Source organism: Balaenoptera acutorostrata, chromosome 20 (genome assembly GCF_949987535.1).
Source record: "Balaenoptera acutorostrata chromosome 20, mBalAcu1.1, whole genome shotgun sequence".
NCBI lineage: Eukaryota > Metazoa > Chordata > Mammalia > Artiodactyla > Balaenopteridae > Balaenoptera > Balaenoptera acutorostrata.
In genome coordinates this window covers 51,634,645-51,763,642 of record NC_080083.1, presented here as the reverse complement: position 1 = coordinate 51,763,642, position 128,998 = coordinate 51,634,645, and the positions used below count along the sequence as shown (strand labels likewise).

At 59.2% G+C, this 128,998-nt stretch overlaps 13 protein-coding genes across 35 annotated transcripts in view; 4 read left to right on the top strand and 9 right to left on the bottom strand.

Annotated features, from left to right (window-relative positions):
* Positions 1–7,313, bottom strand: part of MAFG (MAF bZIP transcription factor G) — a 9,297-nt gene extending 1,984 nt beyond the window's left edge. Inside the window, exons 1-3 of one of the 6 annotated variants that reach the window (XM_057535493.1) lie at positions 7,080–7,313; positions 2,955–3,017; positions 1–2,857 (exon numbers count right to left, since the gene is read on the bottom strand). The exon at positions 1–2,857 is cut by the window's left edge and continues 1,984 nt beyond it. In XM_057535493.1, coding sequence (XP_057391476.1) covers positions 2,405–2,857; positions 2,955–2,990 — 489 coding nt within the window. In that variant the 5' untranslated portion in view covers positions 2,991–3,017; positions 7,080–7,313 and the 3' untranslated portion in view covers positions 1–2,404. Of the gene's footprint in view, positions 2,858–2,954; positions 3,018–3,166; positions 3,440–3,807; positions 4,004–5,937; positions 6,344–6,444; positions 6,467–7,075 lie in introns of those variants that run through there. The other 5 variants (XM_057535495.1, XM_057535494.1, XM_028167381.2 and 2 more) reach the window with 5 other exon arrangements.
* A 3,618-nt stretch (positions 7,314–10,931) lies between these two features.
* Positions 10,932–15,532, bottom strand: PYCR1 (pyrroline-5-carboxylate reductase 1). 2 transcript variants are annotated; one of them, XM_057535492.1, is made up of 8 exons: positions 15,392–15,532; positions 14,880–15,004; positions 14,542–14,612; positions 13,637–13,816; positions 13,179–13,400; positions 12,907–12,999; positions 12,589–12,752; positions 10,932–11,762 (listed from the first exon to the last, which is right to left on the bottom strand). In XM_057535492.1, exons 2-8 carry the CDS (start codon positions 14,944–14,946, stop codon positions 11,597–11,599), a joined length of 963 nt encoding a protein of 320 aa, XP_057391475.1. In that variant the 5' UTR covers positions 14,947–15,004; positions 15,392–15,532; the 3' UTR covers positions 10,932–11,596. The 2 variants fall into 2 exon arrangements, with proteins under 2 accessions (XP_057391475.1, XP_007185945.2); XM_007185883.3 differs by lacking the exon at positions 15,392–15,532 and adding an exon at positions 15,150–15,378.
* Positions 15,533–18,789: 3,257 nt separating this feature from the next.
* MYADML2 (myeloid associated differentiation marker like 2) lies at positions 18,790–20,094 on the bottom strand. The gene has a single exon (XM_057536259.1). It carries the CDS (start codon positions 19,711–19,713, stop codon positions 18,790–18,792), a length of 924 nt encoding a protein of 307 aa, XP_057392242.1. The 5' UTR covers positions 19,714–20,094.
* A 7,909-nt stretch (positions 20,095–28,003) lies between these two features.
* On the bottom strand, positions 28,004–35,074 carry NOTUM (notum, palmitoleoyl-protein carboxylesterase). Its single transcript, XM_057536251.1, has 11 exons — positions 34,530–35,074; positions 33,353–33,405; positions 33,177–33,272; positions 32,588–32,648; positions 32,280–32,338; positions 31,780–31,882; positions 30,911–31,102; positions 30,696–30,796; positions 30,007–30,154; positions 28,951–28,998; positions 28,004–28,720 (listed from the first exon to the last, which is right to left on the bottom strand). The coding sequence occupies exons 1-11, from the start codon at positions 34,862–34,864 to the stop codon at positions 28,414–28,416; spliced, it is 1,503 nt and encodes a 500-aa protein (XP_057392234.1). The 5' UTR covers positions 34,865–35,074; the 3' UTR covers positions 28,004–28,413.
* Positions 35,075–48,746: 13,672 nt separating this feature from the next.
* ASPSCR1 (ASPSCR1 tether for SLC2A4, UBX domain containing) lies at positions 48,747–79,343 on the top strand. Of its 8 annotated transcripts, none has more exons than XM_057536424.1 (17): positions 48,747–48,765; positions 50,073–50,128; positions 53,405–53,519; positions 54,799–54,899; positions 62,427–62,484; positions 63,432–63,505; positions 63,858–64,293; positions 73,158–73,297; positions 73,535–73,616; positions 73,971–74,037; positions 74,474–74,536; positions 75,098–75,150; positions 76,222–76,346; positions 78,555–78,606; positions 78,841–78,910; positions 78,986–79,115; positions 79,246–79,343. In XM_057536424.1, the coding sequence occupies exons 3-17, from the start codon at positions 53,478–53,480 to the stop codon at positions 79,322–79,324; spliced, it is 1,572 nt and encodes a 523-aa protein (XP_057392407.1). In that variant the 5' UTR covers positions 48,747–48,765; positions 50,073–50,128; positions 53,405–53,477; the 3' UTR covers positions 79,325–79,343. The 8 variants fall into 8 exon arrangements, with proteins under 8 accessions (XP_057392407.1, XP_057392403.1, XP_057392402.1 ...); XM_057536420.1 differs by lacking the exon at positions 48,747–48,765 and adding an exon at positions 49,025–49,181 and having other exon boundaries at positions 76,243–76,346; XM_057536419.1 differs by lacking the exon at positions 48,747–48,765 and adding an exon at positions 49,025–49,181.
* Positions 79,344–80,875: 1,532 nt separating this feature from the next.
* CENPX (centromere protein X) lies at positions 80,876–84,526 on the bottom strand. Its single transcript, XM_057536389.1, has 5 exons — positions 84,424–84,526; positions 81,761–81,812; positions 81,491–81,544; positions 81,125–81,213; positions 80,876–81,025 (listed from the first exon to the last, which is right to left on the bottom strand). Exons 1-5 carry the CDS (start codon positions 84,451–84,453, stop codon positions 81,011–81,013), a joined length of 240 nt encoding a protein of 79 aa, XP_057392372.1. The 5' UTR covers positions 84,454–84,526; the 3' UTR covers positions 80,876–81,010.
* Positions 84,042–92,500, top strand: LRRC45 (leucine rich repeat containing 45). The gene is made up of 17 exons (XM_007185895.3): positions 84,042–85,362; positions 85,843–85,904; positions 86,279–86,349; positions 86,626–86,804; positions 87,079–87,207; positions 88,051–88,163; positions 88,534–88,592; positions 88,884–88,961; positions 89,233–89,368; positions 89,471–89,548; positions 89,646–89,757; positions 89,842–89,912; positions 90,337–90,429; positions 90,539–90,631; positions 91,177–91,350; positions 91,433–91,580; positions 91,852–92,500. Exons 1-17 carry the CDS (start codon positions 85,143–85,145, stop codon positions 92,046–92,048), a joined length of 2,013 nt encoding a protein of 670 aa, XP_007185957.2. The 5' UTR covers positions 84,042–85,142; the 3' UTR covers positions 92,049–92,500.
* A 336-nt stretch (positions 92,501–92,836) lies between these two features.
* Positions 92,837–95,643, top strand: RAC3 (Rac family small GTPase 3). 3 transcript variants are annotated; one of them, XM_057536388.1, is made up of 6 exons: positions 92,837–93,201; positions 93,778–93,849; positions 94,049–94,166; positions 94,352–94,414; positions 94,851–95,014; positions 95,126–95,643. In XM_057536388.1, the coding sequence occupies exons 1-6, from the start codon at positions 93,167–93,169 to the stop codon at positions 95,184–95,186; spliced, it is 513 nt and encodes a 170-aa protein (XP_057392371.1). In that variant the 5' UTR covers positions 92,837–93,166; the 3' UTR covers positions 95,187–95,643. The 3 variants fall into 3 exon arrangements, with proteins under 3 accessions (XP_057392371.1, XP_057392370.1, XP_057392369.1); XM_057536386.1 differs by having other exon boundaries at positions 92,840–93,201; positions 94,851–95,010; XM_057536387.1 differs by lacking the exon at positions 93,778–93,849 and having other exon boundaries at positions 92,839–93,201; positions 94,851–95,010.
* A 1,361-nt stretch (positions 95,644–97,004) lies between these two features.
* DCXR (dicarbonyl and L-xylulose reductase) lies at positions 97,005–98,998 on the bottom strand. Its single transcript, XM_057536166.1, has 8 exons — positions 98,858–98,998; positions 98,677–98,774; positions 98,003–98,157; positions 97,863–97,905; positions 97,687–97,786; positions 97,533–97,597; positions 97,324–97,441; positions 97,005–97,204 (listed from the first exon to the last, which is right to left on the bottom strand). Exons 1-8 carry the CDS (start codon positions 98,907–98,909, stop codon positions 97,101–97,103), a joined length of 735 nt encoding a protein of 244 aa, XP_057392149.1. The 5' UTR covers positions 98,910–98,998; the 3' UTR covers positions 97,005–97,100.
* Positions 98,999–101,421: 2,423 nt separating this feature from the next.
* Positions 101,422–103,308, bottom strand: LOC103015680 (carbonyl reductase [NADPH] 2-like). Its single transcript, XM_007185896.2, is given in 9 exon segments — positions 101,422–101,525; positions 101,622–101,739; positions 101,939–102,003; positions 102,113–102,212; positions 102,301–102,317; positions 102,320–102,339; positions 102,435–102,589; positions 102,694–102,791; positions 103,254–103,308. Coding segments are annotated over 9 exon segments (732 nt in total).
* An 8,170-nt stretch (positions 103,309–111,478) lies between these two features.
* RFNG (RFNG O-fucosylpeptide 3-beta-N-acetylglucosaminyltransferase) lies at positions 111,479–115,844 on the bottom strand. 4 transcript variants are annotated; one of them, XM_057536500.1, is made up of 8 exons: positions 115,497–115,843; positions 114,785–114,833; positions 114,118–114,220; positions 113,832–113,985; positions 113,442–113,530; positions 113,187–113,352; positions 112,527–112,612; positions 111,479–112,476 (listed from the first exon to the last, which is right to left on the bottom strand). In XM_057536500.1, exons 1-8 carry the CDS (start codon positions 115,776–115,778, stop codon positions 112,305–112,307), a joined length of 1,101 nt encoding a protein of 366 aa, XP_057392483.1. In that variant the 5' UTR covers positions 115,779–115,843; the 3' UTR covers positions 111,479–112,304. The 4 variants fall into 4 exon arrangements, 2 of the variants coding, with proteins under 2 accessions (XP_057392483.1, XP_007186054.2); XM_007185992.2 differs by having other exon boundaries at positions 111,479–112,453; positions 115,497–115,841; XR_009006361.1 differs by having other exon boundaries at positions 112,312–112,453; positions 113,726–113,985; positions 115,497–115,844.
* A 1-nt stretch (position 115,845) lies between these two features.
* Positions 115,846–121,266, top strand: GPS1 (G protein pathway suppressor 1). 5 transcript variants are annotated; one of them, XM_057536496.1, is made up of 15 exons: positions 115,901–115,950; positions 116,127–116,330; positions 116,828–116,920; positions 117,425–117,606; positions 118,047–118,211; positions 118,517–118,652; positions 118,755–118,832; positions 119,015–119,072; positions 119,515–119,600; positions 119,818–119,912; positions 120,021–120,126; positions 120,207–120,287; positions 120,371–120,508; positions 120,579–120,713; positions 120,796–121,266. In XM_057536496.1, the coding sequence occupies exons 1-15, from the start codon at positions 115,918–115,920 to the stop codon at positions 120,868–120,870; spliced, it is 1,665 nt and encodes a 554-aa protein (XP_057392479.1). In that variant the 5' UTR covers positions 115,901–115,917; the 3' UTR covers positions 120,871–121,266. The 5 variants fall into 5 exon arrangements, with proteins under 5 accessions (XP_057392482.1, XP_057392481.1, XP_057392479.1 ...); XM_057536497.1 differs by having other exon boundaries at positions 115,903–115,950; positions 116,130–116,330; positions 119,012–119,072; XM_057536495.1 differs by having other exon boundaries at positions 115,903–115,950; positions 119,012–119,072.
* A 244-nt stretch (positions 121,267–121,510) lies between these two features.
* On the bottom strand, positions 121,511–128,666 carry DUS1L (dihydrouridine synthase 1 like). The gene is made up of 14 exons (XM_007185903.3): positions 128,403–128,666; positions 127,296–127,542; positions 126,711–126,819; positions 126,145–126,195; positions 125,622–125,734; positions 125,017–125,099; positions 124,708–124,811; positions 124,336–124,480; positions 123,623–123,719; positions 123,455–123,543; positions 122,855–123,000; positions 122,330–122,367; positions 121,999–122,074; positions 121,511–121,897 (listed from the first exon to the last, which is right to left on the bottom strand). The coding sequence occupies exons 2-14, from the start codon at positions 127,530–127,532 to the stop codon at positions 121,758–121,760; spliced, it is 1,428 nt and encodes a 475-aa protein (XP_007185965.1). The 5' UTR covers positions 127,533–127,542; positions 128,403–128,666; the 3' UTR covers positions 121,511–121,757.
* Positions 128,667–128,998: the final 332 nt, after the last annotated feature.

Below are 128,998 nucleotides of genomic sequence, written 5' to 3'. Positions count from 1 at the left end.
GTCTCTGAATATCTAGGGCCAAGATCAGCCCATCAAGACAACAGAAGTTGACAGCACATCCCCCCTCCTATCCCACAGGCACACTGTAAACTCTGGGATGAAGATTCTGCTGTCCACAAGGTTAAACCCTGCCTGGCCGCACTGTTTTTTCTTTTCATTAGCCCACTTGTCTGTGCTTTTTCAGGGGTTCAGGGCCCCCAGAGAAGCCAACCAGCAACCCCAAGGAGTAGCCAAGCCCCACATGGCCAGAGCCAGGGCAGTAGCCTCTTGGGGGGCAGGCACCACAGGCAGCCCCATCACATGCCTACGAGCAGCTGCCTGAGCCAAGTCTGGGAGACTTGGCTGCCTCACCGAGTGGCCAGGACGGGGAGGTGGGCTCAGCCCCGGGGAAGCACCTCCACAAGCCGAGCAGTGGATCCCTGGAAGACACAGACCCCAAAGGGAGTTGAAAGAAGGCCCATAGCCAAGAGCTGCCAGCATGTTCAGGGGGAGATGGGGGACAGGACCTGGCCCTGGAGACCGTAGCCCTTGTCTGGCACTGGTGGAGACCCCCAGGCCCTCAGGCAAGGAGAAGGGGCTACCCCAGGTGGGCCCCGAAACCACCTGGTTCTGCCTGGGAAGCACCGTCCCGCAGCATGGAAACAGCTCTGGGATGAGTGAGCTGCGGGCCCCTGGGGTTCCCCTGCTGAGGCCTACACAAAACCCACCGGAACAAACCCCAGATTGGTGGCTGGAGCCCAAACACATTGACTGGAGGCCAGAAGGAAGACAGTCGGGGGCAGCTTGGCCCTGGCCTGGCGGGCACCCACAGTGACTCCTTGGTCCCTGCAAGCCCCCACCCAGGGCCAGAGACGGTGGGCAAGGAAGTAGTGAGGGGGCGGGACGGGGGCCCAGGATGACCCCCAGTTTCACCTACCCTGCCACTGGATCAGCCCAAGCCTGAGACACACATGCGAAGCCAAGGGTCAGCAGAGGGGTGTGGCAGAGCCCTGCATCTGACCTCCCCAGGGCTCGGGGTGGGCGCCAAAGCAGAAGAGGCTGGGCTGGAGGCACAGACACCCCAAGCTCCACTGGAGCAGGCGCAGCCTGGCACTACAGCCCAGGCCTGACAAGCCAGCAGAAGCAAAACCACAACCAAATCCAAAAAACAAACACGGGAGAACAGACACAAGAAGTGACACCCACAGGTCAAAGGTCACCAGAAGCACCAGCACGTGACGCTGCACAAGACCTCACCAGGCACAGACAACACCACGGCACCGGCAAGAGACGGAAGCAGGAAGGGCAAAGGAGTAAGTCACTTTCGGTACAATTGCAAAAGAGATAGCAAAGAGGACGTCAGGACGCGCCTTCTGGTCGCTCACAGCTTGGCTTTTTTTTGTCTTTTTTTTAACTAAGTTTTATAAATAACGTCTGATAACTCTGTGTATATAAAAACTAAACTCCAACAGCCACAAAGACTTGTCTGTAAGTTTACAAGAAAGGATTTTTTTTTTCTTTTTTTAAACTAGCAAAGTTTCTATTATACTTTCTTCCCTTTTCTGTTTATACGGTCAAATGTTCTCGCTTTTTTTTTTTTTTTAAAAAGACAGTTTTATAAATACTCTGCAGCTTTTTTTTTCCTTTAGCTTTTAAACATATAATTTAATAACTTCGTAAAAGGAACTTCTCTCTTTTAAATAAAGGGCTATGTAACCACACAAATAGGTCATGTAAACAGTGACACGGGACCCATTGCAGGACACTGGACACACCCTTCACGTACGCTCACAACCAGTGATTTGGTCTTGTTCAGTGCAACACGTCAGGTGTGAGTGCCAAGGCCCCCGGCCCACAGTCACACGACACCCCATCCCCCCAGCGCCAGACTGGTGGCCCCCCTGTCCAGGGCCCTCAGGGACAGCCTACTCTGCAGAGCAGTGCCCGTCTATGCCTGCAGGTCGAGCTGAGAGTGAATTGCCCGGCCCCCCGCTAGCCTGGTGGCTGTCAGAGCCTGTGGGCCATTCTGCAGCGAGAACAGCCTCTCTCCTGCCCTGCAGCCCCCCCTGCTCAGGGACACATGTGCCCCAGAGCACCCAGTCAATCTTTCTCTCTGTCCACTCCCACAGGCCGACTCTGGACTCCAAGCCCACCTGCCCGTGGTACAAAGGGGGCGGGGGCGACCCCATGTCACCACCAAACTGACCAATCCCAACATACAAAACACACGATGACAACGACGAGATCAAAGGGGCTCAGCCCGGCGCCCCTGGGGTGCAGGTTGTGCTTTGCAGGGAAGGGAGGAGGTAGGAGAGGAGGAAAAGAAGAGAAGAGGAGGAAGAGGAGGGAGGGAGAGGGGGACAGGGCTGCTGAATTTGCCATGCGCCTACTGGCCCCTTGCAGACCCGCCTGGGCAAGCGCGTCCCTACGACCGGGCGTCCGTCTTGGACTTTACTATCGTGATGACGCTGGTGGCGGCCACCTTGCCGGGGACGAGGGGCCCCAAGCCAGCAGCAAGGGGACCCCGAGCTGGCGCCACAGGGCTTCGGGCCACGGTCCTGGCGAAGTTCTGCAGGGCCTCGTACTTGGAGCGCAGGGCATCGAGCTCCAGCTTCATGCTGGCGTTCTCCGAGGCCAGCTTCTCCACCTCCTGCTGCAGCTCTGCCTTCTGCTTCTCCAGCTCCTCCTTCTGGGTCACCCGCTTCACGCGGCAGCTGGCGGCATAGCCGCGGTTCTTGAGCGTGCGCCGGCGCTGCTTCAGCTGGATGATCTCCTCCTTGGACAGGCCCCGCAGGTGCTGGTTCAGCTCCCGCACTGACATGGTCACCAGCTCCTCATCTGTCAGGCTGGTGCCATTCTCTCCCGGCTCCCGCTTCACCTGGGGAGGGCATAGCGCACGAGGTCACAGGCCAAGTGGGGGCAGTCTGCCCCTGTGCCACCCCAGCCCTGAGACACTGCCCACCCTATCTGCTCACCTTCAAGGCCTTGTTTCCTTTATTGGGGGTCGTCATAACCCGAGGGCACAGCAAGCAGGCACTCTGTGAGACAGGGAGCGCAGGTCAGGACCCTGGAGACTCTTCCCCTCCCCAGTCCACACAGAGCCCTGAGCCCCCTTACACCCTCTGCCCGCTCAGGGGAAGGCACCCAGTCCCCAGCCTCACCCCTTGCCTGCCCATTCCCCTGATACCTGGCCTCAAGGACCGCCCTTCAGCCTCGCCTCTCCCAAGCTGGGCTGCTCCCTGTCCGCCCTGCCCCTAGGGAACCAGGGGGGGAGACCAGGAGGGTCTGATGGGGGAAGGGGAACTGAAGGACTATTAGGGAGGCAGAGGCAAGAAAAGGGGCCAGGGGAGAGATTAGAAGGATGAGGGAGGGGCCAGCCTAGAAGGAAGCCAGGAGCTTTAAAAATAACCCCAGTGCGCCCCAGAGCACGGCTGTTCTGTTCCCGGCGAGTCATGCTGACTCAGCACATCGCTCCCGCTCTCTCACCAGCCTGGCACTCCCCAAGGCCGCCCGCCAACACAGCTCCAGGGGACTGGCAGCAGCAAGCTGCTGGGGCAACGAAGGCCAGCCTGGCCAACAGCAGGTGAGGCCCGGGAACAGCGCCCCTGTGAGTGTGTACTCTAGGGCTCTACCTCCCCTAAGCTGGCCTGGGGCAAAGCCCTGCTCCCACGAAGGCTCACTGGGCGTCCCCACTGGGGACTCGGGCAGAGGGGAGGATGCAGGAGAGTGCCAATTCTCCCAGACTGCTCACTTTGAAGAGCAGCAAACTGAGCTGTCCAACCAGCTCTGACTCTGTCTTTAACACTGGTGGGAGTTCCCCAGACCTACTGGTGGCAGACACTCCAGCCGGAGAAGCCGGGCCCTGGGCCCCTTCGCCCTCTCTGTCCACCTCTGCTGCTGATGGAGTAACCATCCTGTGGCTTTGGGTTGCAGCCTTTTGTACTCTGCCCCACCCCATCCAGGGTATTGCACAAGAGTGCCCACAATCGACCCCCCAGCGGCCTGCTCAGCCCTCTCTGGCCACTGACTACTCTCTGGCTCCCTGCTCAGGGTCCGCACCCACAGGGCAAGGAACAAAAACCAGAGGCCCCCCTCCCACCCACTTGGTCATCTTTTCCACAGCCCTGCCAAGGACATTTTTACCCACCTAGTCCTGGGATTCCTGGCTCAGCTGGACCCCCTCTGCCCCCCCCCACTCCCTCCATGACCTTCCAGGTTAGATGCAGGGAGGTAAACGGAGGCCTAACAAGCACTGTGGTGCGCTCCTGGAGAAGCTACAAGCACTCAGGCAATTTGGGGCTGCGGGGTCTTCTCAGCCCTATCAGGTCACTAAAGTATGGCTGGGGAGGTGGAGGCAAACACTCACTCAGGGTAGAAACCCCTCCTCACCCAGCCCTGTACCAGGATGCGAGGCTGCAGGCAAGGGGGCCAGAGACGCCTCCCCACAGCCATGCCCCGAGGCTCCGGCCCTACTGTTCTTCCAGAGCAGAGGATGGGGCAGAGGAGCTGGAGGCCAGAAGGTCCTCAGGGCCCCACGCCTACCCCGGGAGTCAAGTCCTCAAGGCAGAGCTGGAGGAGCTCCCCCAACCTCAGGTCCAGGTACAGTGTCACTGCACTGGTCCTGCCACTGTCAGTCCAAAGGAAAAGCCCTGGCACCAGCTTTTCCCACCCGCCATCCTCCCTCCACCCCACGAACGCTGAGCACACGGTGACTTCCTGAAGAGATCACACAGAAAAGTGCCAAGCGTGGCGGCCGGGAGCTGAAAAGTGCCTCCTCGGCAGATTTCACCCTCCACAGAAGCCCTGAACTCAGCACATCACAAGTGAAGCCAATCGCCTCCTAATCAAAGGTGTGCTTGTGCTCAGGTGGGGGAGGGGTGGGTCTCAGCAAAGCCCATGCTTCCAGCTTCCTGGCCTTGTCTCCACTACCTGGGGACACACACTGATGGGACAGAGACAGCTTTTGGGCATGGGCTGGGATTGATGGCTCAGGGCACCTCTAGAAACCAGAGGGAGGGGATCCCAGAGACCGGATCAAGGAGAACCCTCAGCCCTCCTCCCGCCTCTGCTCCCCCTGAGGCTGAGCACATTTTGTGGAGAAGGCATGGGTGGTTCCAAGGGCACCGATCCACCAAGGTACCCAGGGCCACCCACTCAAGGTGAGAGCCAGCCGGAAAGGGGAAAGAACTCCATCCCCTTCCCCTGGGCCCAAACTCCAGGGCATGGACAGTAGACAAGAGCCCAGCCCGCCCCTGCTCCTTCTCCTGTCCTGCAAACCCCAGTGGCCAAACCTCCCAAGCCAAGGCAGATGTGGCCTTGGTCACTCTGGCACCCCACCTAGACCGCTACACTCCCACTCTGCCCTTTAGACCCACCTCCTCCAGAAGCCCTCTGAAAAAAGTCTAAAACTTAATTTCCACCAAAGCATAAGTAGCTGAGAAGATTTGAAGAAACATCCCTCCAGGAATCTGCATTTTCCTGGGGCATAAAATTCCAGCCAAAAGATCAGCTGAAGTGTTAAAACATCTAGCATCTATAAGCTCAGGAATGGGGGAGAGGGAAGGGAATGCCTGAGGACAAACTACAAGGTCAGCCTTACCTAGCCATGAACGCATGGGCAAGAAGGGTCAGCCTGGTCTAGACGAAACACTCCCCCACCCCTGAAGACCAGGAACCATTCACACACCCAGGAAAAGTGGCTCAAGTCACACCACCCTGAGGCTGTCACTCCCCAGGATTCCCTACCACCTGGCCTGACACCCATCAGGGCCACGTTCTTTGCTAACCTGCACAATATTGCGCCCCAACCTCAAGTGGAACAACTTTGGGGTGATTGGGATTCTTCAACCCATGCTATCCACACCAGTCCACCTGCTGGGCACCCTCAAAGTTACCACCACCCGCAGCCTCAACCCGGACCCCAAGGCCAGGTTGCAAAGAGAGCCACAGCCTGCTCACCAGACACCTCGCTCCCCTGATCAGAGTCTAAGTCCTGCTGCCTCCTCTCATTTGCAATTGCCTGGTAGAGCTGCGCCTACTCGCCCTCTGCGCTGTCCACTGTCACCCAGGACTCTAGTACAGGCACCCCTCCTTCTCCCACTGCCTCAGCCTCTTCCCACCGGGAGACTTCCCAGCCTGGCCAACCAGACCAGTCATAGGGAAAGCCTACTTCCCAGCCCGCAAGCACGGCCCCCCTAAGCTCCTCCCCTCTTCTCACTCAGAACTATTTCCCAGTTTGGGGAGCTGTCCCAGAGGCGGGTCAGGGACCAGCAGCCTGAGAAGAGCCTGCCTGGGAGGGGATGGACAGGCCAGAGGCTTCACCCTCTACCCCGGGATAACCTGCACCGTGACCTCTCCATTTACTCCTCACCCACCCTACCCTAAACTCCCATATCAGCCCAAACTTAAGCAGGCGCCCCAGCCCGGGGCCTGGCCCCTTCTCACTCCCCACGGTTTCCCTCTTACCCCTGTTTCCCGGCCTCTCAGGCCCCTAGCTCTAATCCCCCCAGGCATCAGGACGAGCATCGAGTGACCTCATGCTGATGACTCAGCTAGTCTCCTTCTGGGCTCTGGCAAGCGTGTGACGGAGCGAAGCCGGAGCGGGCAGGGTCTTCCCAGCCCCCCCCCCACGTGCCGCTTCCTTCCCCTAGCCAGCCGAGGACCCCGCGCCTGGGAGGCGTTGACACAGACACCTGATGAATCAGCAGCTCAGGCTGGGGCCGCCGAGCTCTTCCACGGAGCCCTGGGCGCCCCGCTCGACCCCACCCTTTCCTCCCGCCACCCCGGCCGTCCCTCCCTCCAGGACTCCCCGGCTTCACCGAGCAAGACCAGCGCACGCCCCGCCCCGCCCCTGCGGGCCCGCGCGCCCACCCCAGCACCCCCGGCGGAGGGACCAGGAGCCGCTCCGGACCGGTGGGGAAATCGAGGCATGGGCCGCCAGCAGGGCACAGGGCAGACCCAAAGCCCGGAGCACCCGAACCACGCCACCACAGGCCGCCGGAAGGAGCAGCGGCCCCGCGAGCACCCGCCCCCGGACCGGAGCACCCACCCGCCCCCCTCTCGGCCCCGGCCCCGGCCCGGCCGCCGCCGCACTCACCCACCACACTGCGGGCCCGGCGGGCCGAGGCCGGGGCGGGGCGGGGCGGGCGCTCCGAGGCCGCGCGGGGCTGGCCGCGCGGGGGCTCCGGGCCCAGAGTGGGGGCTCGCCGCCTGCGCGGGCCGGGCCGAGCGCGCTGGGAAGGCCGGGCCGGACCAGGCTTGGGGCTCCGGATCCTCCTCCTCCGCCGCCGCCGCCGCCGCCGCTCCACAGACGTCACATGATGTTTGGTCACGTGGGCTCCATTCATGAAGCGGCGACGCGACCGGCTGGGGCTTAAAGGGGAAGGCGCGGCAGCGGCGGCGGCGGGGGCGGGGCACGCCCGCACTGCGCCTGCGCGCCCGGGCGCCGTCGCCCGGGCAACGCAAGCCGCGCCCGGTGGGTGAGGTCTCGCGGGACTGGCCCGGGCGCGCGCTCCCGACCGGCCCCGCCCCCTTCGAGGCGGGGCCTGGTGATCTGCCCAAATGCTCTCCTGAGCTTTCTGTGTAGACGTTTCAAAGGCCACGTGTCCAGGGTGCAGGTGCGGACCCGACGTCCCCACGCATTATGGAGAAGATCCTCATGATGTTTCTGATGCCGCCTGTCAGACTGCATGCACTGCCTCCGTAACTGGAGCGGGTCTCATCCCTGCCAGGAACAGTGGCCTGGCACATAGGAGACCCATATGCTCCCGGAGGTGAAGGGCTTGTCCAGGATTCAAAACTTAGGTCTGCTCAAGGCCGCCTCCAAGATCCTCTGTGTAGTGTGGTCTGTCTTCACGCAACATCCCGAGAGCTCACATGAGTGACAAGGACTCAGGCGGTTCCTGGAACGAGTCCGGCTCAGGGTGGGTGTGGGGTAAACATCTGTTGAATTAATAGTTGATGTAGGAATTGCACCTTTCCTTCCCTGTTTCATCAGCATCTGCCTGGAACTCAGGTCACTGGTCCATGTCTGCTCCTGCACTTTCTGTAAGGAGTTCTCACTGCTGTTCAAAATTCCCAGAGAAAGAGGTGACGAAAGGAAGAAGGGACATTGAAGGGATCCAATTTCTACTTTGACTTACCTTCTCAAGTGTAAAGCCAGGAAGGGTGACCTACCCTGCCAGGCAGGTCAGTAGAAATCAGGTGAGCTGAAAGAGGGATGAGTGAGGGACAGGCTGCTGGGTCCTCAAAGGGATTCAGTGCCACTGAATGAATGATGGAGGCCAACCCAGGAGGCCCCCAGAGCCAGGGGACATCAAGGTGTCAGCAGCTCTCCCTGCCAGACTCCAGTAGCTTCCCTCTGAACCCCACAGCACCTTGTCACCTTCTGCTTTGCAGGGTTGCATGTGGTTGTCTTATCATCCTATGCTCTTTAAGTGCAGGGCATGTCCCGCTGCACTGGGTGAAGCCCGAGTCTCGCAGACTATAGGGCCTTAATATGCCCAGGGCAAGACTTCTAAAGCCCTCAACTTTTATTTATTTATTTATTTATTTATTTATTTATTTATTTATTTATTTATTTATTTATTTTTGGCTGTGTTGGGTCTTCGGTTCGTGCGAGGGCTTTCTCCAGTTGCGGCAAGCGGGGGCCACTCTTCATCGCGGTGCGGGGACCGCTCTTCATCGCGGTGCGCGGGCCTTTCTCTATCGCGGCCCCTCCCGTCGCGGGGCACAGGCTCCAGACGCGCAGGCTCAGCAATTGTGGCTCACGGGCCCAGCTGCTCCGTGGCATGTGGGATCTTCCCAGACCAGGGCTCGAACCCGTGTCCCCTGCATTAGCAGGCAGATTCTCAACCACTGCGCCACCAGGGAAGCCCCGCCCTCAACTTTTAATGTACTAAATCACAAAGACCTGCCCCTGAGGCCAAGAAAGAGGTCCTTTTGGACCTCTAGCATCCTCACCACCAGCTGCCGGCTCCTTCTGGCCTGCTCTGCTCAGGTCTGTGCTCACACTTGCAGGGGTTTCCCCAGGTGTCAGTCCCTGCAGAACACCAGAGACACCTCATAGCTTTCTCCCCGCATCACACCCCTTCTCAGGCCCATGTGGCTCTGCCCCACTTCCCCACATCTGGCCTTTGGTGGTTGGGACCAAGGCTCACATTCCTGCCTGCTGAAACCCAGTGTGTTTTTCACGGGGTGGCGCAAAGCCCGCCGCAAAGCTCGTCTGGACTCCTGTGCCTCCTCCCAGGCTGTGACGTGTGATTCTTCACTTTAGAGCCACCTGCTGGCTTCCTCCAGACCCCAGACCCAGGGCACGTGTGGGAGCAGCATGCCCCCCTTGTCTTATTGGTCAACACCTGCCACACACAGCAGGCACTCAAACAGTGAGACTGGCCTTGACTTAAGGGAACAGTCAGGGGGAAGCTTTGGTCCTGGGCAGATGTGTGGCCTTTGGGACAATCTCTTCTGGGACATCTTTTCCCCAGAGGGAGGGTGCCAGGGTCTCCCTGCACTGCCAAGTACTTTGCCAGGGGAGGCCCACAGCCCACCTCATGCAGCTTCTACCCACCAGCATGGTGGCCTGTGCCAGGGGCTTATGCCTTAGGAGGGCCCTGTAGGGACTCTAGGCCCCATGAGGGCCTTGGGCAGTCCGTACATGGGGTGTGACCTGGACGCTGGAGGCCACCCTGGCAGGGACAAGGGTATGTGGTCTTGCCCCTCACTTGCTCTGTTTTTCGTCTCCTGTAGATTTGGAAGGCCGGGTCCTTGTCCACAGAGTGCTCCCTCCACCTACCCCACTTGCATCAGGCCTTGGTTCTAAGTGGGCCCAGGGGAAGGAAATGAACTGGAGTTGAGACCTTGCAATGTAGTTCCTGGAAAACCTCTGCCCAGGGGCTCTCCTGGTCTCCTCCCCTGCCCCTCCTGGGACCCATCGCTTCACCTGGGTGCCCCCTGCCAACACCCTACAGACACCCAGCCCCGCTCCTCTGATATACTCACCCGGGTGTGTGTGTGTGTCTTACTGTTTCTATGTTCAGTAACTGTTGATCAAACAAATGTGAGCCCTCCTGGCCCCATAAAGGGTTCTGACCCTCAGCAGCTCCTTTGATCTTGTGGGCCTCCTGTGATGGTTAATTTTACATCAACCTGACTGGGCCATGGGGTGACCAGATATTATTCTGTTTCTGTGAGGGTGTTTTTGCATGAAATTAACATGTAAATCAGTAGACTTCAACATTAGACCAAATTAACATTTTAACCGATAAAGCAGATTGCCCTCCATATGTGGGTGGGCATCACTCAAGCAGCTGAAGGCCTGAATAGAACAAAAGACCAACCCTCTGCAGAGTAAGACAGAATTCTCCATCAGTCTGCCTTCAGACATCACCTGCAACATCAGCTCTCCTTGCCTGATGGCCTTTGAATCGAAATATTGGCTCTCTCCAGGTCTCCAGCCTGCCTGCTAGCCTCCATTAATTGTGTGAGCCAACTCCTTATAAAAAATCTCTTTGTTTCTATAGTCCCTGTTTTATATATATAAGCCATCTCCTACTGGTTGTTTCTCTGAAGAACCCTAATACACCTTCCTAGGAAGCTTCTTCCTCACCTGCCCTTGGCCTCACCTGGGTGAGGTGGGGAGACATCTGCCCCCACCAAACCAGGAGGCACAGAGGGTGCTGAGGCTGATGCCCCTCCCACAGCAGGGCCTGCCAAGCCCAGCCTACAGTGCCAGCTTCCAGTCATGCCTCTAGTGACTGAGGCCCCAGAAGCCCCCTCCCCCTCTGCTCATTGGAGACTCAGCCCCACCAGCCAGACTGGCTGCCTTGGAATGCAGGGCTCTGGGCCTGTGGGCTGCTGGCTCAGCCTTCAATGTTACATCAGGCAGCAACGACCCTCTGGCACAGGTCTGGGCCTCCCTCCACAGGCGGTGACAAAGTTAGAAGTCAGGACACTGGGGCTGGAAACCAATTTATTTAACCTAAAAAGTCAGAGACAGAAATGGCAGCGTCTGTTGGTCGGGCCAGGAATGGGAGATGATGGCCTGAGTGTATTGGGGCCTCAGGAGTTCAACCATCTAAGGAGCCCTTTTCTCAAATGTCACGCTGGCCAAGAACCATGGGCCCTTCTGCTGGATTCCAGGGACCCTCTGGCCCTTCCCACACTGAGGAAGGAGTGGAGAGTGGAGAAAGGGCAGGAGTGGGATCAGGCTCTCTCCTTGGCTGGGCCTTCATGGTTGGGGTGGGGGGGTGGGGGGGGGACCTTGACCTTTGTACTCAAGCCCAAGCCAGCTGACACTGGGTGCTGAAGCCCCCCAAGCCTCCTGAGCTCTGGAGGAAGGTGGTCCTGACCTGGTTTGGGGGCAGAGGAAGGGGGAGGCTGAGGTCAGAGAATCCTTCCTTGTTCTGGACCAGGACACACTTGGGGACCATGGAGGTTCCCACTGGGAAGTGATGTGCCCCCTCCCTGGCTACAACTCCACTGACCCAAGTGGACCAGAGCCACGGGCAGTGGGCCAATGTGAGGACATCCTGTGAGGCCTGGGGCGAGACACTCCCAGCACGGAGCTCCGAGCCCAGGAGGAAAAGGCAGACAGTGGCCTGCGGGCAGGTTGGACACCTCAGTCCTTCTTGCCTGCCGGGGCCATGCTGCGGGGCAGCAGCTTGGAGTGGCCAGAAGGGGCCAGTGAGGTGCCGGGAGGGGAGTCCAGCTTCACCTTGTCCAGGATGGTCTTCTTGATGGCAGCTGGTGAGACCTTCTCCCGGTCGGCCATGGACTGCAGCTCTCTGGGGAGACAGCGAGGAGGGCTGTGTCCAGGGCTCCGCCTCCTTCCGAGCCCAGGGGTCCAAGTGGGAAGTGGGAAGAAGCCCACGGCTCCCAGCACCTGCCAGCCTAGGGTGCTGCTGTGCTGTGACTCCCACCTCAGGGCCTTTGCCCCTGCAGTTCCTGCTACCAGCTACCCCTCCCCTAGACTGCCGTTCAGCTGCCTCTCACCTCATTCAAGCCAGCTCAGGGTCACCAAATCTACCAGCAGCCCCCCAGACACTGAGCCCTCATAGCCCTGAGCACAGGACACATGCTTCATCTGTCTCCCCTGCAGGTTGGTGCCAGGAGAACAGCACTGCGTTCTAGCCTCACTGTGAGGCAGTGGCAGAGAAGCCTGTGGGCTTGGACTGGAGGGCAGGCAGTGTGGTGAGAAAGAGCCCTGTCCATCCTGGAGGCCTGTCCGTCCCCTGCTCTTTGGATTTCTTTCAGCTCTCATGTGCTGTCGCTGTGCCAGCACATCCTGTGCTTCTAACTCTCTCAGTCTCCCCGGCAAGGCCAAGAGGAAGGTGTTATCATCAGCCCCACAGAGGTTCCCCCTGGTCTGCCTCCCTGGCTTGGATGACCACCCCAGTCTGAAGGCCACAAGTGATGAAATCACGTGCGGAGCCCAGCGTGGGCCCAGAGGGCAGCCCCTCTTCACAGGATGATGGAGAGTGGTGAGGGATGCTGCACACCGCCACCCCAGGGAACCTCAGGGCTCCCCGCGCCCTACCCGCTGCTAGGCCAGAGCTTGATAAACATCTGGTGAGTGAATGACTGAGTGGGCGGGCAGCAGCGGGGGCCCACCGTGTGCGGATGCAAGAGGCCTCCACGGCATTGATAAGCAGGGAGCGAAAGCCCCCACTCTCCAGCACGTGCAAGGCGTGGATGGTGGCCCCGCCGGGAGAGCAGACGTTGTCCTTGAGCTGGCCTGGGTGCTGTTCGGAGTCCAGTAGCATCTTGGCGGCCCCCTGAAGCCAGAGAGAAGGGCTGAAGGTTGTGAGGGTACTGCTCCCAGCCCCAACCAATGCAGCACCCACTGACTCTCCACCCATCCACCCCAGAGAACCAGTCTTGGTTCTGGTAAGGAGTGGCCCCCACCAGAGGGTCAGGAAGAACACTAACCAGCAAAGCCTGGGCCCCGAGGCGGACTGCCAGGCGCCTTGGAAGCCCCATCTTCACGCCCCCATCAGCCAGTGCATCCAGGGCTGTGAATGCCTGCAGAGAGAAAGCACCTAAGCTGCTGTCCCAGGCCTTTTCTCCATTTCCTCTAGGCAGTGGTTAGTCCAGCAGCTCTGCCCGCAGGGACCCAGAGCAAGGAGGAGGGTGGAAGATGGGCAGACATGCCCTGAGGTCCTGGGGACTGCCTACTGCCCCTGCCCCTCCCCAATCCTCACATAAGCTGGGCCGCTGCCGCTGAGTCCCGTAACAGCATCAATCAGGTCCTCCTCCACCTCCGTGCAGAAGCCCACACTGCCCATGAGCTGCTCCAGGAGCCTGCCATCCTCCACCTGGGCGTGGGTGCCTGTGGCGTACACAGTGGCTCCTTCCCGCACCACGACTGGCGTGTTGGTCATGCAGCGGATGACTTTGGGGGCTGGCTGGAACGCTGTCAGCTTCTGGGGGAGAAACTGCTGTGTGTCCATCCCAGCCCCTTGCCCAGCATGCTGTGCTGGGTGCGGGTGTGAACATGCTCACCCAACTGAATGCTTCCTGAGTTCTGTGAGCTATGCAAACACACCCATTCCACAGATGGAGAACCAGGTGTGGAGCACGCCAGGGCTCCTGAGCCCTCTGCAGTGCATGCTTCCACCCCATCTCCAGACCCCGCCAGACCCTGACCCGCAGTGCCCACCTTCTCGATGGAGCTGATGGTAACGCCAGCTGCACAGGATACCACGATGTGCCGATCCTCAATGTCGGCAGCAATCTCATCCAGGATGAAGGGGATAATGTGTGGTTTCACCGCCAGGAAGAGCACGTCACTGTGCTGCACGGTCTCCTTGTTGTGGGGCGTCAGGTTCACCCCCATCCTCTGCAGGGAGTGCCAAGGTGAGCTCAGCCTGCCGTTTTGTGGCTGGCTGGCCCCCTTAGTATCCCCGCAGGCCGAGAGCCCCTCGTGTAGAACAGCACAGAGGATGATGGGAATGTGGGCATGGCAGGGCTGGGGGCTCAAGGCACGAGGCTCTGACACCCTCTAACTGCCTTTCCCACCCAAAAGTGGAGGAAGCATCCTACTCTGGAAGGTATTTTTTTTGTGGGCGGACAAGGGAAACTGCATTCGAACCACAGTCCCGGCCCACCCCACCTAGGGCTGCAGCCCCCAAACCCCTGAACACCTCGTCAAGTGCGAGTGGTGGTGTGGATAGTGGTCTCAAGCTGGTAGCCTGCCCCCACCCTTGGACATGGAGCCCTCACTCAGCTATGGCAAACTGAAACTGTATTCAGCCCCCAGGTGGTCTCTCCTAGCCCCCATACTGTGATCCCCTGCGGTGGCTCCACTTGGGGAACCCCATTCCTGACCACCAGCTGTACATGTGCCAGTCACCAAGTTCCCAAGAGCTTAGAGAGGGGACCCATCTGCAGGCCAGGAGGCAGGGTCTTTTAGATACTCCAGCCCAAAGACCCTCTTCTCATTGGCGTGGGGGACTGTGGCATGGTGCCTCCCTCTGGGGCCCCTACTCCTGGCCTTCCAGGGTCAAGGCTGTCACACACTGGCCTCTAGAAACACTGACTGGTCACCCTCCACCCTGCACCTACCCTGAGGGCAGAAACAGTGGCCAGGTCCATGTCTGGGGAGCTGGCCATTATCTTGTGGGCAGCCAGGACACCTGTGAGAGACAGAGTTCCTCCTTCAAGGCCAGTCTTGGCGTCCCTCCACCACATTCTCAGGAAGAACAGAAATCGCACCACCCAGGGTAAGACAGCAACCCCTGCCCTACCCCAAACCTTCCAAGGCTACCGTTTCCCACAGCGCTCAAATGAGGCACGTTAATGCAGACTCCACCCTCACCTCCCAGCCTGGGGAAGGGCAACTGGCCCACCCTCTCACGCTTGGCCCCTTCCTGGCCTGGCCCCTTCCTGGCCGCAGAGCCTACCTGCTGCTGTGAAGCCCTTGGCCAGGGCAAAGGCCAGCTGGCCAGCCCCAATGAAGCCCACGCTCATGGTGTCTGGAGGCCTGCGCCCACTGCCCTCACAGCTGGCACCGTCTCCGCAGGAGCAGCTGCGGTAAGATGGGGCAGAATCCGGAACAAGAAGTTAGGCGGGCAGTGCCAGGCCTGGCCACTCCACCGCCGACCGGTGACCCCCATCCCAGCGGGTCTAACTCTCCCCCGCTCCGGTGCCCCCGCCCACCGCGGCGTCCCGACCTGCTCCCGAGGGTCCCAGACAGGGGGCAGGGAGGGGCGAGCCAGCCTCCGGAAAGGGTCTGGAAGAGGCATGGGGTAAGGGGGACAACCCCACGCCCGAGTCCCCTCGCCACGCCCGCGTTCCCCCAGGTCCGAGCCCCCCCGACGCCGGAGGCGAGGGCGCGGACGCGCATTTCCCTCTGCCCGGCGGCACCACCGCCCGCCCGAGCCGAACCCCGACCCCCAGCTTGGCTCCTAATTACCCAGTTACTCGGCGCGGGTCGCCCCCTGTCCGCAGCTGCGCGCCCGCCACGCGGCACCCAGCGCCGGGGGCCCCCCGCCCCAGCCAATCCGCGGCGCGGCCGCCCTGGAGCCGGCCAATCCGGAGGCGCGGGAGGTGCCGAGGGGCAGTTGCATCATCCGCTCACCCCCGCCCCCTCCAGCTGGGCCCAGTCGCCCCCGCGCTCCCGAACCTGCGCCTTCAGTCCCGGCCCCAGCGCACCGAAACCCTCGCCGCCGCCCCCCCCCCCGCCCCCACCGTGACCGCGCCTGAGGACTGAGGGCGCCGGGGGAGGGCGGCAGGAGCCGGGCCCTCAAAGAGCGGCCCTGGGCTAGGGCTCCTCTCTCGGGGCCCTGTCGTTGGACACAGACACGGACACGTCAGGCTGGCGTCCCTGACGGCGTGGCCCTCACTCGGGTTTGGAAACTGGAGAGATAGCCCGGACCTTCTCAGAATCTCAAAACGGAGAGGCACCTGGGAGGTCTAGGTCGGTCCCCCTGAGATCTGGACCCCCTCCTTCCCACCTGGGGTTTCTGCTCTCCAAGTCTCTTCTAAGGCTCAGGTGCCCTTTGAAAACTGCATGACACTGGGGGCCACTGGCCTGTTACCACGTGAACCTCCTCAAACAGGCTCTCAGGGTGGGTGGTGGTCAACCAGTAGATAGAGGAAGATGATCCCCCTAGTGCCCCCAGTTCCCACGGAGCACCCGTGTCTCCTGACATCTCATCTGCAGGGTCCGTGGAATTTTTTGACCCTGGGTTTTCCGAAGAACAAAGCTCTAGTCATCTCCCCCTGAGGACGTGCTCAGGGCTCATCTGAGCTGAGTCTGCATTTGGGTCTACCCAAATGCAGGATAGTCTGGGGTCCCAGTCAGCAGCAGGGTTAAGAGCAAAGTAAGAAGCGTCATCATTGACAACCCATCCCCCCACCAGGGGAGGGAGTGAGCTGCTTTATTTTTTGGGTTCTGTATCTTAAATGATGACAAACTGTTCTGAAATGTAATTTCAGTGTTACTTGGATGATTGTGCCCCAGAAGCAGGGCTGTGAGTTCTCCTTGACATAATAATGACCAACATCAACACCACCAGACCACTGTGTAGTGAGCATGTGTACACGGCAAATGTCCAGGCCTCCTTGTATGTTTATTCTGGTGTTCAGTCCTCACCCTCTGAGGGAGGATCTATAGTAAGATCTGGTTCAAAGTGGACTGTTCAGGAAGTGGCCCAGACTCAAACCCATAGACGCAAACCTGGGGGTCCCACTCCATTTTAACTGACTGTATATAATCAGAGAACAGAGTCCATCCTTTAAAAAGTATTGTTTCTCAAGTGACAACAACAAATAACTCCTTCCTCCAAAAAGCAAGAGTCCGCTGATCCAGGGAGAGAATAGCATGAAGACAATTCCCAGGGCAGCCTCCCGGAGGCCGGACAACATCTGCCATGCGTATCTTGAGCCCTGGAACCCCTTCCCTCCTCTCTCTCCCTCTCAGGATCTTTGAAACTTAGGGTGCGTGGAGCTCTGGGGGCAGAAGGCCATAGGACAGTGAGGAAATTGGGAGTTGGTGACAGATAACTCATTTCAGAAATTTGATGAGAAAAGGAAGACTGTCTAGGCCTCCCAGTGAGCTGGGAAGGGTGTGGCCTATATGCTCCTTTGTCTCCTGGTAACACACTCCCACCCCCCCACCCCCCAGCCAGCAGGGCCCTCAGGACACCTCAGGACACAGGGGTCCCTGCCCCCTCAGGGATCTGCTGCTGAAGACGGGCCTCTCCGGGTAAAGGACCCCTGTGCGTGTGCCCTCCCCAGTGGGCGGGCGGGCCGCTTCTCTCACACTGTGCGTGGCGCCAGCACAGGGAGCCCTTGGACCCCGTGCCTAACAGCTGCTTGGGCTTTGCTGCCACGGGTGTAGCAGCCCTTCTGCCCACTGCTATGCCCAGGGCCCTTGGAAACCCTGGCGGTGGTGGTGAGTGCCGAGAGCTCCCCACCCCCATCCTCCCCTTGCTGTCACCCACCTGGGGAGAGGACACTACTTCCTCAGGAGACCACTCTTACCCCCAGAGTGCCCCAGCCCTCCCACAGCTGCCTCCTTCCTCAGCCAAGCCCAGTCTAGGCTCTTCTCTGGGAACATGCTGGTGGATGGCCCAGGAGGTACAGCTGGCCACCACCCCCTCTGGCTACCACCCCCTAAGCAGAAACTTCTCCATGCAAATCAGCGTTGGTGTTTATTTTCTGCTCAAGGCCAGGGGCCAGTCTATGGGCTGAGCGGCTGTTGTGCTTCAGCAGCTAGTGGGCTGCTCTGGGCTGGCCCAGTCTGGGTTCTTGAGTGGGAGAAGCTGCCTGGAGTGTGGAGGGCAATGGCCCCAGCAGGCCCTCGTGGTTGGCAGCCAGGCAAATGAACACTTGAACAGAGGTGGTGGGCCTGTGAGCACCAGGGTGATGCCTGGTGCCCAGGCTCCATGCCCCAGTGGCTGCCCCAGACTGGTCCTCCCCTGGGTCAGGGCTGCCCTAGGCCAGCCCCCCAGGGCCCATGGCAGGCACTGCAGAAGCTGCCGCGTCGAGGCAGACAGCGGGGGCCCAGTGGTGGCTCCCTGCCTGGGTGGGAACCCAGCTTCTCCTCAGCATGCTCTGCTCTTGTCAGTGTTGCCGGCCCCATGGGTCCCTCCAAGCCTGCACTGTCTCCAGCTTGCTGAGGCTGCCCTGTGTGACCACACCAGAGTCCTTGCTCAGCTTCCAAAGCTGTGGCCACTCAGAGGCGGCAAGGCGGGGTCCTGATTCCCAGCTCCTCCTCGAGTTGGCACAGATGCCCCAGCAGGGCCCTGCTTGGATAGCTGTCCTTCCAGGGTTCCAGGAACTGCCCCTTCAAGGCTAGAGGAAGTGCAGGCTCACCACGCTCCTTTTCCACACTACTTAGTTTACTCAGCCCAAATGTGGTCTCCAGACATTTATGGACGCTTGGAGCCAACTTCTTAACCCTAGCCTCAGGGTCCCCATCTGCAAAGTGGGTCACAACAGCGCCTGCTTCAGAGTCTTCTCATGTGTTACAGTGGCCAGCACTGAGGCAGGGTGTGCCAGCAAATGAAGAGAGATGGAGAGAGACAGACAGAGACAAAGACACAGAGATAGACAGAGAGGGAGAGAGAGGGGCTGGGAGTTGCCTGGCAGAGACTCCTTCCCCGTGACCTGTTCAGGGCTCCGAGACCTGTTCTGTCCCCCCTCCGCCCCTCCCTGAGCTGAGCTGCTGAGCACGGCCAGAAGCCCAGCCATGGCTCTACTGGCTGCCTCCCTCTGGCTTGTCCCTGGAGGTCTGGGTTCACCTGGGTCCCCTCATGGTGCCTGAGCCCGTGGAGAGCAGAGGTGGGTGGGCCGCTGCCTGTCGGGCTACAAGGTAGGCACGAAGCGGATCCTCTGGGAGTAGGCCAGGTCGGCGATGTAGAGGAGCAGGTTGACATAGGTGAAGGTGGCCACCACCAGCTGGCTGTCCCAGGGGCAGCTGCCCCTCAGGCAGTCGGGGGGGCGCCCAGGCTCACCGTACTTGGGGTCGAAGCAGAAGACGGGCCAGATCACTGCAGCGCTGAGGTAGAGGAGCACAGCCAGGAAGGTGTACACCACCACTACACGGTCGAAGGGGCAGCCCAGGCCCCCCGTGTGGCCCATCACGCTCAGGGCCACCACGGCCACTGTGGCCAGGAAGCACAGGCTGTAGACAGCCACACACCACTGGGTGGCCACGTAGCGCCCGTAGCGGCTGTCATGGACCAGCGCCCCAAATATGATGCAGGCCACAAAGGCCTGGACGATCTTGAGGAGTCCCGACACTGTGGCCATGTAGCTGGCCACCTGGCCTGGCCGGGCCCGGGTCAGGGCCACCTCCGTGGCATAGGCCAGGAAGAGGAGCCCGGCGAAGATGCTGGCTGCTAGGCGGAAGTCCCTGGCTGTGCAGCCCGCGGGCTCGGGTGGGCACTCCAGCTGGGTGAAGTACAGTGGGTAGATGACCGCAGCTGTGGCGGACAGCAGCGTGGCCAGCATGGCAAAGGCTGCTGTGAAGTTTCCCCAAGACAGGCGCAGGCAGCTGTGCAGCCGGGTGAACTCACAAGCCACCACCAGGACCGAGAGCGCGAAGCAGAAGCCCCAGGCGGCCATGCAGAAGGTGCCCTGGACGCCATCGAAGCCGCCTCGGTGGGCCACCAGGCTGAAGGTGGTGCAGCCAAAGGCCAGCTGCAGCACACGGGCTGTGCCCACTGGCGATGTCACAGCGCCCAGGTGCAGGTACCCACCCCCGGGGGGCTCCATGGTGCTGCCCATGTGGCCGGCCGCGTCTCTGCTTCACACAGTGCCTGGTGGCCCCGGAGCCTGCAGCAGCGGCAGATGCCAGCAGGCTGCAGTGGCAGTGACGCTGGTGACATTGCAGCAGAGCAGCCTCTCCACCGCCTGTGTGGGGAGGGCCGAGGCCCCCCCAGCTCTATAAATAGGTGACCGTGATCAGAGCCCCGGAATAGCAGCTTGCGTGCCTGTGCCTGTCCCTATCCAGGAGGGACATCTGACCCTTGCGATCCACCGAGCCCCTGCCAGGACCATTAACCCCTTGGCTGCTGGCACCGCCCCCACCTCCAAAGCACCTGCTTCTGTCGGTCAGTCGGCGCCACTGCCCATGGGGGAGGGGGAGGGAGAAGAGCAGAGAGGATCAGGCACCCCAGCTCCAGCAGCTTCAAGGCTGGCCTTGCTGGGGGAGGGGCACAGGGAGGAGAGGGCGGCAGTGGGGGATCTGGGAGGCCTGCAGGGCTCGGTTCAGAGCTGGGATGGTTTCAGGACCGCATTGTCATTTTCCCTTGGCCCACACTCAGCTCTGATTCCTGGGAGGTGGTGGGAAAGGGGAGTGGAGATCCTGTGCCCCACTCCCAAAGGTGCCCACCCTCATTCTTCTCACAGCCCCCAGCCTGACCTGGGGGAGTTAAGTTTTAGTTATTATTTGGGGGGATCATAATGGAGCACTTTACTTGTCCCTCCTAGACATGTAAACACCTAGGAAAAACTCAACTCTCCCATTTTTAGTCTAAAATGTTAAAAATATATGAAATGTTTTTGAAAAGGAAAAGAAAATTTTCTGACTGTAAAAGTAGTACATGCTCAGGCCCAATCAGCACAGAAAAAGAGAAGGAAAGATTGCCAGTAATTAATCTGCCTGTAATTAATTTGCCTGTAATTCTATCTCCTAGATTCAACCCCTATGAACATCCCGTGTATAGAGTTGGCCCTCTGTATCCACAGGTTCCCTATCCACGGATTCAACCAACAGCAGATTGAAAATATTGGGGGAAAAAATTCTAGAAATTTCCAAAAACCAAAACTTGAATTTGGCATGAGCCAGCAACTATTTACATAGCATTGACTTTCTATTAGGTATTATAAGTCATCTAGAGATAAGTTAAAGTATATGGGAGGGGAATTCCCTGGCGGTCCAGTGGTTAGGACTTGGGACTTTCACTGCCGTGTCCCTAGGTTCAATCCCTGGTTGGGTGACTAAGATCCCGCAAGCCGAGCAATTCGACCAATAAATAAATAAAAATAAAATAAAGTGTACAGGAGGATGTGCATAAGTTATACACAAATACTATGCCATTTTATACAAAGGACTTGGGCATCAGTGGATTTTGGTATCCTGGGGGGTCCTGGAACCAATCCCCTCTGACACTATATATACAGCTTTATGTGTATTTCCCCCAACTTCTCATTTAGGAAAATTTCAAATTTACAGAAGAGTTGCAAAATAGCACAATGAACACTCATATATCTTTCACCCAGATTCAAGAACTATTAATATTTTGGGACTTCCCTGGTGGTCCAGTGGTTAAGACTCCGTGCTTCCACTGCAGGGGGCACAGGGTTCAATCCCTGGTCAGGGGAGTTCCGCATGCCGCGGGCTGCAGCCAAAAAAAAAAAGAATTATTAATACTTTGCCCTGTTTGTGCTCTCTCTCCCCCCCATTAATAATTAATAATAACATTAATTAATTCTGGAGATATGACAATTCTCCCCTAGATACTTACATGGACACCTCCTAAGAGCAAGGCCGTTTTCCTACAGAACCTGAACACAGCGACCACACTTGGGAAATTGAAGAATGATCACCTAATACACAGTCCTGCAGTTTCCCCCACCTGCCCCCAAACTACACTTTATAGCATTTTTAATTTTTGCACCAGGATCTGATTGGAATTATGCATTGCATTTGGCTGTCATGTCTCTCATTTTCCTTTTTTCTGGAATAGTCTCTGCTTTTTTAATATTTCATAACACTGATTTTTTTGAAGTGTCCCAGCCAGCGGCCTCTAGAGCCCGCGAGCCACAACTACTGAGCCCGTGTGCCACAGCTACTGAAGCCCGCTCACCTAGAGCCCGTGCTATGCAACAAGAGAAGCCACTGCAATGAGAAGCCCGTGCACCGCAACGAAGAGGAGCCCCCGCTCTCCGCAGCTAGAGAAAGCCCACGCACAGCAACAAAGACCCAACGCAACCAAAAATAAATAACTAAATAAAATTGATTCTTTAAAAAATAATAATAATAAATAATTTAAAAATTATCAGCTCCTTCTCTGAAAGAGGCCTTGAGAATCTGAGAACAAATCACAACAAAATCATCTTTCCTTGCTTTGCCATTCTGGCTCTGCCCGCCCACAGGGCCCGGGGTAGCTCGGGGTCCCCACCACGGTCTGGGCGGCTGCTTCATGGCTGGACCATGGCGAGGCTCCCTGGACCCTGCCATAGGCCATGCTCCCAATTCTAGACACCAACTCCCAGCTGCTTGGCCACTGGGCTACTTGGTGACAATGTTTTCTGCTTGTGAGCTTTTGCTAACGTGTTACAATTACAGAAACAGAGCGATTCTAAATTGACAGCTTCCCACAGTGTGGAAATATCAACAAAGTAAATGTGGCTGGAAATCACTTAAAGTTCATCAGTAGGGATTGGTGAGTAAACTTGAGCACATCCGCGTGAGGGACACTTAGGACGCCCTGAAGTCGCCTCATAGAAGAGCAGGTAACGTGGTGGGAGATCACAAGGGCAGCGATCTGTGTGAAGACAAAAGGACCTGTGGGCACATGTGCCTCTGAAGAGAGAGAAAGGCCGAGAAAAGCCTGAGATGCCCCACTGTCACGTCCGAGGCGCGGGGCAGCAGGTGCTTTGGCTCTCCTTTGGGTTTTCAGTGTTTTCCAGTTTTAAAATAAATATGTACTACTTCCTAAACCAGAAAAAAAGAATAATTTTAAAAATAAATGAAGTAGGGCTTCCCTGGTGGCTCAGTGGTTAAGAATCCGCCTGCCAATGCAGGGGACACGGGTTCGAGCCCTGGTCTGGGAAGATCCCGCATGCCGTGGAGCAACTAAGCCCGTGCGCCACAACTACTGAGCCTGCGCTCTAGAGCTGGAGAGCCACAACTACTGAAGCCTGCGCGCCTAGAGCCCTTGCTCCACAACAAGAGAAGCCACCGTAGTGAGAAGCCCATGCACCACAACAAAGAGTAGCCCTGGCTCGCGGTAACTAGAGAGCGCCCCCGCGCAGCAACAAAGACCCAACCCAGCCAAAAATAAATAAGTAAAAGAAATAATTTTTAAATAAATAAATTAATTAATTAAAAATAAATGAAGTATAAATAGGTTTATATTCTTGTATGAATAAAAAACTTGCTTTAAAAAATAAAAAAAATAATAAAAATAAAAATTGAAAAAAGGACTTCTCTGGCGGTCCAGTGGTTAAGACTCTGAGTTTCCGCTGCAGGGGGCACGGGTTCAGTCCCTGGTCGGGGAACTAAAATCCCGCATGCTGCACAGTGCGGCCAAAAAAATAAAAAAGATTAAAAAAAAAACCCTTCCTTCTACAAAATTTTTAAATAGACTTTATTTTCTAGAACAGCTGTAGATGCAAAAAGAAACTGCACTGATAGAGCTCCCATATACCTCATATCCAGTGTGTTCTATTGGGAACACCTTTTTTTTTTTTTTTTTTTAATTCTCTGTATTATTTTATTTGGCTGCGCCACGCAGACTGCAGGATCTTAGTTCCCCGACCAGGGATTGAATCTGGGCCCCCTGCAGTGGAAGCGTGGAGTCTTAACCGCTGGACCGCCAGGGAATTCCCCTATTGGGAACATCTTATGGGACATTTGTTACAATTAATGAGCCAATGTTGATAAATCATTATTAATACACTATTATTAAGCAAAGTGAATGCTTTATTCAGGTTTCCTCAATTTTAACGTCATGCCCTCCTGCTGCTCCAGGACCTGTCTCAGACCCCACGTGGGACATTTAGTCATCACGTTCTCCTCTGGCTGCTCTTGGCCGGGACGGTCTCTCAGACTTTCCTGGTTTGAACGACCCCGACGGTTTGAAGGAGGGCTGGGCAAGGAGGTGCAGACTGTCCCTCTACTAGTTTGTCTGATGTCTTTCTCGTTATTAATCTGGGCTTGTGGGTTTGGGGGAGGAAGACCACAGAGGAAAAGTGCCCTTCTCATTACATCCCTTCAGGGCCTGTGCTCTCAACATGACTCCTCACCATGGCTGTGCCCTTGGTCACTTGGCTGAGGTATGTCTGTCAGGTGTCTCCACTGGGGAGTTCTTCTTTCTCCCCCTTTCCATCCTGTTCTCTCTGGGGGCGGGATGTCACCATGCGTGGCCCACACTTAAGGGGGGTGTATGCTTCCCCTCCTTGAGGGGACAGTATCGAAATAAATTATTTGGAAATCTGCAAAGAGATTGTTTTTTTCTCCCCCACTTAATTTCTTCAATTATTTAGTTATATCAGTATGGACTTGAGGACATTTATTTTATTTTTATTATTATTTTTTAATTAATTAATTAATTTTTGGCTGTGTTGGGTCTTCGTTGCTGCGCCCAGGCTTTCTCTAGTTGTGGCGAGCGGGGGCTACTCTTTGTTGCGGTGCGTGGGCTTCTCATTGCGGTGGCTTCTCTTGTTGCAGAACACGGGCTCTAGGCGCACGGGCTTCAGTAGTTGTAGCACACGGGCTCAGTAGTTGCGGCTCATGGGCTCTAGAGCGCAGGCTCAGTAGTTGTGGCGCACGGGCTTAGTTACTCCGTGGCATGTGGGATCTTCCCGGACCAGGGCTTGAACCCATGTCCCCTGCATTGGCAGGCGGATTCTTAACCACTGCGCCACCAGGGAAGCCTGACATTTATTTTATACTTTGGGTTATAGTCCAAAACTACATTTTTTTATTCTGTTGCTCAAAGCCTTCCATGTGTCCCCTTACATACCCCCATCAATGGGGGTGGGGTTTGTTTTTCGGCACCTCCTCGCTGCAGGCACTGCAAGATGCCCGGGGCTCATCCTGCACGTTTCCCGCTAGGTGTTTTCCAAGGAGCCCTGGTTCCTGTTATTGGAGATGGTGTAAGAGACTAAGATCTGGGTGCCAGGTGTGCTCATTGCTGCTGGAGTGAACTTTCACACATTGTAACAAGTATTTGTATGTACAAATAAAACAATGTTATTCAAAATATATTTAAAGAATTTTCCTAAAAGGGACTGCAAAGGTCATTAAAACTAGGTAGTACACATATATCAGGTTTTACCAAAACCTCTGGGTTTCTTCTCTTCACGTCTCCCTATGGCTTTAAAATTTCCAGGAGTGTGTTATTATTATTTTTTTCTATTCCTTCTGATTAATGTTTTCATTCACTAAACAAGTTCTTCTGCAGTAGCTGCTGAGTGCCAGGCCTCGTTCTAGGCACTGAGAAACAGCAACAAACAAGGGAGACCAGAGTCTTTGTCCTCTTGGAGCTGCTGTTTTCACCACGTCATGTCAAGGGTCCGTGCTCTCAACATGGCTCATATCAAAACCGAGCAGAAAGCACCGAGAGTCCCATATGCTCCCTGCCCTTAACCAGGCACAGCCTCCTCATTATCTACATCCCCACCAGAGTGATGTACCATTGATTTTTTACCATCGATGAACCTACACTGATCTGTCATCATCACCCAGAGTCTACAGTTTACATCAGGATTCACTCTCGGTTTTGTACCTTCTATGAGTTTGGACAAATGTGTAATGACATGTACCCACCATATTGTGGGACCATACAGAGTTGTTTCTCTGCCCTAAGAATCCTCTGTGCTCCACCTATTCATCCCCATCCTCACCCCTGGCAACGAGTGATCTTTTTACTGTCCCCATAGTTTTGCCTTTTCTAGAATGTCATAGAGTTGGAATCACACCATATGTAGCCTTTTCTGAATGGCTTCCTTCACTTAATAATATGCATTTAAGGTTCCTCCCGTCTTTTCATGGCTTGATAGCTCATTTCTTCTTAGCGCTGAGTAACAGTCCATTGTCTGGATGGACTGCAGTTTATTTACCCGATCATCTACTGAAAAGAAATCTTGGTTGCTTCTGTCCTGAGCATTTTTGCTGCTACGGGAAGCCTGTGATGTGGAAAATGTAAAGCAGCAACATTTCTAGAAAAGTTGGGGACTTCCCTGGTGGTCCAGTGGTTAAGAATTCGAGCTTCCACTGCAGGGGGCACAAGTTCGATCCCTGGTCAGGGAACTTAGATCCTGCATGCTGTGTGGCACGGACAAAAAATAGAAAAAGAAAAGTCGGGAAGTCAGTGTGTCACATTGATGGCTCGCTAAGCACTGCAGGTTTGGCGTCACCCACTGTCCTTACGGGTCCTGGGCTCATTTTGCCACTAGTCCCCACGGTAAAGCACAGAGGTCGGAGGTAGGCCTTTCTCCCCATGTTCCTTCTTTGTCAGGAACATGGGAAGAAGGGATTTATTCATTTGGTGAAATCCCATTGGGCCTAACCCACAAGTATAACATTCAGTGGGCCTGGCATGCCTGAGACACACAAAGCTACCCTCTGACTCTTTTCAGCCCACCTCAAACAGAGCAAGACATCTGTCTGTGCTGATGTCACTGCCTCCCGCCCTTCTCCACACAAGGAACTGGTCTTGCGCCAGCACCTCCGAGGTCCCCCCCCACCCAGCTCTGACCGAAGCATGGGCCCCTCCCTCCAAACAAGTCTCCCCAGGTAGGTGAAGGTCAGGTCCTTTCAGGTCCTCCCAGCCGCCTCTCCCACTGGGAGCCCACTGTCGCATGGGGAGACCTGTCCATGGCCCTCCAGGGAGGCCAAGGATGGGGCTGCTCCCCCAAACCAGCAGTTGCCCCTGGGTACCCCTTCTTTCATCTCCAGCCTTTTGCCACTCCCCTCCCTGACCTCACTGTTTCCCTTGGCCACTGGGACTCCGTGGCTTCCCACAAGAGTGGTCCACAGAGGAAACCATGATTGGGCCACTTAGCTCCCCCTGGGGAAGCTGACATTGGTGATGAGTGGGCCGCAGGTGGGCCCAGAGCTAATAAGACCTCAGGGGATACCCCCAGTCTTGGCGTGGGTGAGAGGATGGGGTCTCCGTGATTCTCCCCACTCTGGGACTGGGGCTGCAGACTCCCTGAGAGAGGCTGGGTGGTCAGAGGCTGGGAGCAGAGCCCAGGCATGAATCCTCCCTCTGTCCCTTCAACCCTTCACATAGCCTCTTTGGGCCTCAGTTTCTTTATCCGTAAATTGGGGTTTTATAATAAGACCTACTTGCCCGGCGCCTGGAGGAGTCAGGGTGCCATGTGCGTAGGGCACTTAATGCAGGGAGTGCTGAGGAAGCCACGTCTGTTGGAGGGTCATGACCTGGTCACCTGTTGGGGGAGCTTATCAGTGTGTCACTGAAACCACAGGTGCTTGCTTACTGTTTTTGACCCACATGCCACTTCTGGGTGCATCCCACAGAGGCGACGGCCGCGTGCAGTGATGCTGACACAGGCTAGCCACGCTGCACCCTTCATACCTGAAGAGGGTGTGAAGCACAGAGCTCACTGCTCACTGGGAATGTCCCGCCAGCATGGAGCTCTCCGCGGCCCCAAGATGCAACGGGAAGTAGAAACCAGGCGACAAGTGTATGGCATGCAGTCACATGTGGAAGGAAAAGTGTGTGTGTGTGTGTGTGTGTGTGTGTGTGTGTATGTACGTGTTTATGGGAAGCCAGGTCCTCTGGGACTAGCCACAGATGCAGAGCCAAGGGCTGGCCAGAGGGAGAATTTTCACCCTCCAAAGCTTTGCCTCTTTCAAATTCTGGACCATGTGCATGTGTGATGTAGTGAAAATAAATACAATACAAACTTCTAAGAAAGTGTTAGCTGGGTAGGGAGTGTTTTGTGATAAAGTTTTCAAAGTGGAGGTTACTGGTGGAGACAAACAGTGTGGATGTACAAATGCTGAATCATGCACTTAGAAATGGCGGGGTTGCAGCGTGAATGTCACCCCAAGAACAAAATAAAGAGGAAAGGGAGCTTAAAATCTTGCTGGGGGCTCGCCTGAAACAAGCCCATTACTGCTGTTTGCTGAAACGATGAACAGAAGGAGCAGGGGTTGAAGGGCAAGAGGCCCCATGGTCGCCCCCCAGTCTCTCTGCCGCCCTGGGTTTGGGGGAGTCGGGGTTGGGGGAGGGGTGTGAAGTGGGCAAAGTGCCCCCTCAAATAAACACATCTACAGGGTGAGGCTCTTTTGTTATCTTTTTTCTTCATTATTTAAAAAAAATATGTTACAAAACAATATCATTCACTATATATTTCCTGCTTATTTTTCTTTTTTAAAAAATTAAAGTAATAAAAAAAGTCACTTTATAAAATAATACAAAAGGGCAGGAGAGGCTGGGGGCTGGGCTGGGGGGGGCCTTTCTGGGCTGGGGGCTGAGGAATCCAGTGCTTCTGACTCCCCACTGTGGGCTGGAGGCGGGGGTCAGGAGGGAGGGATGGGAGGGGGCCCAGGGCCACAGCTGGGCTGACAGTGGGTCCATCTCAGGCTGGGCCTCCCAGAGGCAGTGGGAAAGAGGCAGTGAAGGCTGCCAGGGGAGGGCATCCAGACCCAGGATGGGGATGGCCGGGGCCCTGCTGCCCTAGGAGGGCAGGAGGGCCTGGAGGGGAGGTGGCCTGGGCGGGGCCCTAGCTCCCGCTGCTCAGCATCCCCAGCAGTTTACTGGGCTCCAGGCCCTGCTGCTGTGCCACTGTCTGCACGTCGAAGCCCATGTGCATCAGGAACTGGGCCACGTTCATCTCCTGCCCCGTGAACTGGTCCCGGATGGTGGGGCAAGAGGGGTTGCAGTGGGGCCAGGGGCAGCTGTCCACCAGGTGGATGGGGCAGCCCTTCAGGGGCGCTTTGCTGGCCTTGTGGCTGTCGTGGAGGCTTCTGTCCCAGCAGTGCAGTGCCCGGGGCAGTGAGGTCCCCTTTACCTGGACGTCTGTCCAGTGGCTGCAGACAGAAACCCAGGTGGGGGTCACTCAGGTGTGGCCAAAGCAGAGGACGGCATTGCTCCCACTGAATTCTTGCCACACAGTGGGTTGTCTAAGTGATTTTGAAAGCCCCCAAAAGAAGCCAGAGCCAGGGAGGCCGGTGGGCAGGCCTGCTGGGGATGGGGGCACTGCAGATGCTTGGAGTGAGAGCCATGGATACGAGCTGTCCTGGGGCTTGGCGACACTGACCTTCGGATGATGATCTCGTGGGAGAGGCAGGCAGGGGCAAAGCTGGCCCTGTTGGGGAGAAGACAACCTGTGAGCACCCATGTCCCACCTCAGCCCTTCCCCATCCCCAAAGCCCACAGGTCACAGCAGCTTCAGCCCCCTCTCCTGGGAGGCTGTCCCCTGCCTGGCTCCTACTTCCCTCCTGCCGCTGTGCCAGCCAGCAGCTCCCCCAGGCCTTGTCCCCCCCAGCACACATGCTGCCTACTAACCCCGGTCCCTTTCAGCCTCCAAATCCTGCTCGGAGTGGGGGCTCTCCTGGACAGGTGAATATTTTGTTTTTCTTTCTTTTTTTTCTTAATATACTTTAGCTTTTAATCGAAGTTTTAGGTTCACATCAAAATTGAATGGAAGGCATAGAGAGCTCCCATTTATCCCCTGCTCTTATACACGCACAGCCTCCTCCATCATCAACAATCCCCACCAGTTGGTACATTTGTTACAATCAATGAACCTACACTGACACATCATTACCACCCAGAGACTGTACATCAGGGTTCACTCTTACATCATTACCACCCAGAGTCTGTACATCAGGGTTCACATCAGGGTTCACTCTTGGTGTTGTACGTTCTATGAGTTTGGACAAATGTATAATGCCATGTATCCACCATTGTGGTACCATACAGAGTAGTTCCTCAGGCCTAAAAATCCTGTTCCCCACCTATTCATACCTCTCTCCCCCAACCCCTGGCAACCACTGATCTTTTTACTGTGTCCGTAGTTTTGCCTTTTCCAGGATGACATAGAGTTGGAATCACACAGCATGTAGCCTTTTTAGATTGGCTTCTTTCACTTGGTAACACGCCTTTAAGGTTCCTCCTGTCTTTTTGCAGCTTGATCGCTCACTTCTTTCTAGCACTGGGTAAAATCCCCTTGTCTACATGGACCACAGTTTATCATGTACTCAAGGACCCCTTGGCTGCTTCCTGTTTTCCATCTTTGAGGCCTCTCTTTTTAAGTCAAGTGGTTTACTGTATATTTGGGGTGGGGGCTGAGTGGGGTCCCCAACACACTCACGGCACGTCCTTGAGTGTGTTCCGCAGCTCACGGCCCAGGTTTTGGATGTACAGCCACTGGCCCTCCTGCACCGGCTGCCCCGTGAGGTGCACATTGTCCACAGTCAGCTGGGCCTCGTCAAACAGCCACTGTACCACGAACACCGGGCCTGGGGGGACGGCTCAGATGGGCCTCGCCTCGGTGCTCTGCCCCCCACCCCAGGCTCAGGGGCCCGAGGCCGCAGTCAGCTCCATAGCAGGCTCACAGGCCAACCGGGCTCTCTGTGCAGGGTGCCGGCCGCCAGCATCCCCAGCACCCTTCCTTGAAGAGATGCCTTGTTCCCTCCCCGCACCTTGGCCTGGCTCCCAGGGACTCCACTTTGACCAAAACATGGTGATGATGTCCCTTCAAGTGTGGGGCTGGGGGGGACAGCCAAGGCCCCACACAGGGGCAGCACTGGGATCCAGCTCCAAAGCACGTTCCTCATCGTGGATGTGGAAAGCATGACTAACCATCCTGGTTTGCCTCGAACCAAGTGAACTTCTAGTGCTAAGACCAGGAAAGTCCCAGCCAAGCCCAGATGACTTTGTCACCCATCCTAGGTGGGACAGTGGTCTCTGGGCCTAGCCTCTGAGGGCTGGACTCCAGGCTGGGTTTCCAGTAGGCGCAGATAGTCTAAACACCCCCCGCCGCCCCATATGCCCACTCACAGCGCAGGGTTGGGTAGACTTTGTAGCCAAAGAAGCAGTTCCACTCCTCGCCCTCCTTGAACTGGCGCCTACAGCGCTCCGGGACCACCCCATTCCAGTACCTAGGCCACATGCTGCAGGTTAGGCTGCCCCTGGCCCCCCATGAGCTTCTCCACCCACAGATGCCACCACACCCCAGGCCCTCTGCACAGGATGGGCCCTCCCTCCCAGGGCACCTGATGCCCCGGCGGATGGCCTCCGTGGGCGCGCAGGTGATGGTGTCAATGCAGTCTGTGCGGCGGTACTGCTTGTTGTCCAGGAACCAGCCAGAGTCAGCCAGGCCCCGCACCTGGATGGCTGGATAGCCCAGCTCCTCCAGCTGCTCGGCCACGCGGTCCACGTTCAGCAGCACTCCTGTGCCCCCCGCGCTGCAGGGAAGGCGAGATGTCAGGCCAGGCAGACGAGGAGGACGCTCACCCACCAGGGCCCGCCCAGCCCCAGGCCCATCCCCAAGCCCATTCCCGAGCAGGCAGGGATCTGAGAGCATTCTGGGCTGCCAACACGTTCTGTGTTCATGTGTAAGTCCCCTGGGCCCTTCGAGGTCTTGGAGGCAGAGAAGGGCTGGCAGAGCTCCCGGCACTGACCCAGCGCTAAGTGTCAGGTCATCCCACTTCCTCCCACCCCTCCTTCCCTTCCTCTCTCTCACTCTCTGACTCAGTTTCCTTATCTGAAAATTAAGATGAACTAGGTGGCCCAGGCCCCTCTATCCATTCCTTGGATGTCCCCTGGGTCCCCTACATGCCCTGCTGGGATACAGTGACCAGCAGGTGTGATCCTGCCTACAGGGACCCCAGCCCTGGTGGTACATGGGTTCACAGCTAACCCCTAACCAATTGCCTAGGTCACCGCAGTCCAAGGCTTCCCTCACAACCAACAACCATGGACCCAGAAGCATCCTCTGGACAGCTTCCAGCCACATGGCACCTGGGAGCCGAACCTCTGAGATGCCCCGTGATGCTGAGCCTCCCGGTCATGCACCTGCCCTGGCTCAGCCCCATCTTCTCCCTTCCATCCACACTCCCACCCCAGCCCCTGCCCAGCCCACCTGCTCCCTGCCAGCAGCAGCACCTTGGCCCCGCTCAACCCTTTGCCCAGGAGCTCTCGCACAACCTCCTGGATGATGAGGGCGCCCATGAAGGCGTACTCGTCTGCACAGAGAAGGAAGGTGGCTTCAAGTGGGGGCCTGGACACAGAGCAAGGCCTCCCACCCCCAGGTTGGCAGAAGGAGGGGTATAGCTGGGGGTCTGGAGAGTCTTAGAAGGGATGGGAACAGGGGCTGGGTAGACTAGAGGGAGGTGGGTTAGGTGCACAAGGCTGTGCTGGGGGCCCTCCCGCAGGGAACACCCAGGAGTGAGGACCCCCCGGGGCCAGGCCAGCCATGGACAAGCCAGGCAATGGGTGCTGGGGGCAGGCACCCTGGGACACACTATCAAAGGGTTAGAGGGAGTTACAAGGCTGGAAGTCTGTATTTCTCCAGAAGCTCCGTCCTCCCTGCCCTGCCTCTGTTGGGGGTGGGGGGGAGTTGGGGGAAGGCAGGGGACTCACTCTTCTCAGACTTGGATGAAGCCCCACTCCAGACATCGCTGGAGCAGTAGGGGATGAAGCTGTGACACAGGGATGGTGTGAGCCCGCCATGCTTCTCTGTTGCCCGAGGACCCCAGGAAGGACCACCCTCCTCAGGAAGGACTCCTGAGGACAGGAACCCCCTAGGAAGACCTCTCCCAGGACCAGACCCCCTCAAGGATGGGATCCCCAAGGATGGACTCCCCCCTAAGAACCTCTTAGGAAGGATCCTCCAGGAAGGACCCCCAAGGACAGGACCCCCAAGGAAAGACCTTCCGGCTCCCTCTTACACCATGTTGGCGTTCCACCAGTGGGGGTTCTCCTCTGGCTGGGAGGACAGGATCCCCGTGCCTGTGGCAGGGGAGGACAGAGGCAGTGGGTCTTTCTGGTGGGAGGGGAGCATGCAGGGGTGAGGACTACAGGAAGGTGTGGGGCTGTGGGGGCATCCTACTCGGCCACAGCAAGGAGGTGGGTGGTGACACCCACCTGAACCAAGGTGGCTGGGGAAGTGGGGAATGAATGGATGGGTTTAGTTACTCCACGGAGTCCCCATGGCCAGGATGACCAGCCAGGCTGTGACATCTGGACATGGCTCTCAACCTCCCCCCTTCCACCAGATACTTTGATCTAGGGACCAGTTGTGTACTGCACAGCCAGGGTGAGCCCTGGGAAGTTAACCTGTGGAAGAAGAACGAAAGCTGAGAATGAATGATTCCTAACTTTGGGGGGGGGGGATGGATGGGGTGGGGCCTCTCTGGGCCTCTAGGGAGTGAAGGAGGAGGAGCTTCTTCCAGGACTTCCAATTGTGAGCCCCTTCCCGCGCCACCCCCCCCACCCCCTGCCCCGTGGGGGCTCCTGGTCAGTCCCTGGCACGCTGACCTGTTCGAGTGAGCGGCCAGTCCTTGGAGCTCATGAGGCGCCGCATGGTGTCATATCGGGAGTCGCAGTTCTCCCGGTTGAAGCAGTACCAGCCTCCTGCGGGCACAGCCACCACCTCAGGGTCCAGTGCCGAGTGGACCCCCGCCCACCCCTCCACCTCCGCACCTAGGACGCACCTTCCAGAAACAGTAGCCATCGCCGGCTGCCCTTGGATTCCTTCAGGTAGTAGCTGCAAGGGAAGTGGGCGGAGCGGGCGGTCAGCTGGGGCTGCAGGGCCCAGCTCCAGGGAAGAAGGGGTCATTCCACCTGTCGCCGGGCGCGCGCGGACCGCACGGGGGCGCCAGCGGCCAGGCCCCCGCAGAGCGCGCCCGGCCCGGCCAGCCAGTCCCGGGAGGTGGCGCTCGCGGGGCGGGGAAGGGCGGCGAGGGGTTGTGTGGTCCGTGGAAAATCCCCACGGCCCGCCCCGCGAGGGACCCGCTGTAACCTCGGCGCCGGCGGCCGGGCGGGGGTGGGGGGGTCTTCGCTGGGGCTCGGGATCCTCCTGGGACGCGCAGTGGCGCTTGGAGAGTGAAAAGCGCTCTCGCTGGAGGAGTGTGCGTGGGGCAGGGGCACTGGGGTAGGACAGGCGCGCGTGGAGGGGCGAGGGCGCCACCGAGGCAGGGTCGCAGCCTCCCTTCCGAGGCCCGACCTAATGTCCAGTTCCTCGGGCTGTGGAGTCGCTGAGGGCATGGGCGCCCCCAACTCCTCCCCAACCCTCAGTCTCGCATCCTTTTTTATCTGCTTCCGTCTGGAGAGGGGTGAATGCTGCACCCCAGGTCCTTCTGTCCCACCTGCGCCCCCTGCCTGTCCCTCTGGCTGGCTGGGCTCCCTGGCAGTCCCGGCAGCAGCAAGGAGCAGACGGGGCGAGTCGAGCTGGGGTGGGGGTGCGGGTACGGCAGGACTCTCCCCGCCCCCCTGTGTCGCCTCCTCCTGCTGGAGCCAGGGCCACTCGCGGACTGCCATCTCCCCGCCCAGGGAACGAAGGACGCGAGCACAGGGGCTGGGCACGGTGGCCGAGGGGTCAGTGCCCGGGCTGGCCCGCGACCAGCGCTGCCAGCGCTGCCCCACCCCCCTCGCGGCGAGGCTCCGAGCAGGGCCCTCCCCGGGACCAGCGCCTCCGAGACCCGACGGGAGCCCTTTCCCCTGTGGGCGAGCACCGCTGCGGCCAGCAGGGAGGGTCCAGTGCAGAGACTCCGTGCGTCTGAGCGGGGACAGGGAGGCGGGTGGTGCGAACCCGCCGGCGACGAGGCGGCCCGCGGCCCCGAGGCCAGCGGCGGGGGCGCGCCGGTCGCGGCGAGCGGGTGCGGGCCTTACCCGGCCGAGCTGCCGTCGTTGCAAGTCACCGACGTGTTGGGCAGGAGGTGCAGGCGCAGGTCCTCGTTGAGCTGCTGCGCCGAGCAAGGGTACAGGGACTGCGCCAGGCTCTTGACCTGCGCCATGAAGCTGTCCATGTTGCCTTCCACGGCCGTGAAGTCCAGCGGGAAGCTCTCCACCGGCTGCCCGGCCGCCGTCGCCGCCTCGGCCCGTGGCGGGGGCGGCGGCGGGGGTGGCTGCTGGCCGCGGCGCCGCCAGGTCTTCCTGCCCTCGCCGCCCCCGGCCCAGTGCAGCAGGCCCAGCAGCAGCAGCAGCACGCGCACCCCTCGGCCCATGGCCGCGCTGCTCGGGCCCGCGGCCACCTGCGGAGAGCGGGCGGCCTTGAGGCGGCGCGGCGGCGAGGGCGCCGGGCCGGGGGCGCCCGGGCCGCGGGGCGCCAGCCGCGCCTGCTCGTTCGCCCCGCTCCCCGCGTTGGGCCCGGCAGAGGAGGCGAGGGCGGCTCGGCGTCGAGGCTCTCGGGCCGGGCGCCGTCGGCCTGGGCAGCTGGGGCTCCGCGCGCGCGCGGCCGGCCGAGGGCAGCGCAGGGTCTGGGTGCGCTGGCTCCGGCCCGCGCCAATGAGCGGCGGGGGCCGAGCCTGGGCGTAGTTTGCGGGGGCCGCGGCGGCCCGGGTGCCCGCGCGTTAGATGTGCCGCCGCCGCCGCCGCCCGGGCTCGGCGGAGGGGGAGGGGGCCGCGCTCGCTCTTTTCTTGGCGGAGGCATCGCCTTTTCTTCCCAAACCGCAAGCCTGACGGAGGGGCCTGGACTATCCCGCCGCGGCCGCCGGAGGCGCTCCCGGCCCGGCTCCGTGGGGGGCAGCGCGGCCCGGCGGCCCCGGCGGCTCATTCATCGCGGCCAGCCCGGCGCCGCCGCCCCCGCTCCCGGGCGACTGGAAGGGGCGGCGGGGGCGGGGGCCGGTGGGGAAGGAGCGAGGCTTTTCCGCGCGGGGGGAGCTACGTCCGCCACGCGGCGGGTCGGCCCGACGGGCTGGGGGCACAGGGGGAGCGCTCACCTGAGCCGCCGGGGTCCCCTCGCCCCCGCCGCCCAGGCCCACAGCAACCCACGGGCGACCAGGACCCCTCTCCGCAACCCCCACCCCGAACCGGCCCGGAGCCCCGCGCTCACCGCGGCCGGCGAGGGCGGTCCCGCGGCCCCGGCTCCTCGGCGTCGCTCGCCCAGCGCCAGCCTGCTGGTACGCCCGGCTCGGCTGCCTCCCTTCTGGCGCTGGCGCGGAGCCTCCCGGGACTTTTATCCAGCGGGGCCCCCGGGATCAAAGCGACGGCGGACACAGGGCTCCGCGCCGAGGGGCCGGCAGCAGAGGCGCCGGGGCCTCCCGGAGGAGCGGACAGGTGTGGTGCGAGGCCCCGGCGCCCTCGGCGACCTGCGGGAGGGACTGGGCGCCGCGGCACGGCGCCACGGGGGAGTCGCCCTGTCCCGCGCCTGGGTGGACAGATTCTGGGCGGCCCTCGGAGGGCAGTGGGGGCAGAGGGGGCGCTGCCACTTAGCGAGGTCGGTGGGCCTCGGGGCGGGGTCCTGGATCCTCCCCGCGTGCGCCCTCGCTTTGCGCCCCATGCCAAGGACCCCCAAGAACCTCTCCCGCAGTCCCAGCCGCCCCTCGGGTGGTCGAGGATGGAAGAACTGCCGGCTTGGTTTCTGTTCAGTGACCTCCAAGCAACGTAGTGCATCTGCCCCATCACCTCACCTTCCCAGCGCATCTCACTGGGGACAGAAGGAGATTCCTCCTCAGAAATCAAAATGGGGTGAGGGGTCAGCTGTTTACTTAGGAGGCTTCCTTCCGGCTAGGTGGGCAGACAAAAGAAAGAAAAGGGCATTTATTTGCCCTCCACACACACACACAAAGTGCCATAGACAGCTTTGGTAGACCTCTCATTCCCCTCCCAGCCACAGCTCCGTGGATGTCATTATGCCATTGTAAAGACAGGAAACAGACCTTGCCTTTTGGGTCTAGAGCTGGGGCAGAGCTTCCTGAGCTCCCTCCTAATTCGGAGCAGTGGGGAAGCTGTGTCTCCTGGCAGACACCTGCAGCCCCTCTGGGGCAGGAGAATAGAGGTTGCCAGAGCCTCTGGCAGCACCGGAGACCCTGCCCCTGCCTTTGCCTCCTGAGCTGTCCTCCTCACCAGTCCCTGGGCTGAGTAATGAGCTGAGGGTTAAAAAGTTACAACACCCACCCTGTGCACACACACAGCAGGCTGCCCGGGCCAGGCTCTCAGAAGACAAAGTGGGAGACCAGACAGGGTCCTTGAGAGCTGCTGTGTGAAGTTTAAGCTGTAACTTAAACCTCGAAGCCTAACATCAGGCTGAGGTGCCCCAGAGGTCGGCCTTGGCTGGGGTCACTCAGTGAAGGAGAGGGCAGGCTGTGACAAAAAGAGGTCCTCCCCACACGCACCTGTGGTGCAGCTGGGCACCCATTTTCCTGATGAGGGGAACTGAGACTCAGACATGCTAGCAGAAGAGCTGAGAGTGAGCTCTGTTCATTTGGAAATCCACACTTGCCACCCTCCTGTCTTCAGGTCAGTATATAGGCCCTGCGTGGGACTGGCGAGAGGCAGGCATTTCAAACACAGGTCCCCCACATGAAGGTGTTCCTAGGCATGGGGGAGAACATGCCCCAGGAACCCTCTATGTCTAGGAGCCTGTTATTCCAAGTCCCAGGCAGGGAAATGCTGCTTCCAGCCGGATGGCAAGACCGCGTAGGGTTGTACTTCACACGGACCTGGCTCTGAGCCATTTCCTGGCAGGAGATCCTGGGCAAGGCCCGTGACCTCTCTGTGTGCCTCTGTTTCCTCTTCTTTAAAGCGGGGCAATGACTGTACCTCCATCAGAGGGCTGTTGTGGGATTACGGGAGCCCATGCATGAAAGTGCTCGGTGCTGTGGGAATGGCAGTTACAATTGCCAATGAAATTCCGGCGCGAGGCGGGAGCATGCATGCTGGACTCGCTAGTATTGCTGTAATGAGATTTAGCCTGCACTTTGACCGAAATGAATTCGTTTGATTTATTCAACACTACTAGCAGAAGTGAAGAGTCTTCCCCAGAACTTCCCTGTCCTTCTGTGTCTCTGCCTTCCCCACACCCTCTCCTTTAAGCTTTAGACCCCCAACTCAGACTCTTGGTGGTGACAGCCCCTGAGAGAGCCTTCCTTGGCTGTTCATACTGCATCCTCCTCTCGACTCAGACAGACTGGCTCTGTCCTTGGGCTCCCTCCCCTCAAGGGCCAGCTTTACCTTCTGCATCTCAGACTCCCCCAACTCAGAGTTTTCAGCTCCCAAAATCTGGGAGGGGGTTCCTAGGACAGCAGGTTTTGGGAGACACTCAGCTCAGCTCCAGGCCTCTGCTTCCAGGCTGCCTGCACTCAACCCAGAGGCCACTGTGGCCTTGACACATGGGAGGAAGGGGACCCTGGTTGAACAGCAGCAGTTCAGATAACACCTCACATCCACTAGGATGGCTGTGATCAAAAACATGGAAAACAGGGAATTCCCTGGAGGTCCAGTGGTTAGGACTCGGCGCTTTCACTGCCGAGGGCCCGGGTTCAATCCCTGGTCAGGGAACTAAGATCCTGCAAGCCATGTGGTGTGGCCAAAAACAAAACCAAAAACAAATGGAAAACAGCAAGCATTGGTGAGGATGTGGAGAAACTGGAGCCCGTACATTGCTGGTGGGAACATAAAATGGTACAGCCACTATGGAAACAGTTTGGTGGCTGCTCAATAAATTACGTGTATAATTATCACATGACTCAGCAATTCCACTCCTAGGTATAATCCCAAAAGAGATGAAAGCAGGTGTTCAAACAAAAACTTGACCATCAATGTTCACAGCAGTAGTACTCACTATAGCCAAAAGGGGGAAACAACCCAAACATCCATAATGAATAAAATGGGTAAATAAAATGTGGTCCATTCGTACAATGGACTATTATTCAGCCATAAAAAGGAACAAAGTACTGACACATGCTATGACACAGACGAACCTTAAAAACATTAAGGTAAGTGAAATAAGCCAGAAACAAAAGGCCACATATCTTATGATTCCATTTACATGAAATATGCAGAATAGGCAAATCTATAGAGATAGAAAAGCAGACTTTTGGTTGCCAGGGTACAGGGAGGAACAGGGAGTGACTGCTAATGGGTACAGGGTTTCTTTTTGGGGTGACGAAAATGTTCTAAAATTGACCATGTTGATGGTTGCATAACATTGTGAATGTACTAAATGCCATGGAATTGTACACCTTGAAGTGGTTTTATATTATGAATTTTACCTAAAAAACCCCAAACACCAATGTGTCTAACCAATGATGGTCAGCAGGCTGGGCCTGAGGCACCAGGTGACTGGCAGGGATGCGGGGCAGGTGAATGAACGTGGTGGGCTGGTCCCACCCTGGAGATCCTGCTGGGACATGGGATGTGCATGCCCCCATTCACTCATTAGACAGATGTCTATGGGGCCCACACACTGAGGGATGTAGCTGTGGGGCTGAGAGCCTATCTCTGCATTCAGGGCCTGGCTCTGCTGCTGCTGGGCCTGCAGCTGGCTCTCTGAACCTCAGGCTTGTTATGTGTAAGGTGGAGACGAGAATAGTACCTGCCTTCCAGGGTCATGAGAGCATGAAATGAGGCAGGACTTGTTTGATAGTTATTGCTCCCTGGTGGATGCTGGCCATCCTTCAGGGACCAAGGTAGACTGAGGTCCTGGGCACAGGGGGCTCGTGGAATGTCTGCAGGCCCAACACTCAAGCTTGAGGAGGAGAAGCAGGAACAACGTCCCAAACTGCCTTGTTGCAGTGGTCCCATGGGCCATGGACACCACATATGCTGGACATGGGACCCACCCTTCTGCTTACCAGCCCCCCCCATTGCCATGTCCAGGGTGGGTTCTGTATCGTTCCTGCCTCTTGGCTTCCTGGCTCCCATTCAGGTGGGCTACAGGTGCTTCTGGTCAAGCTTAGATCTCATGCATGCCCAGGTGCAAGGAGGCCTGGGAAAATGAGAGCCCAGAGGGGGGCCTCTGCCTATTTCGGAGCGGCATCCCCAGGTATAGGATGGGGGTTCAGGGGCTGGTCCCTTGGGGAGGAAGATATAAGGGAGGGAGCACAGAGGGGGCCAATGAGACTTGTGGTCCATACACGGATATGTGCCCAATTCCTGGGAAGGGTGCATCAGAGATGGCACATTTCAGGAAACAAGAGCTAGGGCCCGAGTTGAGGCAGGCTTGGGGCCCAGGCTGGCAGGCAGGCCCTGGGGAGGAAGGTATGGTGGGGACAGTCAGTGGTGCAGGGGATCCCACCTGGGACTGGGCCTTCAGGTCCTCAGGATGTCCAGGAGCTCCAGACCCAGTGCCCTTGCCTGGACTTGGGACGGCCCCATATCACACAGCCAGCCCCCTCCTGGGGATCCCCGAGGGCCTTGAGCCCAGGGCTCCAAGAGCACAAGGCTGTTCTGTGCTGCAGCTGCTGCCTGCAGTCTGGGGCCCAGCTGTTGCCTGCGGGCCTCAGCCGCCCCGCCTCACACAACCACCTGGGCGGCTCTGCATCCCAGCTGCTGGCCTCTGAGGCCCAAGAGGGCAGGGAAGTGGGGCAGACCACTGCACTCCCCCCAGTGGCTTGCCCTGAATGGAGACCCCGCTCCATAGCCAGGCAAGAGCCCACCGCCGGCTCTGAGCTGGGGGAGGGGCCTAAAGCTTAGGCCATGCAATTACAGAGCTTGAACCCTTTTGGTTTCCCCGAACCCCCCCATCCATCAGCAGGAACCCCCCTTGCCGCACATCCTGGGGCCTTGATGAGAAAAGTCCATTGGAGCCATCTGGTGCAGGGGCAGGGGAAGGTGGGGCTGGGACCACCTGGTCAGTTACAGGCTTTAATAGACAGCTCCTAGGCATGATGCCAGAAGAAGCCCTCTCCTGGGAATCGGTGGCCATTTGCAGGCCTGGCCTGAGCAGCCTTGGGGTCACCTGCAGAAGAGACCCACACACCCCTCACCCTAGGACTGGGAGCATGTGGGAGTCAGAGCCCCCTTTGCTCACAGGTGAGAGTGGGAGGAAGCTGAGTCCCAGATGCTCCTGTCACTCCGCTGCAAACCCCACCCTCCGGTGCCTGGTGAACAGAGGACAAGTAGCGTTTTCTGGCCCCAGGCTTGACCCCTGAGAGCCAGCTTCTGAGAGCCCCTGCCCCAGCCCACCCACCTCACACAGCCACACCTGGCTTGTGGGCAGTCCTGGCTGAAGAACCCTCCTGGATGCCAACCCACAGCTGACCTCAGCTAACTGTGGAGTGTCAGGGTCCACCTGGGTCCACCTGGAACCAGCCCTATTCCAAAGCTGAGGGGAGGAAGGTCATGGGGATGTCAGGGGCTTCCTACACATCTGTGGAGATGGGGCTTCTTGGGGTGTCACCAGAGTGTCTCCAAAGTGCCAGCGCATGTTCCGCACTGTATAGGTGAGAGGGCGTTGGGGAATTCAGGCTGCCCCAGGCCCATGGGGAGGGCGGGAGACAGCTCCTCCTTAGCTCTCCCAGCTGCTGGCTCTGCTGAGCGCTAATGAGCTCCAGCCGCCTGGTCCCCATCCATGCAGCCTGCTGGTCCTCAGTGCCTGCTGCAATAGCGGCTGCAGGCCAGGGAGGCCTGGCCGGCCTTGTGACCTTCGGCCCTCCCTCCCTCCCACCCTGTGATCCGCACGTGGCCTCTGGGGAGGCAGAAACAAACCCTCAGATCTGCCACTGGGAACCTTTCAGCGCCAGGGACTTCAAAGGGGGCAGCAGGGCAGCGGGGGTGGCGGATGCTTCTCTTAAAGGGCCACACCACTTTTTAATTCAAAGCAGAGCTTGGGAACAGCTGTCAAGCCGCTGCCTGGGAGGGAGGACGACGAGGTGAGGAGGAGCAGGAAGGTGGCCTTCCCTGTCCTCTCCAGACCCCAGTGTGTTTGCTTACAGACCTGGTTAGAGGGCTGTGGGGACTATGCTGAGCGCTCTCCTTGTAACATCTTGCAGAAGCACCACCACCCTCCACCTAGGAGTCAGGATCCATTTCTCAGAGGAGAACGCTGAGGGCCCAGAAAGCTCCTGAGTCAAGGGCATTGATTATTCTGCCAGCGGGTAGGGTGGCAACGTAGAAACGCAGCTCATTTCGTGAAATCGATAGTGTGATCTCTCTTGCATGTGTGAGAACGAGCCGAGGTTCTTACCTGTCCAGGTGTCTGCCCTGCCTGGAGGCCACCGACTGAGACCAGATGTAGGGCAGCTCCATGCACGGGGGAAGGGTCCCTGACAATCTCACAGTCACTCACCGGAGCCCTGGCCCAGGCTTGCCTGCTGGGGGTGAGGGGGCAGATGATGGAAAACAGCTGCCCAAGGGGCTCCACAATGTGATGTCAGGAGGGGAGAGAAAACGAGAAAACCAGGCAGAGGGTGGCAGGTGGGATGCGGTCAGGGAAGCCCTCCCCAGAAGGTGACATGTGGGCATAGCCCTCATGACGTGAGGGAGCTGAGGAAAGGCTTGGGGAATGGGCTGAGTGAGGCTGTGAGGTGGAGAGTGGTGAGAGTGAACAGCAGGCAGCCACCAGGAAGTTACATTTTTTTCTTTGGCGGTGGAAAGCCACTGCCTTATTGATAATACAGATAAACTCCCAAAGGATCTATGCTGGAAAGTAGATTTTTAAGGGACTTCCCTGCTGGCACAGTGGTTAAGAATCCGCCTGCCAATGCAGGGGACACAGGTTCAAGCCTGGTCCGGGAACATCCCACATGCCGCGGAGCAACTAAGCCCGTGTGCCACAACTGCTGAGCCTGGGCTCTAGAGCCCGCGAGCACAACTACTGAAGCCGGTGCGCCTAGAGCCCGCGCTCCACAACAAGAGAAGCCACTGCAATGAGAAGCCCGCGCACCACAACGAAGAGTAGCCCCTGCTCGCAGCAACTAAAGAAAGCCCGCGCACAGCAATGAAGACCCAACACAGCCAAAAATAAATAAAATAAATAAATTTATTTTTAAAAATAGATTTTAAGCTGATTAAATTTAAACTGCAATTTTACCACAATTATATATATCTTTACATACATATTTTTAAATGCATTCGGCTGGACCGTAAGCACAGCGTGGGGCAGGGCTGTGCCTCCGTGGGCCCAGCTCAGAAGAGCCTCAGAAGCCACTTGCTCTGAGAATGAGCCACAACTTTCCCAAAGAGACAGGTTCGAGGCGCTTCGGTTCCCAGGTCAGCCCAGCCAGGGGCTTTTTAACTTTAACCTATGACCTGAAGTCCTAATAGAACCACAGTTTGGGACATTGTTTCTTTGGAAAATACAGCCTTGGTCCCACCAGGGGCACCCCACCCCAGCATTCAGGTGGGACCCAGGCCAACCTTGAAAGGATTCTGTGCAGCCTGGGGTGAGGACCCCAGCCTCACCTTCTGACTGGGCTCAGGGCTTCCCACAGCTACTGGGGGGAACTGCTACCTGCGATGTTCTGTCTGGCTCACCTGCGCTGACCTCCACCTCCCTGGGTCGAGCTTTACAGATGAAGAACGGAGGCCCAGGCAGCCAGGAGGTGTCAAAGCTCTGCCTGGTGCAGGTAGGGGAGCCTGGACCCCATGCCCTGACCACTCCCTAGGCTGCCTGGATGCTGTGACAGCCTATATGATGTCCAGGACTTTGTGCTCTGGATGTACCGCACTGTGGAGGGGAGCGGAGTTAGACGTGGTCCCAGAGTGGGTCACATAGGCTGCAAAGAAAAGAACAAATGAGGGTATGTTCTGTGTCACCTGCTGTGTAAGAAGGAAGGAGAGGAAGAATCTGCATCTGTGTCCACTTAGCCTCTGATACACGCGTGTGCTCATCTTTGCAAAGGGCAAGAAAGCTACCTCAGAACCGGAAGAAGATTAGTTCTTATGGGGGTGAGTGGGAGTGGATGAAGAAGGAGGACCCTTTTCTGGCTATGTGTCATTTTATACTTATAACTTTTGAATCGAATAATATTCAGGGGCTTCCCTGGTGGTGCAGTGGTTGAGAATCTGCCTGCCAATGCAGGGGACACGGGTTCGAGCCCTGGTCTGGGAGGATCCCACATGCCGCGGAGCAACTGGGCCCGTGAGCCACAATTACTGAGCCTGCGCGTCTGGAGCCTGTGCCCCGCAATAAGGGAGGCCACGACAGTGAAAGGCCCGCGCACCACGATGAAGAGTGGCCCCTGCTTGCCACAACTAGAGAAAGCCCTCGCATAGAAACGAAGACCCAACACAGCCAAAAAAATAAAATTAAAAAAAAAATTCAAATCAAATAATAAATAAATATTTTGCATAATCAAAATATAACATTAAATCAAAAAAGAGTGAAAAAGACCCTAAAATTCAGTGATAAATGAACATGTGTATCCAATTAACAAAACCACACAGAAAAAAAAAGAATTAATTCAAATAATTTTGAACACAATACTCTGTATTTCTTTAGTGCAATATATTCTGAGGACAAAAATAACTACAAAGAAATCTTGAGATTTCCTTAGTAGGTCTGGTTACTAGCAGGATTGTTGTAGTAATTCCAAAGCTATTTGGAGGGTTGTTGTTTTTTTAATATTTATTTATTTATTTGGCTGCGCCGCGTCTTAGTTGCAGCATGCGGGAATCTTCGTTGCAGCATGTGGGATCTTTTAGCAGCATGCATGCGGGAGCTAGTTCCCTGACCAGGGATCAAACCTGGGCCCCCTCTATTGGGAGTGCGGAGTCTTTTTTTTTAATTTTTTTTAAAATGGGAATTATTTATTTATTTATGGCTGTGTTGGGTTTTCGTTTCTGTGCGAGGGCTTTCTCTAGTTGCGGCAAGTGGGGGCCACTCTTCATCACGGTGCGCAGGCCCCTCACTATCGTGGCCTCTCTTGTTGCGGAGCTCAGGCTCCAGACGCGCAGGCTCAGTAATTGTGGCTCACGAGCCCAGTTGCTCCGCGGCACGTGGGATCTTCCCAGACCAGGGCTCGAACCCATGTCCCCTGCATTGGCAGGCAGATTCTCAACCACTGCGCCACCAGGGAAGCCCGGGAGTGCGGAGTCTTAACCACTGGACCACCAGGGAAGTCCCTGAAGGGTATTTTGGAACAGAGCAAATTAATAAATATATTGATGCTGCTGAAAACAAGGGTTCTCACTGTGGATAAGGGGATATTTGGTTGTGCCTTTTTTTGTAGATTGAAAATGGTTGAATATTGGCAATTTCACACAATTCAACCAAATATAAATATGGAAGGAGGGAAGAAGAAGACTGAGGGGTGGTGAATTCAGGATGCTAGCTCTGTCCCGAGAGGACCTACAAAGCAGAGGCACACCAGTAGCAATGAACATGCTCAGCTCCAGACCTCGGTTTCTAAATCTCATTCCCCTCAAAAAGGGACTAGGGCTTCCTTGAGAAATGGCATTCAGGGCTGGGGCAGGGACATCCTGGGTGAGCCTAAGACACTTTCTTGTGGCTGAAGTGATGAAGTGCTCAGAGAACAACACAAACATCGAAAAGATGCAGGAAAGATGTGAGTGCTACAGGTGACTGTAGAGTAGCTTGGAGTGTGGTATCAATGACAGATCTCCCAATGTTGTATCACAGTTCGGTGGTGAAGTAAGAGAGTGGCCTTGCTCTTGAGAAATACACACTGAAGTATTTAGTGGCAGAGGTGCACAATGTCTCCACTTACTTTCATATGGTTCAGAACATATATATATATATATATATATATATATATATATGGAGAGAGAGAGAGAGATAATGATGATGAAGCAAATGGGTGACATGTAAACAACTGGAGAGTCTGTCTAAGAGGTATGCAGGAGTTCCTTTTACTGTTCTTGCAACTTCTACATTTGAAATAATATGAAAATAAAAAGTCACTGTCCCCCCACCCAAGGGAGCACAGGAGCCAGCTTAAAGGGGTGTGTGTGTGTGTGTCACTGGCCAAATTTGGATCAAATTTGAGCATCAAAAAGAATAACTGAATGAAGAAAAAGAATCCATGAGTTCATATTAATATTTAGGAATTTAAAAAAATCCTTGACCAAAAAATGCCTATTAAATGTAGAGGGAATGATAAAGTTGGAAGGTTGTGATTTTGCACCATAAATGTAATGATGGATTCAGGCAAGGACCATCAACTGATGTTAAAACCACTGGATAAATGGTTCTTAGAAAAACATCATATTTGTGCTCTCAAAGAATTACCCCCCCAAAAAAAAAAAAAAAAAAAAAGAATTACCCCACACATAGCTTATTCAGTCTACACGGGACCTGGAACATGGAGGTTCAGTCTGCATGTCCCCACTAATGGGACAAACTGATATCCTGGACCTCCTGAGGGGCTGTCATCTATGCTGCCTCACTGCGCTGAATGTTTAACTCCAGGAAAAGATCAGGCAGATCCAGGCTTGGGCTCTAAAAAATGCAAATGTCATGAAAAATTAAAACGAAACAAAAAATAGAGGGACTGTGGTAGGGTTTTTTTTTTTTTTTTTTTTTTCTGGCCTCACCACACAGCTTGCAGGATCTTAGTTTCCTGACCAGGAATCGAACCCATGCCCTCAGCAGTGGAAGTGCAGAGTCCTAACTACTGGACCGCCAGGGAATTCCCAGGACTGTGGTAGATTAAAGGAGTGTAAACAGACCCAACAACCAAATGCAATGTGACAACCAGCTATAAAGGACCATTTGGAGACAACAAGGGAAAGTCTAAAGTGGGCTGTGTATTAGATAATATCATTATATCCACGGTTGTTGGGTGTGGTGATGGGTTATGATTAAAAAGGAGAAGGTCCTGGTTCTTAGGAGGAGCTGCCACATTATTTGGGGGGAAAGTGCCTGGATGTCATCAACTTACTTTCAAATATAAATACATATGCATATATTAATGCAGAGAGACAAGGCAAATGCTGTCATTTCCATAATGCTATATAAATGGAATGGTACAGTATGCAGTCTTTGGGGAGCAGCTCTTTTCACTCAGCGTGTTTCCCTGGAGACTCACCCAGGCTGCGGTGTCAGTAGTTCATTCTCTTGATTGCTGAGCAGTGTTCCATGTGTGGATGTGCCACACTGTTTAACTGCTCAACCTGTTGAAGGCCATCCGGGTTCATTCCAGCTTTTGACTATTAGATAAAGCTGCTGTGAAAGTTAATGTACAGGTCTGTCATTTTTTAAAACGGCAAATTTGGAAAGAAAAATATGAGCTGCAGAGAGAGGCTGAACTATGAGCACGAAGAAAAGGCTCCCCTTTGGGGCCTTGAATGCCTCCCAGAGATGATTTTTTTTTCCCTAAAGATTTATTATTTATTTATTTATTTATTTTTTGGCTGCATCGGGTCTTAGTTGCAGCATGTGGGATCTTTCATTGCAGCACGCGGGCTTCTCTCTAGTTGTGGTGTTCAGGTTTTCTCTTCTCTAGTTGTGGTGTGAGGGCTCCAGGGTGCGTGGGCTCTAGTTGAGGCTCACGAGCTCAGTCGTTGTGGCGCGCAGACTTAGTTGCCCCACAGCATGTGGGATCTTAGTTCCCTGACCAGGGATCGAACCCGCATCCCCTGCACTGCAAGGCGGATTCTTTACCACTGGGCCACCAGGGAAGTCCCCCAAAGATGATCTTTGACCCTACAGTCATCTCTGTGACCTCTGCTGTGATCACGTCCTTAAGGCTGTGCCTGGACCATCCACAGGAGGTGATGGGGCCTTGAGGGAAGGTGCCAAGTTGCAGTGAGGAACTGAGGAAGGTAAGCACAAGGAGCCAGCCTCCCCACAGAGCAAATGGAGGGCCAGGCGTGTGGGTCCTAATCTATGGCAAACTTGCCATGGGGCAGGTGAGGGTCCTTCCTGCTGTGGTGTGGAGCTGGTGTGTTAACCTGGAATTTTTGCCTCCAGCCTGAAATAATCCCCTGTACCAGGGGAGCCTCTGCTGGGCATTTCCAGCCTCTGGAGGCTTCTCAAGCTGAGGTCCAGCATCCAGGGGTTGGCTCCGGGGCTTGCTTCATGGGAGCTTCATGGGGTCTGGTCTGTCCTGCTTGGTCTTCACCAGGTCTGGCCCAGCCAGGCCACTAAGGGAGGCAGGTCTGCTCTGCCTCTCCCACCTCCTAGTGCCAGTGCCAGGACACAGACCCCATTGAGCCTGGGGCACCCTGCCCCTGCCAGGTGAGTGGCAGCAGAAGGAGGAGAAGGCACATGTGGGGGGACTGTGCATTCGTTTGTCCCCCCATCGATAGTCATTCCTCTCACAGATGTTTGCAGAGCACCCACCCCGTGCCAGGCTCTGCTCTGCGTGCCTGCCGGCAGAGGGCCAGACAGATGGGGCTGCCCTGGGACAGCCAGTAAACAAGTGAGCAGGCACGAAAGGCCTGTCCCAGTGCAGATGAGGCTCTGAGGAAACCCCACAGTGCTGAAGAGGCCAGGTTGGGGGCAACTTGGGGCCTGGCTGCCGCAGAACTGCATGTGGGGCCCTGCTGGGCTGAAGGGTGGGTTTGAGAGCTTGCAGGCAGTAGTCACAAATGCCCCACAGGTGTCTGCTCCAAGGCCTTGTGTACTCGGCTACACATGGATGATGAGACCCATGTGAGCAGGTAGGAGGGGATGGGGCAGGTCAGCAGAAGCTGCCTCTGAGCCAGAAAACTTCTCTGTCCTGTGTCCTGTGGTGTTCCCCGGCCTCAGGAGAGGGGACTGGCCGATGGTGACCAGGCAGTGTGTGTGGCTCGGTGAGGCACTGAGGTTGCATAGAGTGCTAGACAGGCCCTCCGGACTGTGAGGCAAACTGTGAGGGGTGGCCGTGGAGCTGTGGCTACCCTGAGGCTTTCCCGTTTTCTCGCATAAGCATGCAGTCGTCTGTTTGTCAGTATGAAGCTGCTTGTGAGACAGATGTGTCAGCTACACCAAGGCGTGACAGCACCCACACCAGAGGGGTGGCAGGATCCCACACGCCCCTCCTCCCGGCCCTTCCACTGACTTGGGCGGGTGGAATTGGGGGACAAGTTCTGTCACAGAGTTTAGCTGCTGACAGAGTGAGAGCACGGACAGGCAGAATGCTCGTCGCAGACTTTCATTGGATCTGCTCTCTGGTTTGGAGTTTCTGGCCGGCCTTTCCTGGCAGCTGCTCCCTGACCTTGACACCACCCCACGGCCGGCAGGCATTCACTCCGCAGGGGTACCGGGCCTGACCCTACCCCTCGGGACCAGAGGGGGCAGGTAGGGGGGCAGTGGGACCCAGGAAGGGCCGGCGGGGACAGGGAGCCGAGGCCTCGGCGCACTCGCTGCCCGCACCGCCGGCCGAGAACCGGCGCCACGTGGCCGCGCTGGAGTGACAGCGCCTATCTAACGTCGGGCGCGCGCTCGCGGGCCCAGCGAAAGCACCGGGGGCGTGGCCAGGCAGGGGCGGGCCCGGAGGCGCGCTGGCCCCGCCCCTCCCCAGGCCCCGCCCCCGAGGCCGCGAGCCTGTGCGTCCGGCTGTTGCGGATAAAGTTTGACGCTGGGCGGGCGGCGGCGGGTCACGTGAGCGGAAGATGGCGGCCCCGGCGGGCAGCGGGGGCTCTGCGGTGTCGGTGCTGGCCCCGAACGGGCGGCGCCACACGGTGAAGGTGACGCCGAGCACAGTGCTACTGCAGGTGCGACCGCGGGCGGGCGGCGGGCGGCAGGCGGCAGGCGGCAAGCGGTGGCGACTCGGCGCCGGCCGCTCCTGAGGTTGCGGCGAGGGCCGTGGGGGCGGGACCGGGCGGGGTCTGCGACGGCCAATGAACGACCTCCTGGCGCGGCGGGCCCGCCCACTTCCGCGTCGGGCCCCGGGTCCATGGGGGCGGGGGCGCCGCGCTCAGGGGCTGGCGGGGGTCGCGGCCTCTGCCACCCCCACCCGAGCCAGCGGTGCTCCAAGCCCGCCTCCGAGGGCCCCCGAACCTTGTCCCCACCCCGGGGTCGCCCTTCGGGTCGGTGTGCTGTGGCCGGGTGTGCTGAGTCACTCGCAGCACTTTACCGGGCAGCTGGCGGACGTCGATTGCATTACGTTGGAAATGCTTGTTGGGCCCTGATGTGTAGGGGACGGTGCACACACGGTGGTGCAGGGGGCTGAGACGATGAATAGTAACTCAGTGTGTGCAGGGTAGGGACTGGGGCTCCTGCCCAGGGGGGGCACCTAGGACCCACTCGAGCTGGCTCTCTGTGGAGTTTGAACTTTATTCTCTGTGTGTGTGGGGGGGTCCCCGAGTGTAGGAAGATGTCTGTGGTGACGGGTTTGTTGGGGACCCGGTTTTTTGGGTCCCACAGAGCTGGGTTGACAAAGCAGACCCAGTGAGGAGGAGAGTGAGCAGGATTTGCAGGTGAGGCGTGTGGAGCTGTTGAGTGGACGGTCCATCACCTGGCTTGTATTAGGCTTAGTCCTACAGAGCCAACCGGCTCTCCAGGAGGTGCACTCTGTGCCCTTGGCTGCCTCAGTGGCACTTGCCTACCCCCGCCGGGGCCCACCAGGCCAGATACAGTGGCTCATGCCCTCATCTCACCCCTAGGTCCTGGAGGACACGTGCCGTCGGCAGGACTTCAACCCCAACGAGTACGACCTGAAGTGAGTTTGCTTTGGCCGGGCCTTGGTCTCCAAATCCATCCACCCTTCCCGCAGGGCCCTGCTGAGGCTTAAACCCACAAGGTTTATTCTCTCACCCTCTGGAGGCTAGAAGCCCCTAGTGATGGTGTTGGTGGGGCCGCACTCCCTCCAGAGGTCTAGGGGAGGAACCTGTCTTGCCTCTTCCAGCTTTTGGGGGCTCCAGGCGTCCCTGGGCTTGTGGCCGCCTCCCTCCAGTCTCTGCCTCCCTGCTTCCTGTGTGTTTGTGTCTCTCCTCTTTTGTCTCTTATAAGGCTACTTGTCTTTGAATTTAGGGCCTACCATATAATCCAGGATGACCTCATCTCAAGATCCTTAATTACATCTGCAAAGGCCTTGTTTCCAAATAAGGCACATTCATGAGTTCTGGGTGTTAGGATGTGGATATATCTCTTTAGGGGCCACCATTCTACCCACTGCAGAGGGCTTTTGTGCATTTGGTTGTGTAAGTTCCTGGTGGAGCGCTGAGAGCAAGGGGAGGTGGTCATGGAGAAATGGGAAGAAACCTGCAAACTGTAGGTGGGTTCTGGTGGCCTCACAGCCCCTGGAGTTGTGTGCATGGGTCTTTGTGTGCAGGCATTTTTCCAAAGAGAGGGCTTTCACCAGATTCTTGTGGGGTCTAAGGCAATGAAAGGGTCAAAACCCTGCACCGGTGGGTATGGATTTCTATCCCGGATGGGGAGCTTCCCATCTTAGCAGCAGCGTGTCCTTCACGGTTTGGCTGTCCTCACATTCAGGGGTAGAGAGGAGCCCAAGGGGTGGGAACCTGCTCTGCTAGACCTGGCCCGTGCTGCCTCTCATGTAGGGCTCTGCAGAGGAGGTGTGAGCAGAGATGCCCTCACGTCATCCCAGATCTCTGCCTCTTGCCACCGAGAATCCCAGGGCCAGTGCTGGGCTGTCCCCTGGCATCTTGTCACAGAGCTGTGTGCCCTTTCTTTGCTCTCCCTGAACCTGCCTGAGACCTCCACGTGGTGCCTGGTTGGACTTTTACAACATGTATTGATTTTTCTCTTGTCTCCTTTGTATCCACCGACTGTGTAATTTGTTTAAAAACTGCTGCCACTGCCACCGAAGGCAATGTTTTGCACACGCATGTGTGTGCACGTGTGTGAGACCCCTTCCCCTCATCTCCAGGACTCTGAGCCCCTCACTTCTCGGGTTTTCCTTAGGTCTTCTCTCCTGTCTTGCAGTTGACGTTGAGGTTGTTATAAGGTAATTTCCAGGGCTTCCCTGGTGGCGCAGTGGTTGAGAATCTGCCTGCTAATGCAGGAGACACGGGTTCGAGCCCTGGTCTGGGAAGATCCCACATGCCATGGAGCAGCTGGGCCCGTGAGCCACAGCTGCTGAGCCTGCGCGTCTGGAGCCTGTGCCCCGCAACGGGAGGGGCCGCGATAGTGAAAGGCCCGCGCACAGCGATGAAGAGCGGTCCCCGCACCGCGATGAAGAGTGGCCCCCACTTGCCGCAACTAGAGAAAGCCCTCGCACGAACCGAAGACCCAGCACAGCCAAAAATAAATAAATAAATAAATAAATAAATAAATAAATAAATAAAAAAGGTAATTTCCAGCCAGTGTTGAAGATGGGTATCAAAGTTGTTTCTTTCCCAAGTCTTCTAAACGCCCTGTTCATGTTCAGGAAACCATTGTTTCCAAAGGCATCTTGGCATTCATGCCATCGGGTGACCACTTTGTGTGTATTCAAAGCTCACATTCTCTCACTAGTGCTGTAGTTTTCCCCCTAAACTTTCATTGAAAATAGAGCTCACAGTCTGATTTCTGAGAGGCATAAATAAGTTCTCTTTTTCACTCTCCTGGTGATTTTTTCTGGCCGCTGTCTGTCTCTTGTAAAATCAAGGCCACACGGCAGAACTATTTTCTGCTGTGGGCAGGAGCTTTTCTGAGACCCAAGTGATCTATAGGGTTAACAGTGGTGGTTCTCCTTCCCGTAGGGTTCCTGGGAGCTAAGGGGGTCAGGAGGAGAGGGCCCAGGGTCACTCAGGCTCCAGGGCCACCTGGCCGCCACCCTCCCTGCCCACGGGTGAGGCAGTGTCCAGGCCTCCAAGGCCCACGCCCCTTCCTCTCTCTCCTCCTCTCAGGAGTGGGTATCTGACTCCCTGTCAGTCCACCAAAGAGGTATGATCTGAGCTGGATGTCAGGAGCTGCAGATTGTGGTTCCAGCACTGCCTTTGGGTGGCCTGGGCTACCTACTGGCGCTTCTCATCTGAGTTTCCTGTTTGTGAAGTAAGCTGACCACGACCCTGACTGTGCTTCCCGGGAGGGCAGGCTGTCAATAGAGAGCAGCAGGCGTCTCGGAGGTCCCTGGATTCTCCACCTGCCCTCCTCTCCTGGCTGTGGATATTTCCGCCCTGACTCACCAGTTCACTTTGCTCCCCTCAGTTCCTTCCAAGAGCCATCCCTCCTTGGATCCAGGAGCTCTATGCATGAGGGTCAGAGGAGGCTGCAGGCCCATGTGGGCCTCTTCCTCATCTGTTGGAAGCTCTAAGCTGCCAGGTCCCTGTGCAGTGGCTAAAACATGCAGGACACAGGCAGAGAGACTGAAGGGCTGCTCCAGGGTTGGAGGACCTGGCTTTGTGAGCTAGGAATGGCGGTCTCAGCCCTTCATCTGTGAATCTCAGCCACCATGAGGGCCTGGCTCTCCATGGAGACTTTAGGCCCGGTCATTCCATTTGTGGTTCTCTAGAACTTTTGCCTCTGTCACTGGTCTTTGGGGTTGTGGCCCTGCTTCCAAGGATAGCAGGAGCGGGTCATTTTGGCTGATGGCTAGCAGCACAGGGAGAGTGGCCGCAGTGGCCAGACGGCTGCAGCTCCGAGCAGTGGCGACAGGGCATCGTTCTGTTAGAACTTTTCTGCGCAGAGCACGGTGCACAGCCCTTAGTTATGCCCACGTGTGCTTTTATCTTCTGAGTTTGTACTTGGGCTGGTTGCTGCTTCACAGTCTGAAAGAGCAGGCCCTCGGTTTGCCCCAGGGGTGACCTGTCTGTGTTCTCTCTGTTCTTGCCCGAACTGTATCAATGCTCACTCTTTCCTTTGGAAGACCCACTGCTGGAGTCACCCTGTCTCTGCAGGCTTGCTGGCTGTCACTCTGTTCCTGCAGCCTTGGCGCCATGGGCTGTGGAATTGCTAGCCAGACGTGGGCGTCACTCTGCTTGTACCGTGCTCCCGGCAGGGCTGGGCTGTGTTCGGGTCAGCCGGCAGCCTGTGGCTTTGGTCTGTTTTGCAGGTTTCAGAGGAATGTGCTTGACCTCTCTCTCCAGTGGAGGTTCGCCAATCTGCCCAATAACGCCAAGCTGGAGATGGTGCCCATCTCCCGGAGCCGCGAGGGGCCTGAGAACATGGTAGGTGGCTCTCAAGGGGGGACCGGCGGCACTGCTCCTCCCGGCTCTTCCATTCAGACCATTTGGGCCGCAGGATGTATCAGCAGGCCAAGCAGACGGGGTGGGGAGCATGGGCTGTTTCAGAGGGCTGTGCAGGCGAGGCACTTGTTTTCGTCCTCAGGTGAGACTGCCTTCTCTAGGTTAGGCCAGAGCCACTTTTCTACTCCAAAAGCTGATGATTGGAAATGAGACTTTTCATTCTTTGTGCTGAATGTTTTTTGGGAGTGGGGGGTGGAGAGGCGGTTAATTGTGCTGTGTCCGTATCAGCGTGCTGGCAGCATCCGCCATACGACGATGTTTCTGGTCAGAAAATCACCAAGAGTCTTAGAGCCCACAGGACTCTGTGTGGTGTCCAGTGCAGCCTCACTTCTGGGACAAGGACACCCAGCTCAGGGGCGCAGGCTTCCTCTGACCAGTCTCGGCTAGACCACAGCCTGAGTCTTCTGACTGCAGCCCACTGCTTTCTACCAAATCAGTAACTTTTATGTCCTAGGGATTTAGCGAATGACACTAGGGTTACTGTGGACAGAGACAAGAATCATGGTGATAGCTGCTCTCTTGTGCACAAGCGGGTCCTGTACATACGAAACTGCAAATTCTCCCAGCACTGCAGGGAAGTGGTTTTCATCCGTGTCGAGAGGCAAGGAGGCTCAGGCCCTGGGGTGTTAGTTCTCTGTCCAGAGCCCACCAGGAGTCAGGCGCCTGGGGCTGAGCTTATTAATACACCTCTTTTTCCATTACAGTTGTGGTTCTCAGCCTTTCACATGGAAACACCCTGACTTCCCTTGTGGGTTCCTTGGGTGTGCTGGAGACCCCCTCGCAGTTTCCCACAGAACAGTTCCTCCTTTGTTTGTTATTGGGATTTCATGTAAATAAACGTGCCCTTGAGGAGTCCCTTGGCCAGAAGGGCAGGAGTAGCAATGACCTAGAGAGTCACGCGCTGGGCTGTGACAGGTGGGGCTGTGTAAGGTCCTTACCTAGGGTCTCTGCACTCGTGCTTTAGTGTGTCTGTTGTTCAACAGAGGGACCAGAGGAGAATTTCCCCCCTTGTGGGTTATAGACTTTTGTCACTGTTTAGAGAGATAATTGTTAAAATTATCCTGTAAAGCAGTGTGCTCACTTACTAAAATTCAGCAAACACAGTGCCCTCCGCCTGTGCCCTAAGGATCAGACCTGGTCTGGGCTCCAGCTGGGATAGCTGCTCCTCTTCCTGACTTGGTTCCTGTATCTCGCCCCTCAGGTACGCATCGCTCTGCAGTTGGATGATGGCTCCAGGTTGCAAGACACTTTCTGCTCAGGCCAGACACTCTGGGAGCTTCTCTGCCATTTTGCTCAGATCAGGTAAGTGTCAGTGAGCAGGTTTGGGGCTCTGCCTCCCTCTGCCCTGGGGATGCTGCCACGGTCACTGGGGCTGGTCCAGAGCCACAAGCCTGAGCTTTGCTTTGGCCTCATACCAGCAGGTGCTGGTCACCAGTAGCTCATCTTTTTTACTCGATGTCCTGGTATGACAGCCAGGCCATGCCCTCCTGGAAGAGCTTGTGGGGAACCCAAGAGGTCCCCACCTGTGTGGTGAGCAGTGAGGGGAGAAGTGGGATGCCGGGCTTCTCAGCTGACAAATACTGCAGGTGTAAAACTTCCTTGTCATGAGAATGGGCTGTATTTAAAGAAAACATCTTGATGACAGTTGACATGTGTCAGTTTCTATCTGGTGATTAATGGTTTAAACTTTATTTCTGAGTGTGTCAAAATGGTAGTCTTCTAAGTTTTGGTTTTTCATTGTGGGGTGGAAGACTTTGTCCACTTTTAAAGGTCTCAACCAACAGAATGGAAGGGACCGTGGGAGGGTGTAGTGGTTGCTGTGTGGCCGTGGGCAAGTTGCTTGCCCTCTCTGGGCCTCCCAGGGGTGATGTGAGGATGAGATGAGCTAATGTGTCTCAAGTGCTGAGAACAGGACCTGGCCCACGGTTTGTCTGTGCGGAAGAGGGGACTCTGGGTAGGGCCATCACGGTGACAGGGCCTCACTCTAGGAAAGCCTGCTCTGATCTGATGTGGCACCCGCTGCCCCTGCTGTCCCAGCATCCAGATTCCTGCTCCCCCACCTCAGCCGCTCCCATGGAACTCCTCTCCCCGTATCTGATGTGCTGGTGTCCCCCTGTTGCCAGTTCTTTCTATGACGAGGCCACGGTGGGCTGCTGTGCCAAGACCGGCTGGCCCCTCCCCCTCCTACGAGCCTGGTCCTGGGCAGCCGGGGATGCAGCCCCTGCAGCCAGCTTCTATTTCCTACCCGGATGCTCTCCTGAGAGAACTCTGTGCCCCCACTCAGGTGGCCTCTGACAGTATTAGCGCTTCTAAGATGAGTACACAGGCTGCCACCTCACTCTACTGCTCTTGGCACCTGTTGTCTGACTGGTTCCTCTGTCAGCTGGGGGGGTCAGGCTGCTGTTACCCTTGTTTTCAGAAGAAGAAACAGAGACCCAGGGGAGGAGGGGGCTCCTCAAAGCCCAGGACCTGGGATGCCAGCACCTGCCTTCTCAGCTGCTGAAAAGATGGGGCCTCTGCCTCTGTTTCTACTTCGTTCTTTCATTTATTCAGCACAGGCTGGGCTGGGGCTCTAGTAGGAAGTTGGTCCTGGTCTCCCAGAGCTAATAGGCAGGTATACAGAGCTACCAGAAGAAACTATCAGAAGCTATCACAAAGAAGAAGGGAAGATGCCTTGGGAGGTGGTGGGGAAGCTCGTGGAGGAGCCAGCTGCCCTAGGATCTGAGAAGGAGCCATCTGGGCCAGAGGGGCAGCAAGTGCAAAGGCCCTGGGGCAGAAATAAGGAGAGGAGAAACACATGGAACACAGCGTGTGATTCTTCTCCCTCCCAAAAGGCAACTAAAACACCATTAAAGGACTTTACAGAGATACAGCCTGGAGGATGGAGAGAGCAGGAGCTGAGGCAGTGACAGCACCTGGACGTGGGTGGGGAGGGTGACAAGGGGCCGGGGGGTGGCGGGGGGGTTGGCCAGGGCAGGCGCTGGATGATGTGGGGTCCTAGATCCCCTCGCACTCCATGGTGCTGGTGCTGGAGGTGGTTCCCTGGGTAGGGTGGGGCTCTCTGGACTGGGGATGCCCTTGCTGTCCCAAGAACCGGGGTAGGTGAGCGTGAGCCCCCCATGTGGCTCCCAAAATGGTGGAAGCTCCCAATGTTGGGGGCATGGGTGGCTCCCCAGATCACCACCTGGATAGTGATAACCAGCTGCACTGCGGCCAGAGCCCTGGGCGTAAACAGGAGCCCACAGCCAAGGGTGCCCAGACACTTGAGCAAGGCTGACGTGAGAGGCCAATGCAGACAGACAGGAAGAGATGGCAGCTGTCAGGACGGGTGACAGCATTTGTTCCTGTTCTCCGAGGATGGAGAGGCTGTTGGAACTGGAGCTGGTTGCTATTAAAAAGGAACATACAAAGATAAGGAAGAGCCCTTGGAAGCGGATCAGAAAGCTGCAGTTGAAGGTGCAGGGGTCAGCCACAGCTATGGATCAAACGGCACAATCCCTGTCACACATGACAAGGTGCTGTGTGTCTGGGAGTGGCCGGTGGCCTGAGGATATGCCGTTCTACTCATGCGCCTGAGGGTTAGCCGGTGTGACTGGCTGGTCTGCGGCCTGACTGAGCACATTCTTTCCGAGGTGGCAAATGCCTGAGGACACATGGGGTCGGCCACTCGAGGCTTGGGAGCCGATGTTTGGACCTGGGGCGCAGGGTCCCTGCCATCCCTCCTCCTGGGAGGAGCCACAGAGCCAGGCGGCCAAGCACAAGGATGGAGGCCAGAGGAAGGGGACTCGGGACAGGCCAGGCCGCTGGCTCCTGATACTGCATCTCTAGAAAGAAAACAGAAGCACAGGAGGAAGCTGGTGAAGATGGTGGGAAACCGTCCTGGAACTGAAGGGCATGTGTTTCCAGAGTGACAGGCCTGCTATGCCTGTACCAGCGGGGCCTCATCTGGTGGCATCGCTGTAACTCGTCAGGAGCTGGAGATGATGGGATGGTTCCCCACGCTCAGAGAGGGACAGCAGGCCTGCACAAAGGCCTCAGGCTCCCCGTGGCACCACCAGGAAGGTGGCCAAGCAGTGCCTTCAGAATACTGTAGGAAATTCATTTGTTCTAGAATTCTCTATTTTGCTAGATTGTTGAGGGGTGAGGATGAAACAAAGCCATTTTTAGACACAAAGGTCACCCATTTACCGCACACACCCTCTGAGCAAGCTGCTAACTGCTCCACCAAAGGGCAGGCAGGCAGGTCCACCCAGGAGCAGGCAGACGAGGGGCATGGGGAGCTGACAAGAGCCTGCTGAGTGGCAGTGGGCCCCAGACACAGGCGCGGTGGGAGCCCATGTTGCCAGGCCCCCCGCTTAGGCTGTGACCACCAAAAGGAGGAGTAACCCAGAGGGAGGAGACGGGGCTCCATCCCCCCGGGAAGACTGGGTGGTTCCTCAGTTGCTGGCCTGGGGAGCCAGGGTTGCCCTGTCATGATGAAGCCTGATGCTCCCGTCTGGCCCTCGAGTTGTTGGCTGGGCGGTCTGGGGGCCGCCTCTGTGGAGGGGCCGAGGTGCTGGGAACACTGGTTCACACGAGCCTCTCAGGACCGACTGACTCGGTAACCTGGGTTTAAGATACAAGAAACAGAATGTGGGGGCAGTGGGGACAGCGGCATAAGAAACGAGGTGACATCAGGAGGAGGTGGGCCCTGGGAGGGGTCATCACGCAGGGACGAGTTCTTGACTCTCATGCAGCGTTGAGCACGGCATGGCACGCACCCTCTCTTTCTTGCTGTGACTATTTCGTGTTTTCTTGGAAATGCCCTCAGCACCGTTTCCATGGCTGTGCAGTCCTGTCCTGTGTGTGTGTGCACGCACCCGCATGTGTGCCCAGCCCATCCTGTGGACAGCTGGAGGTCTGTGCCCCACTCCGCCCTGAGAGTTTACTCTGGAGGAAGAATTGCTCTCCCAGCAAATGGGGACTTGTCTAGGCTTCATCTCCATAAGTGCAAATCCGGGCCTTTCCTTGGAAGCTGGCACTTCCTAACCGTGAAGCAAGGTTCAGATGAGGGAGGGAGGGCAGCGTCTTCAGCCCCAAAGTCGTGGCCAGATGCCCAGTGAGCTGGCGAAGCCATGCTGGGGCTGTGCAGGGGCTGCAGTCAGCTGCCCACCACTGCAGGGCCCTGCCAACGTGGGGGGCAGCCGCCTGACAGGTCCGATGAGGCAAGGGAGCTCCGGCTGGCTCACAGCAGCTCCCTTGATGGCCGGGGGCGGGAAGCTCTGGGAATTCCAAGTGTCCAAGTCCCCACAGAGTGGGACAAGCAGGAAGCTGGTTTTTCTCACTTGATGCTTTGGGGAGTGGTAAGCGTCCCAGAGCAACTGTTGCCGTGCACGGCCAGGAGCTGTGGGAGACGAGCACAGCACCCTGGGTCCACTGTTGGTCAGGTAGCAGGTCCTTTGTGTGGGGATCAGGGTGGATGGTGGCCCGGCCCTGACCCTAGCATCTAGAGCAACGAACTGTCCACTGGACATGCCATGTGGGCCACATGTGCGGGACACGGAGGTAATTCAGAATTTTCTGGTAGCCACATCAAAGGAAAGTAAAAACAGGTGTAATTAATTTTAGGAATATAATTAACTTGACTCAATATATCCAAAATATTTTCTGAACATGTAATCAACAGGAAAAAGGAGATATTTTACATTCTTTTTTGGTAGGAGGTCTTTGAAATCCGGTGTGTCTCACACTTGGAGCTGGCCTCCTTCTGGGCCGGCTGCCCTGCGCGTGCTCAGCACCCATGTGGACGGGTAGCCGCCACGGATGGCACTGGCTCCATGTGAGCCTCCTCTCTGCTTCTCGGGCATCTGCTGCAGGGAGGGCTCCAGGCATGCCATTCCAGGCTGGATTCTTCCCTGAAGCCCGTTGCCCCTCTACACCTGGCCTGATTTCACAGCCGAGCCCGCTGGTCCATCTCAGCCGTGTTCATCCTGTGGATAGTAAAAGCAGGGATTCGAGCGTCCCTGGGAAAGGCAGGTGTCTGCCTGTTCTCTCAGGGTTGTAGGGCCCCCAGGGCACAGCGGGCTGCAGGGAGGGGCTGCCCGTGAGGGTGGGGGTTGGCCTGTGGTCACCCTGTGCCCAGACCCAGAGCCTTGTGGGTGGGCAGCCGGAGGCCTAGATGCCGGGTATCCGTTCAGGGCTCTCGCGCAGCACCTCCCCACCCCCCGTCTTGTTTGGGAAGGCCAGAGGCTGCCTTCCCCCTGCAACTCCCCACTCCGTCTGCTCTGGAGGAGGAGTCTCTGTGATTCGGCCAAGCCTCGGCCTCCTTGCTCCCTCCGGCCACAACCTCATCTCTTTGTGGGCTGGGCTGCTGGGTGGTGGTGGATGTGAGTCACCTGGCCCCTTGGGATGTGGCCTCACCCACTCTGGCCTTCCTTGTGGCAGCAGGGACCCATCTGAGCCTGAAGTCACAACTCTGTTAGTTTCAGTTGGTTTTTGTCAGTTTTGGTTGTTCTTGTGTGGGAGAGCTGTGGTGTCAGGCTTGTGTCGGTGGCGCCTGAGTTTGTACCAGCCCAACTTGGTCAGGCCCAAGCAAGTGACAAAAACAGAAGGGGCTCTAGATGCCTGCCTTGCCCCCAGTTCACAGCATCACCTCCCCGCGAGCCCTGCCAGGAGCCATCTGGGTGGGTGGATGGCCCATGTCTGTGGGGTGACACTCTCCGTGGTGGTTGAAGAACACAGCAGCAGCAGCGCCTTTGCCCTGCCGGGCTGACCCTGCTGGCCCCAGGCCTGGCCCCGAGGGCAGGTGTGCCGGCCTTAGGCAGAGTGAGGTCCTGCCACTCCTCCCCAGCACCATCCCTTTGGGCCAAGTGGCGTCCAGTGGCTCTGCCTGGGCTGGCGGGTGGGAGCAGGTCCAGGGGCACAAGGGTCCCCAGGAGGTCCCCTCTAGGCTCCCTCTGAGACATGTGGAACTTTAGCAGTGTCTGTTGCAGGGAGTGGTGGCTTCGGCTCTCCGTTGAGCTGGAGCCTCCTGGTCCACTGTCCTCGGCCGGATGGGAGAGCGCTGTTAATTGGCCAGGAAAGTCTGGAAGTGATCTCGGCTGCCCCTCCCCTCGGCGTGTTTACAGGCCTCTCCTCAGATCCCACACGCGGGAATCCGATCCCTCTGGAGGAGCCGACATCAAAGCTGAGCTGCTGTTTGATGTCCAGGGGCCTCCGAGGGCAGCAGGCAGGCAGGCCTTCCCGGGTGCTGCTGTGCTCTCGTCCCTGTTTGTGATTTGTGGTCCCCACACTGGCATCGGGTGCCCTGGACAAGGATTTCGAGGGAGGACGCCTGGCTAGAGCCCCTGAGAGCAGAGGGGACTCTGCCTGTCTCGTGGTGGGCAGTCAGCTTGCTTTCTGAGCCCAGGCAGCTGCTGTCTCTGTTGCCATTGAAAGGAGCAGGACCCCTGTGTCTCCCCACTGCCTTCCTCCTCTCTTGCCCTGGGATCTTGTTTGCTGGAGTATCTTCCCTCACTCTTTCTCTGTTTTGGCTTCAGGATGAAGAGCGTGTAGGCCTGGTCAGGGTTGTCTCTCTGGCACTTTGGGGTCTTGTGTTTTCCTGAGGCCTGGCCACGCTGTGTGTGCGGGGTCACACCCGCCATGGCCGGCCCCCATGTGGCTCTGGTCGAGGGCTGGAAGCCTTCCCTGGGGAGCAGTTTCTTTGTGAGCACAGCCTTGGGGAGAGCCCGGGGTGAGCTCCATGGGGACCGGCAGCCTGTGGGAGGTGGTCAGGGACCTCTTCCAGGGGCCCCCACAGCAAGCTCTGGATTAGCTTGAGTGTCTCAGCCCTGGGGAATATGCAAAAGCATAAACTGAAAGCAAACAAGAGAGATGGGAGAAAACATGCTGAACCTGAGCAGAGGACAGTGTCACGGGTCTCGGGGACGGCCCCAGGCAGCCGAGTGTCCGAGTGTCTGTGTACAGTCCCCAGCTCAGCCTCTGTGTCTCCCATCCCAGCCACCTCCTTGTCTGAGCCCTGGGCTCGGCAGGGCAGCACTGCACGGCCTGAGGGCGCTCCAGGTCTCCTACTCTGGCAGGCGCAACGCCTTGTGTCACCCTTCCCTGTCACCCTTCCCAGAGGAGAGGGTCAGGCCTGGGGCACTGCCGATAGGTCTGGGACACGTGTTTATTTGGGGGCTAGTTCTATGGGTATGTGTCAGGAAATGCAGAAATGAACTTCCCTTGGTCGTCACAGGCCTGTGTGGTACAGCTGTCGAGGTACAGGCCTGTGTGAGTGGTGTTGGCCGTCCTGAGGGTGTGTGCGCGATTGTGCGCCTGCATGCCCGCCATCCTCCAGCCTGCCCAGCTGTGCTTCCTGGGGGCCCTTCCCTCCCATCTCAGGGTCTGGTTTATAGGGGAGGGGCGTTGGTGGCTGGGCCTGCTGCCCACCTCCCTGTTTGTCCTGGCATTGCCCCACTCTCTCCTCGGAGTCTGTGAGATAGATCCGTGCCAAGTGCTCCTGGTGCTTCTGGGGGCAGCAACCTTCTCAGGGGACAGCTTCAGATAAAAGCCCAGATCATGCCCTCCCAGGACTTTCTCATCGCTGACCCTGGGCACAGTTGACAGCAACCCAAGGCACGTCCAGGAGGTGGCTGGTGCTGCCTGTCCCCGTGTTCTGTGTCCTCCCTTTGCTCTGAGCCGGGAGGCCGTGGGCAGGTGGGAGACACCCCCAGGCCATGGGCTGATGGCCAGCCGCAGGGTGGCCAGGGTGGGTGGATCCCCCACAGTGGCTGGCCAGGGTGCCATCCCCAGGGCAGCAGTGCCCCCAGGCAGTGGCTACCTGTGATGCTTTCTTCCCTCCCCTCTCAGGGAGTGTCTGGACCGGCCGTGTGAGGCCAGCCCCGTCTGCGTGTACATGAGAGATGAGGTAGGTGAGCTGTGGGCCCACCCGCCTGGCCCGCGCCCTGCCGCCCACTCCCAGCCGCCACACGGGCCCAGCCCCACTTTCCAATCTGGAAAATTCACTCCTTTAGACCTTTCAAAGCAGCGATGGGCAAACTTGGGCCCTGAAAGCATGATGTGTTTCATGGAAAAAAGGCAGGACGCCGGCTCCGCTGGAACCAACTGCGGGCCGCCCGGGCTGCTCCCAAACCTCCCTCAGAGCCCTGTTTGTTTTCTCAGCTTCTCTCAAAGCCCAAGAGTCACAAAAGTGGTTTCATTTTAATAAATATTTGCTTTGCTCAAAGTTTTGATCTTTTTCAAAACTGAGTGTGGCGTGGTGCAGGCTTGGCCTGGCACTGAGGCCCTGCCTGTCCCCGCCCGCCTGCCCGTGACGGGGGACCCTCTTGGCGCTTGGTCCCCTGGCTCACAGGGGCTTTTTGTTTCAACCCTGGCCAAGCGCCCTTTCCTGGCCTGGGGTGGCCACTGTCCCCGAGGGGCCCCTGGTGTAGACGGGGCACACCCACCTATTTATCGCAGTTTGAGGTTCCTGACCCAGGGCTCAGCGGGGCAGGGGTTCCAGGGCTGTGAGCAGGAGGGACCTGGGGGGATGGGTCCTCCCCTGGAGGAGACAGACCACGGGGCCTCAGGCACCTGGGCCTGGATCAGCTCCAGCCCTCAGAGGGCTGGTCAGCTGGCCAGATGTGCCTAACCCAGGCCTGAGCCCTGCCCACCCAGACCTCGGATGGGGTGGGGTTGGGGAGACAGACATGGACCAGCGAACAAATGCTCGGGTGTAGATTGGGGTGCAGGGGGCTGGACCCAGGCCTTTTGGGAGCTGTGGCTGGCTGGGGGACCCCACGGTGCTGGTGACACAGTGCCCAGGCTGGGGGAGGCAGCGAGGGGTCAGCAGGATGTCCTGTTCCCTCCTTACAGGTGACCGGCGGAGCCGCCTTGCAGAGCACGACGCTGCAGTCACTGGGCCTCACCGGGGGCAGTGCCATCATCAGGTGGGGGGTCTCTGAGTCTGGTTTAGTGAAGAAAACTGTAGTCTCAAGGGAAAGGAAACAGGAAACGCGGGGAAGCCCAGACCCTTGCCGGTCGCTTCTCCCGTCTGCAGTCTGGGGGGGCTGGGCACCCTGGGGCGCAGCGTCAGGTGGGGGATCTGCCCTCAGCCGGGCTGGCGTGGCGGCCCCACGCACGCTCCTTCCCCCGTGAGGTGAGGTGGGTCGGGAAGGGCTGTGGGGTGCTTTCAGGGGATTGGATTTGGTTTGGTAGTCACCAGAAGATACGATGCTGGCACTGTGAGACCCGGGGCTCCGTGTATGGAATTTCATTTGCTTTCCGGGCCTACCCACTCAGGTTTTCCATGAAGCCACACGATTCCACTGGCAAGCAGGAGCCTGGGGTCTCCTGGAGCAAAAGCCCAGGAAGCCCGACCCCTTCCTTGTTGGCCGACCAGGCAGCCAGCAGCCCTCTGTTTCCACTGAATTCAGCGGGGCTCAGCCAGGGCGATGTGAGCCATCAGGATGAGGCAGCGCGCCCGGGGGCCGGTCGCGTGGATGGCCTGGGCCCGAAGCCGGTGGATGCTCAGGCGAAGCAGATCTCGAAGGAGCCCACACCAGCCCCCTTTGTTCCTTTCTCGGGTGGGGGACAGCGACTGGGGGGCCCCTCCGGGTCCGTGAGGCCTCTGATGTCATCTTCAGCCAAACTGCCAAAGTCCTTCTCCAGCCCTGCAGGCCCCTCCCAGCCAAAGAAGTCGAGGCCTGGCCAGGAGCCCCAGCCGGAGCCGGAGCTGGTAAGGGGCGAGCTGGGCGCTGGGGTCCTTTCTCTTGACTGCACCTGACATCGTGGCTGGTCAGCCCAGGGTGCAGCAGGGTCGCTGGGTGCGGTTTCATCTTCCCAGGGAAGCGATTTTTTGGTTTTGCTTTGCCTGAAATCAGCTTTCTTGAGGCACCATTTTAGATATACAGTTGATGGGTTTTGACAAACCTGTGTGTCCTGGCTGACCATGTCACAGCCAAGAGAGCCATCCTTCCCAAAACCTTGGACCCGGCGCCCCCATCTTCTCCTGGGCTGGTGGGTTTGACTGGCTTTTGACGTGAAGATGGTTTGACCTTGATTGTCCCACGCCACATTGACTCCTGAGCCAGGCTGCCTCAGCTCACCCGCTACATCCCACCACTGGCCAGTGGGCGTGTGGGGCACGCACCAAGCAGGTAGAAGAGGGTGAGTTTGCTCACTCTTCACAACCTTGTGGGTGGGGCCTCGGGCATCTCTGGTGGGGACTTCTTGGAAGTTCCTGGCGGCCATCTGAGCCACGGCTGGGAGGAGGGCATGCAGCCCTCACGGAGCTGTGATGAAACGGCCCAGGCCTTGGGTTGCCTCTGTGACGCTGTCTTCTTATCTGATCAGCTCTATCGAGGTACGACTTACTATATAGACACCTACCATCAGGGCAGTGTTGGGCTTTTTGTCTTCTCGATGTTGAATCTGTCTTTGGGCACCTTTGAGCTGTGCCCTAGTTTCACATCCTCCCCCACAGTGATGCCCGCCCCCGTCCCCTGCTCTGACCACACACAGACATGAGGAGTGGAAGGGACCTTGCATCTTGGATCACGCTGAACAAGGGGACCCCCAGCTGGGCGGCACCTCTGCAGAAGTCAGGCATGTGGCCAGTGTCTGCCTCCCCGCTGTCTGATGGAGGCCATCTCTGGTCTTCTGTGGGTCAGGCCAGCCTCACCCTGGGCAGTTGCAGCCGTGTTGGAGCTCCTAAGAGGGAGGACAGGCGTGGCCCCTGTCGGGTTGGTGCTCAAGCTTGGCGCCAGGGCAAGACTTTCTCCTTGGAGTGCCTCTGGGACTTTCTCCAGAAGGGCTTTCATGAGTCGTACGGCAGAGCTTCCATAGGCTTCTTTGTGTCCCTCTGTGTGACTGCTCCCTCAGCAGCGCTCACAGACTGTTTTCAGGAAAGGCGTGTTGTAGATTTCCCAACGTCTTGGGCTCCTGGGCTGTGCCAGGCCCCCTGCCTCCTGGGGTTGGCCCCTGGGGAGGCTCAGGCGTCCAGCTTAGGTCTGTGGCTTGTGGCTGGAGAGGGTCTTTCCTAATAAAGAGACCTTACGGTGGGGCCAGCCTGGGTTTCCAGGCTGGGCTGCACGTTGTCACCTGTGGAGCCCTTGAGGCTGCACAGGCGCATGTGGGCGTTATTCGAGACGCCGCTGCGCCTTCTCAGTGAGGGCTCCAAGTTCTCCGCTCTCTTCTGCCCTTCCTTCCAGCCAGAGCGGCTCCATGTGCCAACACTCAGGGTCCACTTGAGGTTTTATGTGGTGAGAAGGATGACACTGCTGAAATGAATTCGTTCTTACAAATCACCTTTCCAGACGATGGAGAGCCATCGCAGGATTCCCTGCCTGGAGCAGGAGCTTGTGGAGTGAGGATGGTGAGGCTCCACCCGGGCAGTGGATGCTGCTGGTTTTTATACCCAGCAGCCTTGCTCACTTGCTTTACTGGTTCCAGCAGTTTCTCATTTTCAGTTGGAGTCTGCAAATAATGTCAGTTTATCTTTTTCCTTGATGTCCTTACTTCTCTCATTTTTTTTTCTTGTCGTATTGCAGTGATTGGGTCTCTGGTAACTGTTGAATAGCAGCAGATTTAGCGGGCATCCTTGTCTTGACCTTGATCTCACACGGAGTAATCTTAGTTTATCTGTGAAAGATGCTGCGGGCTGTGAAAAGTCTTTATCAAATCAAGAGTTTCTATTCCTAATTCTCTGAGAATTTTTCTTTATCAAAAGTAAGAGTGGTGCTTTATGAACTGCTTTTGCCGCATTGAGGTGATTCCATGCCTTCGCTCTCGTTTAGTTCGTTTGCATGCTGAGGTTTTGGATAGATTTCCCCCATGAAGCTATCCTTGCATTCCAGGGGTCAGTCCAGTTTCAGTGATGTGTTTAGCTACACTCTGAGTTGCAGTTAACTAATATTTTAGTGCTGGAGCCTGCATCTTGTCTCTTCTAGAGCACCCTCCTCACTCTTGCTTTCAGGTCACACACCTGAAGGGGAGGGTGGAGGGGCAGGGGCACCTGTGCCTGCGCGGGGCAGGCCGTGGGGAGGCTCAGCGGTGGGACAGAGCCCAAGTTCCTGCAGAGGGGCAGGCGGCGGGGGCTTCCTCCTGCTTCCTGAACCACGATTTGTGTGTCCTTGCTGAATGGATGGGGGAGGGGAGGGGAGGGGAACTGAGCCAGTCCCAAGCCCCGTGAATGTCCATCCTGGGGAGGTGGTGGTGGTGCCCTGGCTCTTCAGGGACCCCACTGGCTTCTACGCTGATGTCTGGGCTGCATTAGACACTAGTACGAAGCCCCCAGTCTCACAGGCTCGTCACCTGGGCCCAGAATCAGCTTTCGAAGGCAGAGCCTTGTGGTCGGGGTGAGCCAGGGCCGGGGGCCCGACTCCCTTCGGGCCTGCTCTTTCTGGGGACCCCTAGGTTTGGGGACCAGAAAACTAGTACCGGGGCTGGCTGTCTCCTTCTCCCACCCTAAAGGCTGTGGCTCTCTGCATCTCTTGGGAACCTGCTGACTCCCCAGGGCTGTGTGGGGAGTGGCCTGGTCTGGTGCCAGCCTGATAGGTGGTTGCTGTCAGGCGCAGGATCCCAGTGCATCCCCGAGCACTGACCCCAGGGGCCCCAGGAAGGAGGAGTCCCGGGGAGGGTCCGCCTGGCCGCCAGCAGTGCGTGTCTTTGATCTGGGAGCCCCAGCAGCTGGTTGATTGTGGAGCGTCCCCCGCCCGCCTGCCTCGCGCCTCCTGTCACACTGACAGCCGTGCACCCGGAGGCCCGGCTGGCCACATGCTGTCTGCTTTGTGTCCCCTCGAGTCCTGGGGGAGGGGAGAAGGGAACAAATCAGAACTTTTGGGGGAACTTCAAAGGTACACTTTAGTAATCAAAAAGAGTTTCCAAGTTTCCCATTAATGTTTTGCCTGTGTGTGGTTTTGGATTTGAATGAAGAGTCAGAAGAGACAGGATGAAATACAGGCAGGTCCTCGGCTGAGGCCCAGGATGGTTTACAGACCCGGGCGGCTCCTGCCTTTGATGTCAGAACATTAATTATTAGAAGGTAGTTTTACTGGCCGTCAGAACCGAGTGTGGAGAGAGGCTGGGGCTGCCCGGCGGCCCCTGGCCTGTCCTTTGAAGTCCTTCCGCTGGCCCAGGAGGCTGCCCTGCAGCTCTTTGTGCTGCTGGGCCATGCTCCCAGCCGGCGTCCCCCCACGCAGCTGGCACAGGGGTTCGTGATCAAAGGCCCCAACCCCCTGGGAAGGGCGGGCTGACTGCAGTCTCCCCTGCCTGCCCCTCACCCTCCAGGGGATGGTCTCATCTCCTGAAGACGTGGCCCCGGGGGCTTACTCCGCACCTTGCACCCATGTCTCAGAGCAGGCGTCAGCTTCGCCTCTGGCTGTCCCCAGTTTACGGGAAGGTTTAGAACACTCAGGGCTGGGGGGAGCCTGGCCAGGACCTGGGGCCTGGGGTGGACCGAGAGCAGTGCCCCTTGCTGCCCTGCCACCCTCCTCCTCTTGGCCTGGGGTGCCTGTCCATGACATGCCCCCAAGAGCACAGCCCGCTGTCCCCCCGTGTGTGGGCCCAGGGCGTGGTGTGAGCCTGTCCCTGCTCTGCCGGTGTTTGTGGACAGTCCCGGGGCTCTGGTCTTGGCCTTACTTGGGATGCCCTTTGAGGTTTGCTGGCAGATGGGTCAGCAACTTTGAAGGCCCCAACTGAGTCTTGAGGCGGTTTTTAAAGCCTGGTGACAGGCAGGTGCCCTCCAGCTGTCCCTGTCATGCTTCGTCTCAACCATGACTGGACTTGGGGGAGAGACAGATGCCCAGCCTGCGAAGCCATGGAGAACCAGTGGGTAAGGTGCCCCAGCTGCCAGAGTACCGCCTGGAACTCCAGAGCTGCCCGCAGGGCCAGGCAGCCTCATTTGCAGGCCCCCATCCTGATCGGGCTCAAGGGGCTCCCTCTGCGGGGTTTCTCCTGGCCCTTTGGTCTGCTGTGTGCATCCGCCCCTGGGTTTGCTGGCCTGGAGCAGGCGTCTTCCCCCGTGCATGAGGAGAGCCACCCCACACCTTACATTTGCTTATTTCAGTCCTTTGGGGGTTCATGCACTGCGTGCACAGACAGGTGGGGCCACGCCAGGGCACTGGAGCCACCGGCTTTCAAAGTGTGCCTGCGTCACTGTCGCAGCCCAGCATTTCTCTTCTTCTTAAAGATGCTCTCGGTTTTTCCTGCTTGGAAGGCGGGCAGGCCCAGGTGTGGACGTTGGCCCAGGGCTGGGGCAGGCGCGGCCTCCGCCTGTGCCGCTGGCAGGCCCAGCGGATGAGGGGCTGGAGTTCAGTGCAGCCTTGCCGGTCAGGCCCGGCCTCGTGCTGGCACGTTGCTCCCTCCAGAGGGCGGCCGGCTCTGAGAGTGACGGAGGCTTGGCCCGCGTTCCTCCCGCGTAGTGTTTCATTTCAGCTCCAAGCCTCAAGGGGAAACGCTTCACATTCCCTGTTACCAAAAACCATTGTCAGAGGACAGTCTGGGTAAGAGGGAGGCGGGAGGGTGGGAGGAAAACAAGAGCCCTCACAGGGAAGCTGGAAAATCTGGGGTTGAGGTCACCTCCAAATAGTTTTTACATTTTTTCTCCCTGTGTCATCATGTCCTGGAAAATTACTGTCAAGAAAATGAAACCTCAGCAGGCAGTGAGGCTGCTTTTGACATGGGGAGACCCCTGTGTGCCCAAGTGGGTTCTCAGCCACTCGTGTGGCGGCCACTGGAGCATGTCCACTGGCTGTTGGGGGAAGCCGTGGGCCCACGTCTCAGCCCAGAGCCGCGTCCCCTGGTCCCCTCCAGGCCTGGCCTCTGACTGCCTGTGGCATGGGGCTGAGGGTAGGCAGTGCCCTCACACCTTCCTCCCCTCGGGTCTCCCTCGAAGGGTCCATCCCGGCATGACAGAGGCTCTTTCTGAAGGCACTGGTGGCCGTCCACAGCTGGTGGCTGGTCCCCAAGTCCCCATGGCTGAGTGGCCCAGGTGTCAGTCCAGTGTCTTTGCAGCCTCAGGCCGTCACCCAGGGCCTCCTCTGAACGTCACCCGCAGAGGGTGCTCCTGTTCCCCCCCCCTCTGGAGGCTCCTTTCCCTCCCAAGTGCCCTCTGGGCCCCTCGCCAGTATCCTCCAGTTCGCAGACAGCCTGACTCGTCTGCTCTCTCCGTCCACCTCCCTCCTTTCTGGTCTTCTGGGTGTTCTCTTGTCTTAATACCCTCGGTGGAGGCTGGGACAGGGGAGTCTTTGCTAGGGTCGTGTGCTTGCAGGAAATGAGAAACCCCTGCTGGGCGTTCCACCAGAAGGATCGGGTCTCTTGTGGCCACGCCCTTGGAGCCTGCAGACACCTGCCGTTCCTCCCCTCAGGATCATGCCCGCGCCTGTTTCCTCATCTGTCATGCGCTGTCATGTAGACCCCCCCCACCCCATGGGCTCAGACCCCAGGCTCTGGCTGCCTCCTCATCGTTCTGCCCATCTTCTAGCCGACAGTGAGATGCCTACAGCGTCGGGGCCACCGGGGGAGGGACCGGCTCCTCTGGCTTTCCTGGGGTTAAGGGGTGGGGGCGGGGGGAGACGGGGCCGGGGCTGTGCTCTGGAGACTGACAGCGTTCAGGAGCTGGACCTTGAGCTGATGATGGAAAACCTGCGACTTTGGCAGGATGACCCAAGCCTGGCGACATTGGGTTCTTAGTGGAGGCGCGTCCTCCAAGTGGCTCCCTGGTAGGATCTGGAAGAGCAGACCTGGAGATTTGGGCTGTGAGGGCCAGCTGTCAGGTGCGCTGAGAAGGTTCTAGGCCTGCCACCCCACCAGCATCCTCGGGCACCAACTGGGAGGTTCATCTTGGAGGCCCATCCTGGACCCTGGGGCTGTGTCCCTCGGCCAGCACACAGGAACCCAGTCCCCGTGGTGAGGGCGCTGAGGCCCTCTGACAGTGGCCACTATGCGTTTTTTTTTTTTTTTCTTAATGGTGTCTCATCCTAGATCTCTATTCTCCATCCAAAAACATCTTCATAAATCCACCTAGGATGGGAGCTGTGCATAATAACTGCCCATGACCAAGGAGCGGCAGGTAAAGGAACAGCAAATGAGGGCCAGATTGCCGGCAGAGCGTTGGAAGTGAGCAGGGCCAGGGCTTGGCCTCCGCTGGCGCCGTGTCTGCCCTGCTTCCTCCCATGTGGAGCGGTCAGACCCACTCCTCCTTTCCTGGTCTCTCTCCTCTTTGCGGTAGAAATACCTGCTGGGCAGGCTACGTGGAGGTGTTTGAAGCCCCCTGGCTTCTCCCTCGGTCATTTGGTAGGACAGGGTGGTCCGTCCTACCAGCCCAGCCATGGACATCCACTGTTCTCATGGGACAGGGACCGCCTGGGGTCCGGTCGTGGCGGCAGCTCTGGGACTTGGGTGGTCTGGCCCCTGGGCTCTGATGGGCAGCAGAGGCTGCTCGGAACCCTGGCTCCTCTGCCCAGGAGCAGGGAGGCCCCCAAGACGCAGGGCGGTGCAGGAGAATGAGAGAGTGTGATCTCGAGGTGGCTCTCTCCCAGTGCTCTGGTTCCCGTGTGGGACCCCGGCTCCTGGCTGCTCTTGGACAAACGGGCTTCTGGAGCAGAGCTGAGGCATAGGAGGAGGGGTGTGAATCGAGGGTAGATCCAACGCGGAGAGAGATTTTTGTCTGCTCACTTTCTGACTGAAAGTCAGTGGCCCCTGAGCAGCATGAAGCCAGCAGCTGGTGTCACCTGCGTCCCTGTTCTGGAAGTTGTGGGAGGGTTGTGGGAAGTGCTAGCAGTCTGCAGTCCTCCAGGTTACCCCTGGGCTGTGCACTGGAAGTACCCAGGAGGACAAGGAGGCCGGAGTGGCCCCGTGCACTCAGGGTCGGGCTTCCCCAGCCGTGCCCCCCGGGGATCAGGGGGCCTGTCTGATAGTCAGGCTCAGCTCCAGGTCATGGATCACAAGTCACCCAATTGCTGGATTCTCGGGGTGACTTGTGTGCCCAGATCTGGGTCCTCGGAGGGCGGGACCGGGACAGGGAGGTCCCAGAGCTTGCTCGTTGGCTTGTGGGCTTTGTGCTCGAGCGCCAGGGGTCCTGGCACTCATGGACACAGCAGTGCCCAGCTCAGGCACATCCACGTCTGCCCTCGCCCTCCCCCAGGAGCCCAGGCGAGTGCTCGGCCCTTCTGGAATGCAGGCGCCGTGGCTATGGGGGGCAGCCTGGCGCCTGGCATCTTGTTATAAAAAGCTCTGGCGTGGACTGCCTGTGGGCTGCAGGAGGGTTGTGGCTTTGAGGGGGCAGCTCCCAGGGGCCTCGGTCAGCCACCTACGGACCCCACTGCCCGGGCCTCAGCCAGCCCCTCCTGTCCACCCTGCCACAGTGCCTTGAGATCAGTGGGGCTTCCTGGCGAGAACCCACCTCCCTTCATTACAAGGAGTGACGCAGCTGTGCACTCAGGAGTGGCAGAGACCTGCTGGCCTGGGCAGTCAAGGCCTCGGGTGTGGCTGGGGGAGCAGCCCTGGGACACCTGGCAGGTGCACTGGGCAGCTTCAGCCCTCGACCAGCCCCAGGTTGGTGAGTCTGACCTCTAGAGTGGGTGGGGCTGTGGTCAGGCCAGAGCGCAGGAAGGGTTGATCGGAGAAGCCTGCTGAGCCCGGCTCTGAGTGTTGAAGGCAGGAGGTGGGATTTCAGTGCTAGGCTGGGGCGGGGAGGAGGGGGCAGGCGGGAGCAAAAGGCAGAGAAGTGACCTCACCCCAGACGGCTTGTGGATGTTCTGTGCAAGGGAGGGCAGGACCTGGCGTGGGCCCTGCCGGCCCAGCTGGACACCTCTGTCAGGCCTGGCTCCATGGGCGGCCTCAGCGCCACGAAGGTGTCTCCCCACATAGTCACTTGGGCTACACTCGCTACAATTACTCACCCGGAGGCACTGCAAGCAGAGCAGGCCCTGCCTTGTAATTTCCGTCTCCATTGCTGCCAATTAGGAGAGATGCTGTCCCTTCCTGTGTCCCCATGGTGGGCAGAGGGTGGGGCCGGCCGCTCCCCCAGAGAGGGGAGGAGGGGTCAGCCTGGCCATGGAGCCAGCAGCTGGCAGGTTTTTGCCAAATCGCTAATTTGGGGGCTGTCGCTTCTCCTGCCCCTCCCGTGGAACCGCTGACATGGCCGTGACCAGGGCACTGCTCCCCAAGTTTGTTCCCCACTTGGGAGACCCTGATAACACGTAGCTCCCTGGGGCTCGTGGGGAGCCCCCACGGAGACAGGAAGTGAACAGAGATGCTGCTGCTCACCCACTGCCCAAGTACCGCCTCCCCCCCACCCAGCAGTCAGGGTGCCAGCTGACCCGGCTGAGCCAAGACCCCAGGGCCATGTGCCCTGTTGGTGAGTGAGGGTCTCAGCGTCAGTGTTGCTAAGCAGGCAGGCATGGAGGGAGGGGCCTCCAGTCCTGGACAGGCTCAGCTGTCCCATGCCCCATCCTGGAGCCCCGGCCCTGGCCATGGGCTGACAGGCGGGGCCGGCAGCACATGGCTCAGCCAGGGTCTGCACGGCCACCCCAGCCCCCTGGGGTCGGGAGCCTGGGCCCTTCCTGGGACCTGCATCAGCCGAGCCCTCTGCCTGCCCAGCCAGTGGACCGAGACCCCGTGGTGTGCCACCCTGACCTGGAGGTGCTGCTCCAGGCCTGGCCCGCGGAGCTGCCTGACGAGTTCTTCGAAGTGACCGTGGATGACGTCAGAAGACGCTTGGCCCAGCTCAAGAGTGAACGGTGGGTGTGCACCTGGCCCCTTCAGAGACACCCGTGCCCTTGGCAGCACCTCGGAGGGTGAGGGGGCCCAGGCAGGGGGCTCCTAGTCCTGTCTGGCCCTCTGTTGGGGAGCAGCTCACGAAGTCCAAGGGGACGAGGGAGAAACCCAGAGTCCAGCTGGTGTGGGGCCTCTGCTCTGGTTGGGGAGACCTGGGACCTTCACCGCTGCCACCCCCCACCCCACCCCCCCTGCCCCAGGAAGCGCCTGGAAGAAGCCCCCTTGGTGACCAAGGCCTTCAGAGATGCTCAGATGAAGGAGAAGCTGCAGCGCTACCCTAAGGTACCCTGGCCTGGGGCGGGAGGTGGTCTGCACATGGCTCTGCACTGGGGCCTCCCACAAGCCACTGGCCGTGGTCTCGTGTACTTCAGCCCAGGCCTACATGGCCGCGGTTCGTTAATGAGCCAGGCAGCCCCGTTCTAAGATGAAAAACATCAGTGTGTTTTCACAAGTGCACGTGGGTACTTGACTGGTCCTTGTGTCCAGCCCATGGGGCCAGGAGTGTCAGGGGGCAGCCAAGGTGAGGGGGTGCTGGCCCGGCGTGGCCGGGGGACCTAGCCATCGTGGGCCCAGGAGTGCGGATGCCTGGATTGGACTCTAGCTGTCCTGTTGACAAGCTGGCTTGTCCTGGTCTAGGTGGTCTTGAGGGTCCTGTTTCCTGACCGCTACATCCTGCAGGGCTTCTTCCGCCCCAGCGAGACCGGTGAGCAGCCCCGTCTGGGAGGGCGGGGGGGCCCTATGAGCTCCTCCAGGCTCCTTCCCTCTGGGCCGTGGGGCAGGCAGCGGGTGGAGGGCTGGGGGCCAGCTCACATTGGAGGCTCGCAGACCAGCTGAGCAGTACCCGTGGGACTGGCTGGCCCCATGCACCCATCTGTTCTGGGTGTGGGTGGGACAGAGGGGCACCCAGAGAAAGGTAGACCCAGGCCTCCCCCACACCCAGTAGTGGGGTCTTTGGCCTGGGGCTGCAGCTCACCTGGAAGGAAGGCAGCAATGCCACCAGTTCTGAGTGGGGTTCTCGGTGACCTTGGGGAGCGGGTCTGCACACAGGTTGGACCTGGCTCGTCCCATTGCAGAGGGGGCCCGGCCCTGGAGTGGGTCTGAGTGTGGGATCCCTGCTCACCCCACCCTTCCTCCTGCAGTGGGGGATTTGCGGGACTTCGTGAGGAGCCACCTGGGCAACCCCAAGCTGCCGTTCTACCTGTGTAAGTGCTTTTCTGGGACCTCCTGCTCAGCAGTCCTGGCACCTCCCAGTTGGGGCTTGAAGCAGCTTTTCCCACAGAAACAGCATCATGGGGCAGGCGGGTCCTGTGCTGGTGTCCGAGCATGAGTCCGGGACTGGGCAAGTTGGGGAGGGAAGTTGACCCTGCTCAGCATCCCTGTGCCCTTTGCTTCCCACCTGGCCAGGAGCTGTAGGGGCTGGGGGCACAGGGGCGAGCTGCTGGCCTCCTTTGGAGGGCGTCTGGGTAGTGAAGGGTCAGGCCGCAGGGCTGCACAGGGAACTGTGCAGGGTAGGTGTCCCCTTGCAGGTGAGTCTGCCCGAGGCCCTCTCCCCAGCTTCTTGCTGGGTTTTTGCAGCAGTAGAGTGATGGACACAGGGGGATGTGAGCTGAGGGGTACTTCAGAAATCCCTCAGCTGAGGCCTATGGCCCAGGCCTCCTGGTCACTCTCAGGCCTGTCCTGGGGTGGGGGGTGCATGGGCAAGGGATGGGGGGGTGATGGGGGGGGCGAGGCGTTTCCTGGTGCAGACAACCATCTTTCCGCAGTCATCGCTCCTCCAAAAACCATCCTGGACGACCACACGCTGACCCTCTTTCAGGTACTGCCTGCCTGCCTGCCTGCCTGCCTGGCTGGTGGGTGCTGCTAGGGCTGGCCCGGGAGGGGCACCTGCCCAGGAGGGAGCGTGAGGCCATAGTCGGGAGTATGATAAGGCCTTTTAGAGGGGTGGACTCGGAGGGAGCAGAGTGCCTCTGAAGTCAGTTTTGGGGCTTTGCAGCCTCCTCTGCCTCCTGCCCCAGTGGGGATGGGCCTGCCCGGCTGGCTGCCACCGTCCTGAGCCAGGACTGCCCCTGGGTCTGGGTGAGAAGGGACTGGCAGGTGGGGCTGCTTAGGGGAACCCCTTAAGGGCCAAGGGTCAGAGGCCTCGGCTGCAGGTGGCTGGCTGCCCAGACTGGAGGGGCTGCTGCCAGGCCTGCTGCCTTGCCCCTGCCTTTCCCCTGGACCCTGTGGCCTCCTCTGGGAATGCCGTGGTGGGCCCTCCCTGCTAGCTGGAGGCCCCTAGAGCTCCCAGGGTGAGGAGCGTTGATCCGGTGCCCTGCTGGGCCTCAGTCCAGAGCAAGAAGGAATGTCCTGTCCCTTCACCCCAGGAGAGCAGCCTGAGGCCTCCCCAGCCCTCTAGCCTAATGGTTTCCTCTTAAAGTGTCTTCAGATATTTTAATTAGTAACAGAGGCTGGCCTTTGTTAAGTGGCCAGCAGGCCCTGCAGAGGTCTGAGTTGGGGCAAGGGGGTCTGCTTGCTGCTCAGGGCTGCCACCGTCATGGGGGGATGGGGCCAGACCAGCAGAGAGGCTGGAAGCCCACCAAGGAAAGGAGTCAAGGTTGGTGGGAGCAGGGTGCGTCCCCCGCCCCCCCTCCCCCTTCTCAGCCCCCTTCTGCAGCCCCCCGGGAGCCCCAGAGGCACTGGGCCTCCTTCCTCTATCCCCACCCGCCCTCCCTCCCTCCCCACTCTCCCTCGCTGGCCAGCCTGTTGATAAACATTGAATTTGGAAGATGCTTTGGGATGGAGAGGGGCCAGCGTCCAGGCACCCCCCTCCAATTAGGAACCCTGGGGTGCTGCCTGTCCCGCCCACGTGGCCTGATTCCTGGTGACACTCTGCCCCCGCTACCAGCAGCCGTCTCCTTTCATCCGTCAGCTCGCCCTGGAGCCGTGGGGCCTCTGCTCGGAGTGGCGTCCCTGCCCGCCCGTGATCAGAGAGCTGGCAGGGCTCAGGGAAGGAAGCCTTCCTCCCTCCTGCGGGTGAGCAGGCGCGGGTGCGGAAGCTGCTGGCTTTCATGTCCCTGGCAGGGCCGCGTTCTGGCTGCCGGCTGCCCTGGAGGCTGCCCAGGGGCCGGTCCTGCGCCCCAGAAAGTGACAGCTCAGGGTGGGTGTGGGGGATGGCAGCCCAGTGCCCTTTTTGGCCACTGGATCAGGAGAGTGACTATTTGTTGGGAGAGGCCAAGGGTGAGGCCAAGGATGGGAGGAGGCAGAGGACCCAGTCCGTGGACACAAAGGTCCCCAACACCCCACGTCATACCTGCTTCCTGGGACTGAGCCCCCTTAGTGCTGGTGCTGCCCCAAGCCTCAGGGACCTCACTTGGCTCCCATCTCAGCCAACCCCCCACCACTGCCTCACCCAGAGCCCCTCCATCCCCCTTAGTGATGCCCTTAGTGGGCCCTGAAGACCACCACAATCCACGTAGACCTCGTCAGCCTGAGCAGAGGGGTACACCCTCCCTCGTGGCGGTCGTGGTGGTCTTCTGTGCTGTCCACTCACCCCTTTTCCAATGGGATTCCCTGAGACACAAGCTGGCAGGTAGGGGGCTTCCAGCAGGTGCTGAGGAAAGGCAGGGAGGCCAGGTTCAAGAGGAGCTGTCTCGAGGGGCCCAAATGGGTCCTTCAAGGCTTCAAGCTCTGCAGACCCCAGACGGCCCAGCTGGGTGGGTGGCCCCAGTGCCTGGCGGGTTGGCCAGGTCAGGGTCTGGCTTCACTGGGCTACCCTAGAAAGGTTGAGGCACTGTCCTACCTGTGTTTCTCCCCCCACCCCCCCAGCTTCCAGTGCCTCCAGGGCACTGGGGCTGCCCTCGTGCACCCTGCTGCAGCCCATCTCTCCGCACCAGGCTGTGATCCCAGGCATCACAGTGGGGTTTCAGAGCGTTCACGGCCCTTCTCTGCCCCTCGGCTTCAACTGCAATCTCAGCGTTCCTAGGCCTGGCCTTTGAAGCTTCCTCTTATTAATACTCCCCACCCAGACCCCAAGAGCTCAGAGCTGGGCAGAGAGGATGTGCTCAGCTGGCAGCAGCGGCCCTTCCGCCAGGGCTAAGGACACAGAGCCTTGGGCGGTGGCCTCCCTGCTGCCTTAGGCCAGCTTTGGGGCTTACAGCCATGGTTCTCCTCAGGTGCAGAGGCGGGTATAGAGGCAGGTTATGACACTGGAGGGCTTCGGTATCCTCTGCAACAACCCTGACTCTGCACCACAGTCCAGCCCCCTGCCTGGGAGGCCTCCGGGGGCGTTTCGGGGGCCACGTGATGTGTCCTTGTCCCACACCTGTGCAGGTGGAGCCAGTCCTGAGCAGAAATCTTGCACCACCACCTCCAGGACAGGTGGCCTCCAGGACAGCCCTCCAGGAGGGGTGTGGGGACCCCAGTGCAACACCCACCCTGCAGGACAGGCTTGACGCTGGCTGGCACTGGCTTTTCCTTATCAAGCGAGTCAGGGAACCCACCTGTGGGCTTTTCGGTCAAGGCAGTAGGCCTGGAGGCACCTCTCAGCCTGGGACTCCCAAAGCAACTTGGCTCCGAGACCCCCCCCTTCCCCATGTGCCGGGGCCCACTGAGGGTCCCTCCCATGGCGCTCCTGTCTCCCATCCAGCTGCTCCCAGTGGATCTGGGCTCATATGTCAGTCCCTATGGAGTGCCCCCCACTCCCGCACTCTGGGCAGCACAGGTGAGGGAGGGGAGTTGGGGGCATGGTGGGCTGTGCCCCGTGCCCCCACCCGTGTAGTTCTGTGTGGTGCAGTTCTGTGTGCGTCTGCATCTCCTCTGACCTCTTGACCTCCTGCAGTCTCTGCTGAGGGTGGGGACTTACAAGCTTAGTTCCCACCGTCAGAATGTCAACTGTTCACCCTGGGAACTGGGCAGGAAGGGGAGGTAGTTAAAAATGCCAGAGCACACACACCACGAGAACTTCCTGTTTAGCTGGTGCTTGGGGCTGGCCCTAGGATTCTATGGTCTGATGCCCTGGCCTGGCTTGCACTGGGGTTGGTGCCAGAGGAGGAATAGGTAAAGCTGGGCAGCGGACTGTGCGGTGGGAGGGGCCTGGTAGGGCCGTAGCCCTCCTCAGCGGAGCCCTGGGCCTGATGGGTGCAGCACTCATGAGGCCAGCACGGAAGTGCAGTGCAGCCCTCCTCTCTGCCATCCTCCACGGTGCCCACTTGGTCCCTGAGCTCTCCTCTGCCCTCCCTGCAGGCAAACCTCTTCCCTGCTGCCCTTGTGCACTTTGGACCTGAGGAGCCAACAGGTGGGTGGGGCCCCCCTCTGCCCACTGCTGACCAGCCCTGGGCCCCGCATCCCAGCTCATCAGATGCCCCAGAGCAGGGGACTTCAGGTCTGGGAGGGAGACCTGTGGCCCCGATACCCCCATACCCTTCTCCTAGGGGCTTCAGGCTGGGCCACGCCCCCTCCCAGAGCAGAGCAGCAGTAGGCAGGGGCACCCCCTTCTCTGTGGCCTGAGGGTAGGCTGGGCCTCCTGCAGGCATCTACCTGGAGCCCACGCTGCTGGAACACACCGTTTCCCCGTCTGCAGCTGACGTGCTGGTGGCCAGGTGAGTTTCCACAGAGGGTGGGGAGAGCCCGCTGCCGCAGTGCCCACCATCTGGCACCTCGGCCTTCGTTCTCAGGTCCATGTCCAGGGCCGCTGGAACCCCACCCCCGCCGCCAGCCCCTGACCCTGCGCCCGTTGAGTTGGAGCCAACTGCTGAGGAAGGGGCAGTGGGCCCCCCTGAGCCCAGCCCTGGGACGGCCCAGCCGGTGAGGAGGGGTCTGGGCAAGGTGCCCAAGTGGCTGAAGCTGCCAGGTACTGTGGGGGGTGGCCGGGTGGGGAGGGGCTGCTGGGCAGGAGCCTAGGGCCCAGAGGTCATCCCGTGTGTTTGCGCTGCAGCCAGCAAGAGGTGAGAGCCGCCAGCCCAGAGGTGCCACTCTGCCACCACAGGACCCCTGCCCACCCTGAGCGGGAATAAACACGTGAACCTCTCTTGAGACCCTCCTGTCGTCCTTTCCAGGGCAGGGGCCCTCGGTCCTCTGACCCGCTGCCGCCCCTGCACCCAGCTCCCAGCAACGGGCCTCCAGCCTGGCTGGACGGTGATGTGGGCCTGGGAGGCTGCTTGCTGGGGCTTGTTCTCGTTAACGAGGGCACAGGTGTCTTCCCTGAACCGCCTGCCCCTTGGTTTTTACTTCACTGACGTTGTTAATGACTCCTTCTCTAGGGAGGACACGAGTTCGGGGAGAAGGACCTCCAGGCATCGCTTGCCTGGCTGCATCTCAGGCTGGGCCCCCAGCCCTTGGCAGGAGAGGGGCGGATGCAGCCCCCACCCTGCGGTGGGACCGGGCAGGGCTGGCCTGGGGTTTCCCGGTGCCCCGCCCACCCCACCATCTGAGCGCACTTCAAAGTGGCTGTGGGGCACGGGCTCTGGCACTTGTCGCCAGCCTCTCCCCTCAGGTCTAATGACTTCCACATGCGCCCAGAGCTTTGAAGCCCTGAGACTCCCTGCAGGAGGCGGGAGAGGGAAGTGGGGGGCAGAGGCGGGGAACGGGTGCAAGAAGGGGCCAGCGGGGCTAAACTGGGGAGGGCGGGCTGGCCCCCCACCCATGCCATCCTTGGGCTTGGGGGCGGGGTTCCTGGGTGCCCGTGGCAGCAGGGGCAGATGTCCCTCCCCAGCGGACTAGGTCCTCCAGCACTGTGAGAGTCCTGACCCCATGGTCACTGGGCCCAGGGCCCTCTGGGTGTTTCTGTCCTGGGCTGATGAGTCCCAGCAGCTTTCAGAACTGATGGGAGGTGGGTGCTGTGTTGCGGGGGAGGGTGGCTGGGCCCCAGAGGGCAGCCAGACTTCCCGACTGGGCTTCTAGCGGTTCCCAAGCAGCTCTGAGCTCCCTGGCCCTGGCCCTGGGACCGGTGGTCCTTCCCACTGGCGTGACTCCCCCCGCCCCACCAGCACCCCTGCTGGCCGGTGGCACACCACACTCACAGCAGCCCTGTGGCAGAGGCACCGTCCCAGGCGAGCCGCCACACGTGCGAGGGCTCCGATTTCACAGCCTCTTGAGCCTGGCCCACAGCAGGGCACTCACACATGCTGTTTGTTATTCTGTCCTCTCCCAGCTTTGAAGCAACTTGACTTTGGGTGATTAATGGCAACAGGAGGCTGTGCCTGGGGAGGTGGCTCTGATTTACTGACATTGCTTTGTGAGAACAAATATATAGCTCAGGCAAGCATCTTTTGAGGGGAATATCAGATGGCTAGAAGGTGACACACAAGCTTTGATGTCGGTGGCAGAACCACACCTTTCTGCTTGTTTGTGGAGGACACACGGGCTACCTGCTCAGGCGGGCGGGTCTCCTGCACCTGCTTCCCAATGACCAAGTGCTTCTCCCACACCGGTGGGTGCTCGGCTGTCCTGAGGGCGGGGGGCATGAGGGGAGGGCACCAACCCGGGTGCCAGGACCCTCATCCTGTCAGCGACCCCTCTATCTGCTGCATCCTGGCCATTAGCAGCAGGCAGAGGGGACGACAGGGGCAAGAGAGCGGTGGTTTGCTGGCACCTGGCCAGTCCTGGGAGCTGGAGGAGAACCTGGGGGATCAGCAGCTCCTGTCCTGTCTGAAGCCAGAGGCCGTGACTTGGACCGGTGGCCACAGTGAGGGTGGAAACCGCTAGAAGTCCAGAAGCTGTGGGGGAGAGGAGCGCTCAGAGCCTCGTGGGTGTAGCCGCCCCCGCCCCCCACCCCTGTCTCCTGGGCCAGGCCCTGTTCCTGGAGGCCCACCTACCAGCTGAGGCAGCACCTTCTCCAGCTGCTCCACGTCCACTTGGGCCAGGTCCTCTGCCTGGGCCTGCCGGACGCTGCGGATGGCCGCTTCTGCCGTGATGCAGGAGGGAAGTGAGGCAGAGAAGGCTTGGGGGGCCTCAGCCCTGGCTGCTGGCCCACCCTTGTGTCAGCCGACAGCTCAGAAGGCTGAGGTTGGGGCCTCTGAAACATGGGAGCTTTTCAGGGACAGAGAGCTTAGGTGCTTGTGGAAAAACAGGAAAAATGTGTCTTGGTTACCCCACTGAAAAATAAAATGCAAAGGGATCGTGAATGGTCTGGACGGGCCTGGGTGCGATACTAGAGAACACCGCTGGGTCCCTCTGCTCACCCACAACGAAGATCTTGAGCAGCTCGGCCGTGAGCTGCAGCGCATCCCCGCTGACTGCAAGGTGAAGGGAGAAGGTTACAGACACACACCCTCTCCCTGCCGCCCCACTCTGCCCTCACTGCTTCTGCCCTCACTCACACTCTCGCCGGTGACCTCAGCCCTCCGTCTGGCCCAGTCCTCCCTGAGGCCCTGGCCCCTGCAGAGGTGCAGTGCAGGGTCCCAGGTGCCCAGCAGGCCCCGGCCACCACCCCCTGCCCCCCGTTCACACACCTTTGGTCTTGTCGTCTTTAAAATGCAAGTGCAGCAGCTTGCTCACCAGCTCCTGAGGGACGGAGGGGGCGTCAGTGAGCCACCGCCCCTGCCCCTCTGCTGCAGACCCCTTAGGCATTTAGTTCTGGATGTGATGCGGTTGTAATTGCTGGCTGGAAATGCTGTCTGTGGGGCTCTCCCAGGGTGGGGGATTAGGCAGTGGGGAGAAACCTCCCTGTGAGTGCCTCCAGAGGGCCAGAAATTAGACGCGAGTGGCAGACTGGTGGGAGCAGCCCAGGTGCCTGCCTGCCGCGCTCTGGGGCTCCCGTCCTCATGGAACGCAGAGCAGTCCTGTGCTCCTGCCCCCAGGGACGAGGTGCCCTCCCCACACTGGGCCCCTTTACAGGCCTGTCCACACCACCAACACTGCCTGGCTTTGCCAGACCCTGCTCTGGGCACTGGGTCAGCTCCATTCCAGGTCCCTCCCTGGAGCCTACGACACGACACGTGGAAAGGGATCTTCCTGTAATGGGGAAGGGCATTGTGGGAACCGCAGAGCTGGGCAGGGGCCAGGCTCCTCGGTCAATGGGCAGTCAAGGTAGGGGACAGAGCCCAGACTATCTGCAGGACTTCCTGACCAATGAGGATGGGACAAGGGCGGGTCCAGGCCAAGACTCCTCAAGGGAGAGGCTTGAGCCCCAAAGTATGGCACCACTAAGCGGAGATAGATTCTGGGGATCAGCAAGTCAGGAGCTCAGCTTGGAACATGTTGCATGAGGGACACGCATGAGGTGCCCAAGCAGAGCAGCCAGTGGGTGGCTGGAACTCAGAGACGGTTGAAGCTGGCAATGATCTGGGAGGTGGTAGCACGTGGGTGGACCAAGGGAGGTTGCTGAGGGCAGGGACCAGCCGGAAGAGGCTGCAAATGAGGAGCCAGCAGAGCGCCAGGGGAGGCAGGAGGACAGCAGCAGTGGGTGCCCAGGAGCCCAGAAACTGGGTGTCGTGCAGGGAAGGTGAGCTGGGGACCCACCAGGCCTCCAGCCTTAGCCACGGAGATGGCACTGCCTCGCCCAGTGCAGCTCAGCAAAGCTGGAGAGCAGAGTGGAGGGAGCGGACCCTGCCGGAGCCCTGGCTCAAGAGGGTAAGAGCTCGTCACCAGTCACTTGGGGCAGCACCAAAGAAGCAGCCTCATCCTCCCAGCAGTGACCACGTGAGCTTGGCGCCACCTGCTGGCCCTTCTTGCTGTGTACCTGAAAGGTACCAGGAAAGGCACAGAAGGCTCTACTGCTCTGCCAGCTCCCAGACCCTGGGGAAGAGCTAAATCAGCCAGGCTGCTGCTGGGGGGCAGCTGCATGGGGTTGCCGTGATAACTAGTCAGCACCAGCTGGGAGCGGAGGTTCCCTAAACTTGCAGAGGGTAGGATGGGACCTGGGATGTGGTCAGCCTTTGCCCCACTGTGTGGAGGCACCACGACCACGACCCCTCCCTCTCTCCCTCCCCGGGGGCAGCCCTGCTCATGGGTAATGACCATAACCCCAGCTCTGGCCAGAGCCCTCTGAGGGCGAGGACTCCAGAGCTGCCCAGGACCGCATGAAGGAGGCCCAGCCCAGTGCTCCCCTCTGCAGCTATTACAGCTATTACAACCCCCTGCCTCGGTTGTTTTCCCTTTGACACCATTTACCCCTTGTAGGCCAGGGCAGAGTGACGATTCTGGGTGATAAAGAGAGAGAACACCCACTGGGGACTGGCTGGACAAGTAGTACTCATGAGGGGCTGAGACTCTCCCTCCTGCCCACAAAGGCCTGATATCAAGGGCTCAATGTCACCTAACCTTAAGGCAGAGCAACAATGCGAGACTCAGACCACTTACAGCCTGCGGGGTGTGGGAGGCAGCAGACCTCACTACCCACCCACCCACCCAGAGCCCCATTCGCCAGGTGCAGAGCAAAGGGGCTGACTCTGGAGGCGGATGGCCTGGGTTTGACCCTAGTTCTGCCTGTTTCCCACTGGCAAGTGGGGGTAGTACCAGTACCCATCTCCTATGGTGTTGAGCATTACACGGGCTAATCCATTTCAAGTGCATGTAACAGTGCCTGACTTCTGGGCGTGCTGCTAAGAAAAGCACTTGTAGAGCCACGTACACACCAGGCAACGGAGCCAGCCTGGATCAAGTGAGACGCAAAGCACAGGGCTGGCTTGATAGGGAACAGGCCAAAAGGAAGCTTTAGAATACGCAGGCGCCGAGACTACCCGCGAGCTGGGCCACACTGTGCTCTACGCTAAACTCCTTAGGGTGAGTCCTGCAGATCCCGGAGCCGCGGGGCGGGAGCCCAGGCTCCTCTCTGAGCCTCCCTTCATTTGTGCTGGCACTTACCCCTGCCCGATTTCTACAGACCCTCTCCCTCTTGCCGCAGACCAGGCTGCCTACCCAACCTTCCGCTACCCGGCCGCGGGATTCCATCCATGGAGGACGAAAGGTGTGCGGGACGAGGGTCATTGCCGGATTCTGGGAATGCGCTCACCCTATAAGCCACCCGACGGCAGCGCGGGGGCTGGCTCAGGATCCGCACGTGGGTCACTCAGGGTACCGGGCCGCAGCGTCCCCGCCGGCCCCAAGCGCGCCCCCCGCCCCGGCGGCCTCGCCCCGCGCCCCCAGCCCGCCCCGCCAGGAGGCCCTCTCTCACTTTCCGGAAGCCGACGCCGATTTCCTCCATGACCGCCACCAAGGTGCGCGCCCTCCGGAGCCCCGCCCCCGCGTCCCCAGCCAATGAACCCCGAGCGCTCCCTCCGGAGACCCTCCCTCGCGACTCCAGCCAATCGACAAAGAGCGCGCCTTCTGGAGCCCCGCCCCCTCGCCTCCAGCCAATGGACCCTCCGCGCGCGCCCGCTCCTTCGCCTTCACTGGCCCGCGGTGAGCGCCCCTCCTCCGCAAAGCCTCCTGGGAGTCGTAGTTTCCGCCAGGTCTTCCCGGCGCTCCCTGCTCTTCCTGGATACTGAGGCGCGCGGCGGCCGCGCCAAGCGAGCCGCGGTCAGCGGCGCGAGGACTGGGGCATCGGGCCCGGAGCCCAGGGGTACGGGCGACGTCCGGACGGACCGGCCCCGCCGCTGGAGGCCCCTCCCCCGAGGACGCCCACCTCCTCGGTCCCAGGCTTCAGCGGTCCGCTGAGAATCACACGCCCCTGCCCTCCTGGGGCCTCCCGCCTGTTGGACCAACTCAGTTTGCGCCTCGTTCCTTGGCTGCTGAAGACTTAGAGTCTTTGTGTCCCCACTGAGCTGCCGGGGGCTCTCTGAAGGCCCCCAGAGGAGAGGCCCTGCTATACTGCCCTTCCCCGGCTTCCCGGTCTGGCTCCTGGTGAGGCCTGTCTAGGCGCTTTCCGGGAAGCCCTTCCTGCACCCCAGGGACATGGAGGAGTTCCGGCGCACCTACAGCCGGCTGTGCAAGGAGAGTGGGGCCGAGCCCCAGGAGACTGTTCTGCAGCAAATGCACCAGCTGCCGCAGGGCCGGCTGGACCTGGCCACACAGAGCCTGACAGTGGATACCTGCAGGGCTCTGGGCAAGCTGCTACAGAAGGAGGCACTGCTGACGGAGCTCGTCCTGAGTGACTGCATGCTGAGTGAGGAAGGTGGGCACCAAGGGCCGGCGGCCCAGGGCAGCCCTTGCAACTTCAGAGTTGGGGCCGGGCTCCCCTGGTTTCTTTTGCTCTGCTGCTCATTAGCTGCACATGCCGCAGTCCTTGGTGCTTGACATCTCTAGCAGAGAACTCTGTCCCACCTGATTTCTTCTTTGTGAGGTTACTCCCTTTTACTGTCATAAAGCAAGCAGCAGCATCCTCTCTGGAAACCCAGGAGCAGGAGGCAATTTCTCTTTGTAATGGGAAAGCCTTAGTGTCCCCTGGCTTAGGAGAGTCCCGCTGTGCTGGTGAGCCGCCTGACTCCACACCTGGCAGATTTTTCAAACCTGACACAGGAGTGGGGTGACTCTTTTTTGTCATGAACCTTGGCTGGTGGGGGTCACTGGGACAGCGGTCCCTCCCCTATGTGTGGGGAGCTGACCCAAGATGGAGCCACCAGGGGTGGAGAGTGACTGCCCTGCTCTCTTACAGGGGCCGTGCTGCTGCTGCAGGGGCTGTGTGTCAACACCATCGTGCGGTTTCTGGATCTCAAGGTGGGTGGATCTGCACTCAGGGGTGTGCCACCTGAGAGCAGGAGTAGAGAAGATGCAGGTGTCCTGGCGACCAGGGGTCTGCATGGTGGCCGGAGACCGTGTCTGTAAGCGCTGTTGGCACACAGGCTCCGCACCATTTGCTCATGGTCTCATGCACGCGTGTCGGTGTTCTGAGGGCAGGAACATGAGTTCCAGAACGTTCTGACAAGCAAACTGAAATAGCCTGCATTAGAAGGCCACTGCGGGCAGGGAAAGCAGAATCTGAAAGGAGCCACACCTTCTGTTCGCCATGGCCTCGCCCACCACCTGACCAGGGTATTCAGAGCCCAGCTCAGGATGCTGGGGAGTGACTGGCTGGCCTCTTCCTGTCCTAGGGCAATAACCTTCGAGCCACAGGGGCCGAGGCACTGGCAAAACTCCTCCGACAGAACAAGTCCATTCAGAGGTAGGGTGGCAGTCCCAGCCCCTGCTCTCCCCTGAGCCCCCGCTCTCTCTCTGCGTGGTTCTGGGTTGGCTCCAGAGGACACGGTTCTGCAACATGAGAGTTCACGCCTTCATGTCGGTCTTCCATGGTGGGGAGTAGGCGGGTATGAGATACTCACGCGCCTCCAGCCTTTCTGCCAGAGACCCCCCAAGCCTGTGCCCCTCCTCAAGACCGCTGGACTCCATGGGAGCAGGATGCCCTTTGGGGCCACGCATGTCATGTCCACCCTTCCTGCAGCCTCACCCTGGAGTGGAACAGCCTGGGCACGTGGGAAGAAGCCTTCGCTGCCTTCTGCGGGGCCCTGGCGGCCAATGGCACCCTGCGGCAGCTGGACCTCCGCAACAACCAGATCAGCCACAAGGGTGCCGAGGAGCTGGCTCTGGCCCTGAAGAGCAACACCAGCCTCCAGCAGCTTGGTGAGGCCACCAGCACTGGCCCTCCTCGTCCTCAGACCAGGCCAGGAGGTGTTGGTCTGGGGGGAGGGGGGAGGGGTTGCATCTCATCGCTTCCTCAGCCCTCCCACTGCTCCCTTTGTCCTCTCCCAGAAGGGTTGGGGTGGGAGAGGAGGGGCACGCTGAGCTGGGCTCCTGATCTGTGGCCGATCACAGGGAGTACCAGTGTTCCAGGCTGGGCCAGCCCTCCCACCCCCGCCCCATGCTTTCCATCTGGCAACACCAGCTTTCCTTCCAGACGTGCGCTGGAATCACATCGGCCTCCTGGGCGGCCGCGCCCTGGTAAACTGTCTCCCCAGCAACAGAACCCTGTGGAAGCTGGAGCTGGCTGGGAACAGCATCCCCGGCGACATCCTCAGAGCCGTGGGTACGGGCACGTGGGGCCGCTGGTGGCTTGCACTGTTTGGAGCAGGGCATAGAGCTGATTCCCTGTGACAGAGACTCAGCCACTGAGGGAGGGGTGGCTTGGGCCAGAACAAGTAAACACGGCATCACGACGGTAGCATGTTAAAAATAAAGGAAGTGAGAGCAGGCGCCAGGGAAGGAATGGCGGCGGCAGGAGCCTGCAGAGCGCTGACTGCCCGTACTGCTCCTCACCCTCCTCACACCACGGTCTCCGCCTGTCATGACCCTGACTCCTCAGCCCCAAGCCCACTGAGCACGCTGCCACTCCCCATGGCTCGTCGTCCCACCGGCAGCGCCAGCCACCTGAGGGCCCGAGCCTGGGTTGGAATCTAGTGTGGCGTCACCACCTGCTGGGTCTGCCCAACGCGTGTCCTCTCCCACTTCTTGGTTCTTGGACCTGCCTCTGAGTCACCCCAGTTGGCACCATGGCCGCTTCTGGCTGGCCTCTCTCCAAATGCTGCCTGGATCTTTCCAGAGCATGGGAGCTGAGCACACCACTCACCTCTTAAAAGTCACACACTGGCCTTTGGCCTTTGGGGCGGAGCCCAAATGCCCACCTTTTTTGGCGGTTGAGCAGCCTCCCCACCTCTCCCCGTGTGCCTGTTCCCCCTCCCAGGCTCCTGGCTTCTCTGTTGTCCCTAACCCCCCACCCCCTCTGAGCCCCTCACCTGCTAGTGCATTGAGGGGTCTGATTTGTGGGGTGAGATACCACCTTGCGCAGTGTCTTCTGGGCATGGGGCTGGGCTGGCCGTTGGCCACTCCTGGGGCTCGGCCTCCCGGTAGACAACTTGGCTTTTTCCAACAGAGCAAGCCATGGATCACAACCAGGACCGGCAGACCGCCTTCCGGGAAAGCCAGGCCCGCGCCCACGTGCTCAGCAAGGAGGTGCGGCACCTCCGGGAAGAGAAGTCCAAACAGGTGAGGACAGTGCTGCCGCTGACTGCAGGACCTCGCCCCATCCCCAGCCCCGCCCTGACTGTCTGGACAAAGGGCCCCCCTCAGCCCCCGTGCCATGGCCTTGTTCCTTCCTTCTGGGCCCTGGAGCCTCTCCAAGCAGCCAGTACCCAGGCCTGGGAGGCAGCCTCTTGTTCTGATGCCCTCTGGCTGGGTGGGCAGGTAGGTGGGCTTCCCCTCCGGGCCTCCCTGCGTGGGAGCCACTCTCCCTTTGGATGAGGCCGAGCCCTTTCGTGTCCTGCCGCCTCAGTGGATGTCTGCCCTCCTTTCCGCTGACTGTGGGGAGTGGGCAGGCTCTGGGCCCTGACAGGGCTCTGGCTGCCTCTGTCCCCAGTTTCTGGACTTGATGGAGACGATCGACAGACAGAGAGAAGAGATGGTCAGAAGCAGCAAGTGAGTGTGGCCCCAGGGCCAGGGGGCAGGGCGGTGGTGCGGTGGGGGTACCCGGGGTTCGGGTCCTCGCTCTGGCCTTGGAGTGACCTAACGTGAGCCTCATCGCCTGCCCATGGACAAGGTTGTGGGGTGTGTTTACTGAGGGAGTTGGCTGGAGGGTTAGGGGCTGCACCGAGACTTCCTCAGCCCACACCTGGAGGTGGCGTGAGCCTGAGGAGCAGCAGCTGCTGCAGGGAGGGGCCCAGAGGGCTCCAGGGTTTGGGTTTCTTGAACCCTCCTCTCTGCCCACAGGGCATCGGCAGCACGCGTGGGGCAGCTTCAGGAAGCCCTGAACGAGAGGCACTCCATCATCAATGCTCTCAAGGCCAAGTAAGGAGGAGCAGAGGGTAGGACGGGGTTGTGAGGAGGCTTCAAAACACTTTAGAGACCTGCCCACAGGGCAGAGGTGGACGGTCCAGACAAGGACTCGAGTCCCCAGTGTACAAAGGAGGTGGAGGGATCGCTGGGGTGGTAACCTGGGAACGCTTCTTGGAGGAAGTGAGCGCTAGCTGGGGTAATAGCCTGGCAAGAGTGAGAACAGCAAGGCCTTAGCAGAGGCTAGAGGTGGGATGGGGTGGGGCTGGCCCGTCCCTCCTTGCAGGCTGCAGATGGCTGAGGCCGCCCTGGCTCTGTCAGAGCAGAAGGCCCAGGACTTGGGGGAGCTCCTGGCCACCGCAGAGCAGGAGCAGCGGAGCCTGGCGCAGAGGCAGGCAAAGGAGCACAGGCTGGAGCAGCAGGTGGGCAGGGAGGGCTGCATGGGCAGGTGGTTGGGCGTGGGGTGGGCAGGCGGTGCGTGGTGGCAGGGGTCCAGTGGCGCCCTTCCCCCATCTGACCCCCAGGAAGCTGCAGAGCGGGAGTCTAAGCTCCTCAGAGACTTGTCTGCTGCCAATGAAAAGAACTTGCTTTTGCAAAACCAGGTATGGGGGCAGGGTGTGGGGGCAGGTCCCTGGAAGGCCTGGGGTAGGGCTTCAGGGAAGGGGCCAAAGCTTCCCTCCCTCGGTGCTGGTTTTCCAGGTGGACGAGTTGGAGCAGAAGGTGAAATCTCAGCAGGATCAGCTATTCCTGACCAGGCAGGAGCTGACCAACACGGCAGCTGAGCTGAAGATGCGGGCTGTCCAGGCTGAAGGTGGGCACAACAGGCCTGCCACTGGGTGCTGAGAACCAAGGCCCCCAGAGGAGTCCTACCCACGCTCTTCCCCTGTGCTTCCAGAACGCCTGGAACTGGAGAAGAAGAGGTCCCGGCAGAGCTTGCAGGACGCGGAACACCTGCGCTTCAAGGAGGTGCCTCATTAGTTGTGTCGTCTGGCCTTTGCTCTCCCCGCTTCATCGGGGCCTGCAGACACCTCGTTGTGGCATGGTGTCCCCAAGGCGCACTCCTGGCCGGACTTCCCTCAACAGCCTTGGGGTGCTGGTGGCATTTCTCTGACAGCCCTGGCAGATGTCAGACCCAGAACCTCCCCACCAGTTTCTAGAAGGGACCCTGACTGCTGGGGCCACAGTGCAGGCTGCCATGTGCTCTGTGCCACCTGGGGTGCAGCACTGGGACGTGCCCCCCATCCTCACCTCCTGTGAGGCCACTTGGGGCAGCCCTCACTTGGAAGTAACAGGGTCCCCAAGATTCACCTGCCCCCCAGGGTGGGGATCCTATGAGGGGAAGGCTGGGGAGCCAGCGTGCCAGCCCTGTCCCCACCCCACACCTGGGCAGGTGGAGCACATGACTCGCCACCTGGAAGAGAGCGAGAGGGCCATGCAGGAGAGGGTGCAGAGGCTGGAGGCTGTGCGGCTGTCCCTGGAGGAGGTGAGCTGGGCGCCAGGCTCTGCCCTCCCCTAGGGAGGCTGGCTGTGGCCAGAAGGGGTCCCTGGGCAGGGGCAGAGGACAGGCCCAGCAGTCACTGTCTGCGGTGTAGGAGCTGAGCCGGGCGAAGGCTGCGGCACTCAGTGAGCGCAGCCAAGCTGAGGAGGAGCTCATCAAGGCCAAGAACCAAGTCCGCCTGGAGGAGGTGAGCCCAGGGCCACTGTCCGCTGCTTGCAGCGCCCACTGGGGAGAGAGGTCTGAGGGGTTGGCATGAGCTGCCTGGGTTGCACAGCCCTTTGGGCTTAAGTAGGCCAGACCAAGGTTGTCTTCTGGCTCTGTAGAGAGGGACAAGGGAACAGGAGGTCCAGGGGTGCAGAAAACTTAGACGAGGACACTCATCCCATCAGCACCACATCCAGCACCCCCTGCCCACGCAAAGAGCCAATGTCCTCCAGCCCCAAGGTGGGGAAGGGGTTTGGCCCAAATGTGCAGCCTGTGACCACATGGTGGAAGTAGGGGACCAGAGGCCAGAGGGCAGGATGGTGTCAGCCTGGGACATGGGGGAGGCTCCTCATTCAAGTTGAGCCCATTCAGAGCAACATATGCAATAACTGTAGTGACAAGGCCGTTTCCACATTGCAAATATACGCTCCTCTCTGTCTGAAGGTGGGGCTGGGGGGTTCACTCCTCCCGTGAGCTCAGGTCCACAGGCCAGAAAGCAGCTCACCAGCCCCTCTCCCGGGTCCGCAGCAACAGCGCCTGGCTCACCTGGAGGAGAAGCTGCGGCTGCTGGCGCAGGCTCGGGACGAGGCTCAAAGTGCCTGCCTGCAGCAGAAGCAGGCAGTAGCTGATGCCCAGGCACGGGCCAGCCAGCTTGACCGGCAGGTGGAGGGCCTGAGGCGGCGCCTGGAGGAGCTGCAGCAGGTAGCCGGGACGTCGAGGGCTCCCAGGGGTGCCCGTGGTGCCCCCAGCTGCCACCTCACCCCCCCACCCCCTTGCCTGGCAGGAGCTGAGCAACAAGGACCAAGAAAAGGCGGCTGAGGTGACAAGGGTGCGGCTGGAGCTGCAGGAGCAGAACGGCCGCCTGCAAGCAGAGCTAACAGCCCAGGAAGCGCTGAAGGAGAAGGCAGCGGCCCTGGAACGCCAGCTGAAAGGCGAGCTGAGCCCCACCCCCGCCCCCCTGTGGCTTCTCTGCAGGGCTTTTTCTTACTGGGTCATCCCACAGGAGAAGGAGGAGGCTGGCCTGGAGAGCTGAGCTTGGCCTAGGTCTCAGCTCCAGGAGGTGCTGGTAGGGGAGGCTGGGTATGTGTGCGCCCAGGGGACCCTGAGCAAACCCCACCCTGCCGGCCCCCTGCGGACCTCTGGATTGGCAGGGGCCCAGGCAGTCCCCAGAGCCCCTTCCTCACTGAGCTTCCTCCCTTGCAGTGATGGCAAGTGACCACCGGGAGGCACTGCTGGACAGGGAGAGCGAGAATGCCTCTCTCCGTGAAAAGCTTCGCCTTAAGCAGGCCGAGATTGCCCGGATCCGGGATGAGGAGGCCCAAAGGGCCAGCTTCCTGCAAAATGCTGTTCTGGCTTATGTGCAGGGGTCCCCCCTGAGGACCTTGAGCCCCCAAAAGTGAGGGGAGGCAGGGAAAGTCTGAAAGTGGCAGGAAGGTGGCATCTGTTGGACATCTTTGTCTCATGCTTGCTCCTCCCTTCCTTACAAGGGACAGGCCATCGGTAGGTCCGGGCTCTTTAGGCAGGGTCTACAGCCGGTGACTTGGAAAATCAGTGCTGGAATTGATGTGAGAGCAGGACGGCTGCAGCTTACGACCAGAGTGCCCAGAACCTGGCTGGCCAAGAGGGCTGGAGAGGGCCCCAGCCCCATCCCCACTCCTTCATCCCAATCACAGGGAATGATGCACCTGAAAACACAGACCCATGTTGGAAGGAGATCTGGGGGAGCAGGCCTGATGAGCTCTCCTGGCCCCACCCACCACAGTTCAGTCACCTTTCACAACCATGAGCTCCGCAGGCCCCAGCGCTCACTCCAGGGTGTTCTGAAATACAGACTTCTGCAATTTGTGATACATTTTGGCCCCAGTGCCTTTCTCCAGTATCAGTCTTTTCTCCAAGCTTGGGCCCTTCAGGAAAGGCCCTCCAGGTGTTGCTGGGTCACCCCTTCTAACTGCTACCAGGTAGGGCCCTTCAGGAAAGGCCCTCCAGGTGTGGCTGGGTCACCCCTTCTAACTGCTACCAGGGGCCTGCCTGCCTCGGGGATCTCTAGTGACTGCGAACACCTGAATTTTCACCAACTATCTCGTGGTTAGAGGGTGGGTGGGCCTCAGCCCCTCCCTCGGTGGGCCCTGGGAATCCTCTCCCTAGAAGAAACCTGTGTGCACCGACCACAACCTGTTCAGGTGGGTGGGAGCAGCCTGTCTGCGCTTACCTCGTCCCTTGGCGTGGGTCACATGGGCTCTGGGGAGGGTCTGCCCAAGCTCGACACGGGTTGCGGGTTGCCCTGTGACGCCGCCCCCCACCAGATTTCTCTGGAAGGCGCGTCGGCCCGCGTTCGGGGCGGGTCCGCGCCCCCCGCCCTCCATGCCGGCCGCGTTCGGCTGTCTCCGCGCCCGGCGCTCGGCGGCGCTCGGCTGTCTCCGGCCGCTCGGCTCGGCGCTCGGCTCGGGTCCGCGGCCGCTGCGGCGCCGGGCATTTCTCCGCAGCTCGGCTCGCGGCCGCGCCCGCCCGGCCCGCGCCCATGCAGGCCATCAAGTGCGTGGTGGTCGGCGACGGGTGAGTGCGCGAGGCGGAGGCCGCTCGGCCTGGCGCGCCAGGCGCGCCGGGAGGGGTTGGCCCCGGGGACCCTGCTGGGCAGGGCGCGGGGCTCCGGGGCGCGGCCGGGACGGAGGGGGCGGCGCTCGGTCCGGGGATCCCGGCTTGGGGTCCAGGCGGAGCGGCCCCGACCTGCCCGTGGGCGTCGGGGAACCCGGCAGGGGCGGAAGGACGCGGTGGGGCGGGGTCCCGGCTGGTCGCGGGGCACAGGCCTCCAGCCCAGGCCCACCTGATGCTGCCGGCAGCCAGCGGCCCCGCCTGGCCTCCCGGTGGGTGGGGCCAGGCCTCTCACCTGGGCTGAACCCTCAGCCGGTGCCACCTTCGCGGCACCTGCCTGGGGCTCTGAGGCAGCTCACCCCAGCCCTCACCCACCACTCTGCCCCCGCGGAGGCCCTCCTGCCCTGGTCCTCTATCGCTGCGGATCTGCTGGGCAGGCACCCCTGTTCCCACACTGGGCACCGTGGGAGGGGGCTGCCCTTGCTGGGCAGAGGGCTGAGGTGGGCCTGGGAGCAGCGTGGGCTTGCCCTCTCTCCGCAGCGCCGTGGGGAAGACCTGCTTGCTGATCAGTTACACGACCAACGCCTTCCCTGGAGAGTACATCCCCACCGTGTGAGCAGGCGGGCGGGTCCAGAGATGGCAAGGGGAGGGTATGGGCGCCTGTGCGCGGGGCTCCCCTGGGCTTCGAGGTCGGGCCCAAGTGGCCCTGGTCTGGGCTCCGGGGTGGGGCGAGGTGCTGACAGAGCTCCAGGTTTGTGCAGGCCTGAGAACCCAGACACTGGGGGGATCTCTCTCACTCTGTTTTCTACAGTTTTGACAACTATTCTGCGAATGTGATGGTGGACGGGAAGCCTGTCAACCTGGGGCTGTGGGACACCGCTGGGCAGGAGGACTACGACCGGCTTCGGCCACTCTCCTACCCCCAAACTGTAGGGGACCACAGGGCTGCCTGCAGGGGCTGGGTGGCTTGGGTGGAGGCCCAGAGGGCCTGGTGTGCGCGCGTGCGTGCGTGCATGTGTGTGTGCGTGTGTGTGTTGGAGTGAGCAGAGGCCATTCGGAGCCTCTTTGACTATTACTACATGGTACCTTGCCTTCTTCCCTCCTTTTCTCCAAGGACGTCTTTCTGATCTGCTTCTCCCTGGTGAGCCCAGCCTCCTTTGAGAATGTTCGAGCCAAGGTAGGACAGGGCCAGAAGCAGAGTTGTCTTCCTGGGAGGGGAGGAAGCTGCCCAGAGGACTTGCCCTTAGAGGGCAGGGGTCTCTTGCTTGAGGGCCTTACAGAGACAAATTGTCCTTTGGAGATTGCCGGGTGTGAGGTCTTAAGGTGGCCCAGGGGATGATGACGGGCCAGGGGTGGGGCAGGGGTGGTGAGTGAGGCTCTCAGAGAAGGAAGGGCCCTGACTGAGAGGACCTGACGGGCCTGGAAGCGTCTTGGCTAGGTATTTTTGTTCTTGGTCATTTCCCTACCAGACCCAGTGGTCACCCCATGAAAAAAGAAGGGCTAAGTGTGTGTCTAGACACAAGGAAGGGGCCCTTGGGAGCCATGGCCTGCTCTGGGCCAGGCTGAGGGTAAAGCTCCCAAGGGGTAGAGATCAGAGCCTCCCATCCCCACAGTGGTACCCAGAGGTTCGGCACCACTGCCCCCACACACCCATCCTCCTGGTGGGCACCAAGCTGGACCTTCGTGACGATAAGGACACCATTGAGCGGCTACGGGATAAGAAGCTAGCGCCCATCACTTACCCCCAGGGCCTGGCCATGGCCCGGGAGATCGGTGAGTGGGCACGGACAGGCCTGCCGGTGCAGGGAGGAGAGGTTCGCTCTGGGGGGCACAGTGCTGCCCCCTGCTGCCCCCCACCCTCACTGTTCCCTTTCTTTGCTGCCCCCAGGCTCTGTCAAGTACCTGGAGTGCTCAGCCCTGACCCAGCGGGGCCTGAAGACTGTGTTTGATGAGGCCATCCGGGCTGTGCTCTGCCCGCCTCCTGTGAAGAAGCCAGGGAAGAAGTGCACGGTCTTCTAGAGCCCTCATTTCTGGAGGAGCAGCCCCCAGCCCCCGCACCTGTATCTGTTGTGTTGAGATGTCTGGTGTCCCTGAGTCTGCTGTGGGGAAGTCGTGTGGGTGGGGAGGGGGAAGAATCACGGGGACGAGGCTGCTGCTCCCGGGGTGGTGCTGGGGCCATGGGGTCCTGTCCACTCTGCCTCCTCTACCTGGGGGTACAGCTCCAGCCTTCCCTGGCCCCCAGGGAGTCCGGAAGGGAGCAGGGTCTCCCTCAGGCTGCAGGGGCAGGTCCAGGGCAGCCCCAAGATGGGCTTCCCTGATGGGGGAGTTTGTGGGGTGGGTTCTGTCCTTGTGCCCCAGGATGGGGCAGCCCCTTTTTATTTTATACAATAAACGTTCTTCATCATCTCCTGCTGTCTTGCTACCTGCCCTGCTCCTGCACCCTGAGGGTGCCAGGCCCCTAACCCCCACCATCCACGGGTACAGAGCGGGTGAGCTTCACACACACACAGGCCAGAGGAGAGGAGGAAAAGCTTGCTGAGCCCTCTCAGTCTCCAAAGGAGGGACCCAGATCAAAGTGGGGGCAAGTGCATTTGACCCCTTCTGGATGAAGAAAGCCCTTCTCATGCTGACTTCAGGCCTCTGGGAGGGCACAACCAGGGGAGCGAGGGGCAGGATGGTCTGCAAGTCAGGCCCCATGGGGCCCTGTGGAGCCCAGGGCAAGGCCAGGGGACACTCAGCTGAGTGTTCAGGAAGACAGGCCATCAAGAAGAAGGACGTCCAGGCAGAGGGACCCTGCAGCCGTGGAGGTAGAACAAACGTGGTGTGGAGAGGACAGGAGGGGCTGCAGGTGGGCCAACAGCCTGGCATCGCTGGGCAGACAACGGCGGGAGGTGAGGGGCAGGACTGGCCTGGAGCTAGGACTTCACCCCTGAGGCCACAAGGCACTACTCTGGCGTGATGAGAAGCCACACTGCTCCCCTGCAATGGTGTGCAGAGGGTGGACTGCTGAATTTCAGGAATTTTGCTAGTCAGTTTTTAAACAGCTATTGTTAATAATTATATAAACTTATATTAGTTGTATTAAAAAGATGAAATTAACAAATACACAAAACACATCACTTCCTAAATATTTTTGTACATATTACTATTATCTGTGCTACCGGGTGTAAGGCTTTTGTATCTGTGTGGTGGGGACACCACACAAAGGTGAGGGACACACATCTCTCCCCAGCTCCACCTCAAGGACAGTAAACAGGCGGGAGTATTTTACCATGGAAGCTGGCAAATTCTACAGCTGGAGCTTGTGCTCAGTACGTGGTGAATAACTCACAAAGTTGAGGGAATGAAAATTGAAAACCGTCATCTGATTCAGCAAAGAAGTCGCTCAAGTCATCAACAAAGTAATGAAGTCCCAACACACAGCATCCTCAGTTCACTTTTGTCTTATGCATGGACTTCAGGAATGCCAGCCAACATTCATGTTAAAAACACCACTGCTTCCACACCAGAGACCTCTGGACAGGGCCAAAGGCCATCCTCGGTCAAATTCACCACCCTCATTAGGAGCCGGTTTTCTGGAAGGTCCTGCCTCCCAGTCCTGTCAGGGACTTAGCCAGGCCTGAAAATCTCTCGCAGGAGGGACAGGCTGCCACTGGCCCAGGATGTGAGTTGAATGGTTGTCTCTTCCTGGGACTCATCCCCACACCCAGCCCTGAGTGCTACATCTTCCGGCCACTTGACTGCAGCCTAGGAATGAGTGTGCAGGCTGGGCAGAAGAATCATGTTTATTGGAGGGATGGGGAAGGGGGGTGGGGGTAAAAGTGGGCTCAGCATGGAACACGGGTGTGTGTGGGTGGAGGGGCTCAGGTAGCCAGGAAGCCTCCATCCACCGGCACAGTGGAGCCCGTGGTCATGCTGCTGCGGTCACTCAGCAGGAAGAGGATGGTGTCTACCACGTTCTCCACCTCTGTGGGCGGGGTGGGGTTCAGGACGTGGTTGAAAGGAGCTGCCCTTCATCCTTCCCTCCCACCCCTCACCTGAGCAAGCCACTGATTCAACTCCCAGCTGGGCTCCCACCCGACTCACCGGCAAACCTGCCAAGCGGGATGCGATCCAGCATGGTCTTGGCCTTCTGGGGGTCGCTCCAGTTGGCCTGGCCCATGGGTGTCATCACCACTGTGGGGTTGAGTGCATTCACACGGATCTGCACTGGGACAGGCAGGGGGTCAGCTGGGTGGGCTGAGGCTCTCTGGGCACGTGGGCTGGGTGATGGGAGGCATCCCAGTAGGGCTCACCTGGTGTGGCCCAAGCTCCAGAGCCATCACCTTGGTCAGCATGTCCAAGGCACCCTTGGTGGAGCCTGTGAGGAGAGACAGCCTGTGTGGAGCCTGAGCTGGCTGCTCAGGCTGGGGGGGTGGGGGGGGCAGGGCACAGCCGGGGCTTGCTCACAGTAGACGCTGTGGTTAGTCACTGCGCGCTGGGAGGCCTGGCTAGAGACATTCACGATGGACCCCGGGGCTCCCCGAGCTATTAAGCCTCGGGCCACGATCTGTAATTGCAGAGGAAGCATGAGGCAGAACTGGTGTCACCCCCCAGTTCCCACTCCTGCCCTGAAGGCAGCTCACCTGGGACACCTGGATGACAGCCCGAAGGTTCACGTCGAAAGACCTGGAAGCAGATGGATAGACCCTGGTCAGGGACTCGGACTGCTGCAGCAGGAGACAGCCCTTCCCCCTGGGAGTTCCTCCACCCCACCCTGGCTCACGTGTCACACGCCTCCTTGGTGACCTCCAGGAAGGGCTGCAGCAGCGCCACGGCAGCATTGTTCACCAGCAGATCCACAGGGCCCACGCCGCCCAGCGCTCGCTCCGTGGCCTCCCAGTCACCCAGGTCCACACACACGGGCTCTACCCCAGGGCACTGTGTGTATTAGGTGGTAAGGGGGCACATCTACCAGAGGATTCATGCCCAAGAATGGGTACAGCTGGGCCTCTGATGTGCGAGGGAGAAGGGCTGGGTTTGCATGGCCTTTCAGTTCGACAGGGGTTGGGGTTAGGGGTTCCAGAGGAGCCAGTCACCTTCCTGGGGCTCAGAATCCCAGGCTGCTGCAGGGGGAGGGTAGTTAACTCGGCCTCTGGGCCACTGGGCAACTCGGGGCTTCGGGAACTGGAGTCTGGCCCCGCCTCCGGCCAGTCTACTTCCTCCCAGCGCCCGAACGCCTCTGGCCCCGGGCCTGCAAGGCAGCCATTTCTGCCTCCTCCTAAGCCCAGGGGGAGTCGTCGTTCTCCCGACCCGTCGGTCCCCAACAGAGGCCGTGCGCCCGGCGTGGGGGAGGGTGTGCAAGAGTCCTTGGCGAACCCTAGCGCCCGGCGCCCGCGTGTCCCGGCCCGCCCTCAGCCTCGCCCGCCGCCCGCTGGGCTGGGACAGGGCGACGCCTACCTCGCGGACCAGGCTGTCCAGGTCGGCCTGGGTCCGGCTCACAGCCACCACTTGTGCACCCGCCGCGTGCAGCGCCTGGACAGTGCTGCGCCCGATGCCTGCAAGGAGCGCGGCTCAGTGCGGGCGCCCCTCCCCGGCCGCCCCCTCCCAGGCCCACCTTTGGCCGCCGCCCCGGGCCCACCTTTGCCCGCCCCAGTGACGAGCGCCCGGCGCCCCGCGAAGCTCAACTCCATGAGGTTCAGACCGGCCCTGCCCACTGCTGAGGCCCAACTGCGTGCCTGGGTTCAGCTGCGCGCGACCGTCCGGGAGGGCGCGAGGCGGGGCGGGACGCGGCGGGCCAATCGCAGGGCGGTGTCCTGGGGAGGGAGGGAATATTCAAATAGCGGCTTCCCCACGGGGGCGATTGGCCGAAAGGAGTGGGCGCGGCCGGGGCGGGGCAGGCGGGGTCCCCGCTGGACTCTTGGGTGGGGTTTTTCAAACTGCCCTGTGGTGACCCTTAGACCCGGCGTGAAATAGGTTTAGCGGGCCCCGCTAGCATATTTCCCCTGCCAAGATGATTATTACAAAAAAACAGATGTGGTAATTAATACGTAATTATACGTAGCTGTACGTGAAAGAGATCTCAGGGCTAACATTTTTTTCTTTTGTTTCTGAGAAGAAAAGTTTGGCAAAAAGAATCACATGCTCCCCTCCCCCAGACCTGGGAGTAGCTCACGCAGGCTCACCTGTGCTTAGAGGGAAAGGGTTTGGACAACCCAATAAGCCTGAAGAAGAGGCCAAGACTAACAAAGGTGCGCTTTAGCCTCAAAGGGAGTTGAAACGCTGACTCACCAGACCAACCCACAGAAGGCCACCAGGACTTTAAAAACTTGGATAGGATGGGAAGGGATAGGCTTGGTGTCATGGGGTACCCAGTGGCCAGCAAGGGCAAACATTGCTTCCTGCAGCTTTATGGTCAGAGATATATGTGTGCTCATGTGTCCACATGTGCATTGGCTCCTCCTGTAAAAGCTACTTTGTTCTGTGGGTCATGGTGGGAAAGTCTAGAAACACTGCCCTTGAGGACCTTCTGTGGACAGGAGTAAGGAAGTGGTGATTGCAGGGCCTCTGGGTCACTGTGGCTTTAGGCCCAGAGAGGTGGACAGTCTGGAGGAGAGGGTGGCTGGGGACAGCAGGAGGCACAGGTTTGAGAAGCCCCTGTAGGATAGCCAAGTGAGTCCTCCCTACCAGACCTGGCCCTGTGGTGCAGCCGACACCCTCTAGGCACTGGGCAAACCCTGCCTTCTGCTCCTAACCTTGGACCCTGCCCTCTGCCTGCCAGAAGCCAAGGGGAGGGGGGGAACAGCCCCCAACCTGTCCTTCCTGAAAGGCACATCTGCTTAGGTCCCTTCACTGGCTTTACCTGGCCCCCAGAATGGTGTCCAAATCCTTTCACTTGCCCTGTGATCCTCGGTGGACCAGCTGGACTGAGCCAAGCCAGCTTTGGCACAAACCTTGCTCTGGGAGGCCCTGAGGCTGGCTAGAAGTGCCCTCAGCACTCCCCATCCCTGCAACGTGCCCTTCGCTCTCAGCCCAGTGGTACCATTGCCTGGAGCGCCCCACCCCAGCCCCTCATCCCTTGCCCCCTTGCCCAGAGTTGGATACTGCACCAGTCCAGCTGACTGACCACCTCAGGCCTCATCACACCCACACTCAGAAGGCATGGGTCATGTGGAACCTGACCCAGGAGGCAAGCACAGCTGAATCCCAGCAGGGCCTGCAAAACCCTCTATCTGCCCCAGCTGCAGGGCTGTTGTGTCTGGAGTCAGGCCAGGGACAGTAGGTAGAGCAGCAGCTGTGGACCCTTCCCCAGCTGGGGCTGCCCTCTCATGGGTGGTCTTGTGGGGGAAGGTGTGCCCCAAGGCGGAGCTGATTGCTCAGGGTTGGATAAGCTATAATGGTCCAGCACCCCACCCCTCATGCGGGGGGCTGAGCACTCAGCCCCATCTTCCCCAGGGATAGCCTATGGTCCAGAGCATCTCCCCGCAGCTCCTCAGACCCTCTACCCTCTCCGGCCAGCGGTAGTGGGGGCGGGTTGGGGGGGCATGCTGGGCTGAAGAGCGGAGCCAGAGCCTCAGGGGAGGAAAGGTGGCTGCAGGCTGCCTTCTGCCCTCGGCCCAGAGAAGGTTGGGTGCTGCGGTTAGGGCATGGACACGAGGAATCTTCTTGCGAGGAATCTTCTTGCAAGGAATCTCGGCCCTTCAGCTCAAGGGCAGGGTCAGCGGTGGAATCCGGCGGGCTTCGGATCTGCCCTCTCTTTACTTCTTCGAAGGTTAACCGGTGCCCCCCAGTCCCTGATCCTCCCCTCCCCAGCCTCGCGGCGTGCCCAGCCGGAGCCCTGGCACGGCTAGCTGCAAGAAAATGGCCTCCATTTAATTAGGCAAATCCACTCCAGCACAGCTGAGGACACAGTGGGTGGGGACAACAGGGGCGGGTCTCCTGGCACGTGGGTGTGGATGCGGGATGGGCTGTTGGGGCGGAGCCGCGGTGTGTCGTGGAGGTGGGGCCAAGCCGCGGGGCGGGGACAGCAGGCCGGGCAGTGGGAGATGCGGGGAGGGTCAGGGCGTGGGCGTGGATGGGGCCAGGGGCGTGGTGGGCTGGTGGCCTTGGAGGTCTGGGGGCGGGGCGGTGGGGCGTGGAAGCGGGGCCGGGCGGGGTCGGGCGGGGCCGAGCAACATCCCTCTGGCCGCTCAGAGCACCGCGCTCTTAGGAGGCCAGGTACCCGGCATCCACAAAGATTCCCGAGCCGCTGGTGGGGGCGCTGCGGTCGCTGAGCAGGAAGAGGATGCTGTTGACCACGTCCTCCACCTCTGCGGCGGGTGGCGGGCGGGGTCAGCACGGCTCGGCCCGGCTGTCTGGGCCCGGCCGCCCCAGCCGCGCCCGCCACTCCACGAAGCCCAGCTGACCTGCAAACTGCCTCAGCGGGTGGCGCTCCTTCAGCTTCCGGGCGAACTCGGGGTCAGACAAGGCTTGCTGGCCCATGGCGGTCAGCACCACCGTGGGGTTTACCGAGTTCACCCGGATCTGGGGCCGAGGGGCCGGAGGGGCTGTCTCAGCCGGCGCACGAACCCAGCCCTCACAGACCCCACTGAGCTTGCTTATTCACCCCCTGGCGCCCCCCTACCCCCGTTTTCATCCCCAGCCCCACCGCACCCCCACCCTGCGCCTACCTCGTGCCTTCCCAGTCCGGGGCCCCTGGCACCCACAGCTCCCCCATGCCTACCTTGTGCGGCCCCAGCTCCATGGCCATGGCTTTGGTCAGGATGGTCATTTCACCCTTGGTGGAGCCTGTGGGAAGAGGGCAGCACCGAGGACCCTTAAGGATTCAGCCCACTTTGCATGAGGCCCAGCTGCTCCTGCACGGAATGGGGACTCAAGGTTGGGCACAGGGACTCACTGTAGGCAGCTAGGTTGGGCAGGGTGACATGGGCCGCCATGCTGGAGACGTTCTCGCTGGAGCCAGGCACTCCGTGACTGATCATGCCCCGGGCCACAATCTGGAAGCCAAGAGAGGGGGCAGCCTGACCCCACCGCACCCCAGCTTGGGCCATGTCTGCACTGGGCCACATCCTCCCACTGGCTCACCTGAGACACCTGGAACAGCGCAGTTTCACACTGAAGGACCTGGGGGGAGAGGGGACAGTCAGACAGACCATGGCCACGCCCGTCCACTTCCTCAGCAGCCCTCTCCCCAGTCCACCTCCTCTCCTACTCCTCACCTGTCGAAGGCCTCCTCGGTGGTCTGCAGGAAGGGCTGCAGCAGCACCACAGCGGCATTGTTCACCAGCACGTCCACAGGGCCCACGCTGCCCAGTGCCCGCTCCATGACCTCCCAGTCACCCAGGTCCACGCACACGGGCTCTACCCCGGGGCCCTGTGGGAAGACATTGGCCAGTGACCAAAGGGAGCGTCCTAGCAGGCTGGTGAGGCATCCCGGAGGGTCACAGGCCTGGGCCATGATGGGGCTGCACACCTCACCTCCTTGGAGAGGCTGACCAGGTCGGCATTGGTACTGCTCACAACCACCACTCTGGCTCCTGAGGCGTGCAGGGCCTTCACGGTGTCCCACCCGGTCCCTGCAGGGGTGCACGGGGCAGCCAGATGGTGCAATATGTCTGGGCCAAGGCTGTGGGTGGGAGCAGCAGATTTGCTGCTCAGGAAAGAGCGGTGAGACAGTGCTGGCCAGAGGGTGGTGGCCCGGGGGTCAGGGGTCCGGCCAGCCAGGATCCGGCCAAAGGAGGCCCAGAGGGCAGCCCCTTCCTGCTGGGCCGAGGGAAGAGGCCTTGGCTGGATCCCCCCATCTGCCCAGAGTGATTCTGAGGGCCTCCCTCGCAGGAGGGCTCTTGCATTGACCAGGGAGAGGCTAGCATCGTGTCCCAATGGGGCCTGCTGGGTGGTAGGGAGCAGTCCAGGCCCAGATCAGCTGGCTCAGGCACAAAGGGACTTGCAGGCCCCAGCATGGGCCTGTGAGGCTCTGGGTCTGGCCACCTTGCTCTCTAACCTCGGCCCCTCACACACCCCACCTGCCTCGCTCACACCCATCTTTCCCTGCCCCGTCACCAGGGCCCGAAGGCCACTGAAATTCAGCAGCATGGTGCCAACTCCCAGCCTCTGTACAACAGGAGGCGAGGGCGTGGGGGGTTTACAGGCCCAGGCTGGGGCAGGCTGGGTGGCCAGGCAGGTTTGTGTGTGATGAGGGTGTGGGGGCTGGCTGGAGGAGGGAAGACTGGGGGCACTAGGCGGGGCCAGGCATCAGTGCAGCTTCTGCTTCCTTGTTCGCAGAAACCTGTCTCCTTAGAAGGGGCCACCATCCTCACCCACAACCCAAAGGTGCCAGCCAGAAGCCCCATCCTGGGTTTTGGAAAAGAAACTAAAAATAAACCCTGGGGTGGGGAACATGCCCCTTCCTGGCTGGCTGGGGACAGGTGGCCTGGAACTGGTCCCTGCAAGCCCTGGGCCTGATGCCCCTGGGTGATGGCCAAGGCCACACAGAGGTCCGTCTGGGGAGTGTTCTCCCAAACACCCACAACTTAAAAAATCTCCCTACCTCCATCAACCCTCACCCAGATCAAAACCCAGCAGCACTTGCTTCACTCAGCCAAGGCCATCACTACACTCCAGACACATTTTCAAATGCCAAAGATAATTTTTATTTTGAAATAAAAGTTTCACAGTTGCAAGGATAGTAAGAATTCTTTTCCCCTGAAAGATTTGAGAGTAATTTGCAAAACTAACACTCCATCACCCCTAAATAGCTTAGTGTCCATTTCCTTGGAATAAAGACATTGTCCTACGCAACCACAAAAACACACAATACATGCAACACAACCACAACATAACACACACCATCACAACACAGCACAACTGTCAGAAGAGTAACACCATGCGTCCCTACCACGTGATCCTTAGCTCCCATTCAACTTTCATAAGTTGTCGCAATGATGTTCTTAAAAAAAATAAAAAAGAAAAAGCTATATCAAGGTTTAATTGATATATATGACTATGCATATTTAATGTATACAGTTTGATGAGTTTAGACATATGCAAACACCTGTGAAACCATCACCATAGTCAAGGTCATGAGCATATCCATCACCCCCAAGTTTCCTCATACCCATTGGTTTTGTGTTTGTGGTGAGGGCACCTCTCACACAGAATCCCAGTGCTCAGTACCAACTGTGAACTACAGGTCTCTGCAACCTGCTTGTCTGGCATAGCTGAGACTTCCACTCCTGTTCTTTATGGCCAAAGGGTCCAGTCCAGGGTCACATGTTGTCTTTGGAGGTCCCGTCTCTCTGTCTCCCTCACTCTGGAACACTCCTTAGTCTTTCCTTGACCCTTATGACCTTGATACTTTTGAAGAATATAGATCAGTTATTTTGTAGAAAGTCCCCTTTATGACCTTGATACTTTTGAAGAATATAGATCAGTTATTTTGTAGAAAGTCCCTCAATTCGGCTTTCCCAGTGTTTCCTTGTAATTAGATGCAGGCTGTGCATCTCTGTCTTGAGCACCATGGAAGTGACACTACGTCCTCACAGCATCCCATCAGCTGGCACCATTTTGATCGGTCCCATCACTGGTGATGTTAACTCTGATCATGGGATGGAAGCGGACATCACTAGGACACCACTTCAATCACTGCATCGCCCTTCCAGGTGCAAAAAGAACACGGCTGCAAATCCTGGGCGAAATGTCCCCTGTGTTCCACACCAACTCGGAACTGTGCGGGGAAAGGAGTCTGGAACCCTAGGTTCAGCCTTGCACAATTTACATTGACCAATACAAATCCACCCCGATCCGTCTAACTTCATTTCCAAGTAAAGCCAATAGCAAAGTCGGCCTGACATAATTCAACCAACAACACACAACCAAATACATGCTACCCTCTCCCCAGAAGGTGACGTAAAGTCCCTTTATCCATCCCTGGGTGATGTTCATTCCTCTTCCAACTGAGTCGCACCCCCCTTATATATCCTGCAACTTATATGCTGATGTAGAAATATAACCACTATTAACACATATTATGATAGACGGTGAGTGAGAGGGACAAGAGAAGAGAAAAAAAATCGGTTAGTATGTACACAAATATATTTGTGTAAAAATGAGGATGAAATTATAGTTCTCTTTTCTGCAACTGGTCACATGGTCACATGGCCATAACTACTGCTTATCTTCTTACACTGCCCATATTCTCTTGTCCTCCACTGCCAGGTGGAGTCAGATCTCTGAGGGTACACATTTTGATTCCTGCTTTGAATCTGCTACCATTGTGGCAAGTGTGACCAAGTTGTCTTTGGGGATTAAGTGTGTGGAATCGGGACTTCCCTGATGGTGCAGTGGTTAAGAATCTGCCTGCCAGTGCAGGGGACACGGGTTCGATCCCTGGTCCAGGAAGATCCCACATGCCGTGGAGCAACTGAGCCCGTGTGCCACAACTACTGAGCCTGCATGCCACAACTACTGAAGCCCGTGTGCCTAGAGCCCGTGCTCGGCAACAAAGAGAAGCCACCGCAATGAGAAATCCGTGCCCCGCAAGGAAGAGTAGCCCCCACTCGCCGCAACTAGAGAGAACCCGCACAGCAATGAAGACCCAACGCAGCCAAAAATAATAAATAAATTTATAAAAAAAGAATGATGACTTTCCCTTATAACTGTGTGCAGCACCCAGGAGCTGTAATAGGGAAGAGCCTTGTATTCTGACAAGGTAATTACTAAAGGGATGTTGCCTATTAGCTTAAATTACACATAATGGCCCATCACTGGGAACCCTGCCTCCCAGGTAAAGAGCATGAAGCTAAAATACCTTTGTTTAGCTGACATGAAATATCCCAACCAGGCCCACCTGTGAATGGCTGAAGGAAGGAAGAAATTAACACATCCCTTCCAGAGTCTGGCAGAACCAGAATTTTCCCCCCTCCCCTTTTAGTATAAGAAGCCTGAATTCTAACTCAGGGAAGATGGTTCTTTGGGACACTAGTCCACCATCTTCTTGATCTGCTGGCTTTCTGAATAGTTGCTGTTCCTTTGCCCCAACACCTCGTCTCTCAATTTATTGGCCTTTCGCGCAGTGAGCAGTTTGAGCTTGGACTCGGTAACAGAGCCGCCCTCTCAACCTGAGGGGCCTTCCTTCCATATCTCCTCTATTTTTTATATTCCTCCTGTGTGGTCAGGACACTCAAGATGGCTGTCCTCTTGCTCTCTGTACATCCCCCGCAGGACCAGTGCCTGCTTCACTTACACCCTATTCACATGACTGACCTTCTTACATACTTGCGCTAGGCCCCAGCTAGAGATCATTTTTACCAAAGGGGTGGTGAGGGGCGTGCCCCTCTACTGGTTTCCCTGGTAACTAATGAGCCCACCTGATGTCAATTCCCCCTATAACTGGCAATCTCCCCGCCCTGTCCCATCACCACCCCACACACACACCGGCCTGGGAGCGAAGGCTGCTGCCATGTCCTGCTTGCCGCCCTGCTGCACACGGTGCGGTGTCGTTCTAGGACGTTGTCTTGGACACGTAAGTTCCCCCACCCATTAAACCACTGATGTCTCTGTTGCTGACTCCGGGCTCTTTGATCTTGAAGCTGGGCAAGCACAGGCCTTGTAGACCTGTGGGGTGCAGCCCAACACCTCTTTTATTTCATTTTTCTTCCCCTTACTACTCCTTCCAAAAACGATTTGTACTTATGGACTTTGCTTCACATTCCATATGAGTTAGGAGTGCTTCTAGCTGCAAACAAGGTGATTAACACTGGCTGAAATGTTTCTCTCATAATAACAAATGCATGATGAGAACGTGGCACCAGCAACATCAGAGACCCAGGATCTTTCCCTCTGTCCACTCGGTGAGACGGAGCCAGGACCCTGAGGGCCCTCCCGAGTACAAATCCTTTCCCTGTCTCCTGTTTCTTGTTTGTAGGAAATAGGTTTCATTCAGCTTCCTTGGCCTTCCCTGAGTTCCAAAGGGCAGATTCAAAGAGTTGTTAATCAGGGAAGGGAGGGAATGCAGAAACAAAGGAGGAGCAGTCAAGAAACAATAGTGCAGCCTTGGGGCAGGGTCCTGGTTCCTCCTCAAGGAATATACGTAACAATATCTTTGAGCTCTTCTGCAGGAACTAAGGCCCCCACCAAGGTAGAGGATTGTAACCTCAGGCTGAGCCAAGATTCCTGGAATACTGCCCTGCTACCTCACCACCAGCCAATCAGAAGAAAGTCACACCCTGAAGCCTTCACCCCAAATTTCACCTATTAAAATCTTCTCCTGGAAAACCATTCGGGAGTTCAGGTTTTTTTGAGCATGAGTAACCCTTTCTTGTTCTCCTTGCTTGACCCTGCAATCAACCTTTCTCTGCTCCAAACTCCGATGTTTCGGTATGTTTGGCCTCACTCATCGGGCACATGAATTTGCTTTCAGTAACATCAATGCCACAGCACTCTTTACCGGTTCCAGCTTCCCTGGCTGTTATGGTGGCCATGTGACTTCTTCAAGCCAGTGACATATGGGAAATTAACATCCCTACTGGGCTCAGATGGTGTGTATCTAGTATGCCTTCATCCCGCTTTCTCCTCCATTTCACCTAGACGATCCAAGGATGCTGGGCCCCAAGGATATAAGCAGCCTGAGTTCCTGACTCACCACCCATGCATGTCACAGTGTGATGTGAACAAATACACTTCCAGGGCTTAGTGGTTTCTGCAGCACAGCCTGGCGCATCCTGACATACATCCTCCAGGTTGGCTTCATTTTTTTTTTAAGTATAAAAAATTAATTAGTAAACTAATTCTGGCATCATTTGTTGAAAAGACTTTCCCCCCTTGAATTGCTCTGGTGACTCTGTTGGGAACTCTATGATAGTAGAAGCGCGTATCTGTGGCTGGGCTCTGCTGTGTGTCCCACGGATCCATCTGTTCGTCCCAGTGCCAGCGTCACAGTCTCCATACTGTAGTTTTGTGAAATGAAAGTCATATTTTTATGGCAAGACAAGAGATATTCAAACAAAAAAATCTTCTCTGCTCTTCGACCTTCCTTCTCCCCTCACTGTGCATTGTGTCTCTGCATTAGGCATCAACCAAACCTCCCCCATCAGCAGGAATACCTGCTCAACTGTAAAGACCAACATTCTCCCAGCATCAACAAGACAACTCCTTAAGGGATAGTATTTCTTTTTTTTTTTTTAATGTTTTTTAAAATTAATTTAATTTAATTTATTTATTTTTGGCTGTGTTGGGTCTTCGTTACTGCACGCGGGCTTTCTCTAGTTGTGGCGAGTGGGGGTTACTATTCGTTGCAATGTGCACGCTTCTCATTGCAGTGGCTTCTCTTGTCGCGGAGCATGGGCTCTAGGCGCGTGGGCTTCGGTAGTTGTGGTTTATGAGCTCTAGAGTGCAGGCTCAGTAGTTGTGGCTCACAGGCTTAGTTGCTCCGTGGCATTTGGGATCTTCCCGGACCAGGGCTCGAACCTGTGTCCCCTGCATTGGCAGGCGGATTCTTAACCACTGTGCCACCAGGGAAGCCCAGGGATAGCATTTCTTCCTCATCTTGTATGGGGTCACGTGACCCACCAGGATGACACTTAGATTTGGATCATGTAAATTGTCTATAATACGTCATTTGATGTGCAGCCTTCTGTCTCAAAAAACTTACATAACTGTGCCTTGACTTCTAATGGGTGGAACAGTTCTCAGAGCTTTCTGAGATGCTCTTCCTGGGTTATAATCCTCAAATTTGGCTCAAATAAAAATTTCCATTTCTTTCTTAGATCGACAGATTAATATATACATATTTTTTAATATTTAAAAATATTTTTGGCTGCCTTGGGTCTTCGTTGCTGCACACGGGCTTTCTCTAGTTGTGGCGAGCGGGGACTACTCTTTGCTGTGATGTGCGGGCTTCTCCTTGCACTGGCTTCTCTTGCTGCAGAGCAGGGGCTCTAGGTGCGCGGGCTTCAGTAGTTGTGGCACAAGGGCTCAGTAGTTGTGGCTCTTGGGCTCTAGAGCGCAGGCTCAGTAGTTTCGGCGCACGGGCTTGGTTGCTCCGTGGCACGTGGGATTTCCCTGGACCAGGGCTCGAACCCGTGTCCCCTGCACTGGCAGGCGGGTTCTTAACCACTGCGCCACCAGGGAAGTCCCTACAGATTAATTTTTTGGCACTTCATAGTAGGTCTTGAAGTCAGGCTGTGTAAGTCCTTCAACTTTGTTCTTTTTCAAGGTTGCTTTTTATATTCTATGTGTTTAGCATTTCCATGTAAAGTTTAGATTAAGCTGGTCAGTTTTTTTGGTAATGTGTTTGTCTGACTTTGGTACCAGAGTAATGCTGGCCTCATAAAACGAATTGGGAAATGTCCTCATCTATTTTCTGGAAGACTGTGTGTAAGATTGATGTTATTCCTTCCCTACATGTTTGATAGAATTCACCAATGAAACCATCTGATCCTGGAGATTTCTTTATGGGAATGTTTTTGTTCAATTCAAATTATGTAATAAATATAGGGCTATTTCAATTTTTAATTTCATCTTGGCTACTTTTAAAATAACATCTTTATTGAGACATCACTCACACATCAAAAAATGTACAGTTTTGAAGTGTATAATTCACTAGTTTTTTTTATTACATTCACAGAATTGTGTAACCATCACCGTAATCTAATTCCAGAATGATGTTAATTCCCATTGGCTTTCTTGCTTTACTCTGCACTGCCCCCTACTGTTTCCATGTTCACGGAGTCTCTGGGGCCAAGCCTCACCTAGTTAAGCCTCAGCTGGGGATGGGCACGTCTGGGAACTCAAATTTTTTTTACCGTTGTTTGCGTGTCTGAGAATGACCAGGAAAGTAGGTGTTGATTTTGGGGTTACAAATAAGTTTTATCATGTGTGTGAATTTGGAAACACAGAATCTGCAAATAACGAGGATTGACTTTTCATCCCCTCAAAATAAGCCCATACCCATCAGTGGTTATGCCCCATACACCCCAACTCTCCCCAGCCCTGGGGGGCTGGTCCATTTTGCAGGTCACCATTCCTCTGTGCTTGCTCAGTGCCTGGCATGCAATGACATGGGATGGACTGATGCTGAGTAAATAGTTGTCCAAAAAAATGTTAGATGGAGGGCCAAGTACACACAATTTAATTTTGAACCTTAATTAACAAAGTTTTAACTTTGATTATACATCTATTATATGTCTACTATACGACATATTTTGTTTGTAAAATAACAAAAAGTGGGAAGAAAAAAAAACATTTTTACCAATTTTTGCACTTTTCAGGGACAATCACATAAACATTTTGGTGTGTTTCCTTCCAGGCTTTTTTCTCTCTGAACAATAAATGCCCACTCAGGCAGATCATGCAGCCTCAGGGTGCTAGTCAGTCCCACCTCCCCTTAGAGGGTACTGGGGGGATGGGGGTGACTAGGGTGACTATTCCTCTGGACCTGGTGAGGGAGGACTCTGTGCCTCCGAGGTGGTCGAGGCTGGCGATCCAGACCTGAGGCGGCTCCAGATGGGGGAGGGGGCATTTGGTCCAACTGATGCTGTCCTGGGTCTGTGCTGTGTGGATGCCCCAATGGGCTGCGGTCTGGGAGGCTCAGTGTGTGTCTAGGTCTCGGGGGCTGTTACAAATTCACATCTGGGAATGTGAGGGGAGGTGACTGCTGAGCATGGACAGTTCCCGGTGACCTGCCATAAACCCCTCTCCAAGGGACCTCGGTCCGACCACTCAGCCCATGCTGACTCCAACCTGCTTACTGGGTATTGCTGGCCTGCCCTACACACACACACACACACACACACACACACACACACACACGCGCGCGCGCGCGCACACACACACACACCCCTACCCACACGTACACAGCCACACATGTTCATACCCACATGCATACGTTTACACAGCAACTCCCACATACACGCACGCACACATGTGCTCACCCACACATGCACGCACACACGCTAGTTCCACAGTGTGCTGAAAAAGTAAGCATGACACTCAGGCAGTCTGCCTCCTGGGGCAAGGTCTGTCATGTTTCCATCATTCCCTGCAGGTCCCCCCCCCCACCACACATACTCTTCAACTCACACTGAAGAGCCCAGTGGGCAGCTTAAGGCTTGGCTGCGCTGGCAGTGCCGTAAGGAACGCAGATCTGCCTGGCGTGGAGCTGGTCTGGGGCAGAGCCTTCAGGGGGAGGAGCTGGATGCTGTGTGGCCCTATCGGGAGCTGAGCTGCCAGGTGCCACTGGTTAATTAAGACAATGACCGACAGAGAGTAACAATCAAGGCTTTATTCACTCGTTGCAATAGCAGAGGGAGAGACCAGAAGGCAGGCGCTGGCTCCCCTTGTTCTGTTTCCTCCTCCCATGGAAAGGCACCGTCAAGGTCAAGGTGGGTCAGCTGGTGGGATGGGGATGCCTCACTGCAGAGAGGGCCCCACACAAAAGGCTCCTGCTGTTTCATGGACTTGGGGCTCAGGGTGGAGGAAGGGAGGACAAGTACTGAGCAATGAGTCAGAGTGGAGAAAAGTTCTTCAAGTTCCCTCAGTAAGAACCCCTTGGCCGATGGCCCCCAAGAAGGTGGCCTCTGAATGGAGATGCCCTGGCTAGCAGTAAGCTGTGCCCAAGAGCACAGCCAGCCAGAGGGCCTGCATCCTTGAGTGCGGCTCCCCTCGGAAACAGAGAGGCCCTGTCTGGGCTCCAAAGCCTGGTGCGGGGAGGGCGGCTTCCCAAGAGAACGGAGAGTGAAGCATCTGCAGTCACCTTTGCTAAGCTGCAGCATCTCACACATGACCCTGGCCTGGAGTCCCCTCTCCAACAGGTGAGGGGAGCAGGACGGAGCCCTGGTAGTCAGATGTCAGCCCCCTCCCAGGCCCCCAGACCCTAGGGTGAGACCTTTCCTGTGAGAGCTGGGGCTGGGCCCCTGGGCAGGCACACAGCGCTGTCCTCCTCTCCCACAGTGCCAGGTCACCCGGGCCTGCCCGGGGCTGTGGGGAGGCCTCCAAGCCACTTGGAGCATTTGCTGGGCACCCTTATCTCCCTGGATGAGGCCATGGCCGTGGCCGCCTGGAGCCCAGGAGGGGAAAGCACTGTTCCTGCTCCCTCAGGCAGGCGGCGCCCACTTGCACCTGGGGCAGAGCCAGAGGCATATTTGGGTCGGACGTCGAGGTTCACCGAGAGGCGAGGTCACTCCGCTTCTGCACAGAACACCAGTCCGTGTCCGGATAAAGAAGGCAGTGGACAGACTTAAACCTGTGAGGGAAGTGGGAGTCAGGCTGCAAGATGGGTGGGCTGGCCCCAGTACTCCTCCCCACTGCCGGCTCACCGCGTGGGGTCCTGCTGCAGGCTGAAGCCTCCGGCCACGTTCACCACATTATGTGGGTTCTCAGGACCCCCGTAGCTCAAGGTGACCTGGGAGAGAGGAGGAGGGAGAGTCACTCTCCGGGCCAGTGCCTCCCATCCCGTCCTTCACAGGAGATGCCACTCGGCCTCCTGGTTCCCTAGCGCCCCCCACTCAGCACTCTCAGGGCAGGCTCAGGAACAGCACTGAAGAGTGATGGGGAATGAGAGGCGTGGCCAGCACAGAAGACACCTCAGGGAGGTGGCTGGAGCAAGTGTAGGGGCGAGAGGTCCCCCATCCCCTGCCCAAAGCTGATCCCCCCTCCCTGGGCCAGGTCTGTAACTCCTGTCGCCCCTGAACCACTGCCCATGGCCCTGGTGCCCTGGACCCGCCCGCCTGGGAAGGTGCAGCAGCTGTTCTTTACAAAAGAGCCCCCACGTGAGTCTGGGAGCCCCCTACAGGCAGGACCCTGGGTCACAGCAGCCAGGGTCCAGGGTCCACGGCAACTTTGCCGCAGCGCTGGAACCCACCCCCGCCCTGAGCCCTTGTTCAGCCGGGAGCCCATCTGGGTGCCGGGGAGCCAAGTGCAGGCAGGGGCCCGAGGCAGGGACACCTGCGGAGGCAACAGGGGCCCAGCGCGCTTACCTGCTGGAGCAGGGTGTCGGGCGGCAGCCTCTGCAGGCTCTCCAGGTGGGAGTGGAACAGCGAGCTGTGCAGCAGGCGGGCACCCAGCAGCCCCTCCACAATGTAGCCCACCGTGCAGTCGTCCGGCAGCCGAACCCGCTCGGCTGTGCTCATGAAACTGCCCAGGCTGGGGAGCGGAGGGGGGACAGGTCAGCGCCTCCCGAGCCCTGGGCAGCTCCACCTGCGGCAGCCAGCGCCTGCCTGGCCTCCACTCACCTGGCCCATGGGCTCATCTTGAGTGCAAGGCCTCTGCTCAAGCAGAACCCGGCCCCTCCGGTAGCAAACCAGAACTTGACCGTGGTCACCTGAAGGGAAGGGAGCCACCAATCAGGTCTCCTCATCCCAACTCTTCATCTGGGCACTCCAAGGGTCGTCCTTAAGCTGCTCCTTAATGACCCCCTGGTCGATTGGCAGAAGCTTCCCAGGGCACAAGGGCACCGGGGCTTCCACAGCCCAGTTGCCTGTGGCCCCAGCCCCTCCCGCAGCCCCACCTCACTTACCCCAGTTCCTGAAACACTGCATCTGGGTGGATCGGGCACCTGTCCCAGCCCTTCCCTGCTGGGGTCTCCATGGTCTCAGCTGCCCCTCCCCGGCCCCAGCACTCACGGTTCCACCTCCTTGGACCCTCTCTGTGGCCTCGATGGGGTGGTCCAGGCTGGGCCGCCCCAGGTAGACGTCCTGGCTGGGTGAGAAGGTGGACAGCAGCTGCAGCAGGCCTTTGGGGTTTACGTAGTTGTCATCGTCCACATGGCAGAACCACCTGGGAACGTGCAGTCTCTGGAGCGAGCCGGGCCCAGGGGGTGGGGGTGGGGGAGCCCCTGGCCCAGGTGGGGGCCTGGACTCTCACTCAGCTCTGGGGTCTCCAGGGAGCACGGGTGTGGCCACCACATACTTGCGTCCAGACTCAATGAACTTGTCGTATTCCACTGACATCTTGCAGCACAGAGCCTGGCGTGTGTGCACGGCTGAGCAGTTGGTGTTGACGACGTGGCTGCCTGTCCGTTGGAGAGACGGAAGCATGAGGGCTGGGGCGAGGCCCGCTGCCAGCCCACCCCACTGAAGTCGGGCAAGATGCGGCTGGCTGGTCGGCACAGGGCCTGTCCTGTTCAAGGCCCGGAAGTCGGACCCAATCACAGCTCTGTCTTGACTTCCTTCAGCTGATCCTGTTGCTGCCCTCCGAGGTCTGGGCAAATGACAACCACTTGGAATCTCATGGGAGAAAACCCACCAGGAAATAGGACTGGGGCAGGGCCACACTGCTCTGGGCAGGACTGGAAAGGATGGTTCCCTGCTGGCCCATCTTCAGGGGACATAACTCCAGCCAGAGGCCCTGGGAAGTCAGCTAGTGGCTGAGGGAGGCAGAGCATGGCTGGTAGGGTGGGGCCCTGGACTCCAGGCTCTGTCCTCTACCAGCTGTGTAACCTTGGGCAGGTGCCTTAACACCCCCCCCACCCCGGGCCTTTGTACACAGCAGGGGTCCATGTGGCACTGAACCAAGGGATAGCTGAGAAGGAGGCCCTCGGACATGCCAGCAGGGCTCGGCTGGGGAGGGCACTCACCTTCCTGGAGCTGTAGCTCAGGGTCATCCCCGTCGGTAAAGATGAACGTCTATAGAGAAATAGCCTGTGAGGTTTCAAGAGGCACCTCCCAGGGACTCTGGGCCTGGCAGGACCTTGGCCCTGTGAGCAAGGGTGAAGCTGGAGAGGCGAGGGTGGGCTTGGACGGGATGGGGTCCAGGAGGAGGGAGGGCGGTGTCCCAGTGACAGTTTTCTAGTACCCTCAGCATCCCCAGTGCTGCTGGGGCCAGGCTTGCTCTTGCTGGAGGAGTTTCTGTGGTCTCAGCCCAGTGTCAGCTGGGAAAACCCACCCAAGCCTGGAGCCCGAAAAAGGACAGGAAAGGGTGGGCACTGAGGGTCCTGGGTTCCTGCATACTCAGGCCTGGGGCCTGACTGCCATGCTAGGGACACAGCAGTGGGTAGGGGATCCTGGGGTGGGGATCCTGGGTGGGGTCCAGGGCGGGGTTGCCAGTTTGGGGATGAGGGAGCGGGGTCCCAAGGCAAGGATGCCGGGGTAGGAGTCCCGGGTGGCGGATCCCGGCGGTGGAAGTCCTGAGGGCGGAGTCCGGGGGGCGGCTGTGCCGGGACTAGGGATGGGGGAGGTCCCGGGCCCGGGGTCCCAAGGTCAGGAATCCGGGGAGCTGGGATCTCGGGGCATGGGAGGGTGCCGGGGGCGGGGGTCCCGGGGTCCGCGGGGTCTCGGGACGGGGCCCACCTGCCGTCGGGCCCGGGAGATCCAGGTGCGCAGCAGCAGCCCCAGGCGCGGCCCGTGGTTCTTCCGGGTGGTCTTGACCGCGATGAAGACGTCGTCGGGCCGCAGGCGGGGGGCGGTGGCGGGCCGGGCAGGGGGAGCGCGGGGGCCGGGGCCGGGGGCCGGGGCCCGGGTCGGGGCCGGCGCGGGCGCGCGGGGTAGCGGCAGTGGCAGCAGCAGCAGCGCGGCCAGGGCCGCGGCCAGCGCGAGGCAGGCCCGGCACAGCGCCCCCCTCGCGCAGCTCATGCGGCCGCGGGACCCGCGGGCACGGCCCGGCCAGGCGCGCCGCGGCCCCTTTAAGAGCCACCCCGCCCACGCCACGACCCGGAAGCGGCGGCTGCGCTGCCCCGGAAGTGAACGGCGCGCCGCGGCGGGGTGGGCGAAGATGCCGCTGCCGGTTCAGGTGTTTAACTTGCAGGTAACGAGCCGCGGCCGGCGGCCCCCCCGCGCTCCCGCCGCTGGGCCGGAGCGGGGCCGGCCGTGCGCACCCCCCCGCGCGGCGTCCTCCCTGCGCCCGGGCTCCGGCCGCAGCGTCCCGCCCGTCGGCCCCGGCAGCCCGGCAGGCCCGGCGCGCTAACGCTCTCTCTCCTTCAGCAGCCAGCCAGCTCTGTGTCAGGGTCGGGGGGTGCAGAGAGTCAGGACAGAATGCGGGGTGGCCCGGCCCCCCGCGCGGCCGCGTCGTCAGTGGCAGATGTGCACTGCGCCCCTCCCAGCGGTAGGTCAGAGCTCTTCCTGCCGGGCACGGCCGGGGACTTCAGCCTGAGCGCCAGCCTGTCGGCCTGTACGCTGCTTTATGAGGTACCTTCCAGGACAGGGGCCGGGACCAGCCCGCACGCCCGCCGGGCCGCGCAGGGCGCCCGGGCGGCCCCCTCCCGCCTCCCGGTCCATCGGCGGTACTCGCCCGGCGCTGCGGCTCCGGCTGCTCAGCCGCGCCTGGGTCGAGGCCGCCCATGTTTTCCCTATGGCTCGGAGGAGGCTGCGTCAGGACGGTGGCTGGGAGCACGTAGGGACCCTCTGGGGTCCCTGGGTAGTGGTCTTTCGGCTCTGGTTCCCGCCCCACAGGTGGGCCATCACGGTCGGGCTGAGCGTTCTGCTCTTGAGCCAACAGTCTCGCTAGGAGCCCCCTCCCTCATGTGGCGGCGCTGGACTTGGCGGGCAGTGGGGAGGGGCTCCGGGGACAGGATCCCACCCGCCCGGGAGATGGAGGGCAGAGCTGAGCTGGGGCACAGTGAGGGTCACTCGCCCTCCCTGGGCGTCCCCTGCTCGAGGTGCCAAGGTGCTGGCCCGTGTTGCAGGGGGCCGTGGAGCCTATGCAGATTGATGTGGACCCCCAGGAGGACCCGCAGAACGCTCCCGATGTCAACTACGTTGTGGAGAACCCCACCCTGGTACGGAGCCTGGCGGGCACTCCTGGGGCGTTGGGGACTGCTTGGGTCTGTCAGTCCTGCTGGGAGGTCCAGGCTAGGCTCCCCACTCCCACCGCATCTTTTTCTGACTCAGGAACTTTTAGGGTTTCTAGTTGCGCGCTTATAACGGGTTGCTAGTCGGTTCCAGACTCTGCACCTGCTTCTCCCCCACACGGAGGAGCCCTGTGTGCTAGGCCACCCTGCAGGTCGAGTCTCACTGCGAGGACAGGTCTTCCTTGGGACCCAGCCTGGGAAGCACTGTCTCCTCACTGTTCAGCTTGGTGACTGGCTGCCCATGTGGCTCTGGCTGTTCACCCCCCAGGGCAGAGATTTACTCCAGAGGCCCTTGCACTGGCCCATCCCGAGTGGCCTTTCGTCAGCCCCTGGACAGTGGTTTATTTGGTGCCCACATGCCACTACTCCTGACTCACTGGCTGGGGCTTGAGGTCTAGGGTCCCAGTTTGCACAATCCACCCCCGCCCCCAGGATCTGGAGCAGTACGCGGCCAGCTACAGTGGCCTGATGCGCATCGAACGACTGCAGTTCATTGCTGACCACTGCCCCCCGCTGCGGGTGGAGGCCCTGAAGATGGCCCTGTCCTTCGTCCAGAGGACCTTCAACGTGGACATGTACGAGGAGATCCACCGCAAGCTCCTGGAGGCTGCCAGGTGAGGCCGGGGCTCAATGAGGTGGGGCAGGGATTGCGTGTGCTGTATGGCCAGTCTGGGCAAGGGCCTTCCCTGTGCTCCTGCAGTGCCTGGCCCCATAACACAGTGATCTGGCTTTCTTGTTGAAAAGCCAGGAGTGGCAGAAATGGCCCAACGGGCTAGACTCTCAGTCTCTTCGCTGAGAATTCAGGCTCCCTCCACATTTGCATGCGTGTGCAGTTCCAACACCGAGCAGACCCTGTGGAGATGGCAACGTGCTTTTTTGCTTCTCAGCACGGCTGTGTGACTTATTTCTCGCTGGGCTCTCCTGCCAGGCTGCGGGCTCCTGCTGTCACAACTGCCCCTGTGCCAACTGGGCGCCCTCCCGATGGGGGTGAGGGCTGCTGGGAGGCAGCTGCCCGCCCTGCACACGGGCCCCTAATGGCCAGGTCCTCCCTTAGGGAGCTGCAGAATGCACCCGACGCCATCCCTGAGAGCGGTGTGGAGCCCCCACCCTTGGACACGGCCTGGGTGGAGGCCACGCGGAAGAAGGCCTTGCTGAAGCTGGAGAAGCTGGACACAGATCTGAAGAACTACAAGGGCAATTCTATCAAGGAGAGCATCAGGTGTGCCCAGGGGCTGGGGGGTGGGCTCCATCAAGGAGAGCATCAGGTGTGCCCAGGGGCTGGGGGACGGGCTCCATCAAGGAGAGCATCAGGTGTGCCCAGGGGCTGGGGGGCGGGCTCCATCAAGGAGAGCATCAGGTGTGCCCAGGGGCTGGGGGGTGGACTCCATCAAGGAGAGCATCAGGTGTGCCCAGGGGCTGGGGGGCGGGCTCCATCAGAGGGAGGATCAGGTGCACCCTTGGGGTGGAGGGTTGGGCAGCCAGGCCCATGGACCGACCGGTGTCCACTTGCGGCCGGACCCACAGGCGTGGCCATGACGACCTGGGTGACCACTATCTGGACTGTGGGGACCTTAGCAACGCCCTCAAGTGTTACTCCCGGGCCCGGGACTACTGCACCAGCGCCAAGCACGTCATTAACATGTGCCTCAACGTCATCAAGGTGGGCCCTGGGGTGGGTGGCATGGGAGGAGGGCATAGGGCAGCGATGCCTGTGGGCCAGGCGGGGGCGCCCCAGGCTGAGTGCATTCCACCTGCCCACCAGGTCAGCGTCTACTTGCAGAATTGGTCTCACGTGCTGAGCTATGTCAGCAAGGCAGAGTCCACCCCGGAAATTGCCGAGGTAATGATGGCTCTGTGCCCCTTGGAACTTGCCCCGGGATCCCTGACCACTCCTGGCCCTGGTGGGCCTTGTCCTCCTGGAGTCGGCCTCTGCTGCTCTTAGGCTGGGGCTGGGTGCCTGGGGGCTGATGAAGGTATGGAGGGCGGGGGGTTGCTCACAAGTGCGACCTTCTCCTGCAGCAGCGTGGGGAGCGTGACACCCAGACTCAGGCCATCCTCACCAAGCTCAAGTGTGCAGCAGGTGAGGGCCCTGGGGCACAGGGGCAGGAGGGCACCCCAGCTGACCTCATCCCAGCCAGGGAAACCCATAAGCCCCACACCTATGCTGTACCTGACACCTACCTGGCTCAGGTCCCCCTTGGGGAGGCTAGGGAGTGGTGACGAGTGGTTGGGAGTAGAGGCAGTGCCTTCTTTCTGACAGCTGCTGCCATGGCTGGTTACCCCTGCTCCCACCCCTACCCCGTCAGCTGAACAGCTCGGGTGCCCTTTGCAGTAGGAGTAGCAGCTGCTCAGCCTCCCTGGGTGCCTGGCTCACGGAGCGTGCTGCCGGTGCTCACTGGCAAGGTTACTTCTCACTTGCCAGTGTTTGTCGCAGGTGCATGCCCATTGATGGCCCCCACAGGGCCCTGGCAGCTTCCTCTGGATGCCGGGCTTCATCCTTTTTCCCCCTGCCCCCCCGCCAGGCCTGGCTGAGTTGGCCGCACGCAAGTACAAGCAGGCTGCCAAGTGCTTCCTGCTGGCTTCCTTCGATCACTGCGACTTCCCCGAGGTGAGGGGCGTGAGGGTCTCTGGGTAGGAGAACTTCACTGGGGCTTGGGAAGCAGGGTGAGGGCTCGAGAGTTGGGCTTTCTGTTGGGCGGTCACCCCCATGGGGTCCTAGGCATTCTGAGTGGGCGGTGGGTGAGGTAGGGTGGACCCAGCCCAGACTTCTGTACTGACTGCCAGTGACCCCAGGACTCTGACCCATCTCCCTTCTTGCTCCTCAGCTGCTCTCCCCCAGCAACGTGGCCGTGTATGGTGGCCTGTGCGCCTTGGCCACCTTTGACCGGCAGGAGCTGCAGCGCAATGTCATCTCCAGCAGGTGGGTGGAAGGTGGGGTACTGGGCACTGCAGCCCTGCTCCTGTGCCCCCAGCCACCTTCAGGCGGGTGGGCAGGCAGGGCCGGCTCTGAGGAGTCTGGCATCTGCAGCTCCTTCAAGTTGTTCTTGGAGCTGGAGCCACAGGTTCGGGACATTATCTTCAAATTCTATGAGTCCAAGTATGCCTCGTGCCTGAAGATGCTGGACGAGATGAAGGTGAGGGGCCTGGCCTGGCTTGGAGGTGGGCGAGTGCGGAAGGCCTGGGGCAGCTGTCCCTGACTGGCTCTCCTCGCCAGGACAACCTGCTCCTAGACATGTACCTGGCCCCCCACGTCAGGACCCTGTACACACAGATTCGCAACCGGGCCCTCATCCAGGTAAACGCAGGGGCAGAGGCTGAGGCCGAGGCAGGGTGCTATGCATGTGCCTGCGGGTAGCTCATGTCCCCTTTGCTTTGCAGTATTTCAGCCCCTATGTGTCAGCTGACATGCGCAAGATGGCCACAGCCTTCAACACCACAGTGGCGGCACTGGAGGATGAGCTGACGCAGCTCATCCTGGAGGGGCTCATCAACGCCCGCATCGACTCCCACAGCAAGGTGGCCGGCCTCAGGGCTGTGGGGTGTGGGAGGGAGACTCTGGGCCCCACTGAGCCCTGCACCTCCACAGATCCTATATGCCCGGGACGTGGATCAGCGCAGCACCACCTTCGAGAAGTCTCTGCTGATGGGCAAGGAGTTCCAGCGCCGTGCCAAAGCCATGATCCTGCGGGCGGCTGTGCTACGCAACCAGATCCACGTCAAGGTGCGGGCAGGGGGGCCCTGGGGTTGGAGGGATGGGATGGGCACACGTGCCCCTCTGGGCTAAGTGGCTGTCTCCACTGCAGTCCCCTCCCCGGGAAGGGAGCCAAGGAGAGCTGACGCCGGCCAACAGCCAGTCCCGGATGAGCACCAACATGTGAGGGCACCCTCGGCCTCCAGGATGGTCTGCACACCTCCCACCCTGCCCCGCCCCCCACCCTCGGACTCCTGGGCCTCCCATCTGCTCCAGCAGCACTTCCAGAGGTGTTGCCTGTGGCCCACTTGTAGGGGCCTGGCTGCTGGCTGATGCTAGCCCTCGGCCCCCTGCCTGGGCTTCCATGTGCCCAGATTCTTGTGCCCCACCTCCCCCTTGCTGCACCCTGTGCTGGGGGGCTGGGGAGGGGGTGGGCTTTCCTGGAAGGAGAGGCCTGCTGGGCTCACCCACGTGGCGCTGGGGCCCCCACCCGGCAGCACTGTCTCCCAGCCTCCATGTTGATGTGTCATTTGGGGTTGTAGCATTATTGAATCTTAGTCCATTAAAGGGCAGCCTGAGAACAGCCCCTCGCACCACTCCTTCCCGTCTCCATGGGGCCCCCTGGCCCAGTCCCCACCTCCTTGGGCTCCCCTTTCTCACACTCCACTTGGCTTTGCAGGGCTGAGGCCAGTGCATGGCCCTCCTTTAAGCAGGTCTCCATGGTTAAGAAAATGAAGGCAGGAGGTGCCTTGCTCATTTCCCCTGTTCTGATGTCCCTATTGACCCCAACGACACTCAGGTCTCAAAGAACCTGAGTGGGAACGTCGTGTCTTTGAAATGATTTATTGTTCATCTTGAACACACGTGGGCCGTGAGGACGGGGCAGGTCCAGCCTGGGAGCCTGCTCCCTGGTGCAGCATCTCTGGGCCCCCAGCATGGGCTGAAGGGAAGACCAGCTTGTCCTTCTGTGTGAAGTAGCAGGAGGTTCCCTGAGTAAAGGAGTTTCCTTAAGCGGGACATTTCAAGGCTTCAGCAGCGGGCCTGGGGGATGGCACATGGGGCTGCAGCTGTCCTTCAGGCCAGGGCACTGCCCACGACCTCCGGGAAGCCACCTGGTTCTCCAGGCCTGGCCTGCTGTGGTTCCTGTAGCTGCGGCTGGGCCCCCTTCCAGACCAGAGACTTCTCCAGTTTGGTTTTAAAAAGCAGTCCGTGACCTGGCAGAGGGGCAAGAGGAGGGAAATGGGGCTCAGGAGGCTGAGGGTCCACGGCCCACTACAGTGGGGGCGGGCACCTGGTGGCAGCGGGCACGCCTCACCTGGACAGTCAGCCGTCTCTTTGAAAGCTCGCTTCTTGCAGCAGCCCCGGCACAGGTTAAACACACACCTGTTGCCCTGGACACAGGAAAGCTTGTGAGCCTGGGGATAATGCTCCTCCCCTGGCCGGGCTGCAGCCTGAGTGAGTGGGCCCCGAGCACAGGTGGGGCTCTCCTGAAGATAGGCAGAGCCCCTCACACGACAGAAGCCAACCCACCTTGGGCTGTGCCCAGGCTGCCCCCAAAACAGACAGGAAGAGGACCTCTTGCACAGGTTGCCCACCCCTCCCAGGGCGGAGCTCTGCCCTGGGCGGTGTGGTTAGGACGGACTCACCTTTGGGTTTCCACACTGATCACACTTTGCATATTTTGCTGGGAAAAGAACAAAAGGAGGTGCTGGTTGAACTAGGTGAGCCCACCCACCACAGCCATTTCCTACATGTGGCCCCTGGCAGGTATCCCTGCTCCCTGCAGCTGGCCAGGCCAGGTGGCTTGCGGAGGGCAGAGGACGTAGTACTCACGATTGCGTTGGGAAACCTCATCCCATCTGCCCGAGATGCACGGGCTCCATGCCCACCACCTCCCACTTGAAGGTCCTTCTTGGGAAAGCTGCCCCAGGCCCCACTCCCGTCCTCTCCAGCTGCCTCAGGGCAGCAGCTCAGGGACCACAGCAGGCAGGGAGGCTGGCTGGCTGTGGCCTTGTGGAACCCGCCAGTCTCCTTGGGAGCACATGGAAGGGTCACAGGGCCCTTCTTGGTGTACTCTCCATGACTTAGGAAGCAGCAGAGCCACCTGACCCTGGGGGACCTGGGGGGGGGGCTGGCCTCCTCCCAGGGCTCCAGTGGTGGGAGCGTCTTACGCTTCAGCGAGGGGTCAAAGGTTTTGTGGGGGTTCCTCAGTTTCTTCTTCTGCTTGTTCTTGGACAAGACGTCTGTACTGCCCTCCTCCTCCTCCAGGGCCCGCTTGCTACGGGCGCCCCCGCTCTCCTTGCTCCCCTCCCTGGGCCTGAAAGGGAGAAGCAGCGGGCAGAGCTGAGGGACACGCGTGAGAGGCAGCCCGCCAGCTGCAGTCCCTGGGTGAGGATGTGTGTGCAACTCCGCTGAGGCCCCAGCAGCCGGCACGGAGGCTGGGACACCAGTGTCTGAGCCACTGAGTCCTGGGCGGGGCTGTGGCTACAGATGACAGCCTAGCCTCACCTCAGAAAAGCCAGAGGAAGCTAGGGAGGGTCAACCTCTTGACCCCAGGACAAATCCACTCAGGATCAGAGGAGCTTAGAGAAGCATCTTATGAAAAAAAGCCATTTAAAACCTGAGCACAGGCTGACAAGGAAGAGGCCCCTGGCCCCTGAGGGATGAAGCACCCCAGCCAAGGAGGGCAGCAGGCAGAACAGCCCCCTCCACCATGTAACCCCCTCGCACCCCCCCCCACCCCCCTGCCAGCCCACATGCGGGAGGCTCACCCTGGCCGGAAGTAGGGCTGGCAGATCCAGTGGAAGAAAGGCAAGCCGCCTGAAGGCTTCTCTCCCTCCTTCTGCCTGGATATATCCTCCTGCAAAAGCCCAGAGGGCCCGCAGTCAGAGGCCCAAGGCCCAAGCCTCTTTCCCACTACACAGCAGCCCAGCACCTACCTGACACCGCAGCTTCAGGTCCTGGCTCACCGCGGCAATGCCCTCCAGGGTCTTCACTTTGGCGAGCTCCTCCCGAAGCTGCTGATGCACCTGCAGCCTGATACAGACGCCCCATCAGAAAGCCAGCCCAGCACCCAGCTCCCAACCACCAACCCTGAGCCCTGGGCACAGAGGAGCATGGTCTCTCCTCCCATCCAACCTCACCATGTCACCGCGGCCCTCCCAGACTCGGTGGCAGGTGGTTTTGTAAATGTTTGTGGAGAGCTCGTCTTAAAAACCCCAATGCAGGGCTTCCCTGGTGGCACAGTGGTTAAGAATCCTCCTGCCAATGCAGGGGACAAGTGTTCAAGCCCTGGTCCGGGAAGATCCCACATGCTGCGGAGCAACTAAGCCCGTACGCCACAACTACTGAGCCTGCAGCCCGCGAGCCACAACTACTGAAGCCCGCGTGCCACAAGTACTGAAGCCCGCGCGCCTAGAGCCCGTGCTCCGCAACGAGAAGCCATTGCAATGAGAAGCCTGCGCACCTCAAAAAAGCGTAGCCCCCGCTCACCGCAACTAGAGAAAGCTCACACGCAGCAACGAAGACCCAATGCAGCCAAAAATAAATAAATAAAAATTTTAAAAAAATTTAGGAAAAAAAACACAAACAAACCCCAATGCCCCAGGCAGGCCTCAGACCAGACAGCGTTTGCCCTCGGGGGGCAACTCACGTGTGGTGCCACAGCTTAAAGAGATGGGCCCGGACGTAGGACAGAGGGCAGGGGTGCTGCCGCACGATGTCCAGGTATTCCTCGGCCAGCTCCCACACGGCAGGACTGCGGCCCTCAAACAGGGCAGGGTTGTGCAGGTTTCCCTCTGCAGGAGGAAGGGAATGCGAGGCTCAGGGGCCCCCGTGCCTCGCCACTCCAAGGGCAAGGCTAGCCACTGGCCTGACAGCTCTGGCCCATCAGGCAGATAGAGACTTCAGTGATGACAGCGTGAAGCCTGAGACTCTTCAGCTGGGCCAATGGTGCCATGATGCAAACAGGCCCCTCCAGCATCTGCCAGTGGTGGCCCAGCTGTGGGCAAGGGCACAGCCTCACCTGCACTCATGACCCCTTGCACCCCCGTGTCCTGGATGCAGCGTTCCACGTCCCGCAGGCACTGGATGTTCCCATTGGCAAACACGGGGATGGCCACTGCCTTCCTGTCAGGGAACAGGATGGGCAGATGCTCAAAAGGATGCTGTTTCCCCCCACAACCCTGGGGGGAGGGCCAGGCCCCCAAACTCCATCTTCCCACCGTGCTGCTCACCCCCAGGCCCAGCACCCCTCCTGGTGCCCAAAGGGCTGAGGGCCTTGCCTTGGGGCTGGGCTGTCTCCCTGCCCTGGGTTCACCCCGTGTCCACTCACCGCACAGCCTTGATGTGCTCCCAGGACGCGGTGCCCGACAAGGGCCCCTTCTGCTCCTTGGTGCGCCCGTGGACAGTCAGCAACTAGGACACAGCAGCGCCTGGCTCAGCCCCACTCTCAACTGCGGCCCCCAAACCAACTCCAGGGGACCCTCTGCCTTTGGCTTTTGGGGTATCAGCTTCCCATGCAGAGCAGAGGAAAGGCCGCCCTGTGCCTCGCTCACTCATTGCTGCACTTGAAGCCAGCTGACACCCTGGGGGTGCTGCCTGGGGCTTGCACGTCAGAGCCAGCCTACTATACCACCCAGGATGTGGAGGTGAGAGGCCCAGACCCTTTCAAAGGCCAGTCCTCTCTGTAGTGGCAGCACCCCCGCTGCCCAAGGCCAAAGGTGTGAGGGAGGAACAGGCACCAGCCTGACCCCAGGGCTGGTGGGGGTGGGTGGGAAGGTGGTTGAGGCCCAGCACCTCCCCCTGCCCAATACTGGCCTCCTGGGCCCAAGCATGGGGCTCCCCTCCCCTCGTCAGGCCTCACCTAAAGGTCACTGATTCCTGCCCACCCTGGAGGCGGGGGAACAGTGCAGGGCCCTGGGAGCCCATAGCCCTCACCTGGCAGCCAGCCTTTTCCAGCATCTGGGCGTACCTTACGGTCTTGTCAATCTCTGGGAAGACACGGATCTTGCATGTGACAGGGACAGAAAGTTTTTCGTGGGCTAGCAGAACTAGGAAAAGGCAGAGTCAGCTCCTGAGAGAACTGTGGTGCCACCTTCAGGCAGGCTGCGGGGACCCATGGCTAAGCCCCCAAAGGAGCACAGGCCCTGCAGACGCCCCGCGCTGGCTCCCTCTCGATGGCAGCTGAGAGTTGCACCTCTGACCCTAGGGCATTGGAGAGGCCAGGACCGGGCGAGGATGCTGCCCTCCAGCACCTATTATCTGGTTCAACGGGGGGGCAGCAGGAGTGGGACAGGCGACTTCACAGCCACCTTCTACAGTGGAAAGGCGCGGGGGTCGCCACAGCCAAGAGGACTCTGCCAGCCACTGTCCTCTCCTGAACCCTGCCAAGCTGTCTCAGGCCTGCCACCCAACCACAACGCGGCCCCAAGTCCCCGCAGGTAGTGTGTGGCCAACTCACTCATTCTTTGGAGGAGGTCCCACTCCTCCTGCAGGAAGGCGCCATAGTGACCTGCGAAGAACAAGCACGCCCTCTGCACCACCCTCTCGAGTCCACATGGGCCTCGAGCTGCCTGGCCAGGTTCTATTAGCCCGGTGGCCTGAGCTTAAGGGTGCTGAACGGAACGCCCACCCCACACGGTCTCTGACCAACCAGCAACTCCTCAGGCCCAGTGAGGGAGACAGGCTGAAATGCCAGGGCAGCAGCCACTGGTCCCTGAGGCAGCACGAGGGCATGGTGGGGACTTTTCAGCAAAACACATTTATCCAGAGGGAGCCCAGCAACTTCCCAGGACGTGATGAGCCCCTGACAGCCAGCTGAACCCTGTCCCCCGCCCTCAGTGCCTGAGAAGGGCCGCCCTCCAGAAAGAGGAGCGAAGAAAGGGCCGGTGGCCCCCTGAGCTGCTGCCATCAGAGGCAGGGCCAGGCCCCTGGCCAGCTCACCCACACACTGGGCACCTCTGGGCTTGGAGCCCACCCCAGCCAAAAGCTTGTGCAATGACACAGAACCGCAGAACGGGAACTCACCTCGCTTGGCTATCATCTGCGGGCAGCCCAAATTCAGATCGATGGCGTCGCAGTAGTCCTGAGCCAGGAGAGCTGCCTGGACAAACACCTCCGGGTCATTGGCACAGAACTGGAAGAGACATGAAAGTCACCACGAGCCCAAGCCAGTCCCACACGGGTTCATAGGTGACCAGTGGGGGTGTTGCCCGAGGGGATGACCACAGGATGGCATCCTATCTTAGATGTTTACAATGTAACCAAGCTAGGATGCGTTCCCATGCCACCAGGAGAGCGAGTTATGAATTCACACAGTTCTCCCAGTTGTAGCAGAAAGCCAGTATCACTGACTTTGCGAAGAGCAGAGCCATTCTCTCTAACTGTTCTGATAAAGAGGGAGCACGTGGGGTGATGCTGGGGAGGGGGCTGCGAATCTTCCATGACCTCCATGCACCCAGGTCGTCCGTTCACCGAAAGCCTGAGGCAGCTCCCAGAAGAAGTCAATCTCTGGGAGAACTGGCCCACCCCCGCCCCTCCGATCTCAGGAAGCCTTTTCCGGAAAGGCCCAGGGAGAGGTGCTCGGCCAGCATTCTGGGCCGGGCCGCCCACCTGCACAATGAGAGGCCGGTCCTCGGGGCACACGTCGCAGTACAGGTTCTCCTTGCGGTAGTTGGCATCTCGAATGAAGACCTGGGCGTGCAGCATGGGTGTGTAGCACAGCTGGGCCCCGTGGCGGCGGCTCAGCAGCCTCCAGGCCAGCTCGCTTTGGTCCACCATGGGGGCCACCACGTGGCGGGCCCCCCCCAGGGTACAGCTCCAGAACTCGAAGCCCTGCAGCTTTGGCATCGTCTCCACACTGAGGGGTAAGACCAGGGACTCAGCCGCGGCCAACAGAGCGCAGGTGTAGGAGCCGACCCTCCTCGAGGCCGCTCCAGTGCTGCCCGATGGTCACAAGTGTGGACACTAAGGGTGTCAGCTGGTGCAGCCCAGGAACTGAAGCCCCAGTGCTGGTCGCCTTCCAGTGGAAACCTTGGGCAGGTCACTCAACCTCTCTGAGCTTTAACCCCTTACTTCTCAGCAGGATTAAGATGTCTGCCTGGCAGGACTGGCGTGAAGAGTAAATGGAACAGTACATCCTGTCAGTGCCTAGCCCAGAGGAGGCTACCTTAAAAGGCAGCTACAACCCAGAAGACTCGGGGACCCCCACCAAAGCAGGACCACCCAGTGGCGACACTGCTGGAAGCCTAAAAATGCCTGCCCTCCCTGCCCACCAAGGGGCCCAGGGCAGTCACCTGGACACTCTGTGCTCTCCTCTGGGTGTCAGGTGTATAAAAGCACTAAGAGTACTTTCCCCTCTGTCTTATCTTACCTATGCCCGGCCAACCTTGTAGGAGCCATCATTCCCTACAGAGGCTTAACAGGTAGTAGCCGAGAAACGATTACAATCCGAAACACCGGAGAACGGACTATGAGGGAGGCTTACTTTCAGAGAACACTCACCTCCTGTACCTAGTTTGGGAATTATTAAGCATGGTCATCGGCTTAACAACTGCCTAAGTGCCCAGCTGTGGGTTTGAGAATTTCGGAAAGTGTGAAGTTACATGTAAAAATCACCTAGGTCGCCAATGTGTTGCCCAGCGGGGCACCCTCCACCCCCACCCAAAGGAAGAGCCCCGGGAACCCGAGAACCGCGGGTCAAATCCGCAGGGAACCTACTTGGGCGGACCCGGGCCACCTGAGCGCCCGAGCCAGGCTGAGGCTCCTCCCGACGCAGCTACGCCCTTCGGAGCCGGGGGCGGGGCGGCCTGGAGCTCCGGGGGTGCGGCCGGGGTCCCGCGGGGTGCGGCTCCGGTGTTCACGCCGCGTCCTGAGGCCGCCACACCTGGGTTGCCGCCGGACCGCAGCCGAGCCCAAGGCTCCGCGCTGGGTCCGCCGGAAGGTGCTCCGCCAGGGCGGTCCGGGCGGCCCGCGGTGCGGCGAGAAATGCGTCCCCGGGAAACCGCGCCCGGTGGCGGGGGTGGGGGGGCGGTGCGCCGGGTTGTGGGTCGCAGGCCGGAGGTTGGCTCCGCCCGGCGCGGTGGGGCGGGTTCGCGGGGGTCGGGCCGGGCAGGGAGCGTCGAGAGTCGCCCATCGCTCGCGGCGGGTATCGCCCGGCTTGAGCTCCCGCCTTTCCCCTCAGAGGAGCTCGGAGCTAAAGTCCTCGTCTCGGCCCTAAAGTCCTCGCCTCGGCCCCGCGCGCGGAACCTCGTAAAAACCTTCGAAGGACCGAAATCGCTGTTTTATCGCGGAAAGCAAACAACTGCGCGAACTTC

Bases quoted from the DNA above. Each gene is read 5' to 3' on its own strand.
- PYCR1 (XM_007185883.3), bottom strand. From the start codon at position 15,322: ATGCGCGTCCGCGCCCTCGCCTCCGGCGTCGGGGGGGCTCGGACCTGG. The intron at 14,613-14,879 runs GTAGGCTCTGCG...TGTCTCTCACAG, and splicing joins CAAGGGCTTCACAGCAGCAG to GTGTCCTGGCTGCCCACAAG. The intron at 13,401-13,636 runs GTGGGCACTGCG...TTTCTCCCCCAG, and splicing joins CCATCAGCTCCATCGAGAAG to AAGCTGACAGCGTTCCAGCC.
- MYADML2 (XM_057536259.1), bottom strand. From the start codon at position 19,713: ATGGGCAGCACCATGGAGCCCCCCGGGGGTGGGTACCTGCACCTGGGC.
- NOTUM (XM_057536251.1), bottom strand. From the start codon at position 34,864: ATGGGCCGAGGGGTGCGCGTGCTGCTGCTGCTGCTGGGCCTGCTGCAC. The intron at 28,999-30,006 runs GTGAGTGTGTTG...TCTCCCCAACAG, and splicing joins AACACACTCAAGGACGTGCC to GGCCAGCTTTGCCCCTGCCT. The intron at 28,721-28,950 runs GTCAGTGTCGCC...TTCTGTCTGCAG, and splicing joins CACGAGATCATCATCCGAAG to CCACTGGACAGACGTCCAGG.
- ASPSCR1 (XM_057536419.1), top strand. From the start codon at position 49,080: ATGGCGGCCCCGGCGGGCAGCGGGGGCTCTGCGGTGTCGGTGCTGGCC. The intron at 75,151-76,221 runs GTACTGCCTGCC...CGCTACCAGCAG, and splicing joins ACACGCTGACCCTCTTTCAG to CCGTCTCCTTTCATCCGTCA. The intron at 79,116-79,245 runs GTGAGGAGGGGT...TTTGCGCTGCAG, and splicing joins GCCCTGGGACGGCCCAGCCG to CCAGCAAGAGGTGAGAGCCG.
- CENPX (XM_057536389.1), bottom strand. From the start codon at position 84,453: ATGGAGGAAATCGGCGTCGGCTTCCGGAAA. The intron at 81,813-84,423 runs GTGAGAGAGGGC...TCCGTCCCTCAG, and splicing joins TCGGCGTCGGCTTCCGGAAA to GAGCTGGTGAGCAAGCTGCT. The intron at 81,214-81,490 runs GTGAGCAGAGGG...GCATCACGGCAG, and splicing joins GCTCAAGATCTTCGTTGTGG to AAGCGGCCATCCGCAGCGTC.
- LRRC45 (XM_007185895.3), top strand. From the start codon at position 85,143: ATGGAGGAGTTCCGGCGCACCTACAGCCGGCTGTGCAAGGAGAGTGGG. The intron at 85,363-85,842 runs GTGGGCACCAAG...GCTCTCTTACAG, and splicing joins CTGCATGCTGAGTGAGGAAG to GGGCCGTGCTGCTGCTGCAG. The intron at 91,351-91,432 runs GTAGCCGGGACG...CTTGCCTGGCAG, and splicing joins GCCTGGAGGAGCTGCAGCAG to GAGCTGAGCAACAAGGACCA.
- RAC3 (XM_057536386.1), top strand. From the start codon at position 93,167: ATGCAGGCCATCAAGTGCGTGGTGGTCGGCGACGG. The intron at 93,850-94,048 runs GTGAGCAGGCGG...TGTTTTCTACAG, and splicing joins GGAGAGTACATCCCCACCGT to TTTTGACAACTATTCTGCGA. The intron at 95,011-95,125 runs GTGAGTGGGCAC...TGCTGCCCCCAG, and splicing joins GGCCATGGCCCGGGAGATCG to GCTCTGTCAAGTACCTGGAG.
- DCXR (XM_057536166.1), bottom strand. From the start codon at position 98,909: ATGGAGTTGAGCTTCGCGGGGCGCCGGGCGCTCGTCACTGGGGCGGGC. The intron at 97,787-97,862 runs GTGAGCTGCCTT...CTGCAATTACAG, and splicing joins CTGTCATCCAGGTGTCCCAG to ATCGTGGCCCGAGGCTTAAT. The intron at 97,598-97,686 runs GTGAGCAAGCCC...CTCTCCTCACAG, and splicing joins GACTAACCACAGCGTCTACT to GCTCCACCAAGGGTGCCTTG.
- RFNG (XM_057536500.1), bottom strand. From the start codon at position 115,778: ATGAGCTGCGCGAGGGGGGCGCTGTGCCGGGCCTGCCTCGCGCTGGCC. The intron at 114,221-114,784 runs GTGAGTGCCCTC...TCCAACGGACAG, and splicing joins TGAGCTACAGCTCCAGGAAG to GCAGCCACGTCGTCAACACC. The intron at 112,477-112,526 runs GTGAGCCGGCAG...CCCATCTTGCAG, and splicing joins CTGCAGCAGGACCCCACGCG to CCTGACTCCCACTTCCCTCA.
- GPS1 (XM_057536495.1), top strand. From the start codon at position 115,918: ATGCCGCTGCCGGTTCAGGTGTTTAACTTGCAG. The intron at 115,951-116,126 runs GTAACGAGCCGC...TCTCTCCTTCAG, and splicing joins TTCAGGTGTTTAACTTGCAG to CAGCCAGCCAGCTCTGTGTC. The intron at 119,913-120,020 runs GTGGGTGGAAGG...TGGCATCTGCAG, and splicing joins CGCAATGTCATCTCCAGCAG to CTCCTTCAAGTTGTTCTTGG.
- DUS1L (XM_007185903.3), bottom strand. From the start codon at position 127,532: ATGCCAAAGCTGCAGGGCTTCGAGTTCTGGAGCTGTACCCTGGGGGGG. The intron at 126,196-126,710 runs GTGAGTTCCCGT...TGTTCTTCGCAG, and splicing joins GCAGATGATAGCCAAGCGAG to GTCACTATGGCGCCTTCCTG. The intron at 122,368-122,854 runs GTAAGACGCTCC...TTCTTTTCCCAG, and splicing joins CTTTGACCCCTCGCTGAAGC to CAAAATATGCAAAGTGTGAT.